Source organism: Cryptomeria japonica, chromosome 2 (assembly GCF_030272615.1).
Source record: "Cryptomeria japonica chromosome 2, Sugi_1.0, whole genome shotgun sequence".
In the NCBI taxonomy this organism is placed as follows: domain Eukaryota; kingdom Viridiplantae; phylum Streptophyta; class Pinopsida; order Cupressales; family Cupressaceae; genus Cryptomeria; species Cryptomeria japonica.
This window is the reverse complement of record NC_081406.1, coordinates 34,068,091-34,212,269: the sequence shown is the minus strand read 5'-3', so window position 1 is coordinate 34,212,269 and position 144,179 is coordinate 34,068,091. Positions and strand designations below refer to the sequence as shown.

At 37.7% G+C, this 144,179-nt stretch overlaps 1 protein-coding gene across 1 annotated transcript; it reads right to left on the bottom strand.

Moving 5' to 3' along the window:
- Window positions 1–83,940: 83,940 nt before the first annotated feature.
- LOC131047400 (probable galacturonosyltransferase 10) lies at window positions 83,941–136,166 on the bottom strand. The gene is made up of 3 exons (XM_057981282.2): window positions 135,693–136,166; window positions 132,922–133,146; window positions 83,941–86,183 (listed from the first exon to the last, which is right to left on the bottom strand). The coding sequence occupies exons 2-3, from the start codon at window positions 133,078–133,080 to the stop codon at window positions 84,732–84,734; spliced, it is 1,611 nt and encodes a 536-aa protein (XP_057837265.2). The 5' UTR covers window positions 133,081–133,146; window positions 135,693–136,166; the 3' UTR covers window positions 83,941–84,731.
- Window positions 136,167–144,179: the final 8,013 nt, after the last annotated feature.

The following is a 144,179-nucleotide window of genomic DNA, read 5'->3' as shown; positions in this document are numbered from 1 at the left end:
CAAGGATCTCAGGACTTTGCTTACCACGGTGGAATCTTCTATTTTGCCACCTGCACTCTTTATTTCTCCAACAACTATTTTGATTCTTATTCCATACTGCTGAATGGTCTCCCCTTCAACCATCCACATGTCTTCAAACATCCCTCTCAGGCTCTCTTCCTTAGCATGTTTTACATGCTCATCACCTCCATAGATGTTTTCAAGAGCATCCCATACCTCTTTGGGATTTGCCTTGTCCTAAACATCAATAAACTCAATGTTAGATAGACTACTGATGAGGGCTTCCATGACTTGCCCATTTTCTTGTATCTCTCTCTTTTGGTCATCGGTGAGAGTACTGGTAGGAACAACACATACATTTTCAACATAACTCCAGTGTTGAACACCCATGCTTTTGATGAATATCTTCATCCTGTCTTTCCATATACCAAAATTTTCCCTGTTAAACTTTGGACCTTCCCTCTTCATCATTTGACTAGGATCTTTTCCTCAAGTGGTTAAGCTTACAACACAGAGGACCTGGAGGGCTCTGATACCAATTGATAACTCAATGAAGAACCACTAGTACCAAATCGGTACTGAGAGGGGGGGGTGAATCAGTACCAGCACAAATACAGTCCAAAATCGGTTTGACAGCAAATACACCAAATGACTGACAAACAGGGATACCGGTAAAATAGAGTGCAACCAGTAACATTCAGTACAGCTCAATTAGTCATGAACCGGTCACTCAATAAGCTTTCCTCTTAGCTCAATACTATAGTATCATTATATTCTCATGCATAAACAAGTAAACTTAACCATCAGATCTTCACAATAGTGAGTTCAATATGTTTTATAGATAGGCATAAAACATAGAACCTTCATGTGCTTAACAGGTAAAACAAAGCATCACAAGACAAAAGCATTTCACATGACACATATTTTTTCACATGGAAAGCCAACTGGGAAAAACCACGGTGGGGATGAATACCCACAAGCTTCTTTTTGAACTCTTTAGAAGTCTGCTCTGTTAGGAGCCTTGTCCGGTTAAGGACATTACAATAGGTTCTGGTAGGAACTGATCCTGTTAGGGATCACCCAGTTAAGGGATACCCGGTTAAGGGTTAAACCCGGTAGGGTCACCTTGTTAGAGGATTTCAAGAACTCAATAGCTGAAAGGATCTCCTAAGCTCTCTAGCTTCTCAGAACTCATTAGCCTCGAGTTACCCGGTTAAGGGATTTGAATCAAGCCAGTTAAGACCACCCGATTTAAGGGATTTTGAATCAAGCTAGTTAAGGCTACCCTGTTAGGGGATTTTACAACTGTTGAAGTGGTTAGAGATCAACAGGTATTACAATGATCTGTTAATAGCACTCAATGCTAATGCAGATCCGTTTAGGCTCCTCTTTTCCTTCTACACATTCACTTTGTAGGTATCTCTTCTCTCCTTTGGTCTGGCAAGAATTATGTATCACTTCCCTTGGATACACACTCACAACTTTTGCCAACAACCTCAAAAAGAAACACAACATCGACCTTATAGGAAACATACAGGTAGGTAGCAAAAACCCTAAACCCTAAACCTGTTAGGTTAAGCAATTCAAACGGTTCAATCCTGACCGCTAAATCATACTGCATTAAATGCAACAATCTTGAATCAATCTCAAGACATTCTCTATCATCCATTATCCACCGATTTCTTGGCGGCTGATAACCCATCACGCGTTATCACCATTTGACAGACTTCGCACATTCCCAAGGTAGATAGGAATAGTCTTCTTCATGCAAGATCCTTCACGTGCATAGGGCTTACGTGGCAACACGATCTGTCCTCCATCATACTGCTAACTCATCACACAAAGATCGCTGATTGAGTCACACAGACTTGAGGTAATCCAACCAGAAATCCTGAAGTGGAAGCTGCCTACCAACCAGTAGTCATATAATGCTTCCATGTGTTGGTTCCCATAACTACATGTCGGTTCACCTTGAACAAATATGCCGCTTCACTTTGGCATATAAACCAGTGCATACATATGTCGGTTCCTTTCTCTCTTCACCTATCACATGTGTCGGTTCACACCATGTCTCATATTGACATCAATGACAACATACAATATCATTATGTCTTCATGTCGGTTCACATAATGCCATGCCGGTTGATATAATGCCAACAGATAGACAGTGAAGCAATGACCTTGCTACATGTGGCGCCTGTTTGCCACATTTTCACCACGATACTTTCCCAAAGCGCCTATTTGCCAAATTTTCACTAAAGGGCGAATGATTTTTCTTTACTATTTTTGAAATTTTTTTCTTTTTTTTCTTTTTTTTTCTTTTTTTTAAATTTTTTTTTGCTTTTTGACTTTTTGGAAGAAAATGGATATATGATAGGGGATGGAAGGACTCAAGCATCTTTCTATTTGGATAGTAGCCTTGAAAGATGCACTACAATGGCCATGGCTATGAAAGGTATACTCGGAGATGTTGGCATGATAATGACATGCAAATGAGATGGGACTAAGGATTTAGGCCAAGGATTGGATAGGATGGATGAGAATATGGAAATGTTGGCAAGATTAGCATTGGCACACACCTTGAGGGGTATGAAACTGATGGAGGGAAAGTGGATCTCATATTTTGAGATTTGGGTGAAGGAAAGGCCATGAATTTTGGGACATAAGGACCCAAAATGGATGAAGGACGAGATGGAAGAATAGATTTAAAATATTTGGATGGAGGAGTAGCAATTTTGGATGCCAATTTTAGTGCTTCTTTAGACTGTTGTGCTTCAAGGAGTCACTTGGGAACCCACATGGTTTTAGATTTTTCATTATTTTATGGTTCCTTGGAACGCATTGCTTGCACAAGGGATTTAGGAACCCATATTGCTTTAATTTTGACTTTGTTTTCTTTGGCTCAATGGGCCTTTGTGGCCTTTTGGATTTTTCTTTTTCTTTTTGGATCATTTTTTTTCTGCTTTGACATGTCGATTAGACTAAACATGTTGATCCTTGACTGTATGTGGATTGCTATACTTATGACTTTTATTCTTGGCATTTGAATTACTTGGAGAGGGAAAGGAATGGATGGATGGATAGGAATGACATGGAGGTCTTTTGGATGGATGAAAGGTTCTCAAAGATGTGTTCTTTTTCTGACCTTTAATAAGGGATAAAGGGATATAGGGACCTAAAATGGATGGAAGGGATGATGGGGAAGGCGCATGTTTGGATTTTGATGGAGGGATACCAACATCTTGAGAGTGAGTTGTGTAGCCATGACCCTTAAGATCTTCTTTAATATGGAGGGGTTCTTGCTCATGAAGGTCTACCCCTTTGCCTTTATGAATATTTTGACTTGTAGGATACTCTGTGCTTTCAGAGGAAGATGTGAGTCCATTATTAGGTGGATATGATATAGAAGAAATGATGGGATCATAAAGTGGGGCAGACTGAACCAAAGTGGGGGAACCCAATGTGCATTTAGGGGGTTCATGAACATCTTTCATAGATATATTAGAATCATGAGGGGGACTAGGATCAATGACAAGATTTGCATGAGATGGAGTGGGAGGAATAATAGGATCATCAAAAGAAATGAGATCTTGGAATGTATATGGAGGATCAAGACATGGAGATGGAGGGAGGACAAAATCTTGTAGTGGACATGAAGCTAAAAGGATACTTTGATCCTGACAAGGAGGAAGATTATTGCATTCCTCTTTGAAGGTTCTTTGCTCTTGATTGTCAATGGGGTCATTAGGAACGATGAAAGGGATATCTTGATCTTTCTTAAGGAGTAGAATATCAATGGGACTTGAAAATGTGTTGTGTTCTTGGATAGGGATAGGGGGATCATCAAAGGAAATGAGATCTTGGTTAAATGGACTAGGCAATGGAAAAGTTTTAGGGTCTTGATCTTGATCCTTTTCAAGACTTATTTCTTCATGGTTTGAATCATCCTCTTGACATAAGGTTGGACTTTGAACATGCATGGGGGATTTTGGCAAGGAATAAATGCTTTGAAATGAGAGGGGTGGAATTTTAATGGGAATCTCTAAAAGAGAAGCATCTGGTGGCATTGAATCTTGCATTTCCAAATAGTACAAGGGATTTGTATAAAGACATAGATAAGCATGTATTTCTATTGCAGACAACCCTTGGGAGGATGCATTATTAGGTGTATCATTTGGAAGCGATGGTCAAAATTTCTCTTGTGAAACTTTAGGAGATGATATGGAAGTTTCTTGCGAAGCTTCAAAAGGTGTAGGAATAGATGCCACTGGAGAGTCAATTTGCTTATGCGGGAGTGAGCCATTGCTAGACATAGGTTGAATTGTTTATCGATATTGGACAAGTGGAATTTTTGTCTCTTGTTTTGAAATGTGATTCTAGACTTGATTTGTTTCAACTTGTTGTGGGACACAACTTGCTTGCTCACATGCCAAGGCCCATTGTAGGTGTGCATCAGTTACGAAAGATCGATGCTCAAGACTTGAGGCTAGGTCTCTTATAATGTGTGACATGTATTTTCAAGGATTACTTAAGATTACTTGGTCCAAAAATTCCAAAAACTCAGGATTGTTCGATAGTGTAGTAAATTGTACACCCTTGCTAGGGTGGTACAATTTCACACTTAGGTTAGCACCTGCCTTAGTGTGTCTTGCATCTTGCATTTCTAATTTCCCTTTAGGCATTTAATTAATTAATTTAATTAAATCTAAAGTCATATTTCATCACTTCATACATTATAAAATTGGGCCCTTTACCCTAAGTGTGCCCCTTTTTATTTAATTCCTCCAATAAATCATTTAATCATAAACCCTAATTATGTCCTATTTTGACCTTTAAGGCCTGATTTCGCATATCAAAACACCTTGAAATCAACTGTAACTTTGGGATTCACTCTAATATCATCATATCTAACGGCCCTGAAAATTTGGTGAAAATTTGGTCGAACCGTGGCAGGAGTGCATGTGGTCTTTGATTTTTTTCCCAAAATTTTGGGAGCACAATTCTATGATATTATAATGCTTAACCCCAAAATATTGGCAGGAAATTCAATTCCTAGGTTGGCCTAAAGGCAGAATTAATTCAAAATTAAGATCTAGGGTTTCATACATAAGAGCTCTCTTTCTTTATTTGAAGGCAACTAAGATCTATCTAATCTAAGGAAGTTTTTAGCAAAAGCAAGCATAAGAAGCCTTCTATGTAGTGAAAGAGAATCCTATGTGGAGTCTTCAACAACATTCAAAAACATTCATCAATAATTTGTCAAGCATTCATCATCAATTAAGAGCCTTGAAGACATTGAAGAATAATATGAGATCTAGTGGCAATGTCTCTCCCTTGGGGATTGGTATGATTTCAAGTTATTTTCATTTCTTTGTATGAGCTTCTTCACATCAATTTTCATATTTACATTCATGATTTAGATCATTTAGAATACTTGGTTTGAAGCATTATCATTTACATTTAGGGTTTACTCTCATGCGTAGGGTAGCTCTAGTTTCTTATCATTTAGGATCTTGCATACACACAAGGTTCTAGCACACACATTTTTAGTACATTATTGGCTATTTGTGGAGGTGGAAATCACAAACACAAGGATTTGAATAATTTAAAACCCTATATAGCCACAAAAACCCTTTATTTTCAGTTGCAGGTGCCGAAACAGGCATCCAGAGGCAGTTTTGGATTAGGAAGAGACATTAGCACCACTCAGAAACTCTAGATTTGCCCTAATTTGCCTGGGACAGGGGTGTGGCACCCTGGTCCTTCCTAGGACGGGGGCGTGGCACCCTGGTCCCTCAAATTTTTAGTGAAATTCAGCAAGTTGTAGTTTTAGGATCTCAGATTTACAGTTTCTTAGTTACAACTCTATGTCAGTCCATTAGGGACAATGGTGTGGCTCCCCGGTCCTGGTCATTTTTGTTCAATTTGCAGCATTAGGTACACATCCATAATCCACCTCTTTCGCTCTTTCAATATCTCAGTTTCATATCTGCAAGTTTGTGCAATTTCAAGTTCATTTGTGCTTCATTCTTTATCTCCTAGTCTAGTTGATCATTCAAACCCTATTTTTTCTCATAATTTGCAACAAGAGGAATAAAAACCATAAGAGGTAATCCTTGGGTCTCTCTTTCTCACAAGAAGTAGCCAAAGTTTTCTATCTCCCTAGGCTCTTTCGTATTCCCAATGTGTTGGCAAAAGTGGGATTAGGTCCTAGTCACTTGATCTCACTTTTCCCGCTCCCACATTTTGGTGAACCCGACTTGAATCCAACCTTCTTTAATTCTGATTTATGTTCATATATCTAAGGTTTTTTTTCTATTTCAAATTCAAATTTACTTTTACAAGTTTCAATTCCTTGCAAATTTCAAAGTTTAGAGGTTAATTTTGTTAAAACCCTAATTTTTCAATTCAAAATTGAACTTGTGGATAACTTGATTTGAATCATTAATTTCAGATCTGATTTAGGAACACATTTCACTCATAAATTTCATTTTATAAATCAACATTTAGAGTGCTTTCATTGTTTAAAATTGAACATTTCATTCTATTTTGTATGTGTTATCATTTGAAAGAGGAAATTTTTTGTCATGATGCATTCATTTCATAAATGTGATAATGGGTTAGCTTCCCTTGTTTCAATTTTTCCATATCTTAAAGAACCTCTTCCTATCTATGACAAAATTTTAGTGCCTAAAAGAGTCCTTACCAATCCCTTCAAAGCTATCTTATGCTCTAAGGATGAAGATTTGAAGAGTGATCTTGACGATTCTCCTAAAATGTGCCCTTCTCATCTAGCTATCTTAGAGGAAGAGGATGATATCATAAACACCTTTCTTAATGTTACCTTACCTTCCTTACATGATGCCTCTCTAAGTGAAAATATATTGATGGGCATTGACTTATCTTCTCCTAAACTTGGTCTTACCAATGGGGGCATGTTAGTATAACAAGAGGTTATGAACACTTCTTCCAAATATCTCCTTCCTAAGCGTGAATCTTTGGAGAAATATTTTCATCTCCTTCCTAAAGAATACTCCCCTCATGAGGTTCATTTTGTGCAAGAAGATGTTATTGTCCATACTTTTCCTAGTGATGGGATTTCCTCTTTTGATTCCAACAAAATTCCCACAAGAGATGATGCATTAATGAGAAATGCTTGCCCTTCTCTCAAAGATTGTCTTATCCCTAAAGATGCCTTAGAGAAAGAAGATGAAATCATAATCAATTTCCTTAATTCTCTCTCCCCTAAAGATCCTATTGAACACATTTTGAGGCAAGAGGATGATTTAAACACATGTGGTGATGCTCTCTTTCGTAAGGATGAAGATCTTATTAATGAAAAATGTTATCCCTTCTCCCAAAATTGGCAATAGCAATAAGGACATCTTTGTGCAAGATATTTCTAATACTTTTCCTAATGACCTCACTATTTGGGATGAACCATTAGAAGAAGGTGTTGATTATTCTCTCCCCCATGAGAGAACCCTAGCCAAAGGGGATAAAATTTTGATTGATAACTCTCTTGATAGCATCTCACCTTCCATGAATCTCAATCATTTTTTCTCTAAAGGTAAAGCATCTCCTTCTCCTCAAATCGGTTCTACTCATAAGGATACCCTAGTTCATGATAAGATGGTTAACATCTTTTTCAAAGATCTCCCTCTCAAAGGTGAGACTTAAAAGAGTAATGTTGATCCTTCTCCTAGAGAGTCTATTCCCCATGAAGATCCTTTGATGATAGAGGATGATATGAACTTTCCTAAAACGTTAATGCCTACTTCTAGTATCCCTCCTAAAATTGGTCTTATCGATGATAACATTTTAATGCAAGGAGAGACTATCAACAATTCTTCCAACAATCTTGTTTATTATTCTTCTAAGGACACCTTTGATATTCCTAAACCATCCTCAATCAATTTGATACATGTGAATGAAACGCCTAATAAACCCCTCTTCACAGTTCAAGGTGTTTTTCCTTCTCAAAATGCCAAACGTAAGCCTATCTTAGTGGTTCAAGGTGGTTATGCTGATGATTCTTTTTGTACTCCTAAGAAACCTATTCTTATTGTGCAAGGAGATTATCCTACTTAGAGCCCTAATGAGTATGCTAAGAAAATTACTGGAGAGAGTTATAAAACGGTTGCTCATACTTACAACACAAGAAACAATAGGCAACCTAGTTCTCCTCTAGTTATCCCAACTTCACTTCCTCCCTCTCAACCTATTCTTCCACAAGCACCTCATATATCAACCCTTAGTAAGGAGTATGATCTCATTGAACAACTTAAAGCTACTCCTACCGAGATTTCTATTTGGGATTTGGTTCAAACTTCACCTGCTTATCATGGGATGTTACAAGATGCTTCGAAAAACTTAGATGTCCCACCTGCAGTGACACCTAATAACATGTCCGCTTTGATTGATCCTGCAAACAAATCCAAAGCTCAAATTGTATTCACACAAGATGAGTTACCTTCTCGTGAAATTCCACATCAATATGATCCTCTTATGATTGTGGTTATTATCAATGATAGTGCTATAAGACGAACCCTTGTGGACAATGGATTTGGCCTTAATGTTTGTGGTGTGGACTTATTAGATAAGATTAATGTGGATCGTTCTCTCATCAAACCTTCCTCTCTTACTATTCGAGGCTTTCATAATGTTGCTAAACAATGTCTAGGTATCATAACCTTGCTTGTTAGGGTAGGTCATGTTGTGTTACCTACAACTATTCATGTTATGCTTGGTAATTTGACATATAACCTTCTATTAGGGAGACGTTGGATTCACAGCATGCAAGCTGTCCTCTCAACTTTGCATAGGCAAGTCAAATTCATTTATAACAATATGACATACACCTTGTTTGCTGCCAAACCTCAAGAACCATTAAAATCTGGGTCTCCTTGTTCAACTACTTCCCATTCTTCTTCCAATCCTTTTAATTCTTCAAATACATCTACTTCTTTTAATGATATTGTTCCTTCTAGTACTCCTGATTCTTCTACTCAATCGGAATCGCCTCCCAAGGATATCTTTTCTCCTGAAGAAGTGCTCTCATATGATGATTGGGGATCTCTAGACTTTACCCCTACTTATATAGGAGATTATAGAGTATCTTGGAAATAATCCAAGACTGAGAAGGATAAATCTAAGGAGGAACCTAAAGAGCAACCTACTTTGTCTAAACAACTAAGTAACAACTTTGTGGCTGATTCTAATTCATATAGAACTAAGACCTATGGGGAATCACCATCTCTTTCTGATTTGGCATCCCTTTATGGTCCTGGTTTTCACATTTTAGCTAAGAATGGCTATGATGGCTATGGTTGTGGCGCAAATGAACAAGGATTTAAAGTTCCTTTAGAACATAATACACATGAAGTTTCATTTGGACTTGGATATAATCCTTCTAAGCCCACCAAAGCATCTAAAAAACCATCTCTCAATGTGAATGTTATATTTAGTAGTGATGATGACCTCACCTCAATTAAATCATCTCCTACTTCTTTCGGCATTCATCCCCCTCATAAGGAAATATTGGTGTTGAATAAATCTCTTTATGAATCTCCTCAAGAGATTTCTAATCCCACTTATGAGACTTTATCTTATACTCATTCTAAAATCCCTTCTTCTAGGAATAAGGCTCTAATGAATTATACTTATCTCTCTCCTATGATTTCTTGTGTGCAAGAGAAGTATGATTTAGTGGCCTATTCTTCTCCTATAAAATTTTCTCTTTCTAAAGACCCTTTAAGCTTCATCATCTTATACATGTTTTTAATCTCACTTATAGTAGAGAATTTAATATGTCATATTCAAATACCTCATTCAATCTATCATGTCTTTAAATAACATTAATGGCTATTATGTTGCTCATCGTTATGTGACATTGGTAGCTCACTTACTATGGGCTCATTGTCATTCATAATGGTACAATTTCACGTGCAATCATACTTTTATAAGAAACATAATAGCCTATTTCTATCTCATCTCTTCTCCCTATATATATGAGGGGCAAGAGTGATTTCAAACACCTTTCCTCCTTAAGATTAAAATTTTCCCTTTGTGAAGTAGTGTCTTCTATAAGGATTTCTTATTGATTGTAGAGGTGTATTCATATTTGAATTCCTTCTCTCATATTGGAACAAGCATCCCTAATGGGATCTTAAGTACATATCCTTAGTTGGGACCTCCTCCTCGGTGATTGAAAGTCTTTGATCATTCATCAATTTCTTGTCTTCATTGAGTAGTATCTTTTATAATAAACCCCTCTATTGTGTGCATGTGTATATCCCTGATGAGGATCTCTTGCCTTCTTTTAGAAGAGTGTTGTTATAAATAATCTCTCTTTGATGCCATCTCAATCCTCTACTCTTTTCAAAACTTTTGCATTCATTCATTCTAGAAGATGTTATATTTGTCTAAGACAATTCCTCTTGAAGGTAGATGTCTTTTGAACAAAGAGCTCTTCTCCTCCAAGGATCTCCTTTACACTTATCTAGAAAGATATCTATTTTCATCTATCTTATCCTTGCTTGAAGAGTATTCCCTCTCTTGCTTGGATTTATGACATTGTTGCATGATGGATATCTTCTTGGTGTCAAAGGTAGGTATCCTTGCTCTACTCACACACACATGCACAAGGTTGAGTGGAACTAATGTTGTTCTCACTCTCCTCCCTTACATGGATCACCCAGATAGACTCTGGGGGCTAGTTTTCCATGTCCTTCTCTCCATGGATCACCTAGTTTTAGGGGCGAGATGTCCATGGTTCATTTTCTCTTCTCATGGATCACCAAAGTGTGTATTCATGATTTCTATCTCTTCTTCCTTCTCTTTGCATTTTTTTCCATTTAAATCTTTCATCTTGTGTTAGAGAGCTCTCAAATCCTCAGACTCTTTGTTGTGTTGGAATTGAGGCTTAGTTCTCTTTCTTACCAAATGATTCTCCATTAATTTTTTATCTTGTATCAAATCTTCTTGTGAGCATTTGTCATCAATATTATTTCACAATTCGATGTGGTAAAAATGATACCCTGTTTCAACTCACTAAAATTAGCAAGCCGAAACAGGGGGGCATATAGCTACCCTTGAATTTTCATCACCTTCTTTAGTAAGCATTTAGGTGATTTTGTGATCTTATCTAACATGTGGTTTTGTAGGGTGCGGATCCTAACTGTGTACTGCAGATACCATTGGGGGCTTCATCTCACAACTTATGGATATATCCTTTTTGAAATGATGTTTATTTTTCTGTACTTTAGCTTGCATATGCACGTAGTGTCATATGACTGCTAAAGTGGGGGCTAAATGTAGTGTCGTAAATTGTACACCCTTGCTAGGGTGGTACAATTTCATACTTAGGTTAGCACCTGCCTTAGTGTGTCTTGCATCTTGCATTTCTAATTTTCCTTTAAGCATTTAATTAATTAATTTAATTTAATCTAAAGTCAAATTCCATCACTTCATACATTATAAAATTGGGCCCTTTACCCTAAGTGTGCCCCTTTTTATTTTATTCCTCCAATAAATCATTTAATCATAAACCCTAATTATGTCTTATTTTGACCTTTAAGGCCCAATTTCACATATCAAATCACCTCGAAATCAGTTGTAACTTTGAGATTCCCTCTAATATCATCATATCTAACGACCTTGAAAATTTGGTGAAAAGTTGATCGGACCATGGTGGGAGTGCACATGGTCCTCAGCTTTTTTCCCGAATATTTGGGAGCACAATTCTATGATATTATAATTCTTAACACCAAAATAATGGCGGGAAATTCTATTCCTAGGTCGGCCTAAAGGCAAAATTAAGATCTAGGGTTTCATACATAAGAGCTCTCTTTCTTCATTTGAAGGCAACTAAGATCTGTCTAATCTAAAGGAAATTTTTTAGCAAAAGCAAGCATAAGGAGCCATCTATGTAGTGAAAGAGAAGCCTATGTGGAGTCTTCAACAACATTCATTAATAATTTTTCAAGCATTCATCATCAATTAGGAGCCTTGAAGACATTGAAGAATAATAGGAGATCTAGTGGCAATATCTCTCCCTTAGGGATTGGTATGATTTCATGTTATTTTCATGTCTTTTTATGAGCTTCTTTACATCAATTTGCATATTTAAATTCATTCTTTATATCATTAAGCATACTTGGTTTGAAGAATTGTCATTTACATTCACATTTACATTTAGGGTTTACTCTCATGCGTAGGCTAACTCTAGTTTCTTATCATTTAGGATCTTCCATACACACAAGGTTCTAGCACACACATTTTCAGTATATTATAGGCTATTTGTGGAGGTGGAAATCACCAACATGGGGGTTTGACTAAGGCAAAACCCTATATAGCCACCCAAACCCTTCCTTTTCAGTTGAAGGTGTCGAAACAGGCATTTGGAGGCAGTTTTGGATCGGGAAGAGACATCAGCACCACTCAAAAACTCTAGGTTTGCCCTAATCTACCTAGGATAGGGGTGTGGCACCCTATTCCTTCCCAAGACAAGGCATGGTTCCTTGGTCCCTCAACTTTTCAGTGAAATTCAACAGGTTGCATTTTCAGGATCTCAGATTTGTAATTTCTTAGTTACAGCTCTTTGTCAGTCCATCAGGGACAGTGACATGGCACCCTGGTCCTGGTTATTTTTGTTCAATTTGCAGCATCAGGTACACATCCATAATCCCCCCCTTTCATGCTTTCAGTATCTCATTCTCATATATGCAAGTTTGTGCAATTTCAAGTTCATTTGTGCTTCATTCTTTATCTCCTAGTCTAGTTGATCATTCAAACCCTATTTTTTCTCATCATTTGCAACAAGAGGAATAAAAACCCTAATAGGTAATCCTTGGCTCTCTCTTTCTCATAAGAAGTAGCCAAAGTGATCTATCTCCCTAGGCTCTTTCGTATTCCCAATGTGTTGGCAAAAGTGGGATTAGGTCCTAGTCACCTGATCTCACTTTTCTTGCTCCCACATGTTCATAGGCTCAATAGCTTGAGAATCTGTGTATGATTTGTCATCTGAATCTTCATCTTCTTGGAAATTTGGTAATGATTGAACTCAAATATAACCATAATCTGGATGAAATATGAGTTGGCCATCTACCAAGGGTCTTTGTGGGTAGGGACCTTGACTTAACTGATTTGAACCAAAAATTAGTGACACATTTGTTGGTGGCATTGGTGAAACATTACTACATCCTGGTTGCAAAATTAATTCAAAATGTGGTGGTGGTCCTAATTGAGCAATTTCATATTCTGGTAGCATGTTTGTAGGTGGACGAACATTTGGATTAAATTTTGGTTGTATTATATTGCCTTGTTGTTGTGTTGGGTATAATTGTAATTGCCTTGGATTAAAACTTGATTGTATTGTGTTATTCATTGGACCAATCATCAGCTGATGTGTGAAACTTTATTGCATCATAGGAGCTTGGAACCTTGTTTCAATAGACATGTCACTATGCAATGCAATATTTTGGGGATTTTGATTTTTGGAATCATAATGATATGCAACTAATGCAACTTAAAAGGATGGCAATGCAAATTATGTTTTTGGTCTTTTTGGATTTTGGAATGACAATGAAATGCAACTAAGTGCAACCTTATCAAATGATAATGCAACCTATGTTTTTGTGGTTTTCAATATTTTGACAAACCTTTTGAAATGTAAACCTAAAGACTCAACCCTGGTAAATTGAGATGAATTCTAGACCTTAGTAGGACAAGGACCAAAAGACAATGGACAAATGACAATGTTGCACCTATACGCTTAGATACTAAGCTAGGTTTGACGAAATGATGTCAACAAAGGACAAATTTTTGACAAGGTCAAGACTCCCTAACAACAACTTAGGGTTCAACTAGAGTTTTGATTTTGCAAGTTTGAGAAAGCCTGATTTTGAGACCTAATGGAAGAGAACAATGATAATGAAAATGACCTAGGGTATGGACCCAAGATATGCTATGAAAATGATGTAAAGATGTGTTATGACTTACAAACATGAAATGATATGACAAGATCAAGCTAAGACAAGACTAGGGTTTGGACTATGCAATGATAAGCCAATGTGATATGGATATGTGAGGACCAATGACTTTGGAAATGAAAAATGCAACTTAGGCAAAGATCTAATTTGGGTATGACAAGGATAATGCAAGATGAAACCTAAGCCAAGACCTAGTATGGGTATGACAAGGATAATGCAAGATGCAACCTGGGTGTGACAAGGATAATGCAAGATGCAACCTAGGTGAAACCTAGCTTAGGTATTGTAGCGTCCTAAAATTGCGACACTTGCAATTTTGACCGCATTTGGGTCTTCACGATGGCGGCACAACACTAAACCTGAATGGAGACCCCGAAACTTGTTCATGACATCAAAAACTGCATTTTTCAACACCCTGGCCTGATCCTCCTTGCACCCTGTTGTCCCTGGAGGTGGGACCATGGCACCCAGCGCCTTGGTCCTTCAGGACTAGGGTGCCCAGCGCCCTGGTCCCCCAGGACCATGGCGCCCAACGCCCTGGTCCCTGGCCCTATTTTGGGCCCGGTCTCTTATGGGGCTTCGGGTTTTTAAGTTTGCAAATTGGAAAATAATATTTCCTAGTCAGCCTAAGGTCGGGAAAATTAGTCTATCAGCCCTAATTGACAAGTATATAAACTACATTTCCTCTCCCATTTTGAGAGATGGAAAAAAGGGCGGAAACGATATTCAAACATTCAAGCATTCAAGCATTCAAGCATTCCTTCAAGCAATTGATCATTCTAAGTCTCCATTCAAGGCTAAGTGTTGCATTCAAGACAAGGATTCAACCATTGAAGAGGAGATCACATACAACATACAACATACTACATACATTACACCTTCGCATGTAAGAATACAAACATTCTTACAACAAGGTATCAATACTTGTTTACATTACAAACATTTACATTTACAGCATTCTCATTTCTTGGTTAATTCCAAAACCGGGGTTTGACCTAAAGGCAAACCCCTCATCCCTAACCCCCCAATCATCCTCTCTTTTCTATGTGTAGGTTGCAGGTACGCGGCTGTAATTGAAGATCTGGAATCCTTGTGTAGAGACGAACAGATCCACCTTCATTTCGCGGATTTTTCGGAGGACCATGTGCACTCTGGGCGCCATCGTCCCATCAACTTTTGCTCAAATTTGTAGAACAGCACTGTCTCAACATTTTACTACTAATTCCAAGTCCGTAGCTTCATCCTATATCCCTATCTCTGTTTACAAGCAAATCTTTCTTGCTTCTACATACATTCCTAGTTCAATCGTTCTATCTACATTCTTTACAAAAGAGGGTATCCTTGATGTCTTGACCCTTGAAACTCATTTAGAATCCAATCTTGCATTGTGTGGGATTGGATCTTGTGGGTTTCAACCCCTCTTTTGAATGTAAAGTCTCTCCTAAGTGAAAACCATCAACCCTAGTGACTCTCCCTTCTCTCTCCTTGGAGTTGGGGAGGGGAGACCAACTAGGGTTCGATTTTTCCACTTTACATTTTGGTGAACCCGACGTGAACATCCTCATTCTAATTATTCATGGTTAGATCTAAAAATTTTGTTTCCTTAATTACATTTCCATGTTTGATCTTTTGCAAATTTTAGAGGTTGATTGCATAAAAACCCTAAAATTTTCTTTTTAGTAATTGAGCTTGTGAAATGTTTAATTGTTAATGCTTGATTCAGATTTACCCTTCTATTGCAAATTTTCAATTCATATTGGTGCTTTAATTCTGAAAATTAAGTGGTTAAATGTCAAAACCCTAATTTTTAAGACCTTTTTGATTCAACCTTTGACTGATAATTTCACTGATCAAAACACTTCCAAATCGGCTGTAACTTTGGATTCCGCAATAAAATCACAATATCTTTCATCCCTGAAAATTTGGAAAAAAGTTGCGAGGACTGTGTGCACCCCGAGCGCCATCGTCCCCGACATTTTTTCCGAAATTTCGGGAGCTAGATCTTACTGTATTTTTCTGCTAAAATCTAGAATTTTGGCTGATTTTATCAATTTTAACACCTTCAAAATTAAAGTCAAAGTTGGTCTAGCGATTGCTTGGATTGAGGCTTCTAATCATTCAAAAATTGTTGAAATTGAAATTTGTATCAAAATTGTGTTTCTTACAGTCCTAAATCTGAAAAGTGTGTTAGCATTCATTCGAAATTTCAGTGCTTTATTCAAATTTTTGCAGTTTGTGACTTTTGAAATTAAATGTTTAATTGCAACAACTCTGATTTCCACTTTCAAATTTGAATTTTGCATGAAATTGAGTCAACTTTTAAATTTCAAAACTTGCATTGCTTTCAGCATTCCCTCTAAAATCATAAAATTCAAAATTTCAGTTTCCCCCTCTTTTTCAAAATTCAAATTATACATTTTTCAACAATCTTGGTAGGGTTCAATTTTGAGATTGCAACTTTAATTTGGCCTATCAACAGATCATAAAATCACTCAATTTTTTTAGATTAGCTTTAAAAACATCATAACTTTCATCCCTGAAAATTTCGAAAAAAGTTGCGAGGACCGTGTGCACTCCGTTCGCCACGGTCCCGAACATTTTTTCCGAAATTTGGGGAGATTGTCCTGATTGCATTTAACAGCTTAAATCTAGGAGATTGGCTGATTTTATTGAATTTTGCTACCTCTAAAATTCAAAATCTTCTCTCTCTCTTTAGTGCATGAGTTTTACAACAATAAGCCCTACTTACACTATTCCCATTAGACGAAGCCTTAGAATTAAGTCTTTCCAAGGTTTAATTACTGAGGAGATGGAACCTAATTTGAATGGCCTTTTTAACGAGGACATGGGTAATTCCTCTAATCCTCTTAATGATAAAGAAGCTCTCCATGAGGTTTCTATAGAACAACTTTCAAAATTGGATAACCAATTTGATGATTTTCGACAATGGATGTCTCAAGAATACCCTGATAGTCAAGCTCTTCCTTTAATTGAGGGTCTAAAACGTATGGTTCAAAGTGATAAGAATGGAATTGATATTTTGCGTGGTATTGCACACATTGTGGATTTGAATGTGATGCCTATGAAAAGTTGTGCTGAAACTTTAGGTTATACACAACCTCCTACTCAAGTTAATCACTCTGTTCCTTTGACAACTCCTATTGCTAGTATACCTACTTTTACATCAAACATAATGACTACTTCAATACAAGACATTCCTCCTATGATCACCAGTCATGGGGGCAATCCTTCTTCTTCAATCAACCCTCTTCCTTCATTCAATCCAACTTCTTCATTCATTCCTTCAATGAGTGTTCCTATTACATCTCCACAAATGAACATGACGCAAGGGGGCAATTCATTTAACCATTCCATTCCTCCTTGTAGTGTTCCTCCTTTCCAATCATCTCCTATGAATAACTATCATAGTGTCCCACCACCTTACTCTCTACCTTCATTCAATAACATAACACCTCCATCACAATCTAACACGTCTAATATGAACTCTTCGACTGAAGCGACCATTAACAATCTTGCACAAACTGTCTCTTCTTTACAGCAACAAATTGCCTCTATGAATCAATCTAAGTTTAATGTGCCCACATTTGATGTTGCGAGACCACTTTCTCTTGACATTGTTCGAGCTATTCCCCCTAAACATGTTGAAATTCCACATTTGGAGCTTTATAATGGTAAGGGTGATCCTTTAACACATGTTAAGACCTTTCAAACAATATGTACTGATTTTGCTTATGACCAAAGGTTGCTTGCAAAACTGTTTACTAGAACATTAAGAGATAAAGCCCTACAATGGTATTGCTCATTGCCTTCCTATTCTATTACTTCTTTTGAACAACTTGCAAATGCTTTTATTCAACAATTTCAAAACAATATAAGTCCTAAAGTTACTTTGATTGATTTAATGCATTGTAAACAAGGTGTTAAAGAAAAAGTGACTGATTTCATTGGTAGATATAAGCATTTGTATGCTCAAATTTCTTTTCCAGTGCCTGACAATGATATTCAAAGAATCTTTATTTCTAATTTACAAAAAGATATTAGAGAAAAACTCCTGTCTTCTGAGTTTACTTCTTTCCAATAGTTGTGTGCAACTCTTCACAATTATCAACTGACTGTGAGTCAAATGGAACAAGCAAATCCTATGACTCCGAGTGATAAGGGTGATAGTAGTCAACAACCATTTGGGAAGTTTAAACCGAACAAAGAGTCCATTAAATTTAATGAAAACATCATCAACAACAATGCGAATGCGGCATCAGGTGTGCCTCCTATTTCTAAGTTTTTCAAGAAAGAAAGAAACTTCACTCCTTTGAATGAATCATTGCATAGTACTATGAATAAGTTATTGGAACAAAATGTGCTTACTCTTCCTCCTATAAGGCAAATAGATCCTGCAAAGATCAATTCACCCTATTTTGATAACAAATCTTTTTGTCAATTTCATCGTCATCCTGGGCATGATACTGAAAAATGCTTTGCTTTAAAGGGAAAAATTCAAGATTTGATTGATAATAATACTATCTCTATTTCTGGTGTGAATGATAAAGGCAACACATTTTTAGCTCCTCCTAACCAAAATCTTCAGATTTTTACTGATCCATTACCTTCTCATACCTCTAATGCGATTGATACTACTGATTCCTCTGTTTCACCTGATGATCTTGTGTCCATGACTCCGAATGTGATTAACTTTGTGGAAAAGCAGAAAATCCCTAAAGAACCTTCCATCACATTTGATTCGAGTGAAACTATCAGGGCACCTGATGGTCCTTTATATATAGTTGCAAAAGTCAAGAATACACCTTGCCGTGGAGTGCTTATTAATCCTTCTTGTATGGTTAATATCATTACTGAAGAATTTCTTTTTACTTTGCAATTGAATCAAGTAATCTATGATGACACAAATGTGGTTGTGAAACTATTTGATGCATTTTCTTCTCCTACAATTGGTTCTATTACATTACCTATTGAGGTCCATAGCAAATCCCTTGATGTGGACTTTGCTATTATTCCATCATCCGAACAATTTCGTGTGAAGCTAGGCTATCCTTGGCTATCTTCCATGAAAGCTATTGCTTCTCCTATTCACAAGTGTTTGAAATTTCCCCATAATGGTGAAGTTGTTACTGTCAATCATAGTCTCTTTAAAACAGCTGAAAGAACTTCTAGCGTTCCTATTGATTACTTTTGGCCTAAACAATTTCAATCTCTTCCTCCGCGAAGTGATCATCTTTTTAAATCTTATCAAAAGTGGAAGAAAGATATGATCCTATCTCTAAGTGAACCTAGAACACCTAAACTTGACATTCCTATCGTTCTTGAGAAGGAAGTTCTTCCTTTGAAAGATAAAACTAATGTCTTTCCTCAACAAGATTCCCAACCCATCCCTATGGATGTGCCTATGCCTATATCTAATAAAATTCCTAAAAGTAGACCTATACCTCCTCGTCATGATGGGCTTGGTCTCCTTCCTAAACCAAATATTCCTCCCTTATATGGAGCAGTTCCTCCTCCTTCCTCTTATAGAGAGAAGAGACCTTCCTCTTCTCCTATTGTTCAACCTAAGAGACCACAACCTAAACACCCAAGTGATAAGGATGAGAACATTCCTCCTCCTCAATCTTCTCAACTTCCTACTAAGACTAGACGGAATCGTTCTGCACGTGAATGCCGACGAAAGCGTCGTCTTAGAGCTCAAACTTTGAAATCCCCAAAAACACCTTCAGCCAATATTATTCCATTTTCTCCTCAGCCAACGATTGAGCCGAAATCTCCTAAACATAAAATGCATGATGGTTTTGATCCTGTGCGAGTTAAAGATCCTATTTTTATAAATCTTGATGATGATATAGATGAAAATGTTCTTCATGATGAAAATGTTACTCCTGTTCATTCTAATAGTGAATATGAATATGTTGATGTTGATAACTATTTATCTAACGAATTTTCTAAAGCACTTATCCTAGCTCCTAGACAAGAACACCGTGGCTTGGGATATGAACATAGCCCTTGTTTGGATCTTGTGATAGCTCCATCTGCTGTGTTGGATGTTCCTCCTCTAGCGTGTTTCCTACCTTCCCGAAATATTGATCAGCAAGGTTGGGGGGTAGATGACGTGCTAGACTAGTTCATTAGCATAGCAGACTCTCTCCTCCTCTCTTTTGTTACTTCTTCTATGTGTTACTCTCATTCTTCTATTTGTTGTCCTTGGTGTTGTCTACTTGAGGACGATGCAAAACATTGAGATCTCTCTTGGTCTCTCTCATGTTGACTCAAAAGACACATGTGTTCCCTTCTTCTAGGTGACCTTCCTTGATTGGGGAATGAAGAACAATTATGCATACATACATATGATATACATGAATTATCATACAGCATACTGACCCCGAGGAAAGCGAAGTCACCTTGTGCTTTGTGTTTTCTGTCTATTATCCTTGGGCTTATCTCACACTTGGGGGTTAAATCCTTGTGATAACGTGCTCCTTTCCTTTCTCATTTCTTATATGTATCTCTACCTTAAAGCAATCACCCCCGGTGAGGCATGTGCGATCACTTTAATGTAGGGGGGCATACATCCCGTTCATATCTTTTCAAGATACTTGAAAATTTCTTGACAAATTTAGCTTTGCCTTGAAAATTTTTGATATCTTTCTTGCATGACTCATAGTGAGGGAACCTTACTACTAACAGTCATGGTTCTCCCTCGTGATCTTCCCTTTTACTTTGTCAATCGAAGTCGTAAGATCCTTAGTCCACTGGGGGCTTGGTGTATCTTGCCTCCTTGATGTGATGAAAGTTTTTCAATGTTGTTTCCTTGTACTTTACCGGAAGTATGAGCGTACGCTTATACTCCCGCTAAAGTGGGGGCTAAATGTAGCGTCCTAAAATTGTGACACTTGCAATTTTGATCGCATTTGGCTCTTCACGATGGCGGTGCAACACTGAACCTGAATGGAGACCCCGAAACTTGTTCATGACATCAAAACCTGCATTTTTCAGCACCCTGGCCTGATCCTCCTTGCACCCTGTTGTCCCTGGAGGTGGGACCATGGCGCCCAGTGCCCTGGTCCCTGGCCCTATTTTGGGCCCGGTCTCTTATGGGGCTTCGGGTTTTTAAGTTTGCAAATTGGAAAATAATATTTCCTAGTCGGCCTAAGGTCGGGAAAATTAGTCTATCAGCCCTAATTGACAAGTATATAAACTACATTTCCTCTCCCATTTTGAGAGATGGAAAAAGGGGCGGAAACGATATTCAAACATTCAAGCATTCAAGCATTCAAGCATTCCTTCAAGCAATTGATCATTCTAAGTCTCCATTCAAGGCTAAGTGTTGCATTCAAGACAAGGATTCAACCATTGAAGAGGAGATCACATACAACATACAACATACTACATACATTACACCTTCACATGTAAGAATACAAACATTCTTACAACAAGGTATCAATACTTGTTTACATTACAAACATTTACATTTACAGCATTCTCATTTCTTGGTTAATTCCAAAACCGAGTTTTGACCTAAAGGAAAACCCCTCATCCCTAACCCCCCAATCATCCTCTCTTTTATGTGTGTAGGTTGCAAGTACGCGGCTGTAATTGAAGATCTGGAATCCTTGTGCAGAGACGAACAGATCCACCTTCGTTTTGCGGATTTTTTGGAGGACCGTGTGCACTCTGGGCGCCATCATCTCGTCAACTTTCGTTCAAATTTGCAGAACAGCACCGTCTCGACATTTTACTGCTAATTCCAGGTCCCTAGCTTCATCCTATATCCCTATCTCTGTTTACAAGTGAATCTTTCTTGCTTCTACATACATTCCTAGTTCAATCGTTCTATCTACATTCTTTACAAAAGAGGGTATCCTTGATGTCTTGACCCTTGAAACTCATTTAGAATCCAATCTTGCATTGCGTGGGATTGGATCTTGTGGGTTTCAACCCCTCTTTTGAATGTAAAGTCTCTCCTAAGTGAAAACCATCAACCCTAGTGACTCTCCCTTCTCTCTCCTTGGAGTTGGGGAGGGGAGACCAACTAGGGTTCGATTTTTCCGCTTTATAGGTATGACAATGAAAGGATGACTTAGGGAAATGACTTTTGAACCTAAGTGAAAAATGAGGACACTAAAATTAAAGGGACTAAAATGGAAAATAATGTCTACGGGTTCTAAGACCTAAGGTTTGAACTACGCAAAACCTAACCTAAGTGACATGAACTTTGAAACAAGGATTTCCACCTATGGAAATTCAAATGTTGGATGAATATTTGGACAAAATTTGGACCTTTGTTTGAACTTGGTTTTGATTTGAAAATTATGTTTAACTTGTTGGAATTTGTTGCAACTTTGATAACCAAGGTCATTTATGACCACTTGTGAGAATTGTTTTTTATTCAACCTTTAACAAGCATGAAAGACAAGATTTTTGTTTGACTTGGACCCAAGACAATCATTCACCTTCAACAACAAATCATAACACATAGTCATTGGATATCACTTGGTTTCCCAGCTATGCCTACTCAAAGCGGATACTTAGATGCTTGACCCCATTGGCTCCCCTCCATGACACTCACTTTTTCTAGGAATCCAAGCATCAGCTCCCATGAAAACTCCCCATGGCGAACTTTGTATCTCTACTAAGAGTCGTAAAAGTGTGGCACAACATCAGAGGTCCAACCTATTGTACCAATGACTAGAAGGTTTTTGGTTTTTAAGCACAAAAGGTTTTAGTCAGGGCATTTGTTCGGGTGGGCATAGATCTGATGAATTTAATCGTCGCTATGCCATTCTAGCACCCGTTGTCTACAACTTTTGTTGCAGCCACAATTTTTTATAGTGGTTCGGAAGAGGTTTGTCCTTAACCCTGTCACCACTTTGGGTCGTTCCCTCTCACCAATTCCTGTGCGAAATGTCAGGAAAATCGGGAGGCAGGCCCACTCCTAAACTTAAAAACACACAAACAAAACAAAATCAAGTATGACAAACATGGTGTTCATTAACCTTAGAAAATCAAAGTGTGCAACTACTCTAAAAATCACAATTACTCAGTTTTGATAGGATTCTTTGACCGCGTCTTATAACAAATATGTCAGTAGTTTCAATGTTTGTCTTCTCCCAACGAATGCCAAGGTGCTACACAAAATGATTAGTAACACATAAAACCTCTAAGTTGAGTATAAAAAGCAATATGCAAAAAAGAAACATGCAAGCAAAAAGAAAAATAGAAACGTGCAAACTAAAAAAAGTAATAGGCAAAAAAGCAACATGCAACTAAAAAGCAACAAGCAAAAAACAACATGCAAGCAAAGAAAAGCGAGATGCAATGAAAAAAGCTACATGCAAATAAAAAAAAAGAAACTTGCAAGCAAAGAAAAGTGACATGCAATGAAAAAAGGTACATGCAAATCAAAAAAAGCAACATGCAATCAAGAAAAAGCGACATGCAATGAAAAAAGCTACATGCAAATTCAAAAAAAGCAACATGCAATCAAGAAAAAGTGACATACATTGAAAAAAACTACATGCAAATCAAAAAAAGCAACATGCAATCAAGAAAAAGCAACATGCAATGAAAAAAACTACATGCAAATTCAAAAAAAGCAAGATGCAATCAAGAAAAAGTGACATGCAATGAAAAAAACTACATGCAAATCAAAAAAAGCAACATGCAATCAAGAAAAAGCAACATGCAATGAAAAAACTACATGCAAATCAAAAAAAGCAACATGCAAACAAAAAGTTGCTTTATGAATTAATCACCTAATTAGACTATGTGCAATTTGTCAACTAAAATGAAAATTAACCAACTAATTAGATTTATGTGCAATTTGTAGGAGAAATTGAAGATTAATCCAATATTAATTAGATTCTACGTGAAATTTGTTGCATGAAATTGGAGATTAATCCAATCCTAATTAGATTCTAGGTACAAGTTGTTGCATAAAATTGAAAGTTAATCCAGGCCCGATTAAGAACTAAATGAAATTTGTTTGTTTAAGTCTTTGATCAATTAAGCCTTGCAACAGGCACATTAGCTCTTCCAAAACCTACACAAAAACAGTGACGAGAATGGAAACCAAGAAATTTGGTCTTCTAGAACCTATATCTAATCAAAAATCTCACAAAAAAACACTAAATTGGATATGTTTCATGTCAGGTTCACCAAAAAATGTAACTAGGAATTTAGGAAAAGGCATCAAAGCATACAATTAGGCAACCACAAAACTAAAAGCTTATGAAAATAACTCCCAATACACACAATAAAGGTATGAAGACAAGATGCTCAAAAATAAATGCAAACCATAAGACATCAAAGCATCTCCTCCATGTCTCTTTATTGGCTTTCTTTCTCCTCCAAATTATGTGGATGTCACCTACAAATGCAAGTGAAAATGAAAGCAAGTTGATGACAAAATGATAGCAAATTAGATAGCATAAGGATACTCGAAGCGTGGTTTTGAAAAAGATTGATGAAAGAGACCAATTTATAGAGAAATTGGTGAAATCATGAAATTAGGATGAAAGAGGATGAGAAAAGAAATTTGATTCGAAAATGACAAATTGATTCGAAAAGAGAAGGCTTAGACACCTTCTATGCCATGATTATGATGAATTTCCCGTGCAAGGTGTGAGGACAAGTTGCTATGTCAAGAGTTATGACATGTTGCTATTTTAACACTTATGACGACTGAGAGAATCATGCTTCCAACTTATGACAAAGGAAGCACAAAAATAGGAGCAACTAGAAGAGGATAATTAGGTGGAAATTGAATTTAGCAAATTAGAAAATGAGGTGGAAATTAGGAATTAGGAAATTAGGAAAATTAGAAATGATAAAATAAAAATTAGGTGAATTAACTAATAAGTTTTCATTCATTAGTTAATTAACAAAATGGGAGGAAATTCAATTAGCCAATTAAATAAATATTTAATTGTGACAAGAGGAGACTTAGGATTAAATAAATAAATTTATTTAACCTAGAAGAGAAATGATGAATAGGATTAAATGAATAAATCATAAAACCCTAGAAGATAAAATAGAAATGAAAGGACTATCAATTAGGTCATGACAATAAGAAATTAATGTAGGTTTGATCATGATTTTGGTTGATAAAGGACCAATGTTGATAAATGACTGATATTGGTTGACAAAGATCAATGACAGATTGACCAAGATTGACAAGGAGATTAAATTGATAGGCGTCAATTGATGAGGACCAATGACTAATCGATCCAAATTGATGAGAGATAATTATTAACAAACACCAATTGACGAGGACCAACGACTAATCGATCCAAATTGATGAAAGATAATGATTGATAACAGATTCAACATGATCCGGGATTACTGATAATTGATCCAAGATGATAGGAGATGATAAAGACCAAGGACAAACCTAATTTGACATGGAAAAGGCTTGACGATGTCCAAATGACATGATAGGATTGATTATGACCAAAGATTGCAATTCGAAGATGATATTGACGAGACCTAATTAAAAATGTGAGAATCATAGTTGAAAGGGGAAGAAATGCAAAAGAATGACAAGATGTCGACAAATGATGAAGATCAAGTGCGTGACATAGAAGAAATGTCAATAAGATGTGAAAACCCTAAAAGAAGGTTACGTAGACATGTTAAAGTATGGCACCACAAGCGTTAACCATTTTTAGATGCCTACAATTACATACTCCAAAACTTGTTCTCTAGTATCAATATATGACATTTAAACAAAAACATTGAAGAATCAAAGTTTCAATACAAAAATTACAAGTATATCAAGTCTATAAAAACTACATACCCTAAACTAACAATCATGGTCCTATTAACTCCACATTTCACTCAATTCTTTTTAAATTCTAGGAGCCAAATTATAATATATAGTTAAAGTTAAAATCAAATGGGTCACTTGGATAAAATATTGAATAACATTTACAACAAAAGAATATTGAAAACTCCTTAATATTTTGTTAATCTAACATCACTACTTAATTTTAAAATCTATTTAAACTAAAATATTTATCATATTTATAAAAAAATAACAAAATAAATTCATTTTATATAATCACATCAAGTATTTGTCACTAAAAATAATAAATATCCTATTTATAATTCAAATATATATATTATATATATATATATATATATATATATATATATATATATATATTTATATTTATATTTATATATATATCCCATCCTCTTTGAAGATCCAAATACATTAATGGTTTGCACCTTCAACAAAGAAGAGATGGAGAAGAAATGTGATCAATGGAGAGGTTCTATCTCACATCTTTAGTTTCTTTACAAACAAGCATATAAATTGATCAAATAGTATTTCATTAAAATTAACTTTAAAACATTTCATAATACATTAAAAATGTTTTCTTTCAAACTTTCCTCACATGTTTACACATTTTTTCAGGTAAGCATAAACGAATCAACAAAATAATTCAAATCATTTCTTATGTCATTTATATAGCTATAAACATATTCATCTAAGCTTAAAAATACATGAATGGTTTGCATCTTGATAGGTTTGGCATGACCTATGTGGACTATAAGATAGATAAGAAATTGCCCTTTTTTACAAGATTATAAATAAATAATAAATATAGTTAGATTTTTATTTATTTTTAAATTTAATTGGTATTTTTTAATGGTTTTAAAATGATTTTATTTATTGATCATTAATTAATCATTTTATTTATTTATTTATAATAATCACAAAGTAATGGAGTTCACTTAGCATACAAGTATTTTCAAAAATTCATTAATTTTTTTATTTATTTATTTTCTTATTAACAATTTATAGTAATAATTAATAAATATGTTTGAAATCGCCACCATAATCAATTAATACACTTCTATTCAAACATATGATCAAAGTTATATATTAGTTTGTTAAATTGCTTATGAATAGTCATATTATTAACTATGTCAAGAAGCATCACTATAATAGTAATAAGGGATGGAGTGTAATGGTGTGTTTACAAAATCTATTAAAAAATCTACATATATTTTTAAATTAAAATACTGTAAAATAACTCTAAGTAAATTTAAAAAACCTTTTTGATGTCATTGTTGCTTCGCTACTAGTCACCTGCCTTTGGATTGCTCTTTGTCGCATTAGAAAGGATCAACTACCTAGTGGAAGGATGCTAAGGAAGATCACTTAATAGTTAATGTTCCTACCTCCTTTGAGCATGTCTTTGCCCAAGATTCTAATGAACTTCATGATCTAGGTGTGGCTTTGTTGTGCCCTGATGTTGCTATAATGATTCCTCCTACTTCTTGTCTATCTCTAGCTACACAAAGTGCTCTCTCATAGCTATTGTCTTCTTTGCGGTCGACGATACTTCTTTGCCTCATCATTTTGATACTCCTCATTTAGGGTCACCTCTTGTTCCCCCTTGTAATGGGGTTTTAGATGATAGAATCCTCATTTAGGGTCACCTCTTGTTCCCCCTTGTAATGGGGTTTTAGATGATAGAATAGCTTGGACAGCTTTTGCAGAAGGAGGAAAGGTCCTTCTTTATCTCTTCACTCTTCTAGTTGTTGTGAAAGAGACACATATTGTATACGATCAAGTCTCTTGTTTCCCATCAGTTCTCTACTCTGATCAAAATCTTTTTTTGTTGTTTCCTTTTTCCAATCTCACCGCTTGTGAGATTCACTCATTTTGCCTTGATGGCTACTCTATAACGGGTCTAGGCCCTTCTCGTCCTTATCTAATCAAGACTAAGTAAATTAAATAATTGTAGTAGTAGTAGTAGTAGTAGTAGTAGTAGTAGTAGTAGTAGTAGTAGTAGTAGTAGTAGTAGTAGTAGTAGTAGTAGTAGTAGTAGTAGTAGTAGTAGTAGTAGTAGTAGTAGTAGTAGTAGTAGTAGTAGTAGTAGTAGTAGTAGTAGTAGTAGTAGTAGTAGTAGTAGTAGTAGTAGGCAATTGTTCATAACTATAAAAATTAGCTACATGAGCATTGTTTTTAACTAACAAAATTGAATACAAACCATTTTAATCAACAACATATACAAAAATGTGACTTTATCCAATTCATACAACAATATATAAATGAAAATCAAAGAACAATACTCATAATTTAGAAGCACTTAAAGATGTGTAAGAGCTTTGAGTTGTCATGAATAGCAACTCAATGCTTGGGGTTCACATTCTAGACCCAATGGTGCAACAAACCCAACAATATAGACCATTGCCCCCTCCACTCGGACCAAGTAGACTTATTAAGACATCCTAGAGACAATCCCAAATTGTAGTTTGGGTTCTAAAGGAGATGATTGGGAAGAGGACTATGTACAATGCATCCCATACTACACTAGGGGTCCATCCTCAAACCCAAAATGGTCATGTAAGCTAAAAAGAGATTTTCACAAGTGATCAACGTTCCCAAGTTGATGGATTCCAACTTCAATCACCCTTAAGGCCAAATGCAATTAAATCTACCATCTAAACATAAATGGAGGTGTTACCAAATTTGAGTACATGCTAAATTCAGTGGCCTAATGAGGCCTTGCTTTCATTCATATTGAAAAGTGTCAAGCAAATCAGCAAATATCAGATCAAATCATCAGCAAAAAAGTAGATATGCACTATTTTTTTTAACTTGTTTGCTTCATGTGCAGATACAGGAAAAGTAAAATACAACATGTGGGTTAAAATGTGGCTCCCATGAGGGTTGAGCCTAGCATGTTGATGGAGATGGGTGTTACAAAGATAAATAGATCACGGAGATATTTATGCTCCATTGCACTTTCAAGAATGGCATGGTTTATCAAACCTTCAAGTAAATGCATTACTGCCAGGCATAAACCAACACAACTCTTGCCAAATCCTCCATGTTGCATGATGAAATGGTGTTTTGAAGGTGTTGGGACCTATAACATTTTGATGATTTGAGAGGCCCATTTCAAACAAGACATCTGCATTCTCCTTGCCCGTGGTATAGCATGGCTATTAAAATCTTCAGGCAAATTCATTTGGCAAGTGTATCGCCAAATCCCCTGCGTGGTAGATGCAAGGTAAAAGAAACTTCAAAACAAAATGCAATCGGCTTGTGTAAGGCATTTTTTACCTGGACGCCAAGTTGGGTTTACAAAAGAAATGAACTTTCAAGAGAAAGCATTTATCTCACTTGGCAGTGCAAAGGGAGTTTATCGCATTTAAATATAAGAACATATATAACTATAGTGTCAAAGCTTAAGGGATTTTGGGAAGAAGTGGCTAATGGCAGATCGGATGGTGATCGTAGATGATCCGACGGTGGTCGCTATACCGCAACATAAAGGTATGCGACGGTTATTCCTTGCGACATGGCGACAAACCACTAGCGGTGGACTATGGCCGGCAGTTAAGGCAGACGGTTATGGAAAGCTTCGTTCCGACGGTTAGTGAGGTCATGATAACGTGTTAGGATAGGGACCTCGGAGCCAATCAGGGGGTGCCACGTGGCAGAGCAGAGGGTATAAGACCAAGGACAGGTGGTGCCTAGATGGTGGCCAGCTGGATGTGTAGACAAACCAAAGAGTGACTTATAGAACAAACCTTGGCTGCAATGGATCTCTAAAAGGAATCATCGAAAGCATCAGTTCCATCGACATAATGTACATCGAAGAAATCAGAACTGGTCCCACCGATAAAATAAAAAGTATCGATGAGACATGTGAACAGCTCACTGAGGGAGGAAGTTTGGCCGAAATAATAAAATCGAACAAGCCAACAGAACCAAAGACACCTGGCAGGTCCAGGTGGTAGGATGGGTGGATCCACGGGTGAACCAGTGGCTGACACGTGGTGACACGTGATAGAAGGGAGTAGATCAGCCAAGGTAAAGGTCGGGTAGATCGAGGAAGATCGGACGGTGATGCAAAAGATCCAACGGTTGTCTCTATACCACGATGGAAAGAGGCTCGCCAGTTATCCCCCGCAACTTGGTGACAAAGCACGTGCAGAAAAGGGTGAGTGCCTAGGTGAGATAAGCGTCATGCAAGTCCGAGATGATCCGACGGCTGTCATTATGTTGTGATGGGAAACAGCTCGCCGAGTTATCCATCGTGACTTAGCGACAAGGCAAGCCCAAGAAGAGGTGGGTCTGGTCTAAAGTGCTAAGGTGAAATGGTGATCTAGTGGCTAGCAAGGTAGCATCCAAGTGGACTCAACGTGAAATGAGGAGAAGTCATTAGGTAGTTTGGGTCCGATTTAAGCTTGAGAGCAAGTTTGCATGATTTTTTCTCATGATTTTGAACCTATTTTGGTGGCTTTTTATTTCTATTCGAGGATCAGTTTTCAGAAAAGATATTTTCAGTGGGAGTTCATCTTGAGTCATTCTGGAGTCATCTTTCCTCTACTCTTTGGAAGGTTTTTGTATAAAGTGAAAAGGTGTTATCTTTCTTCACTAGTTCTTGGTTATTCTCTTGCTGGTTTTAGCAGAGAATATATTCTTGTAGCTCCTATGTAGTTTTATGACATGATACTGAATAAAATTATCGGCTTATGCCTTATATTTTTGGAGTTCATTTTCTTATTCATGATTGAGAGCTAGTTTATTGTGTTATTGTCTAGATAACCTTTAAATTTTTTGTCTCATTTGTAAGTCATAGGTTGTGCATTGTGATAAATTGGTTCATTTGGTTGATTGTGAAAGTTTTTCTTTCCTTTCAATTTCTTGAAGTTTAAATCCTTTGCATGAAATATTTATGTGCTATGAACCAAAAGTCTATTTGTGCAGATTGGTGTTTTTAGGAGTGTATTTCTATCATTTTGAGATATCATATTGAATCTTCACCTTAGTTTAGCATTCGCAAAGACATTCTATTTTCATTTTTAGTTTTCCTATCCCTTTTCTTGGTAAAGAATTTAGAGTTATTCACAGGGAACCAGCCCTTCATCTGGAGGTTAATTCTCACTATAGGCAACCCACAGGCCTAAGAATTATCCCATGTGTCACCAAGTTGCTTGAGCTTTCAGCTTGTGCATTATGGGTACAATTTGAGTGACAACAGTTTTTGGCATGCCCGGTGGGACCTGTTTGAGCTATCTTAGTTCAACAAATATTCACTCTTGTTGCTTTTGGTGTGAAGAGCACTAATTCCAACCTTCAGAGGCAACAATTTTCATACCTAGCGACTCATTTTCTTGGTTTCTATGCAGATTCAGTGATATTTTGTAGCTTATGAGAAAGATTCAAACCAAATCAAGTAAAGATCCTATTGAGAATTCTCATCTATCACCACCAAAAAGAGTTAAAGAGGCAGCAAAGAAGGTTTCAAATCCATCAAACCCTTCCAATTCATCAGTTCCATATTTGTCTACTCCTCCCATTGTTCAGCCTCCAGTTACAACCTACAATAATCCTCTATTTTCAAACTCCTCATCTCAAGCACAAGTAAATCTACCTGTTATCCCAATGGCTCTGCCAAGAGCTCAGCTTTTTGTACCTTTCAATCAAGTCAACCCTTCGAATCTTACTCATTATGATGATATTCTTGTAGCAACATTGAAAAGCCTACCTTTTTTCATAGGAAAAGATCAGACCACTCCAATCGAACATATAAGGGATGTAGCTTCGTTGTGTGGTGTACATCATATCACACAAGAGAATGTTGCAATCAAACTCTTGGATTCCTCATTTAAAGGGAAAGTGCTTCAGTGGTTCAGAGGACTACCTGTAAACTCAATTGATACCTGGAATCAGCTGGGTGATAGATTAAATTCACATTTTGAGGACAAATCTGACCATTTGTCACTATTAGAACAACTAAGTACCATAAAGAGAGCCCTCAAGAGCAAATGACTGACTTCAATTTTCATTTCCAAAAGACTTGGAGCAGAATCCCTGTCATAGTAAGGCCTACTCCTGCACATGCATTTCTATCTTATCTCAGGGCCCTTAATAGTGACATTTCAGTCATGATTCAGTCTATGGGTGCAAATACTCTACCAAATGCATTTGATATTGCTATTAGAGAAGAAAACTGCCTAATTCAGGCTGGTAAAATAGCCCCTTGGCCTCCAATGCCCATATTTCTAGAAATACAGCCTATTGTACCTCTTTTAGAGCCTCCTCTATTCGTTGTCCCACCTTTACTAGCACTGAATTATCAAGTGGCAACCCAAGCAAATACTGTCACGCTCCCAAATCAAGAGTTTCAGGAGTTTAAAAATGAAATGAAAACCATGTTCCAAGGCTTTGGTAACAAAATGACCAATATTGAGAAGCAATTTTCCCAGAACACCAAGCCTTATCAGGCCCCTTATCAGAACAACCAGCAGAACAAGCCTCCTTATCAAGCTGACCCTCAGGGTCAAAGAAGAAATTATAACCAAAGATCCAATATACCTTACAATCCCAACACTACCAACACATCCAGAGATGTCGTCCCAACTCAAAACAACATGGCATCAGATTATGATTGGTGTTATCCTTGCAACCAACCTCATAAACAGACCACTTGTTCGAATGGTATGCTACATCAAGCACTCATGGTTCAAAATAATGTTGTTGTCTTAGAAGATAGTACTCATGGAACTCAAGATCAACAAGTTTCTCATTTTGAACAAGGCCTGGATGTCACCTTGGTCAATTGGCAAGGTGAAGAATTATGTGGAGTGAATCAGCCACGAGCTCAAAATCAGTCCTACACTTCTATTGCAGCCAATACATGGTCCAAAAAGAGAGACATTGGTATAGGACAACAAGTTCATAAAGGCATCATTCAGGCTTCTATAAGCCAACAAGCACCACCTGGACCTCAACCTACTCCAAATATACAATTCCTACCAAAAGGGAAACCAGTGGTCAACAAGGATCGGCCAAGAGGTCAATTAAAAATAGCACAAGTTCAAGATGATGCTACTATTAAAAGAAGACAACAGAAGGTTAGTACAAGTTCATTTAATATTTTGGATCAATTGAAAAAGACACATGTCAACATCTCAATGTGCGATTCCTTAGCTCTTCCAAGGCACAAGGATTTTCTTAAAAATGCCTTGTCTAACATCTCTTTGTCACAAGAGCTTCCTAATGAGCAACCCAAAGTAGTCTTATCCAATGCCCCTCAAGAAAAGAAGGATGAACAACAAACTCATAAGGTTAAACCCCCTCCTTTTTATCTGACTTTAATCATAGGTCGTAATTGTATGATTGATTCAGGTGCAAATAGTTCTGTCATGCCAAAGAAGATAGTTGATAAGTTGGGTTTGACATATGAGCCTCTTTCAAAAGGGGTAGTCTAGCTAGATGGTACAGAAGTAAACACAGTAGGTGTGATTAAAAATTTGGATTTCATATTACATGCATGCCCAAACTTCTCAATTACACAAGATGTCTACATCATAGATCTTCCACCTCACTTTGTTGTATGCTTGTCTAGAGATTTCACAGCCAAGTTGGGTAGGCATTTGTCTTCTGATTGGTTACACATGTTTTTCAGAACAAGATATGGTACCAAAGTGACCATAAAATCAGAATTGTTAGCTAATGATCATATAGAACCATACATCTCAAGTGTTGTTAATGCAAATTTATCTATACAAGAACCTAATGAACAACCTAATATCCTAGATCCAAACACCCCAATAGAAGGGATACCTAATGTAGTATTATATGAATGGGCAGTAGAGAATGATGAGGAATATCCATTCAAGCATATAGAAGAATTAGAGATATGTGTCTACATGATCCATGAAGAAGGTGTCGCTGTCTCTAATCTTGAAAAGGGTGATAATCAATTGTCCAATCAGCAGGGTGAACAACGGAATAATGAATTGTGCCAACTCTATTTTGATGGCTCGAGGAGCAAGGTTGGTTCTGGAGTTGGTGTTATGTTAATCTCTCTTGAAGGTAAGAAATACTTTTCAGCCTTTAGATTTTCTTTTAGCTGTACTAATAATACAGTTGAATATGAGTCACTTGCACATGGATTGGAATGGGCTAGAAAAAGAAATGTAAAGTGTTTGCAAGTATTTGGGGATAGTGAGCTAGTGGTAAATCAAGTAAGAGGTGTCAATGTGACTAAAAATGATGTCCTTAAAATGTATAAGCATAGGATATGAAACTTAATTGAAGAATTTGATGGTTTCAATTTGTTGTTTGTGCCTAGAAATCAGAATAAGGAAGCATATTAGTTGGCTGCCTTGGGTGCTCAATTTGACATACTAGATGAGGTAAGAAATATTGAAAAACAACAATATGTCAAAGTGGTTGTTAGGCCTTCAATTCTAGATAACAGTGTCAATTGGCAAGTCTTTGATTCAGATGAACAAATTATAAATTTTCTTATTGAAGAGGCTGAATTTGCAGTTGGTAATCAGCATAAATTTGTAAAGCAATATGAAAATTAGATTCTTCAATTGAAAAATAATAAGCTGCCAAAGGGATTGGTAACCCTTGAGTCAATCATTAACACTGATGATCAGGTTAGAAAGGAAAAAGGTAGCATGTTGGTTAAAGAGTAGCACTACGAACCTATTGAGATCTTCAGAGATAAGTTATTAAAGCTTGGAAAGGTATGTACAGCTGAAGAGAAACAAGCATTTGTTTTGCTTTGTCAAGAGTTCAATGACCTGTTTGCATGACAGTATGAAGATTTGAAGGGATTTAACCCCACATTAGCCCAACACACCATAGAGTTGGAAGTTGATGCCAAGTCTGTGAGACAAAATCAAAGGCCCCTTAATCCAAAACTCGAGCATCTCATGAAGACAGAACTAAACAAGTTGATCCAACGTAATATCATCTTTCCTATAAAGCATACATCTTGGGTTTCAAATTTGGTTCCTGTAAGAAAGAAGAATGGTGAGCTTAGACTTTGTGTAGACTTTAGAGATCTTAACAGAGCTTCTCTAAAAGATCATTACTCGTTGCCCTCAATGGAGCAGATCTTACAAGTAGTTTCAGGTTCAGATAGACTTTCACTACTTGATGGTTATTCTGGTTATAATCAGATTCTGGTAAAAGAGGATGACCAATTTAAAATTGTCTTTACTAAAAAATGGGGAACAATGGCATATAGTAAAATGCCTTTTGGTTTGTCTAATGCAAGCAACCTTTCAGAGGGCAATGGATATGGCCTTCCAAAGTCTTATAAATAAATTTATTTTGGTTTATCTTAATGACGTAACCATTTTTTCAAAGCATGCGGAAGAGCACTTTTCTCACTTAAGGCAGATTTTTGAAAGGTGTAGAGAATATGGAGTATCTTTAAATCCCAAAAAGTGCATTTTTGTTGTACACAAGGGTAAGTTGTTGGGCTATATTATCTCCAAACATGGAATAACCATAGATTCAGAGAGGGTAAGTGCTATTTTAGCTTTGCCTTTACCTGCACATAAGAAACGCCTTCAAAGCTTTATAGGCAGAATCAATTTTGTAAGGAGATTCATCCCAATATAGCATTCCTTATGAAGCCATTGACTAGCATGCTTAAGAAAAATGTTACTTTCAGTTCGTCCAAAGAGGCTAAGAATAATTTTAAAGAAATTAAGACTGCCATAGCATCAGCGCCTACTTTGATTAATCCAGACTTTGCAAAGGATTTTATATTATATGCTTTTGGTACTTTTGATACTATTTTAGCTATGTTGATTCAATAGAATGATGAGGGATTGGAGCAACCAATTGCATTCTTCAACCAAGGCCTAGAAGGGTACAAACAAAATTATTCTTTTGTTGAGAAACATGCATTAGTAGTCATTAGAAGTCTAAAGAAACTTAGACACATGCTTTCAAATAACAAAATTCACCTAATGGTTGCTCATCCTAGCATAAAAGATTTTTTGTTAAATAGAGATCTTAATGACAAAAGAGCTGGTGTATGATGTCAATAAAAAGGTAACGAATCTGATTAGAGGTAAGGGATTATGTGAACAACTTGTTGGTCACAACGAAAACACCAAACAAGAGAATGAAGAAGCTATCCTAGTTCATGAAGATAATGAACCAATTGTTGTAGCAACACCTCCTACAAGTTGGGTGCATGAAATGATGCATTTTCTTTAGACTGGTGAGTGTCCTAAAGGCCTGAATAATGCTAAACGAAGATACTATAGACTTTAAGCTATACCTTATATTATTTTGGATGGAATTTTGTTTAGAAAAGATTTTAATGATGTATTCTTAAGATGCATAGATTCGGATCAAACTGAGAGAATATTAGAGGAATTCCATAATGGACCAGCTGGTGGTCACTTTGCACCACAGACTACAACATTAAAGATCATGAGGGCAGGATATTTTTGGCCTGATTTGCATAAAGATGCATATGCTTGGGTAAGGAAATGTAAGAATTGTGCAGTATTTGCAGGCAAATAGAAGATGGCAGCTTTACCCCTGCAACCTATTCAAATTGAACAACCATTCATGAAGTGGGGGCTTGATTTTATTGAATTCATCAATCCGCGTTCAAGTTCTGGGCATAAATGGATCTTGACAACCACTTATTACTTTACCAAGTGGACTGAAGTTGTACCATTGAAGGAGGCAAATGAAAGTGCAATCATAAACTTTTATCAGGACTTAGTAGCAAGGTTTGGTATTCCTGATTCTATTATTTCAGATAATGCATTAGCTTTTGTAGGATTTAAGATTACTGATTGGGTTGTCTAGAACAACATATTTTTGAGTACTTCGTCTAACTATTACCCTCAGGGTAATGGAAAAGTTGAGTCTACTTATAAGAACTCGATTAGGATAATCAAGAGGACAATAGAAGATAATCAAAGAACTTGGCACATTCAATTGAAACATACATTGTGGGTTGATAGAATCACCCCTAAGAGAGCTACAAGTATATCTCTCTATGTCCTTGTTTACAGTAAAGAGGCAAGACTCCAAATTTCAATTGAAATGCCTACACTAACTCTGATTAGAGAGCTAGAAATGTTGCAAGAAGAACCCATGCAAGTTAGCTTGGTAGAACTAATGGAGTTGAAGGAGGTGAGAAAGCAAGCATTGATGACTATTGAAAATCATCAAGCTCGGATGAAGAGGACTTTTGACAGGAAGGCAGATCTGAGAGTTTTCAATGAGGGAGATTTGGTTTTGAAATGGGATGAATTAAAAAGTAAGATTGGAAAGCATACTAAATTTGATGCCATACGAGATGGCCCATACATCATTACTGGGAAAAAGCAGCATAATGCCTTTCAACTTTCAAAGTTGAATGGTGAAACCCTTCCAATCCCAGTTAATGGGATTCATCTCAAAGCTTTCCTTTGATTTTTCCATTTTAGTTAATAACTGTCGATGCACATTTTGTTTTTTGTTTTTGTTGTTTTGAGTTTCAATAAGTGCTCATGCACACTTTTGTGGTTCCTATTTTAGGTAGCACCACTTGTTTTTTCCTATTTTGTTTTGTTGTCATGCTGCGGAGTAGCTGAATTTCAAGAAGTTCCATTTGGAGAGAGGGTTGAGATGACTCCATAAGCCCAATGGATAAGTCATGACTGGTCTATAGTGTTTAGCAAGCAACCACTCCGCAGAGGTCGCCAAAAATGTTACCAAATTTTTGCACATGCTAAATTTGGTGGCCTAATGAGGCCTTGCTTTCATTCATATTGAAAAGTGTCAAGCAAATCAGCAAATATCAGATCAAATCATAAGCAAGAAATTAGATATGCACTATTTTTTTTTAACTTGTTTGCTTCATGTGTAAATACAGGAAAAGTAAAATACAGCATGTGGGTTAAAATGTGGCTCCCACGAGGGTTGAGTCCAGCATGCTGATGGAGATGGGTGTTACAAAGATAAATAGATCACGGAGATAATCATGCTCCATTACACTTTCAAGAATGGCATGGCTTATCAAACCTTCAAGTAAATGCATTATTGTCAGGCGTAAAACCAACACAACTCTTGCCAAATCCTCCCTGCTGCATGATGAAATGGCGTTTTGAAGGTGTTGGGACCTCTAAAATTGTGATGATTTGAGAGGCCCATTTCAAACAAGACATTTGCACTCTCCTTGCCCGTGGTATGGCGTGGCTATTAAAACCTTCAGGCAAATTCATTTGGCAAGTGTATCACCAAATCCCCTGCGTGGATGATGGAAGGTAAAAGAAACTTCAAAACAAAATGCAATCGGCCTGTGTAAGGAATTTTTTACCTGGGTGCCAAGTTGGGTTTACAAAAGAAACAAACTTTCAAGGGAAAGCATTTATCCCACATTGGTAGTGTAGAGGGAGTTCATCGCATTTAAATATAAGAACACATATAACTATAGTGTCAAAGCTTAAGGGATTTTGGAAAGAAGTGGCTCGTGGCCTAGTGGATCCCGCATGTGCGCGCATCTCAAGGCATCCAAATTTTGCGGCAGGCTAGAGAGAAGAAATTAAAGGTTGAGCAAGCTAGGCAGATCAGATGGTGATCACAGATGATCTGATGGTGGTCATTATACCGCAACATAAAGGTGTGCGACGGTTATTCCTTGCGACATGGTGACAAACCACTAGTGGTGGACTATGGTCGGCAGTTAATGCAAGCAGTTAAGGCAGACGGTTATGGAGAGCTTCATTCTGGTGGTTAGTGAGGTCATTCTAAGGTATCAGGACAGGGACCACGGATCCAATTAGGGGGTGCCACGTGGCAGAGTAGAGGGTATAAGACCAAGGACAGGTGGCAGACAGGTGGTACCTAGATGGTGGCCAATTGGATGCGCAGACAAACCAAAGAGTGGTTTATCGAACAGACCTTGGCCGTGATGGATCTCTAAAAGGATTCACTAAAAGCATCAGTTCCATCAACATAATGTACATTGAAGAAATAAGAACTGGTCCTGCCGATAAAATAAAAAGTATTGATGAAACTACTATATCGATGAGACATGTGAATAGCTTGCCAAGGGAGGAAGTTTGGCCGAAAGAATAATATCGAACAAGCCAACAGGACCAAAGAGATGTGGCAAGTCTAGGTGGAAGGACGAGTGGATCAGCAGGCAAAACAGTGGCTAACACATGGTGACACGCGATAGAAGGGAGCAGATCAGCCAATGTAAAGGTCGGGTAGATCAAGGAAGATCGGACGGTGATGCGAAAGATCCAACGATTGTTGCTATACCGCGATGGAAAGAGGCTCGCCAGTTATCCCTCGTGACTTGATGACAAAGCACGTGCAGAAAAGGGTGAGTGCCTAGGTGAGATAAGGGTCGTGCAAGTCCAAGATGATCTGATGGTTGTCGCGATGGGAAACAGCTCGTCGGGTTATCCATCGCGACTTAGCGACAAGGCGAGCCTGGGAAGAGGTGGGTTTGGTCTAAAGTACTAAGGTGAAGTTGCGATCCAGTGGCTGGCAAGGTAGATCCAGGTGGACTCAACACGAAATGAGGAGAAGTCATCAGATAGTTTGGGGTCAGATTTAAGCTTGAGAGCAAGTTTGCATGATTTTTTCTCATGATTTTGAACCTATTTTGGTGACTTTTTATTCCTACTCGAGGATCAGTTTTCAAAAAATATATTTTTAGTGGGAGTTCATCTTGAGTCATTCTGGAGTCATCTTTCCTCTAATTTTTGGAAGGTTTTTGTATAAAGTGAAAAAAAATTATCTTTCTTCACTAGTTCTTGATCATTCTCTTGTCGGTTTTAGCAGAGAATATATTCTTGTAGCTCCTATGCAGTTTTATGACAGAATACTGAATAAAATTATCGGCTTATGCCTTATATTTTTGGAGTTCATTTTCTTATTCATGATTGAGAGCTATTTTATTGTGTTATTGTCTAGATAACCTTTAAATTTTTTGTCTCATTTGTAAGTCACGGGTTGTGCATTGTGATAAATTGGTTCATTTGGTTGATTGTGAAAGTTTTTCTTTCCTTTCAATTTCTTGAAGTTTAAATCCTTTGCATGAAATATTTATGTGTTGTGAACCAAAAGTCTATTTGTGCACATTGGTGTTTTTAGGAGTGTATTTCTGCCATTTTGAGATATCATATTGATGCTTCACCTTAGTTTAGCATTCGCGAAGTCATTCTATTTTCATTTTTAGTTTTCCTATCCCTTTTCTTGGTAAAGAATTTAGAGTTATTCACAGGGAACCAGCCCTTCATTTGGAGATTAATTCTCAGTATAGGCAACCCACAGGCCTGAGAATTATCCCATGTGTCACCAAGTTGCTTGAGCTTTCAGCTTGTGCATTACAGGTGCAATTTGAGTGAGAACAAGAGGTTTTACTCAATTTGTTATACATCTATTTGTAAAATCCAATTTGTTAACAAAGATGGTATGTTAAATTTTCTTTCAACATAATGGTGTAAATGCATTTAGGGGCTTATTTATGACGAGGATTTAGCAAACTCGTGGAGACACCTCCCAAGCTAGGTTTATGAGATTCCATAATTTAAATACTAAAGTTTCATCCATGTAATGTTATTAGTAACTATCTACTAGTTTTATTAGCAATTAGCTATCAAGAAGTTTGTCAATCCTCGGTTTATTGATGCATTGTCTAATTTTTAGAAAAATGCATCTCATGCTACCTTGGAGGACAAGATTTAGGCCAATTTATTAGCTTATTTTCCTCCTTGGTAGATTTCATTTATATTCAAGTTTTGTATGCTCTTAAAACCATAGTATTTTTAGGTATTTAACTTAACATTATTCAATATAGTAGCAACCATAACTTTGTTATTGCTTCATGCCATCATGATCAGTGTAAATGTTAAAATAGAGATTTAGTAAATTTTAAAACTAATGGTAAATGATTTCACTAATTTCATTACATTTTGATGCAAAGGAATATTGTAGGAAACTAAATAAATACAAAGCAATGTTGTAGAAAACCAAAAAAAAAAAAAGGCAAATTCTCGTACAAGATATTCTAGTAATAATTTGAAACTCTTCTACCTCAAGAAAATTGAACAACCAACAAGTAAAAATTGTCATTGAGCATTGTACAGTAAAATGATACAAGTTATCAATAACGACATACCACAAGGTGTAGCACCTACCCTTCTCAATCAATAAATCTCCTTCAAATTGCCCTCAATTGTCACACCAAAACTCTTGACGTCCATTGTCCCATACAATTTTTCTCCCTTGTTTTTCTACCCAAACTACATTTTAAAGAGGTGATGGGTCCATTTATTTTCCCTACATATCGAATTTCATCCATGACTGGAGAATTTGGGTGGCCAAACAAGAGAGACATCATCCATTCTAAATGTGTAACCATCCTCTCCATACCCTTGCCTTTCCTCATAAATGAATGTTGTATCCCCATAATAGGAGGGAGAAGTAGCTCCATTAAAAGCATCTACCTTCCCTATAGAGCCAAAGCAAATGTCACAATATATCCACTTTTTTTCCCTTTTATTCTATAGGTGCTCATTATTTCATTTTATTTTATTTTTTAGGTAATTTTATATATATATCTGTAACTTTGAAGGTTATCAATATTTGTCAACACAGACAATTATATTTATATTATTTTCATATCATACTAATCAATTGAGATAAGGTGTCGATTTTTAGAGCAAGGTTGTCAATATTCAATCAATCGGGCTAGGGAATCCATGTAGTGTAACTTGGTCACATGATTAAAAACGTAAGGTTAAAAGTCTTCAAAACTATTCTCAAAGTAAGATGCTAGATCCATTTTGTTACATCTACGATACACACAATTATAGTTTCAACAATAAGTTTGCCTAAATTATGAGGGCCTCCCTTTTCGATGTTGTTGTTGCTTTTCAACTAGTCATTTGGCCATGGATTATGCTCTTTTGCGTTGTAAGGTATTTCTACTTGGTGGAAGGATGCAAAATGGCAATCACTTGATTCTTCAAGCTTCCAAATCATCTTTTGATTACTCATGTGATTATGTTAACTCCTCCCAAGATGATGGTGAGCCTCTTGTTGTTGGTGTGGCCTTTTTTGACCTCATGAAGCCTACTCTGCCTCTGCTCCAACCTTCAATGGATGATGTTTCACCTTCTCAACACTCTACATATTGTGTTGACAAACCCTCTAAGGGTATTTCCCCTCATTCTTCCCCTTGTAATGGTGTTTTGGATGATTGTATTGCCTCAACTTTTATTCATCATTGGAGAAAAGGGCGTTCTTCCTCCTCTTCCCAAACTCTTCCCAAAGTTGTCAGTAATAACTCAACCCAACCTTGATGTGGATTGCTTCTTGTACATATAGGCTGTTGTAAGTTGTCTATTATGGCCAATGTTTTGTTGTAAGTGGTCAGGGAAGACTAAGAGGGGGGGTGAATCGGTCTTCACCGAAATAACAAACTTAACCACAAAACATAGATTTGATAAATTGCGGCAATAAGAAAGATAAGAAAATTAACAACACAACACACAACACCAATATTTTGACATGGAAAACCCGGTTAAGGTAAAAACCACGGTGGGAACCTACCCACAGTAAGATGATACTCTGTAGTATTATGTGAAAATATTATAATGGGGAATGTGCATGCATTCAGGCACATTGCCTAGAGCTCACTACTCAAATAATATTTTCCCGGAAGGCTACAATCCTTAGGGAAGTCTCACTGACTTACAATAAGATTCAGACTACAATCCAGAAGAAATGAACCAAAAGAATAGCATCTCCAAATGCCTGATTATAGTTCTGGTTAAGAACAGATGTCTGCCCTGCAACACCAATCTCACCACAAACTCAACACCAAAGGATAAATCACTTGTTCACACGCAAACCTCTTTCTGATAATGTAGACACAACATTGATACCCAAACTACATGACTATATCACCTATATATATAATTCATCAACCTTGACAACAAGGTCGGCTAAACCCTCAACGCTCAATTACAAAATTACATCACACGATACAAAGATTGACTACCAAACCAATATAATGGTTTACATAGCTTATCATGGTCCTAAATCAAATTCCCAAATGCACAAATCCATCGTAAATCACGCCAAGATCATCAAATGCAGCACGTTACACCACCAGAAATATCGCATAACACGCAAATCATCATCGATTAATAGAAACCACGAAAAAATCGCACAACGATCAATGCAGATCACCAAGACAAATAAAAAATGACTAAGAAACACCAGCGAGCACATTAGAATCATCCATAATAGGTGCACCAACACCACTTTTCAAATCTTTATCGGTCAACGTCTGAAAGCTCAAGAACACAACCAATCAGCAACTATCACGAAGAAAGATAACTTGTGGAGCACCAAATCACAATCCAACTGAAATGAAGATACACAAGATCATCCAAAACAATATCCCAAAAGATCAGCACCGGATCTGATCATACCGGAATATACCAAAGGATATACTAAACTCTATAAAACAGTGGTCAACAAACAACCACTACAAATCGGATCAGAAAAATTTTCCAATCTGCAATCACTAAAGAAAATCACTGGAATATGTTGACATCAATGACAACAAGATAACCTAGTAGTAGCAATGACTAGCAATATCCAACAATCTCCTCCTTTGGCATTAATGGCAGCATATGAATGTGAAAAACAATCAATGCAAAGAAAAGAAGATATCTCCAGCAAACTCCCCCTAAGATCAAGACTTAGAAAGAAGTTTTTTTTCATATGATCTCTCTTCCCCTTTGACAGCAATGCCAAATCTCACAAAGTAGAAAACCAAACCCTCTCCCAAAAATAGAAACATGAATCTTTCTCCCAAGATAGACTACTCCAGCATAGGAGCAGTGCCAACTCACCAATCTGGATAAAAAGATAAAGCTTTGAAATCCACCAGATTGATGCAACTTAATGCATCTAGTTCTCATCAGGAGGATGTTACTACTTATCAAATTGCCATTAGTTTTTATATTCAAAGTCACACTATATACTCTAGTCGGTTAACACTACCGAATCATGCAGTCGGTATACACAGAGAAGTCGGTATGCACAGTCTAGTCGGTTACAGAGGAAAGCAGTCACAGAACGCAGTATACACCGAGCTGTCTACCGAGTATCTTTTTATGTCTACCGAGCAGCAAAGATGACACACAGAGTTGATATACACCGAGTGAAACGTGTTACCAGATACATTGAACTTGGACATGCATATGAAAACGTGTTACAAGATCGAGGCACATCTAACCGTTATTACATTGGAAATTGCACTAGAAGATTGTGTATGATTTTGAGATCAATCTAACAATGAAATATTTTGTATAGTTATTCATTCGAGGAATCTTGTTTGTAAGATCGAAGCAATGAATTAGATCACCGTCTTAAGAGATCTATTTATTCAACATGAGTTAAGGGTGTATGTATGTGTGTAAGAAGACTGTTACAGAGACACAAAGGTCACCGAGAAGGTTTTCAGAGAACAGTCGAAGAACAGAGTAAACAGAAGGGTTTACCAAGTTACTATATGGGTTACTAAGGTATACTATAAGCAAGGTAATCTATTCTAAGCACATAGAATCTACTATAACATTTCAGATGTAAAGTTGCATATATTTGTAATGATTTTATTGTAATATTGTGAAGTTGAAAGAGAAACCTTTAACAGGGTAAAAGACTCTAGTCAAGTCTATAAATTGTAAAGCCTCTAACCAGGTGCAGCATTCAGAATAAATGTTGTAAAATCCTTTAGCAAGGTAGATCTAACAGATCTTGTTACTCCTAACAGGGTAAGCTATCAGAAATAGCTAAAATGTAGCTCTAACCAAGCACTCTTTATTATTGCAGTAGTGAAGTTGTGGGTGTCATCCCCACTGCATTTTTTCTCTCTAACCAAGAGTTTCTGCGTAACAAAAATATATGTGTTATGGAGTGAATCATGTATGATTGTTATCTATTTGTTTTAACTTTATTTTATGTTACTGCACTATTTTGTTTATGCATAACAGTAAAGTTATTATTCAAGAAAAGTTTTGCAGTACTGATTCACCCCTCCCCTCTCAGTACATTAGCTTTCCATATTGGGCCTAACAATTGGTATCAGAGCTTGAATCTTGGAAAAGGGTTTAACTACCTAAAGAGAAAGATCTTATCAATGGAAGGCTACAAACAATCTTGGAGGATTGTGTATATGCAAGAAGAGTTGGATCATGCTAATCAAGTGATTGCAGACATGCAAAGGCAAATGCAAAAATCTCTGAAAGTAAGAAGAAGATTATCTGATGATTTGCATGACTCTCAAGAGTTAGTGGAACAAATTGAGACATCATCTGAGAATAGTATATCTGAAGAGACTGAAGAAATGATTGGGGTATTGAAAGAAAAGAACAAAGCATTGGCTGATCAACTAAAAGCAATGAAAAGAGAACATGAACATTTCAGCACACAAATGACTAAAAATCTAGATGCATTAAGGATAGCTAAGGATAAAGCAAGAGATCTAGAAAGAGAGAAACAACAACTTGAAGTCTTAGTATCTGATAAAAATGATGAAATCATAAGGTTGACTGGGATTCAACAAAATATGATAGATTAACTAGGTTATGCACGTCATGAAGCAATTCTGAAGAATGATGAAAATCAAGCATTGAAACTCGAAGTATCAAGGTTGACCAATGAACTTGAAACAAAGAAGAAATCCAAAGAAACACTGAAGAAGAGTTATGAAGCATCAAAGATGTTGGATGAGAAATTGAATACAAGAAGACCCAACAAAGATGCAGGACTCGGTTACAAAGGAAAAGACTCTACCGAGAAAGGAATTCATACTACCGAGAGAGGAGAATCATCAAAGCAAGCTGGAAATAGGAATAACATCAAAATAAAGAAGCCTATTTGCTACTACTGTAGAAATCAAGGTCATACTGCCAACATGTGCCAAATTAGAAAAGGTAAGCAACTGAATATCGCTAAGTCCAATGGTTATTGTTACAATTGCAATAAATATGGTCACACATTTAACCAATGTAGGACAAAGTCTGTTAACAACTATCAGAAGGCAAAATACAAAGGGTTTTGTAGAAACTGCAATAGATATGGACATAGTACTGAGAAATGTTGGCTTAAGCAAAAGAACTACATGTGGTCTGCACACCGAGCAAACACTAGAGGTTATCGAACTCACACAGATCCTTACAGACAATATGCAGCAGTACCATGGGATTACAACACAAGGATATGGTGTGAATGTTGTGGAAGGAACGGACATATAAGTGCCAACTATTTTATAAGGTTTGGAATGAACAACCGAAGATCATGGAGAAATCTTGGTATGACATGTTTTCATTGTCACAAAGTTGGACATTTAGCTAGAGATTGCAGAGATCAACCTAGAGGAGACATAGAAGAAATAAAAGAGAAATTAAAGATGATTTGAAAAAAGAAGGAAATCATGTCAAATGAAGAAAGCACCTTACCTACCGAGTTAGGTGCACCTATTCCAAATTAATCAGTAAAGGTATGAAGGGACTGCATTCTCTGAAGGTTAAAATCATAACAGTTCCTATTCCATTATGTACTAAATTCAAAATCTGCATAGTTAAGATGCATTAGCAAGTTTGAAATTCTATCAAAAGTACTTTACAGGAAACCTGTCAAGTCGATAAATGAAGGAAATTTGGTTACTCAGTTAAAACAAAAAAAAGAGAGTAAATCGGTTAAAGGTGAACCGAGTGCATTTAATATTTTTGACCTAACCCGCATGGAGCTCGATAAGGTATTTTGTGTACTTAAAAGCATTTTCGCAGTCATTTACACTTACCAAGTTTTCAAACGAGGAGAGCAGAGTGATTCCAAGGCGATCAAACCTCATTCAAAGCGAATTCAAGGTATTTACATCAAATCTCATCACACTGTTAAGCTAGCTTACTGATCTTATCAAATTATTATTATCTGCTGAGTGTGAAGCGTGTCATTTGTAAACCATCAAACCCTAAGGATAGTTTGCTAAGTTTTACCTGAAATCTATAATGGCGCCCAAGATCCAAGATCCCATAGTTGTCAAGAATGTAGAGAAGCCCTCACTAAAATACACTTTGACTCCTAAAGTCGCCTCTAAAATGGATGACAAAACCGCCTTTTCACTCATCCCAGATTGAGTCTTGTTAGTCAAAGATGTGAGATTCTTCACCAAATGTCGTGTTGAAGAACTCGGTCATGTGGAGATAAGAGACACCTATGATGAACTATGTACTGATGGTGTATTAAACAGCAAGTATGAACACATCGGAATCAAAGGATTGACTGAAGCCCTAACCTACCCTCATGTGTTCAAGCCCCAATGGGTCAAGTTTGTTCTAAGCAGAGTTCATGATGATTTCATGTGGCTAGAAGAGCAACCATTTAAAATCACCAAGGAAATCATTCATGTGATCACCGGTTATCCTATCTATGATCATGCACGAGCTCAAAAGATGATATCACATAAGGAATTAATCAGTTTAACTGGAGTAGAATCTGATTACAGAGGACTGAAATTGAACAATGTCACTGATGCAGAACTTAAGTTTGCCATTAGAGTAATCGGTTACTATTTCTTCCAATCAGCAAGAGAAAACAGTGTACCCTATGCCACAGTTGACATAGCTTATAAAATTGTGAAAAAGGGAATGAAAATTGACTTATGTGAAGTGTTACTGAAGAACCTGTTTGACAATCTGAACACAATAAGGAAGCCGAAGAAGAACAACTCGGCAAATACACTAAAGTTTGGTTCACTTTTTGTATGCATATTTTTCTACTTTGAAATTTTTTTTCCATCAGGCGGTAAAGTAGTTTGGGAGCTACACCGACCAATCACCCATCGAATTAATGACTTTATCAAGAAGCTAGGTGATAATTTCAATGATATAATGGATGATTATTTTAGTAAATTTCAGGAGAAAATGCACAACAGGTACCAGATTCCACCCCAGCTAGTGGAGAAATATAAAGATGATATATGCTTTGAGGTAGATACTGATTACTATTATGTGAATGTTGTGGAACCAAGAACTGAATCTTTGCCACCTATGGGTTACGAGATTGACTTTGATATCACACAACAGCAAATTGATGCATATCTTTCATTACCAAGGCATGCCACCAAACTGAGGTATGGAACCTATGAGAGGTGAAGGGAAAAGTAAAAATGAGCATTGTAGTACCCAAAGCTACAAGAAAAGCAACAAAGATGATAAAGGTTTTAACGGAGAAATTCGAAGAATATTCTTCCTCCACACCTATCAAAGGCACTCTTGCCATCACCGAAGAGGAATCTGAAGCTCAAGAGGCAACAATAACATTGAGCACCGAATTGCCTAAGGGTAAAGTGTTAAAAAGAAAGAAACAGGACACTTCAAAGGCCCTATCGACTCCTCCAACAAAGAGACCTAATACAAGAGCATCAACTGCATCACCAAGTAAGAAACAAAAGAGTGTTACTGCTCCCAAGGTAACCAAGACCTACAAGAAATCTACTCGAAGACTCATTCTGGCAAAAGAGTCTAGTGATACAGAATCTGAGGATGCCAACAAATTCCAGATTGTCAAGAGCAAGAAGGTAAATATACATAGTGTTGAAAACTTTTGTGCCAATCTGAAAGAATATGGCGGATTTGGTTCTTTTAGATTTGTCAAGTATGAAACTAGAAATAATGATGAGAAGAGACAAATTGAAGAAGCTGTCATTTGCACACTTCTAAAGTTTCGGCTAGCTCCATTGGAACTAGTAAAGTCACTTCCAAATGAACTTTACTTGCATATTGATAATAGGTGGAAATATGCAATGGACTCGGAGAAAGAAGTCTAGTCCATCTATTTCCTAATATATCTGTAGCAGAAATAAAGGAACATTTGACAACCTACAATTCAAAATTTCTTGTCAAACAAAGAGCCTTAAAATTGATGAATGGGCTATATATTGACGTAGAAAATGAGACAAAAGCAAAATGGCAGGAAATCTTCAAAATCAAAGATGTCGGTGAACAATCTACAGTTGAAATCGTTGATGTCACCGAGAAGGTCCTGATGTTGCCAAACAAGACCCGGCTGACACTATTCAAATTGTTGAAGATATCATGGATACAGAGGAACCAGAGCAGGAAATGATAGAAGGCACTACATATGCAAAACTTGTATCAAGTGAATCCGTTTTAGAACAAGTTCAGCCTTATCCACCGATCACTCAACCTGTCTCTACCGAAGCTCCTTAGGATACAGCATAAGGCACCGAAGGTCACAAGTCTACAATGGGAGATGAAACTACTCAAGAAAAGACCTCTGAAGCACCTTCGAGCACCAAAAATGTAGCAGCTGAGACACCTAGTATCGATGCACCAAAAGACACCACAGCAGCTACAGGAACCGACCAAAGTGTTGCCTCTACCGAGCAACCTATTGAGGGTCAGCAAGCCTCTCAAGCTATTGTCTTGGTCCAACCGACCAAAGGTAAAGAGAAGAAGGTGAAAAAACATAGTTTCAAAGTTGATTTATCTAAACCAATAGTGTTGCCCAATGTGGATATATCAAAATTAAAGGGGCAAGCACTCATTGATTTTGGTGAACTATGCAAAGCAAAGGCCGAACAAGAAAAGTAGATGGCCATACAAAAGAAGAATAAAGTACTTCAGAAGGTGAAGACACTGCTATCAAATATGCTACCTACAGCTACAGTGTCAACCGATGCAGCCATCCACATTTAACTGGATGAACTCCTTAATCAAATAGAAACATCCAGAGTTGATGCATCTAAGTATTTGAGCAAGCTAAAAGACAAGGAGCTTACTGCAAAAATGATAGAAGAGGTACAAAAATCTCTAGCTATTGGCAAAGTCAAACTTGTCAAATTCATTGCTGAGTTTTCCCCGCAACTCAAGCATATTCTTTATTTATTTCAAAAACTTTGTACATTTTCTACATTCATTAAAGATATCAAGAATAAAACTGATGCAATTGAGAAAGAGATCACCGATCTCTCAAATAAGTTGACCACAAAGCCCAATTTCGTTCAGAATTTTTATACCAAGCTTCAGCAGCTCATGGCTCAACAATTGGAACTAAGAAATGAAGAACATAAGATCAGGATGGATATAATGACACTCCAGACATTATTCCTTCCTCATCTTTCATCAGTTCAAGAACAGATTAACCGAGCTACACGCCTATCTACTACACAAGAGGGAAGCACTCTTGATGGCTTAATATCACTATTGGCTGATATTCAAGCACAAAAATCTTTAATGGAAAGTGTAAAGGATACACTCTCTATCGCACTCACCGACGCTCGGACAAAGTATAAATCCATTTTTGATCAGTTACCACCCCTGGATGGAAATTAAGTTTTTGACGTTTGTCAAAAAGGGGGAGTGATAATATATTTGGGGAGTGATACAGTTTTAGTGATACAGTTTTGATATAGTATTTGAAGTATTGTATACAGGGGGAGTATACCAAGCAGCATATGTAGAGTATCCAAGGATAGTAAGCAGAGCACACAAGCACAGAACCGAGCATGCAAAATCAAAGTTATGTACAGTATAATGATAAGGGGAGTATATCTAATTATACTATTTCATTGACTATTGTATATACTGTCAAGTATAGTCATTTTGCAAAGTATATAGATTTTTGAGTTAGACCTTGAAAGTAGTTTTGTCAAACATCTCAACTAATGTCAAAAGGGGAGATTGTTACTACTTATCAAATTGCCATTAGTTTTTATATTCAAAGTCATACTATATACTCTAGTCAGTTAACACTACCGAATCATGCAGTCGGTATACACAGAGAAGTCGGCATGCACAGTCTAGTCGGTTACAAAGGAAAGCAGTCACAAAACGCAGTATACACCGAGCTGTCTACCAAGTATCTTTTTATGTCTACCGAGCAGCAAAGATGACACACCGAGTTGATATACACCGAGTGAAACATGTTACCAGATACATTGAACCTGGACATGCATATGAAAACGTGTTACAAGATCGAGGCACATCTAACCGTTATTACATTGGAAATTGCACTAGAAGATTGTGTATGATTTTGAGGTCAATCTAACCAATGAAATATTCTGTATAGTTATTCATTCAAGGAATCTTGTTTGTAAGATCGAAGCAATGAATTAGATCATCGTCTTAAGAGATCTATTTATACAGCATGAGTTAAGGGTGTATGTATGTGTGTAAGAAGACTGTTACAAAAACACAGAGGTCACCGAGAAGGTTTTCAAAGAACGGTCGAAGAACAGAGTAAACAAAAGGGTTTACCAAGTTACTGTATGGGTTACCGAGGTATGCTATAAGCAAGGTAATCTATTCTGAGCACATAGAATCTGCTATAACATTTCAGATGTAAAGTTGCAGATATTTGTAATGATTTTATTGTAATATTGTGAAGTTGAAAGAGAAACCTTTAACATGGTAAAAGACTCTAATCAAGTCTATAAATTGTAAAGCCTCTAACCAGGTGCAGCATTCAGAATAAATGTTGTAAAATATTTTAGCAAGGTAGATCTAACAAATCTTGTTACTCCTAACAGGGTAAGCTATCAAAAATAGCTAAAATGCAGCTCTAACCGAGCACTCTTTATTATTGCAGTAGTGAAGTTGTGGGTGTCATCCCCACCACAGTTTTTCTCTCTAACCAAGAGTTTTTGCGTAACAAAAATATATGTGTTATGGAGTGAATCATGTATGATTGTTATCTATTTGTTTTAACTTTATTATATGTTAATGGACTATTCTGTTTATGCATAACAATAAAGTTATTATTCAAGAAAAGTTTTGCAGTACTGATTCACCCCTCCCCTCTCAGTACATTAGCTTTCCATATTGGGCCTAATAGAGGAACGGATACCCCTAACTTGTCTCTGGAGTAGAAAAATGTATCTGCAGGCAAAGGTTTAGTGAAAATATCAATTATTTGTTCCTTTGTAGATACATACTCTAGCTTCACCTTCTCTTCATTGATTTGCTCTCTCAAGTAATGATATTTGATTGACACATGTTTATTCTTTGAATGTTGCATAAGATTCTTTGACATGTTGATAGCATTGGAATTATCACAGTATATAACATTAGGCTCATCATAAATAATTCAGATATCCTTTAACATTTGCTTCATCCAAACTACCTGAGTGCAATTACTAGCAGCAACAATGTACTCAGCTTCAGCAGTAGGTAAGGACATTGAATCTTGTTTCTTGCTAGCCCATGAAACCAACTTCTTACCCAAAAAGAATGCTCCACCGGTAGTGCTCTTCTAGTCATCAACATCACCGGCCAAATCAGCATCAATATAGGCACAAAGCATGAAATCATCATTCCTAGGATACCATAATCCATAGTCCGCAATTCCCTTCAGGTATCTGAATATCCTCTTCAGAGCAGGGACATGACTCTCTTTTGGATTAGCTTGATATCTAGCAGCCATGCACACAGCATGCATAATGTCTGGCATAGTCTAAGTAAGATACAATAGTCCACCAACCATAGATCTGTATAAACTCTGATTAGCTTTAGGAGATTCATCATTCTTGGACAATTTGCAACCAGTCGCCATAGGAGTGCTAGACAGTTCAGATAACCGGAAGACAACTGAGAGGGGGGGTGAATCAGTTGTCACAGATTACAGGAACATTCAGCAATTAAAAATTTATACTAGAACCCAAAATATTAATACCGGAATAGTAGTTAATCCAATTAAGCATAAACAGTAATAACAGAATAAAATTCATCCACACAACACCAAGATTTGTACGTGGAAAACCCAGTAAAGGGAAAAACCACAGTGGGAAGCCTACCCATAGTTAGATAATACTTATGCAGTAAGTATGTGAATTACAATGAAGGCGCCTGCACTTGCAAGAAGGCCAACAGCCTAGAGCACACGGCTCATCACAAAAGGAGCCTCACTGACTACATATAAATCCAGACAACAATTCAGAGAAGTGTTGAACTACAAAAGATAGCATCTCCAATGCCAGAGTACAGTTCTAGTTAAGCTCAATACCAAAGGACTAAATCCTCTTACATAAACCCAGTTCGATCTCTAATGGTCGACCAACTCCTCTGCCTGAATGATATTACATTATTCGCACATTACATTCCTTGACCATGACCTCTTACATTAACCATGATGATCTACAATGAGATCTTACATGTATATATACAAACCCTCGACCATAAACAATCAGGTTGGCCACCAGATAATAAACTGATTACATAATTACAAACCATGTTGGCCTTAGACCAAATAAACAAATAGTATCAACACATAAGACATCCTAGAAATACATCAATAGGTCCTATCCACATATTACATTAAAGTCAATCCATAACCTAGATCAATCGGGACCAAGTATAGGTCCACACGCTTCAACAATGATCTCCAAATGCCAAGTCTCGAACATGATCACCAATAGCATCCTCAAACTCCATCAGAAGCTGCACTAACCACTTATGCAATTCATCAAAGATCTCCACTAAAATCTCTTCCGGTGAAACCCACGTCGGAACCAAAAACCAATCTTCTAAGCAAGCAGGATAGCATCCAATCTCCAGACCAAAACCAACTAACCAAATATGAGTATAAGTATCATGAACAAGCCAATTCCATCACCAAATTATACCGAAATCTGTCGGATCATGTCGGATCCAAGTTAACCAGAAACCACTCATCCTACCAGGACCAGAAGGGTGTCGGTAAAGCATCCAAGTAGCCAGTGTTGACATCAATGACAAAACATCAATGCAACACATAATCAATTCCACCAAATGGCCAACAATCTCCCCCTTTGGCATTGATGGCAACACTAGATGTGAAAAACATCTAAGTACCAAGAAATGCCAAACAAGTCTCCCGCTGTGAATAATATCTATGTAAAGCTCTGAATATCCCTCCCTTTTACTTTCCATATTTCTCCCCCTTTGACATTTACTTTTTCACATCAATATCACTCCCCCTTTGACATTAATGCCAGAAATCTGATAGAAATATCAAAGCAAAAACAGAAGCCTCTGAATCTCAAAGCTTACTACTCCCCCTGAGCAGTAGCATCCCACATTAGTGTCAGAATGAACAGTATCTCAGATAGTGCATGTCGGACTGATGCCAAACCGCATCAATCAAGTCTCTACTGGAGGGGCAAAAAATCCCAATCTATCTCTTAGGTACTCAAATGCTTCCTTGGATAAAGGTTTAGTGAAAATATCTGCAATTTGTTCTTTAGTGTTCACATAAACCAGTCTGACTTTATTTTCTTCCACCTTCTCCTTCAAAAATTTATACTTGATAGATATGTGATTTGTCTTAGAATGAAATACCGGATTCTTTGATATATCAATAGCAATAGAGCTATCACAGTGAATAACTATCGGGGCATCACAATCCACCTTTATATCCTTCAACATTTGTTTCATCCATAAAACTTGTGTACAGTTAGTAGCAGTTGCAACATACTTAGCTTCAACAGTAGATAAAGAAGTACATGAGTGTTTCTTGCTAATCCATGAAACCAACTTCTTTCCAAGAAAGAACATCGGAAGTACTTTTTTGGTCATCATCATCTCCAACCCAATCAACATCTGTAGATGCACATAAAGTAAATTTATCATCCTTAGGGTACCACAAGCCATATTCTGATGTACCTTGCAAGTATCTAAAAATCTTTTTCACCGCCATCTCATGATTTTCTTTAGGATCACTCTGAAATCTTGAAACAATACAAACAACATTCATAATATCATGCCTAGTCTGAGTCAAATAAAGCAGACCTCCAATCATAGATTTGTATCTTGTAGGATTTACCGATGCAGAAACATCTTTTCTTGTCAATTTCTCACTTTTAACCATAGCAGTACTTATCGGTTTAGAATCTCCCATACCAAATTTCTTCAATAATTCTTTAGCATATTTAGTTTGATAGATAAAAATACCTTTGTCAGTCTGATTAATCTACAAACCTAAGAAAAATTTCATCTCACCAATCATAGACATCTCAAATTCTTTCTACATGTTTTTAGAAAATTCTATGCATAATTTATTTTCACCTTCAAAGATAATGTCATCAATAATTACTTCAACAATCAGTATATCATCAGTGATTTTATAATATAAATTACTGTCAGCACTGCCCTTAGTAAAACCAAGCTTCAAAAGATATTTATCCAACCTTTCATACCAAGCTCTAGGTGTTTGTTTCAATCCATATAAAGCTTTCCTTAACCCGCAAACCATAGTTGTATCATCTGATAGTGAAAAACTATCAGGTTGTGCTTTCCTTCATCACATCTAGGATCAAATTTCCCAATAGTATCATCTCTCCTGATATAACATTTACTACCAAAAATTTTGAAATACTTAATTGTATGTGTATTGCCAAACCATAATTCATAAGGTGTCTTACCAGTTTCTCCTTTGATATGTACTCTATTGAATGTATAAATCATTGTACTTACTGCTTCTCTCCAGTAGATATGAAGTAGATTAGTTTCCATCATCATTGTTCTAGCAGCATCCAAGATGGTTATGTTTTTTCCTTTCCACAACTCTTTTCTATCGAGGTGTTCGGGGAGAAGAAAATTGTCTTCTTATACCATGCTTGTCACAAAAGTTATTCAACTCACCGGATGTGAATTCTCCACCATGATCTGATCTCAAACATTTAATCTTCAATCCTGTCTCAATTTCCACTTTAGCCTTAAATATTTTAAACTTTTCAAATGCTTCAGATTTTTCTCTCAAAAAAGTAACCCACATCATTCTAGAATAATCATCAATGATTAGCATGAAATATCTATCACCATGAAAAATTTTAACTCTAGCAGGGCCACATAAATCAATATGAATAAGATCAAGAACATCATTTGATTTATCTTGTATACTCTTAAAAGAGGTTTTGACCTGTTTACCCATTTGGCATTCCTTACATACCAGATTATAGGGCTTCATAATCTTAGGTATATCCCTAATTGCCTTAGTTGAACTGATCTTCACAATGCAATCAAAATTCACATGACACAGTCTTTTATGCCATAGCCAACTCTCATCAATTTGTGTAATCAAACATGTTTTTTCATGAGAGTTCATATGAAATATGTTACCTTTTGTCTGTGTACCGGTTGCAATCTCCAAGCCAGATCTGTTAATGATTTTGCATTTTCCATCCTTGAACTATAATTGAAATCCCTTATCTACCAATTGTTCTACACTCAAACGATTATGCTTCAAACCTTCAACATAATAAACATTGTCAGTATTGTTCTTATCATCCAATGATATAGTTCATTTTCCTTTAATCATACATGCCTTGTCATCTCCAAATCTAACTAGTCCACCATCAAATTCTTGCAAAGACAGAAACTTCCCTTTATCTCCAGTCATATGATGTGAACAACCACTTTCAATTACCCATTCATCCTTGTCCTCAATTAGGAACAAGTTCCTTCTCCTCAGGTACATTCTCTTCCAGTGTCGGATCATCTTCCTTGATAGCCAAGAACACCCATTCCTTCCCATTGTCGGATCCACTAGTAGAGACTTATGTCAATTCATCATCTGATTCAGTAATGTCTTTCTCATCCGCTATGTAGCGTGATTTGTCTCTGTTTTTCTTGTATTTATACTTGTTCTGATAACCAGGGTTAGGCTTAAATGATCTTTTAACTCTTTCTTCAAATCTTGAATTCCTTTTAGGACATCTAGATGCAAAATGACCAATCTTATTACATGCAAAACATTTAAAAGGTGATTTTCCTTCATACTTACTTCCTACCGATCCTTTCAGTACTCTTCTAGCAAATAGTGCTTCAAGTTGCTCAAACTCGTCATCTTCTCTCTTCATATCTTCTAACTCCTTTCATATAAATCTTTCCAGTCTTGCGTACTGGTTGTACATGTAGATGCATGAAAAGAAGGTTCAGTCTTCACAGCTCTAGAAGGTCCAAATTCCTCAAGCTCAAAAGCAGATAGTTTTCCAACCAAGGTATCTCTGATGATAGATGTATTAGCCATTGATCTCAACTCATTAATAGCAGTAGCCTTCATTTTGTAAGTCAGTGGTAGGGCTCTCATAACTTCAGAAACAATTTCATCCTCGCTCAAAGTTCCACCACAACATTGAATTCCCATAACAATCTCATTTACCCTTTCCATGAATGCAGTAATCCTTTCATCTTATTCCATATTCAGGTTTTCATATCTCACCTGGTAACCATCAAGTTTAGCAATCTTCATTGTAGGGTCACCTTCATTAAGAGTCTCCAACTTATCTCATATAGCATTTCCTAATGATGTCTGTTAATCCCATTATTTGTTGATCAGAAAGTGCATAGAAAAGGGCTTCTCTTTCTCTACAATCATTCTCAAGCTCCTTGTCCAGGTTTGTTGAAGAAGGATTGCCAGATCCCGGATTATAGGGTGTGACACCATTCTATGTGTCTCCCAAATCTTCTTGCCAAGACATCTCAAATGAGTCTCCATCTGAATCTTCCATATTGTGTAATATGTTCCATCAAGCCTCGGAATATCCCTTTGAAAGATATCTCCAAAATAATTGGATGAACTTGAACTGTTAGTCACCATAGGATCTTTCTCAAGCGGTTAAGCTTTCTATAGAGAGGACCAAAGCTCTGATACCAATTTGTTAGACAGTTCAGATAACCAGAAAATAACTAAGAGGGGGGGGTGAATCAGTTGTCACAGATTACAGGAACATTCAGCAATTAAAACTTTAATACCAGAACCCAAAACATTAATATTGGAATAGCAGTTAATCCAATTAAGCATAAATAGTAATCACGGAATAAAAGTCATCCACACAACACCAAAATTTGTACGTGGAAAACTCGGTAAAGGGAAAAACCACAGTGGGAAGCCTACCCACAGTCAGATAATACTTCTACAGTAAGTGTGTGAATTACAATGAAGGGGCCTGCACTTGCAGGAAGGCCAACACCCTAGAGCACATTGCTCATCACAAAAGGAGCCTCACTGACTACATATAAATCTAGACAACAATCCAGAGAAGTGTCGAATTGTAAAAGATAGCATCTCCTATGCCAGAGTACAGTTCCGGTTAAGCTCAATACTAGAGGACTAAATCCTCGTACATAAACCCAATCCGATCTCCAATGATCGACCAACTCCTCTGCCTGAATGATATTACATTATTCGCACATTACATTCCTTGACCATGACCTCTTACATTAACCATGATGATCTACAATGAGATCTTACATCTATATATACAAACCCTCGACCATAAACAATCAGGTCAGCCACTAGATAAAAAATTGATTACATAATTACAAACCATGTCGGCCTTAGACCAAACAAACAAATAAATCAACACATAAGACATCCTGAAAATACATCTATAGGTCCTATCCACACGTTACATTAAATTTGGTACATAACCTAGATCAACCGGGACCAAGTATAGGTCCACATGCTTCAACAATGATCTCCAAACGCCAAGTCTCAAACATGATCACCAACAGCATCCTGAAACTCCATCAGAAGCTGCACTAACCACTTATGCAATTCATCAAATATCTCCACTAAAAGCTCTTCCAATGAAACCCTCGCTGGAACCAAAAACCAATCTTCTAAGCAAGCAAGATAGCATCCAATCTCCAGACCAAAACCAACTGACCAAATATGAGTATAAGTATCATGAACAAGCCAATTCCATCATGAGATTATACCAGAGTCTACCAGATCATGTTGGATCCAAGTTAACTAGAAACCAATCATCCTACCGGGACCAGAAGGGTGTCGATAAAGCATCCAAACAGCTAGTGTTGACATCAATGACAAAACATCAATGCAACACATAATCAATTCCACCAAATGGCCAACAAGGAGTTCCAATCGGTTTGGAGTCGTCTAATCCAAACTTCTTCAGCAATTCCTTCACATACTTAGTTTGAGATATGAATATACCTTTTCCAATCTATGCAATCTGCAAACCTAAGAGAAATTTCATTTCACCAGTCATAGACATCTCAAATTTTTTATGCATATCATCGGCAAACTTCAAGCTCAAGTTATCATCACCACCAAATATTATATCATCAACAAAGACTTCAACAATTAGGATGTTATCCTTTTCTATCTTAAAGTACAGGTTGTTGTCAGCGGCACCTTTACTAAATCTCAATTTCAACAAGTATTTATCTACTCTAACATACCAGGCTCTATGAACTTGTTTTCGTCCATAAAGAGATTTCTTCAATTTACATACCATGTCTCCATCATCTGACAATGAGAATCCATCAAGTTGTTCAATGTAAATTTCTTCCTCAAGATCACCATTCAAAAAGGCAGATTTAACATCCATTTGATATACCTTGAAATATTCATAAGCAGCATAAGCAAGCAACAGTCTAATAGCTTCAAGTTTGACAACCGGAGCAAAAATTTTCTCATAATCAATCCCTTCTTGCTATGAATACCCTTTGCAGACTAGTCTAGCTTTATTTCGGACAACTTCACCAGCTTCATTCAATTTGTTTATGACTACCCATTTAGTACCAATAACATTCTTATCCTTAGGTCTAGGCACAAGTTCCCAAGTGTTATTCTTTTCAATCTGATCTAGTTCTTCTTCCATAGCTCTCATCCAACTTTCATATTTATAGGCTTCAGCAACATCTTTAGGTTCAACTTTGGAAATCAAACATACTTCTTCAGCAGCTAACCTTCTTCTAGTCATCACACCTTTATTTTATCACCAATAATCTAATTTTCAAAATGATTCAATCTTAAATACCTCGGAGTCTTCTAATTGTTCTATTTTTTAGGTTCTTGCACTCCTTCACCAGCAACATCTGAATTCACAATCTCTACCGGATCATTCTACTTAGGCTCTTTAGGCTGAATAGGAGCTAAAACAATGTGTTGACCATCATCATAACCACATGCTCTGATCTCTTTCCCAAGGTTCTCATCCACCTTCACATTTGCACTTTCTACTATCTTTCTCAGTCTCTTATTGTAGCATCGGTATGCCTTTCTCTTTGTTGAATATCCTAAGAAAATACCTTCATCACTTCTAGCATCAAACTTTCATATGTCCTCATCTCTTTTAATATAACATTAGCTACCAAATACTCTGAAATATCTCACAGTAGGAACATGATCAAACCAAAGCTCATAAGGGGTCTTACCAGTATCTCCTTTGATGTGAACTTTGTTGAATGTGTAAATAGCAGTACTAATAGCTTCTCTCCAGTATATATTCAGAACATTCCCTTCAATCAGCATAGTCCTTGCAGCATCCAAAACAGTTATGTTCTTTCTCTCAATGACTCCCTTCTGCTGAGGGGTTCTAGGAGCAGATAATTGTCTTCTAATCCCATGCTTCTCACAAAATGAATTGAACTCACTGGAACAAAATTATCCACCTCTATCAGATCTCAGACACTTCACTTTCAATCCAGACTCGGTCTCAACATTAGCTTTGAATATCTTGAATTTATCAAATGCTTATGATTTCTCCTTCAAAAAGACAACCCACATCATCCTAAAATAATCTTCAATTAGCAGCATAAAATATCTATCACCCTGCACACTTCTAACATTTGTAGGTCCACATAGGTCAATTTACACAAGATCTAGCAATCCATCAAATGTACATTGTTTTCTTTTGAAAGAAATTATTGTCTTCTTACCGAACTGACATTCCTTACATACTAGATTAGCAGGATTAACAATCTTAGGCAGATCTCTAATAACATGTGTAGAACTAATCTTAATCATTGAATCAAAATTTACATGACACATTATCCTATGCCATAACCAAATCTCATCAATCTAAGCAATCAAACAGCTTTTCGCATCAACATTCAAATGAAAAATGTTACCTTCAGTCTTAGTTCCAGATGCAATCTCTATAATGGAGGCATCTACCATCCTTGAATTGTAGATCATAACCCTTCTCAACCATTTGTCCAACACTTAAAAGATTATGCTACAAACCTTCAACATACAAGATATCATCAGTGTTATGCTTACCATCAAAAGAAATAGAACCTCTCCCATGGATCACGTAAGCTTTGTCATCTCCTGACTATTCCACCATCATATCTTTCCATGCTTTCAAATTTGCTTTTATCATCGGTCATATGATGTGAACAACCACTGTCAATCACCCATTCATCTTTCTCTTCAACTTTAGCAACTAAAACTTTATCCTCAATAGTACAGCTAGTGGAATCAATAGGTACATGTCCATCTTCCTTAATGGAAAGGAATACAACTTCATCTCCTTCGGATTCTTCATTTGTAATACCTTCATCAGCAACATAATAATAGTTCTTATGATTCTTATACTTTCGGTTAGGCTCATAAGACTTGTCAGACTTCTCATGCTTGTCATATCTATCATTCCTATCATGCTTATCAAACTTATCATGTTTGTCATACTTAGCCATTCTCTCCGAGCATCTAGAAGCAAAATGTCCTATCTTGTTACAAGAGAAACATTTCAAAGCCAACTTTCCATCGTACTTATCAACACCTTCAGGCAATCTGCGGGCAATCAGTTCTTCAATTTAATCCATCTCCCTTTCTTACTCTTCCATCTCTCTTCTCTCTCTTTCATATCTAGATATTTTGTACTCATCAGAATCATATTTCTACTTTCTAGATACATATGCAGATGCTCTGAATGTTGCCTCAAACTTTCCATGTGATTCTCCAAATTCACTCAGCTTAGATGCAGCAAGCTTTCCAACCAACATATCTCTTGTCACTTTTGTCACACTCTGGATCTCATCAATAGAAGCAACCTTATGTTTATAGGTAGAGGCAAATATCTCAACACCTTAGTAATGATTTCATCTTCCTCAATGGTTATACCGGCACATCTGATACCTAGGACAAGATCATTCAACTTAGCCATAAAAGAGTGTATGTTCCAGGGATAACTTTAAGAAACCACCCCCCGGGCAACTATGTAAAATCCTGGCGAATCAGACATTATTTTCGGGGGGGAATTTTCATATTGATGGCGAAATTTATTTTTTTTAATGGGGAAAAAAATTATTTTGTATTGGCGATTTTTTTCTAAGGTACGAAAATTCCATAAATTTCTGGCGAATAATACCTTATTCTATGGGGAAAATATTTATTGTGGGAGGCGAATAATTTTTGTTAAAAGGAACAAATATATAATTGTATGAGCGAAAAATTTTACTCCGAAGGAAAAATTATTTAAATGTATTGGCGATTTTTATCCACCGCTTGAAAATTATTTAATTTGTTTTGGCGAATATTTTGTTATTTATGGAAAAATATATAATTTATTGGTGATTTCATGAATTCATTGTCATTAATAGACAAGGCACATTACATCACATCAGTACATCACGTCACATAATACATTGAGTTCGGACTCTACACGATATATCAATAAGTGTGGCCTCTTTGACACGTGAAGGGTGACACATACCTAAAATCTATCAATGATTTTAAACCGTTCAATGATCGTAGATCAATGGCTGAAAGTTTATTTCGGCCCAATTTTCTGAAGAGAACATAGCTCACCAGCAAGTGCCCAGAATGGAATTGGATTCAATAGATACGTATTAAATGTCATGAATCACGATCGATAATTTCGTTCACTTAATATATATCTTTTCACTAATTGCAATCCACTTTGTCCCCACGACTTCCAATGTGATACTTGCCAACTTGGTACTTGTTTATAGTTGTTTCAATTTTCGCACAATAGTGCATTTATGGGAAAGATTTGCAGAGATACGAAAGATTTAAAAATAAATAAAACAATTAATACGATTAAAGAAGTAATTATTACAATCAAGAGCTTCAACTATTTATATACGATCTCTGCTTCGTTCATCTTCAATTAGCCTTTGCCATTTGGTAGATAAATCGTCGGAGCTCACGGTATTTAAATTCTTCCTGTGGTTTAGGTTTATAGGCTTAGGTTGTTTAATTTGTTAATCTGTTTTCTCAAGATGGACACTCTCATCCACTTGAGAAGCATTTCTGCAGAGGACTAGAGGGCCTTTCTAGGCTCCATTAGAGACCCAACCCTCCAATCAGTCTACAAGGAGGTTGGGTCGTTCACCAATGAGATTGTGCGGATGGTGTTGGGCAGAGAGTTTCTGCGAAATGAAAATAGGTACCGTGTTAACACGGACATTACATCCCGCTTCTTAGCATCTCTTTTGGACCTCGGAGGAGACAAGGTGGATATGTTGATGTTTTTGAGGAAGGTTTTTAAGGAAGACTTCCTTGGAGATGACATTACTCTTGTCATCCTTGCAGAAGGAGGGGTGGAGATCCCTTGGGCAAGTGAATTATCCAAGCTTCTCCTCCCTGACCAAATAGTGCCAGTGGCTAGGCAACTGTTTCTCCTGAACCTGAATGCGGAGCAGTTGACGCATCACGGGAAATGGGCGCGGATTGGCAGGGACTTCCTCTGGAAATGGTTGCTCCTGGACGACTTTCCAAACTACACGTGGCTTGAAGAATTCTCTCAACTTATGTTGTCTGAAGAATTCTACATGGAAAGAGGGCCGGATTCTTAGTGCAAAGTTGTAAACCATCCACTACCTGTGCCCTCGCCCCACCCCCCTGGGCCCCTAGTAGTTTTTCTTTCCTATGTCCTTGAAACCTAACAGACTCAGTGGCTCACTCATTTTGGCTTTTAAGTTTTTTAGGGACTCAAGTCTCAGACTTCAGACGTAAAAATTGTACATTTCCAAAGCATAAATATTAATGATAATTTTTCAAATTCCAGTTTGTTTCAGTTTGCCTCTTACAGTCTTATGGATATAAAAATGCTTTCTATAATTCTATTTCATTTTTATTAATTAATTTTTTTCAAATGCTTTTTGTATATGAGCTACATTATTTCAATTATTTGTTTTTGATTAAGTAAAAACAAGTTTTAGGGGACTCAAAACCCTATTACAATTCGAAAGATAAGCATTAAAGAGACGAAACAAAACAGTTGCAAAACACCAGCACAAAAACCAGCAGCTAAGAAAAAGACAGCAAGAAGCCAACAAGAAGTTGGCTCCAAACCCAGCATTACAAATTAATTGAAAACTTTAATAGATTCCTCAGCATTTTGAACCAAGAGCATCATCGCCTTGGCCGCCTCAATTATTTGTTAAACAATGGAAATAAATTTAATATTGTGATCTTTTTTATGTAATGCTTCTTCCTCTATATTTAATATATATAAAAAAAATTCAATTCGTTCCATTAATTATTTGTACATTGATTATAGTTGATTATAATTTTATAAATATATAGTTAAGATTTGAACTAAAACTCCAACTTACTTATATTAAACTAAATTTAATTATATAGTTTGTTCCATACCGATGACGGATATGTGCCACCTCCTCCGCAAGCATCAGTCAAGTTGTCGCCCACAACTTCTCCTCCTTAAACCTGAACAGTCCTTGCATTTGTTTATCAGATACTTTGCCCAAAAAGGGCACCAACTTCTTGTTTGTTCGCAATGTGAAATTGCCCTCCATGGTCACTTGCAATTTCAAAAGCACTTCCTACAAAAAATGTCATACAGAAGCTACAAACTACAGATTTATTCTGCTTCAAAGCAAAAACTGGCACACAGATCAAAACGTAATAAATTATGCCTCCATCGTATAGGTTGGGTAATGAATGTGTAGGATAAGGCATTAATGCCATGAGATCAAGAAAAATATTTCCTTCCATCCTCCCCTTCCTTCCTTCGTGCGACCTGCCGCAGACAACTCCTTCTGCAACAATTAATCGTCACATTGGCATTTGTACTTTCCAAATTTGCTCGCCTTAATAGGTTGAGGACTGCACATTTTTTTAAATTAATACACTAAATTTATGTTGAACTTTTATATATATTTTTAAACTATTTTTTAAAATTATATATCGTAAACATATTTTTAAAGAATTTTGTTAAACTTTAAATTAATATTTTAGATTTGATATTGAATTTTTCTTTTTTATATTAAACTTTTACTTTTCAAATTGTATATCAAAATTTATATTTTTATTTAGTTATTTGTTTTATTCTTGAAACTAAGTTTCATGTTTTATACTATTTTTAAATTTCAATTTTTTACAAATAATATTAACATTATATTTAATAGTTGTCTCAAACTATTGCACATCTTTAAAATTTAAATGTCTCTTATTATGGGACCGATGACATCTGACAACACTCAACAGGTATCATCGTCTGTCGGATGAGCAAAGATCAACGGCTTAGGGTGGATTTCGACCGAAATGTGGGAAGTGAACACATTTGTGAGAACTTCGCCCGGAATTGAACATTTTTAATTTAATTAAATATAATTAAGTCTATAAAGCTCTTTTTCGGGTGGAAGTTTAAAATGATTAAATAGACTTAAAAAACAGACCCGAAAAGTGACACGAGTATGGTGACGTGCCAGAAAAATAGTAGAAGTCTTGGGACCCACTACATCTTAAAACATGTACCATCATCCATTGGATGAACAAAGATCAACGACTTAGGGTGGATTTCGGCCCGAATGTGAGAGGTGAACACCTTTCTGAGAACTTCGCTCGGAATTGAAAATTTTAAATTTAATTAAATATAATTAAGTATTTAAAGCTCTTTTTCGGGCGGAAGTTTAAAATGATTAAATAGACTTAAAAAACAGACCCGAAAAGTGACATGAGTATGGTGACGTGCCAGAAAAATGGCAGAAGTCATGGGACCCACTACATCTAAAAACAGGTACCATCGTCCGTTGGATGAACAAAGATCAACGGCTTAGGATGGATTTCGGCCTGAATGTGGGAAGTGAACACCTTTTTGAGAACTTCGCCCGGAATTGAACATTTTAAATTTAATTAAATATAATTAAGTCTATAAAGCTCTTTTTCGGGCGGAAGTTTAAAATGATTAAATAGACTTAAAAAGCAGACCCGAAAACTAACACGAGTATGGTGACGTGCTAAAAAAATGGCAGAACTCGTGGGACCCACTACATCTGAAAACGGGTACCATCGTCTGTTGGATGAACAAAGATCAACGGTTTAGGGTGGATTTCAGCCCGAATGTGGGAAGTGAACACCTTTTTGAGAACTTCGCCCGGAATTGAACATTTTAAATTTAATTAAATATAATTAAGTCTATAAAGCTCTTTTCGGGTGGAAGTTTAAAATGATTAAATAGACTAAAAAAACAGACCCGAAAAGTGACACGAGTATGGTGACGTACCCAAAAAATGGCAGAAGTCATGGGACCCACGACAACTGACAACAGGTACCATCGTTCGTTGGATGAGCAAAGATCAACGGCTTAGAGTGGATTTCGGCCCGAATGTGGGAAGTGAACACATTTGTGAGAACTTCGCCCAGAATTGAAACGTTTTAAATTTAATTAAATATAATTAAGTCTATAAAGCTCTTTTTCGGGCAGAAGTTTAAAATTATTAAACAGACTTAAAAAACAGACCCGTAAAGTCACAACAGGTACCCTGGTCCCTCATCTGTTGGATGAGCAAAGATCAACGGCTTTGGGTGGATTTCGGCCCGAATGTGGGAAGTGAACACATTTGTGAGAACTTCGCCCAGAATTGAACGTTTTACATTTACTGTCCTCAGAATTTATACTGAAGTAATGAATGTTTTGTCCTTCGGCATCGAATAGTTATTAATAATAATTAATAAAATTACAACATGATTCTTAATGTCCTTGGAATTTATACTGAAGTAATGATTGTTTTGTCCTTCGGCATCGAATAGTCATTAATAGTAATTAATAAAATTACAACATGATTCTAGATATTTTGCCCTTTAGGTATTACTTTTCTACTTTTCAGAGTTTTCAAAATAAGAGACTCATCAATCATAATCATATTTCATTTCATGGACAAACCTGTAAATCGAGGGAGATTCAGAAATAGCTACTAGATTGAGGAATGCAAGTTGCAACAGAGAATGTCTGCGCCAATCTAATGAAATAGAAATTCCGGGTAAAATCTAGAACACCTACATCCCGCCTTTTTTGCTTTTTTTTAATCTCGTGGTCCAATTTGAGGGTTAGCATTTTCAGGTTTTTATCTAGGATTATTTTGAATTATTAACAATAACAGCGATGGGGAAAACGGGAAGTAGTAGTTCAACAGGAAGCAAAATGAAAAACAAAATGTACCTAACCGAACTGGTTAAAACACCAAGTTTCACTGATGAATACCGTGATATTTATGACCCTGCTATCCATGGTGAAAAGCGTATCATAGATATTAGATATGCATTGTCTAGTAAGGCGACAGATGCATCCAGGGCAAAATTTATTGTTTTCAACACAATGTTAAAACAAAGAACAAATAAAATCGCATCGTGGGATGCTAGATTGGGAAGCATGGTGTTACCTGAAGTATTCCCTTGTCCTGATCTTGTCATGGTTTGCGCTAAAAATTATGATGAAGATAAAAAAGCAATTGTCAATAAAAATACAAAAGAGGAAATTCTATCTATAAACGAGGGAGAATTTGCTCGTTTGTTGAACCTAGGATTTGAAGCCCAAAACTCAAACGTCCAAATTGACCTTGAAAAGCTGGCAGGGAATTATGAGAGTCTCGATCCAACTCGCAAAGATTCATTTATCAAAGCTATAATAAAGAGTGGTACTGGTATTGTGTTGGATCAAAATCATAAGCCTCCTTATGATTCTAACATTTTTGTTCCATGGGTTGGGGATACTATTTCCTTGCTGTCATTTTGCCTGGGATTGGAAAATGATAGGGAAGTGGGTGCAAGCCTTCCTGAAATAATTTATAATATCCATTGTGTAGGTCAGCCAGTAAGATATAATTTTATTGAGCACATTGTTAAATCCATGCAAAAACAATTACTAATGATCAAAAAAGGTTCCTGTAAGACATTTAGGTTCTCATCCTACTTGTGTTATCTCCTTCTATCCAAGCATCGTGCAATATTCGAGACCAACAAGCTTCAAATTGTGAGCTATAAGATTGATGAGAAGACTGGGAACAGAACGGAGTCTCCAATATATGAATGGACACCAAAGATAAGGATGCATGATAACAGAAAGAACTACAACCATTTTGTAGACTTCTTTTTGGCACCAATGTATAATGAAATTACAAGCACTCCAATGCCTAGGTTGCCTGTGTCTTGTAGAGATTGCATTCAACTCAGAAGTCAAATAGAATTGGCTGACTGGTTCTTCATGGAAGAATTCACTATGTTAAGGTTTTACGAATCGGTAATAAAACCATACAGACTTCCAATACATGTGACAGAGAGGGTATTTGCATTAGAGTATGTACGGCAATTGGAGAGAAAAGATAGGCACTTCAATGATCAACAAAAGAATAGCATATTTCCTTCCTTGCCTTTCTCATGTGGAGGGTTCACATTTGAGAGAAAAGCATTCAATGTGGCACATGATTTTTTGACAGTTTTTAACTTTAGTGATGAGGGTATCTGTCAGTATGATCCAATCGATGTAGTTCAATCAAGGCTTAAGAAAAATGGGAACTCTTCAGCGTTATGTCAACATGAAAGTAAACTATTGCTAGAAAAGCTTAGAAACATGGACTCTTGGGATGAGGTTAAAAAAGAGACGGAGAAAATTGCAACTGACAATAACATTTCAACAGAAGAAATTTCATTACAAATTATGGCATTGCACACATAGAAGACAACAGAGGAGGGTCAGGGCATCCAAAATAGGAGGTCCTACAATTTCTACCTAAAATCTGCTAATCCATCTAAGAAATCTATAACCAAATCAATTCTACAAGAATGTAAAGAGAGTTTTTGGACTCAAACCAAAATAAATGATTTTTGGACTATGAGGAAGAATCTCAGTGAACCAAAGACCAGTGCAGAATTTGAGACCATCGACGAGGATGAAGAGTTTAGCAAATTGTGGAATATAGAGCATCCCACAACAACACATGACAGGAGTGAAAATGATGATGAGTATGAGGTTGAGCCCGCTCCAACAACTACTACAGTCCCTAAAATATTAGGTGTAGTCCATGAGTCTATAAAAGAAAAATATAGCAAAGGGGCAAGCATTATGGAAAAAATGGGTTTTGAAGGTGGTGGTCTAGGTGCCAGAGGAGAGGGCATTTGGTATCCACTTCAAGTACAACTTCCATCAGGGTCAAAATCAAAAGCTCATGTTAAACCATTCATTGGACTTGATTCTTTAGATTCATCACAGATAGGTACTACTCATTACCCTCAGGGTCCACCTACATTTGTTTCAGGTTCAAATCCACAACCACCACCACATCATGGTATTCCCATTGGTGGTGAATCAAGTGTCACTGCCACAGGTGGGGAATCTGGGGATAGTATTCCCATTATTTTTCAGTCAAGTGATTCTATGATTGGTGGCCATGGTGGGGTTGGCATGGGTACTACTAGTACTACTGATACTAGTTGTCTAGTTGTGGGATAAGGGCTACAATAAAATATCTCTTGCAAGAGGCCACTAGTGATAGATACTAATACTATTCAAAATCCTATATCAAGTGCCACTGACACTATAAAATAATCATTTGCAGCTTCAGATCACACACCTAAAAATATTAAGAAAACTACACATGAAAGTGTCAGTGGGAGTGAGACAGTATTAGGAATTGTTGTTGGTAATCCTAGTCAAGCATTAGTTAAAACCACAAGAATAAGTGGAACTGGAGCCTTTGGTATTCCTATGTCACCTTTCAAACATTCAATTGCTTCAGCAAGCCCAGATTTTCAATATCGTGATTACTATGAAAAATATGAACACACAACAAAAGCAAATAAAGAAAAAAAGAAAGCATTTCATAGGGTTTCCCTGACTGAAGTTTTAAATGGAGAGCCTACAAGGAATAGGGTATTTCCAACATATGACCCACAAAAAGATATGATGGAGTTCATGGTTGTTATGCCCCCGGCCCCAACTAAAGATAAAAATCCACCACACATTCAAATAGATCCCTCTGAATTTCAAGTTAGCACCCTCCAAATGGATTTTTCCAAAGTACATAATGTGGACAAAATTAGTGTGTCAAAAAGGACTAACGAAGTGGTCTACACTTCACTACTAAAGGTGGAGAGAGAAAAAAATAAACTGGAGAAACAAATAGAAAAGTTACAGGCAAACCTGGCAAACGAAAAATCAAGGAGGAAAGCAGTAGAAAGCAAGTGCAATGATTTACAGAAAAGGATAAAAAAATTGAGCTCTGCAGTAGAAATTATAGAGTAGGAGAAGATGAATGCAGAATTGAAGGACCTGACAGAAAAACTGGCTAAAAGCAGTAAAAAAATTGATGAGGAAAAAGCCAGTTTTCAAAAATTATACAAAAGTTATGAGTCTGTTGCTGCCGAAATGAGAAAATTACAGGACCTATTGGATCATGGGAAGAAAAAGAAAAACATTTGCAAGAGGAAGTAGAGGAAGAAAGAAAAAAATGTGCACAAATGAAAGAAGACCTGCACAATGCAAATGATAAAATAAAAACTTTGGAGGGTAGATTGAAAAATAATATGAAAAATACAACGAAGTATATACAAGAAAACATTTGGCGGCAAATAATGCAGAGGAGTGACAAGTTGTGGGAATGGTTTGACTTGAATGAAAGTCTGAAAGTAATTTATATGAAAATCAAAGGGCACTTTGAGAAGAGCACACATGTTTATTCAAAAGAGGATATGGCAAAAAAGATTATGCAAGTAGTCTACAGTTCCATTGATAGCTACTCGGCATCCAAGGGAATTAAGAGCCGCATTGATGCCACAGTTAAGACATCATTTATCATTCAAAAATGCCAGAAACTAAGGGAAACATCAGAAGTTATGGAAAATTGTGGAAAAAAGATATTGAAGCTACAAGAAAAGAAAAAAAAATTGATTAAACTGGGTTTGCCTAAGACCGATGACCCATCAAATAAATTCATTGGAAAAGAATCTTACAAAAACAGCATGGAGATAAAAATGAAGTCGGATTTAGACTTGCTTCCTAAAGACACAACTCCCCCAAGCTTTCTAGAATTCATCCAATCATTTACAACTCTAAATTTGATATTGGATGAAACAGTGATGTCAAGTCAATCTTCTAAATATGGAATGTTGACGAAGTTGCAGTTTACTTTCCATAGTTTACAGAATATTGACCTTCCATCAAACGAAGAGTGGAGCACCCTACAAAAACTGGCACAGAAATCTTAAGAATCACAGCATGTATTGCACAATTTTCTTCGTTTACTCTTAATTTCAAGGTTTTATGTTTTTTCTGTTTGTAATTTGGCATTGCTTGAAATAACTCTGTTTTGTGAATATGAAAAAACCAGCACTCACACAACTATGATGCACAGTGCAAAACTTCAGCCAGTAAATTTGTATTCTCAAATTCTCCCTTGTTTTAACATTTATGCATTTCTCTATTTCTGATTACTAGGTTTTAGGCACTGCTATTATCTATATTTAATTTGTCATGGCGTAAATTAATATTTAATTTTGAACTCTGTTTTTTGACCAGGAGACATCAAACATGTAGCAGATGTTAAATTTCTAATACAGCATGTGATGGCCATATAAATTTGTGTTGAGTTTGTGATTTTGATGTTGAGTCTTCACATGTTGCAAACTTGCAATTCGACCTGAAGTTGTTGTTGCTCCCTTGTTTCTATAAAAGGGAATTCAAGGTCATTTGCAAAGGGTTCTGAAACTTTGTATTCACTTTTGCAATTTGCATGGAGAATCACACAGATTGGTGTATTACTATTGAATGAATTGTATCATATGGCTAAATTTTGAAAGAATTAATGAAAATCTAAGTTCTCGACATGTGTATTACTATTGAATGAATTGTATCATATGGTTCTGAAATGTATCACATAGATTTGAGACTCAAACATGTCTAAATAAACAATAAACATCTCTGTATCAATAAACACATTATGGTCTTTTTTTTATGCTCTTTTAAATTTGGAAAATTGGAAATAGAAAGTTGAAAAATACAATTACAAATCAATATTAAATTCTAATTGCAAAAAGTAATAAGCTTTTGTAATATGAATGATGAGATACAGTAATAATATTAATAAATACCAATCTCTTACAGTTGCCATTCATCCTCATCAAATTCAGAGCTTTCTTGATTCTTGTATGTGGTTTCTTCACTGTGAGTCTGCATACCTTCGTTGAACTGTATCTCAATAAGTCCAGTACATGAGTCAATAGTCTCACTGGCACTTTGGTTTGAAGTGTTTCCCAAACCTCTTCTTTCACATTTGGACCTCCAGATTTGCAGTGCCCTATGTTAAGGTTTCTAGCAGATCCGAAGCAAATATGAACTAACAATTATATGCAGATTTAAATACAAAAGATAAAGAAATAAAACAAGACAAATAACACAGAAATTTAACGTGGTTTGCCCAAAATGGGTTACTTCCACCATACACAGTCATCCAATCTTTCTTATTATCCAACAAAAACAGTACATCAACCTTGCAATGCCTTAAGCATCCCAACCGCTTCTAACATGCATTTTTAGGACAACAAACAAAGTCTGCCTTTTTAGGGTACAGTACTTTGTTAATCAGTCGTCACATATCAACAATCTCCCACTTGGAGACTGATCAGGCTCCACACCAAACAATCTCCCACTTAAAGACTGATACTAGACGACACCATTGTACTTGCAGCATCCACTGGATAAAACACTTGGACTTGACTAGTATAAATTCCACACTTATCAATCAAGAAGACCAACAGAAACTAATGAAGAAATCAGCTTCTCCTGTGGAACTGCCTTCATGAACATATCGGCAGGATTCTCACTTGTGTGAATCTTCTCAAGCCATAACTGACCCTCCTCCAAAACAGTCCAGATGAAGTGGTACCTGAGATGAATGTGCTTTGTCCTTGAATGAAAAGCAGAGTTCTTCGCAAGATGAATGGCACTCTGGCTATCACTATACAATGGACGATCCTCCTATGTCTGACCCAATTCCTCCAGAAAACATTGTGACCAAATCATCTCCTTGTTGGCTTCTGTAGTAGCAACATACTCAGCTTCAGTGGTTGAAAGTGCAACAACCTTTTGCAGCTTAGAAATCCAACTGACTGCAGTTCCCCCTATAGTAAAAACATACCCTGTAGTACTCCTCCGTGAATCAATATCACTTGCCAGATCAGAGTCAACGAATCCACTCAGAGAAGCATTAGATCCTTTGAAACATAATGTCTTCGTAGTAGTTCCTTTCAAATAACGAAGAATCCATTTCACAGCATTCCAATGTTCCATACCCGGATTACTCATAAACCTGCTCACAACTCCTACTGCATGTGCAATATCTGGCCTTGTGCATACAATTGCATACATCAGACTACCAACAGCTGATGAATACAGGATGTTAGACATTTTATTTACCTCTTCCTATGCCTTTGGGCACATCTCCTTAGTCAATTTGAAATGACTAGCCAAAGGTGTATTAACTGCTTTTGCATCCTGCATGTTAAATCTTTTCAACACCTTCTTTGTATTTTCGCTTTGGGACAAATTCAAGGTTCTATTTTTCTTGTCCCGTGTAATCCTCATACCGAGAATTTGCTTAGCTGCACCCAAATCCTTCATAGCAAATGACCTGGCTAATTTCTGTTTAAGATCATTTATATGTTGCATGTTAGACCCAGCAACAAGCATGTCATCAACATAAAGCAACAAGATAATATAACTGTCATTATCCAATCTCTTAAAATATACACAATGATTAGAATGACATCTATGATAACCGTGTTCAGCCATGAAACTATCAAATTTTAAATACCATTGTCGGGGTGCTTGCTTTAGGCCATACAAACTTTTCTTCAACCTGCACATCAAGTTCTCCTTACCTTTGACCTCATATCCCTGTGGTTGCAGTATGTAAATTTCCTCCTCCAAATCTCCGTGGAGAAAAGTTGTTTTGACATCTAATTGTTCAAGATGTAAATCATCTGCAACCACAAGACTAAGTACAGTTCTAATTGAAGTCATTTTTACAACTGGAGAAAATATTTCATCATAATCTATACCCTTTTTCTATGCAAAACCTTTTACCACAAGTCTGACCTTATATCTTTTATGATCTCCTTCCTCCTCCTTTAGTCGATAAACCCATTTGTTAGGCAAGGCTCTTTTTTTTGCAGGTAAAGGGACTAAGTCCCAAGTCTTATTTTTCATCAAGGAGTCCATCTCCTCTTTCATGCCTAGCTCCCACTGTTGTTTGGCATCCACCTACATTGATTCTTCATATTCTTCTGGTTCACCAGAATCAGTTAATAATATAGAATACAAAGAAGGAGAAAATTTTTCAAGGGGTTGAAATAATATAGAATACAAAGAATGGAAAACTATAGCTGAGAACTTAGCGTAGTGTGATTCAATGTCAGAATATGTGAAGCTTGCTAATTTATGTCTTACCATGATATTGGGTTCGGTGGAAGATGAGAGAGTAGATGAGTTTTGTGGGTATGAATCTCTACAGTATAAACATGCATACATACCCATGAAGTATTGTCTACTGTCGTAACTTCATCTAAAGAAAATGCAATAAAGTTTGACTCTCTTATTTTTTCCTTTACATCTTCTTTTTCAACCTTAGCAAGACAACTTGCCCATTCCCATCCACTGTTTACTGACCAGTGTTTATTAGGATAGTTAGGAACTTTCAAAAGGTGTAATAAACCACTAATTGATGGAAAATCTGTCATAGCACACCCTCTGCTCAAAATATTAAAAACAATGCTTAACTGAACAGCTTTTCCCAGTTGTTCTATTTGCATTGTTTTTTCAAAAGTAGCTTCAATAGAACCTTTAACTTCAGCAGGCTTCATCTGTATTTTTTCATGAAAATAATACTCTTCAGCATACCTCACATGCTTACGTTCCTCCTTTGTTTTTCATCTTATCACTGATTTTTCAACCCCGTCTATCATTTGTTTTTCATAAACTTTACCCATATGTTTTTCTATGGTGTCAAATTTTAGCTGCAACCTAATTTCCTTGTTATATTTCCAAAGGGCAAATCTTACACCTACATTCTATTGGAGGCTCACCTTCAATTGGATTCTCCACTGGTTCAATGAATGGATACTTTGATGCCCAATTAATTTGAAAATTCCTCACTGACATATCCCACTCCCGATCCTTTTTTTATTGCGGTTCACCCTTTTTTGATCTGGCCTTTCTTTTCCCCTTTCATGCATTATCATCAATGGCATTATCACCCAAGTCGATTATATCATTCCAGCTAACTTGGGCATCTACCAGATAATCTTCTTCAAGATCATCCCGATATGAGATATCAGGTCCGCAGTTGTCTTCAACATGCGGTGTAGGTGGCGAATTTTGTACTTGTACTTGTGATGATGTACCTTCCTGATTTTCACCACAATCTTTTCCAATGCCAAAGTACGAAGACAGCATTCTGTTTTTTGTTAGCATCTCATGGCCTTCCCCACATTCAGGTTTCCTACCCCTCTTCCTGTTCGACATCTCCAACGAAATAAAGGCTGGCAAAAAAATATCAATTTGTTGAAGAAGCAATATTAGACTATAATGTATAATATTTGTTTCATTGGCCCTATGACCTACAATCTAGATGTCTGAGGTCTGAATGTCCCCCCTAAGTCCCGACTACTTTCCACTGACAGGTCGCCACTAAATAAAAATGAACTCAACAATGCAAACAAATATAGATAAATTTAGAATAATATTATAACACTTCAAAAATATGATCGCTCACCTTTAGGTCACTAGCAGTCGCCAATGCAGTCAACAACAATAATTTTCCTTGGTCTGAAACTTTGTTATTGATCAAAATTCAAAGCCTATAACCCACCAAATTGTGTTGAGATAGATTTGATCTTTGCATGTATTTATACCAATCCTTATATAGCGAATTCCGCAGGAATTTTATATGGTATACAAATATTTGGCGAATCCCGCGTAACTATAACACGACATGTAATTTTTGAGGCGATTATAGGTTGTCCAAATAATTGGCAAATAAAATATAGTTGGCAAAAGTTGGGGTGAATGGAGACACGCGTCGGCAAAATGTCGGATGAATTGGGTCTTCCTAGCTAACAAATCTTCACATGCCTATAGGCGAATTATGGTCATCTATTAAGGCAACCTCGAAGAGTGTAGGCGAAAAAATTAAATTTACCGTGTGTCCACCGTATATTGTATTGGCGAAATTATCGCATAGAAACATTTAATTGCCTAAAACATATGGCGATCAGGCCGTAACTTTGACAGAAATTCATAATGTTCTGGCGACATGGTCACTCCCAATCGATATAAAATATTCGCCATTTCCTAGGTCGCCGACGTGAAAAATTCACCATTGGCGAATATTCGCCACTAAAGTAATCTCTGGTATGTTCTCATCAGCTCCTATCTTCTATGTCTCATATTTTCCCTTTAAACTCTGCAGCTTAGCAACCTTCACTTGTTTATCACCTTCATACAGCACCTCACACTTCATCTAGATCTCATGTGCGGTTTGAAGTCCCATTACATTTTTCATCTCAGAATCAGTCAGGGCACTAAGCAATGCTTCATTGGCTCTAATATTATGTTCTACTTCCTTAACTTCATTAGGAGTAAATGGTCCATTCTGAGGAACAACATAGACATTCCTTGTAATCTTCCAATAATCTTCACCAAGACATTTCAAGTGCACTTCCATCCGATCCTTCGATATAACATAGTTACTTCCATCAAATCTCGGACTGACCTTCTTAAAGATTACACCTTGAATTGGCATCCCGGATCTCTTCGAGAAGTTAAGCTTCTACCGAAGGATCCTGCTCTGATACCAATTGTTAGCAGCAGCCAAGAGGGAAAACTGAGAGGGGGGTGAATCAGTCTTCACCGGAATAACAAACTTAATCACAAAACACAGATCTGATAAACTGCAACAATAAGACAGATAAGCAAATTAATAGCACAACACACAACACCAAGATTTTGATGGAAAACCCGGTTAAGGGAAAAACCATGGTGGAAACCTACCCACAGTAAGATGATACTCTACAGTAGTATGTGAAAATATTATAATGGGGAATGCGCATGCATTGAGGCACACTACCTAGAGCTCACTGCTCAAATAATATTTGCCCGGAAGACTACAACCCTTAGGGAAGTCTCACTGACTTACAATAAGATTCAGACTACAATCCGAAAGAAATGAACTGAAAGAATAGCATCTCCAAATGCTTGATTACAGTTCCGGTTAAGCACAGATGTCTGCCCTGCAACACCAATCTCACCACAAACTCAACACCGAAGGATAAATCACTTATTCGCACACAAACCTCTCTCTGATAATGCAAACACAACATCGACACCCAAACTACATGATTATATCACCTATATACCGAAGAAGTTGAGAAATACAACTTCAGAGATCTCAAGAACACCTGCAAGCAAAATAATTGTCACAAGAGAAGAATGGAAGCAAAAAGCAATAATGGCTCTGAAGAAGAAGATTATCATTCAGAGAGGGAATCAGTAATGAAAAAGTACAATACAATCCTTATAAAAGGATATTAGCAACCCTAAAGGTGTGCAACCCTAAAGAAATCCTAAAGGGATAAAGTGTATTTAATAATTAGAGAATAATTATTAAATACCTACCATATTATTAAATGCCTAAGTTTAGCTTAAGCGTAGAGGATAATAGACTAATAATTAAATAAATAATTATTAGCTAATGCATGATAACTCTAACACCCCCCTCAAGACGAACTTAGGGAGTAGCTAAAAAACTAAATGCATGAAGCAAAAAATGCAACTATATGATGAAGGCAAATTTGGGTCCCGGCAACAAAGCTTGATGAGGTACCCAAGTACAAAAGATCTATGTAAAGAGGAGAAATAGAAAAAACCACGTGGGAAAAAACTCTACTCCAAAAAGAGATGGAAAACAAGTGAAAGACTGAAGAAGCCTCCAAACAAGAATGTTCCAAAAGATAGGAACAAAAGAAAAGCAAAAGAATCACTGAAACATGAAGAACCTGCAAACACTATCGAAGAATAACTGTCAATCTGAAGAACCTCCACTAAAATAGAAGATGATCAGGTAGAGAAGACTGTAATCTGCATAAGTGCCCTCAAATAACACTACTTGAATTAGATGGCAAACAAAGGTAAACAACTGAACTCGAAGATACAGATGGCAAAAACAACAATGTTTGAAGAGTTGATCAATCGAAAATGGAAGGTTACCTCCAAAAATAGGAATGAAAGAGTGTACTCCAACGAACCAAAGAAGCATTATAACCAACAACCAACAAGAGAAACCCCCCCATAATGCTTACAAGGGAGAGGTGACGGGTACATTGAAACTGAATGCCAAAAAAAATTGCATGACAAAGAACCAGGAACATCGAGAGTGCAGCAGAAAGTACAAACACATATAAAGGCTAGTGTCGTGGAAGGAACACTCACTTGACACACATCATGAGGCTAATGTCGTGGAAGGAACACTCACGTGACAAAGGTAGACGGCAAACAAAGTCAAATATCAAACCCCCCCCCCCCATGGCAGTTTATAATGTAGTACGAGTACAATAAGGCACAAGATGCAAGATCTCAAGCATGCAAGGCATAGTGGCACTTTATCTCAGTGTGTTTGCAAAAAAAAAAAATGCTTACAAAATGATGTATACAATGCTCAAAAAAAGACAAATGGTTGGGCCAAAGATGAGTCATCCCACACAAAGAAAAGGATCCTAGGAGCTGAAAACATCCAAGATATTCACCAGAGTGCATAAATGAAAAACACTGAATAAAATGTACTTGGAGAAGAATTTAGAAAGAAGACTCATACCACTGGAAAGTGCACAGAACCAGCTTTCCAATGATATCTCGTATGCCAAAAATAGAGTTTGGATGCTCAAGATATGCCTCCCGAAGTGCAAAAAAAGAACTTATGGCTTCGACATCAAAAAAATACATCAAAATAGCAAAAACAGAAGAACAAGCCTCCATATCTGAAGAGAGCTCGGAAAGAGTTTTCCGATGCCTATTCGTTTTCGAAAATCCAACTCAGTTTGCCCAAGTTTTGACAAAAAAACTCATCTGCTTGTCAAAAAGCCTTCAAAGAAAAAAAAAAAACCCTCTAGTGGTGCCTTGGCGGAGCGACAGTCGGGCGGAGCGGAGCTGGCCAGGCGGTCAGTCGACGGCAGGCAAGCGACAGGCAACGGTCGGGAGGGCGGTCAGGAAGGTGGCAAGCGGCCAACCGACCAGAGCAGCAGGCGGGCGGTTGGAGCAGCGGACGGCTGCTAGAAGGGTGGCTGGAGGGCCGCAGCGGCTGGGCGGCGGGGCCGCTGCTGGAGGTCGATGATTTAAAGACCATCGAGTGCTTGCAAACACCCGGGGTAACCGTCAAGGCTCCCATGGCGGTCTTGGAGACCGCCGACAGCTCCAAGGCCGTCACGGTGATTGTGTCAACCTGGGCAAGCCGTTAAACTACCCAAAATATATTTTTTATATATTTGAAGGGCAAAAATCAAAAAAATTTGTCAAAGCCACAGTTGTCCAAATTGGACAAATTTTATATGATAATGGGGGTTTTGGGGTGTTCTAAGCTCAACGATGAGGTCCGTTCGAGCCCAAAATGCCCAAAAACAAAGAAGCACCCCAGATCTAAAATAATAATAAAAAAAACTTTGAAAATGCTTGAAACCCTCCAAAAAATCTTCTGAAAAAATTAGGAACAAGTAGCAGCAGACGTAGGCTTTGATACCATGAAGAAGTTGAGAAATACAACTTCAAAGATCCCAAGAACACCTGCAAGAAAAATACCTATCACAAGAGAAGAATGGAGGCAAAAAGCAATAATGGCTCTGAAGAAGAAGATTATCATTCAGAGAGGGAATCAGTAATGAAAAATTACAATACAATCCTTACAAAAGGATATTAGCAACCTTTAAGGTGTGCAACCCTAAAGAAACTTTAAAGGGATAAAGTATATTTAAACATTAGAATAATTATTAAATACCTACCATATTATTATGCCTTAATTTAGCTTAAGCGTAGAGGATAATAGACTAATAATTAAATAAATAATTATTAGTTAATGGATGATAACTCTAACATATACAATTCATCAACCTTGACAACAAGGTTGGCTAAACCCTCAACCCTCAATTACAAAATAACATCACATGATACAAAGATCGACCATGGGACCAATATAATGGTTTACATAGCATAGCATGGTCCTAAATTAAATTCCCAAACATACAACTCCACCGGAAATCACGCCAAGACCAACCGCAACACGCTACACCATCATAAATACCACATAACATGCAAATCATCACCGATTGATAGAAACCACCAAAAAATCGCACAACGATCAATGTGGATCACCAAAACAAATAGGATATGACTAAGAAACACCAACAAGCACGTTAGAATCATCTAGAACAGCTGCACCAACACCACTTTTCAAATCTTCATCGGTCAACGTCTGAAAGCTCAAAAACACAATCAATCAGCAACTGTCATGAAGAAAGATAACGTGTGGAGCTCCAAATCACGATCCAACTAAAATGAAGATACACAAGATCATCCAAAACAATATCTCAAAAGCTCAGCATTGGATATGATCATACCAGAATATGCCAGAGGACATAACGAACTCTACAAAACAGTGATCAGCAAACCCACACTACAAACCGGATCAGAAAAGCTTCCCAATCTGTAATCATGGGAGCAAATCACTGGAATAGTAGTGACCAACAATATCCAACAGTATGTTCTTGACCTGTAGTAAGTGATCTTTTATTGGCCCATGTTTCTTTGCCCTTGGGGCTTTGGTTTGAAAGATGCCAACTGCTGATTGGCACAATCTGATAGGTTTGTTTAAATAAAATTCTTTGACCAGCATGTAGATGTTTTGGGTTTTGAAGAGTTTTGAGGTTCGCTTGCGTGTTATTGACTTTTGAATTTTGCACAATAAAAGAGGTATGCAAAATACAACTAATCTAATACTGAAAATTGAATTCAAAATTCTGATTTCTTTATTGTTGCAAACAAAATGACAACTAATGACTAATTTATTCCACACAGGGCTCAAATAGCATACCAGGTATCCGGAGCTTGCCTGGTTGAGCTTCTTTATTTGACTGGAATGCAAGAAATGATGATATAGGTGCTTCCAAGATGAGCTAACAACACCAATGATTTTTATTTGTCCTAAAAAGAATTACCAAAAACAATTTATGCATATGTGTTGCATAACCCACAAAGTCTCCAGGCAAGGGTTCTGAATTCAGGCACCTTTCCCAATAAATTGCTCAATTAACCCTCTTAGGCATTAATTTCGCCTAAAAATCTTCGTGATCTGCAATTACTTATTGTTGACAATGAAATTTGTGACTAACCCAACTTTTGTAACCCTGCAAATTATTTTCTTTGATGTAAAGGAGCTCTCTCAAGGGTACGGCCTGTTGTACCTATTGAACGGCTGCAAAAAGGAAGTTATAGCTGCTGATGGTGACCTCCAATTAGCTCATAAATGACCTCCACACTCCCTCCTTACTGTAGAATCTGAATATCCCTCAATCTGATCCTTAAATGACCTTAAATTAATCTTCTATACACACCACAATGCTGGAAAATGACCAAATCTGACTGGGGCTACGTCTAATCAGTGAAGAAATGGGAGTTTCCATTCCCAATTCCTTGTGAATACCTGCAGATGTGAATTTGCATACTTCCTTCCACAAGAGTCGATAAAAATAGCAATCAAGAATGACAAAATGAATGCCAAATGCTTCTTTTATGAGCTCCAACCCTAATCGAACACCATCTTAGCATTAATAGAAGATTCCAAAGAAATCTTTTCCCTTCACAAGCTACGCCCAACATGAGGGTTAGCTCATCATAACAAGTTGACCACTTTTTTATTATGAAATAATCTCCTAGGGAGGTGTGCAAGGTAACTTTTTTTAAATAATAAAGTTGCTTATTAAATCATAAAGTAACTTATAAAGTCATTTTTTATTAACTTTTTTCTAATTTTAGAAAAAGTAACTTTATAACGCAATATTATAGAGTTTTATTATAATAGGCTCACCAATGCCAAAAATAACTAAGTATAAACCCATTCTTGGCTCCCCAATCATCTCCAAACACTAAATTTCACCTGTGGAGATGGATGACAGGTGAATCTCCCATCCTCAATGAGCACTAAGGAAGAGGGGACATTACATGGTTGTTTGGGTTAGCATCCCTTATTTTGTTGATCTACTGTATCCGGTTCAAAGCCCTTCCCTGCTTAATTAATCAAAAACATTAAATTTATTGCCATAGCACAAATTACATCAAGACATTAGGTGGATAATACAAAAAGAAAAATATGAAGTTTGCAAGAATGTGAAAATAATGAGAATAATAAAAATTTTGTATTTATCTCATTTATAACTTGTATTTTCATGTAAGTGATATTTTGGCATTACATTAACACAAGTATTGAACGTACCTTTAAACAAAAGTATTTTCGTAAATTCTCCTATACATGTGATTTATCACATTTTTTTTCCTATAAACAAGTATATCATTGTTCCATGGGTCACATCAATGGAATCTAGCTGATGCCCCCACGTCTCTTTGTATTTTTAACTTTCCAGATCGGCATTCCTTTTCAGAGACTAAGACTGCATAAATTAGGGAAAAAGAAATGTTAAGAGAGGATTGGCATTGCAAATTCAACCAATTATTTCCAAAATATCAACTTCTTTCAGTTTGTTTAGTTTGTTATAACTATTACTGCCCAAAAAAATGTGAAATTAGTAGTCCCTAAAACCACATCCCCATGTCGAGTGTCTCCCCATCACAAAAACTTAGACAAACATTAGTGTACCATCTAAGAAGACTAGCAAAATATAACAGATGACCTTAGTATATGATTATTTATGCAAAATTTACAAGACCTGATCTTTTCATCATATGGGTTACTAAGTATGACTTTGAATCTGATCATTTCCCATGCCGAAAAACAAAATGGATTGTTTAGATGAGGATAACCTAAAACAAGATCAATTCGATCGACGTTAGTTTGGCTGTAGAGTCAGTCTCGTGTTGTTCGATGGAGTTGGGTACATGTATCAATTCGATCATTGGGTACTCTAAATATGAGAAATACCTCGCACCAGAGCAATGACTCTGAATATGAGAAATACCTCGCACCAGAGTTACACCGGTCTTCCAATAGAGTTTTAAGATGTGGTAGCTTTTGCCATTGGCCTTGATGGGCCAACATCACAATTATATTACAAATGTCGATAGGTGCTGCTTCATAGCTGACAGAGATGTGAAATGGCTATCTAGCCACAGAATGGACATTTACCTGTTATTTATTGATTAAATTAAAAATCAAAGAAAGTTGTGATGTGATTTATAATTTAAGTAATAAATAGCAAATAAATGTCTAATCAGGACCATTCTGTCTGCTGGATAGACATCGCCACAGAGATGCATACAAGGGTGAATCTGTACTAGAACATGGTACATTAATCGTCTAACTCCACATGCGGTGTCACATCGAGGATACCAATACTCAAGCAGAGGTGTTGTTCCACCTCACGCTATTGATTATGATGTGGATTGGTCATTCTCTGATTCCACAATGGGCATAAAACAAATGCTCTCATTCCTCTCACGATAGTTAATCAGCTATTTGGATTGTAGGATTAAGCGAGTCATGATTTGAAGTGTCTGTCAATTAATTTTTCGACTCATTGATACAGGAAATAGGAGACAATAGATTTGTATTCCAACATAAAATGGCACAATACCCACATTTTTACAATTTTTTTTGCTTGAGTCATTTGCCATAAGGCCAGTCACTCACAAGCTATAACAATGAACATCAAGATTAGGAAGGTAGCTCAACATTATAAACAAAGCAAAACGCATTTTGTTTTCAATAGGATGGAATTCGTTCTCCAAAGATGAAAAACCTTAAAGAAATCAAACATATAATCATATTGAGTAGTGAAGATATAAATATACGTGAGACAATGAAGCAGTGAGGCATAAACTTTGTCAACACAAAAATAGACTAAGTCATCTCAAATGTAGGTACTACATATTTAAATGCATAAATTACTCTTTTGCAGGGAGTGGAGCTTGACCTTAAATAGTATGCTTGAGAGATTGTATACGAACCAGAATTCAAGATATCAAGGTACATAATCATTTTTATGAAATTTACAAAAGGAATTTTGGATGGAAGCAAGAAGGCGCCTTAATGGCTACTTGACACTAATTAGCTTCTTTTCAAAATACTTCTTCTTATGCATATTCCAAGATGTTTTTTGCCAAGTAGGTTGCCTTATATGTCATACCAACTACTAACCTATTCCGGCTATTAACTTTTTTTAAATGATTTACTACCTTGAAAAGTTTCGTTATGCTCAAGATCCCGTAGTTAGATATTAAAGAGCCAGCAAAATCTTTTAAATATTTGACAGTAGCTCACGTTTCCCAATAGACAAAATCCATTAACGTAAGCAAATTTGGCAACAATCCCACAACTCTACGCAATGGCTGCAGAGTGGCCCGGCTTGAAAATTGGCTCATCTTTTCCTCAAGAAAAAAGAACAAAATGGGTTAAAATGATTAAAGAAGTACTAAATCTAGGGTCCCAAACCACCCCTACTATGAAAAACAATGGGCACTAAAAATTGCAGCTGCAGTTTTCTAAATAGCAAAACTGCCCCAAATTGATGATTTACAGCAGCTGTGTAAACCATCAATGTTGATAATTGGAGAATTTAGCAGAAAATTTCAAAATAGAATATATGGTGCCAGGCCAAGACTAATGGACATTGCACTGCTGCACTAGTGGATGTGAATAATTTACATACTTTTCCCATATAGGTTTGTACCGGTTCATTGCTAATTTTAACCATGGTTTCATATTCCCATTGTAATGCACAACAGCTCCACTTTCTATCAGCTGCATATCAACATTTGGATCATAGCCTAATCCCAGTACATGCCACCGCCGATCAAGTGGTTCAGTTAGACCATAGAATGTAAGCAAGCCTGGAGGCAGAGTACCCAACTTCCAGAGAGTTCGATCAACATTCTGTTTCTGCCAGTAATGATATCGGCTTGTAACATTAACTTTCTTCCATGCTACAAGATCAAACACATTCATTCCAAAGGCCCACCCACAAGCATCCGCATCGAAGTGAGAACGAATTTTGGTGTCAGAGAAATTGAGATATTTATGGTACCGGTGAAATGTCTCAAGGCAGGTTTCAACTGCACCATTCACATTTCCATGCAAGTCTACTGAGAAAAGAGGTGTCAAGTCTTTTTGAACCACAACATCATCATCCAGGAAGACCACTTTCTCAAGAGCAGGGTATACTTCAGGAATATAGAACCTTAAATGGTTCAACATTGAAAGGTACTTTGGGTTCCGAAACTTAACAGCACTCTTCATATCCTGAGAACCTTTAAAATAATAACTTCGTGTTTCCTCATCTTGTAGCTGCTTCAGTACAGGAACATATGATGCATTGAGCCAAGTAAAGTCATCTATATTCTGCACTTCTGCTGTTGCTCCCCTGTAGTAGTTCATAGCAAACCAAGCCTTCATGGCAGCGTGATTAACTTCATCAGTAACTATATGGAAGACAAGCTGCTCGGGATGATCAGCATTCTCGACTGTGGAGTTCACCACCACAGATGTTGCAAGAACATTATCTGAGAACACACAGAAATGATACAATCTATTATCCACAAGTTTAGGACTGTGATTCTGCCCATCCATGTACTTCTGGAGTTTGTGATTTCTGGACCATTCCTTAGTCAATCTTGTACCCAAACAATAAAGACCCTTAGGCACTGCTTCTGCAGCCAACTGTCCAAATGTGGTACTCTGTATAGTGGCTGCATTTGCACGTTCTTCCAAAGCTTGTATTTGGGCCTTCAATTTCATGATCATTGTAGCACTGTCATAGTGAAGTTCTTTGGCATGATAGATCAGTAATGACAACTCTCGAATAATAGCTTCTGCTTCTTCCATGGTAACCTGGGTGCCTCTGGTAGCTGCTTTGGATAGTAATAATTGACAACCCCTTATTTGAGCACTAAAATCCCATGCAAGTTGCAGATTGTTGTTTTCTTTAGCAATAACAACGTATGCTTTAGCCAGAGTCATCTGATCTCCCAACTGTCTTGTGAGAGACTTGGCACTAAGCATCTCCTCTGTGAAATTAGTGCCCTCTGCTATGCTTCGTCTTGAATCTTCACCTGTCTGCATGACATAGGATGAATTAGAGTCTGCCTATTAGACTGTGGTAAAAAGGAAGTGTACCAACCAATTTTATATTACTAATCAAAAGCCCTGGAGCAACTTCACTTTGTATATTCCTTATTTTCAGAAATTAACAAAAAGAATGTCAAGTCTATAAATGTCATCTGAAAGTCTTTGTGAAAGAATGATTTTTACTAATATTAACAACTACAGAATTTCAAGAGATTATGATGCACAAAAGTGCCAACCATAGTCAAAAAGAGATCAATTTGAAATGGTGTCCTGCTGAAAGTCACCATCATGACATTAAATAGACACCACACAAGGAGCATTGGTACGAAATGGATATGGCATGCAGAAGCAAATCTTTATCAATACTTGCAGACAGTGTCGACATATTCAATAATTAGTCCCACAGCAAAACTCGACAAAAGATGTCAACTATTAAACCCCATTATATTTAGAAGAACAAGATTAAAAACACACAATGTGGATTGCTCAGGAACAGCAATAGAAAAAGTGAAATAATACTTCTGATCCGTATGCTGCACTCAGTTTGTATCAGGAAAAAATAAATATCTAAAGCTTTGGCTAATGCTCGAGGTTGGTGGTGAGCATGGACAGAATAAATATTAAATTTATTTACAAGCACTACTAGGATAAACTACCTGGATATACTATATTGAGACAATACATTAGAAGTCCATTCATACAAATTTTCAGGAATTGAATTCACAGAAAAGCTAAACTAAAACCATCTCATAATTTGATGGTGATATTTAAATGTCTATGCATTCTAGTATCAGTAAATGGAAGTGCAGATATAGTACATAACTTACATGGACAATGGTGTAATCTATGTGAATCCATTACAACAACTGAAACTAACAAGACAAAAGATAAAAGGCCAATGATCTGCAGGAATCTTGAGCAAAGAAGGAAACCTGGAGAATGGGATAAAAGTTGGAATGATTAAAGTTTAACCTCTTGCCATTCACTCATAATACACCTGTCAAAATGAGGGCAGTAATGGTAGTTTTGCAATGTTGTGCTGTTTTTGTGATTCTGTTGTGTAGCAGAACACAACCAATTTTTATCATCCTATTTTATTATGTAAACGAGTTATTTTGCTACGAAGTTCATATTCTGTTGCATTCAGAGGTAGTCTGTGCTAGTGTTGCAGGTTTGCTATAGGTGGTACAGAATCTCTATAGAAGATCAGTCCATTCCTTAGTTGGACTAATCCCTTATGCACTGAAGGCTGTGAACAGATAACATCCTGAGGAGGCTATTCCTAAGTGGAGACAAAGCAAAACATATTGATTGACATTGGAAAGCTAATTTTTGGATCCAAAATAAATGCAGAGAAGCAGCTCAAAATGCGGTCTTAAATGGTCTGTTTTGATAATCTAATCACTTTGGCACTTTTATATGGTTACATCAACATGTATTGGAGACTGAAGTATTTTTCAAAACAGAACTTGTGCCAGGCTGATGACATAATTTTGAACTTTCAATGTTTTAGATTTTTCCAATCTTTATTTTTTTTATATTTTGCTTCTTGGATCAATGTTTTTGGTGAAGAAATGTTTCAATGTTTGCTCCCAAGGAAAATTAATGTCCAAAATTTCTATTGCACGGGTAGATTCCAGATAACTGATAAGCCATTTTCTAACATTCTATGTAGTTAGCTTATAGCTAAAATCCCAACTTATAAAGATCTTCATTAGTGCATAAACCAATTGTATACTGCCACTGATAAATACTGGAATAAGCTATATTTAGGAGACCAGGAGCATATCGTAATGTGTTCAAAATTCAGACTTCTATATATGGTTGACCAAAATGAGGATCTCAAAAAATTCCTTATTGACATTAAGGCTCGGCCGATAGGAATTGAAATTTACCTGCTTGACTGCTTAGAAACAACCCATTACCTTAGCTACATTTACTTGATGGATAATTTATTGTACAGGATCAGTTGCAGTATTCACTTGTTTAATGTTTTACAGTTTCCTAAATATTAGAATCTTATTTACATCAGGTGCAGGTGGATTGACAAGGGTCAGTTTATTCTGGAGCTTGAACATGAGGTAGAAGCCCATGGACACAAAATTCAAAAAGCTTAAGGTGATGGAAAAAAATTGAAATCCCTTATAGGCGTTCACAAGGGGAAACATACCACACACTACATCACAGTCTGGCTTGGGCGCAACCTAAAAATCAGTCTTCACCTTTAACTTTTACAAAAACTAGGTTACTGGTATGGGTATGGGTATGGGTATGGGTACAGTGACTCAGGTATGAAAGTATGGCAAAAGAAATTGGTTACATTTTGTGTAGCTCAATACAGATTACCATATAAATATCATACATATGCCTAAAAACAGGAATTAAGTTCAGACAACCACATAACAATTAACATGCATTGAAAAAACAACACCACATAAAGTACAACTCAAGATTCAACGTCAATTTGTCAAACTTGAACATCATGATAGATATTCATTGTTCAATATTAAACCAAACCCAGCACGAGTATTTACAATTACTTCTGAATGCCTGAACTTAAATGATCTGATATGGTAATGTGTAACTGTATTACCTCTATATAGTTTCCATGGAAATGCCTGCAATTCTGACTAGCTATTCCATTTATCTTCAGATAGCTTCCACATAGAAATCTCTTTCAGATTCACCAATACCACATTCCCATCATGCCAAGTTAATTTCCAAAAACAATGTGTTTAGCCCATCCAGAAATGCATGCATCTTTTTCTGTGGCTGCCATATACTTTCCCAACATTTCACTGTTACATTACATACAGCAACATCAACACTGTTACATTATGGGCATGCCAGAACTGAAGCCCAAGAGGGTATTATTGACAATGAAACCTCCCTTTACAATCATCTCTCCATGGGACAATAGATGTGTATTCATCTCCAATTTGATACATGAATCACTTTATAAATCACCATCATCATATTGTTTCTCTCCACTGATAGTGCTATTTAGACCTATGATTAAGATGCAGGTTCTTGTGAGGGCATTTAAAGCTATGCTCCCCGGAGACATGTTCTTGCCATAAATGCCCTTGTCCCCTATAGGGAATGTTTTAGGAACATACAGATGGGTAGGAGAAGTCCTCACCCCCCTCGGCCCCACGCCCGTCCACCTTTTTTCAGAAAAATGGCCACATGACACCTAAGAATGAACAATGGACACCTGTGGCCCAGGCACTTTTTGAGTGTAGTTTAAAATTAAGGGAGAGAGCAAGGAACCCCATGCCCCTTTTTAAACTATGCTTAAACCTAAAACAACTAAAAACAAAGAAAACAAACTCATTTAAACATTTTCCAACTTGTGGAAAAGAGCGACAGGAGTAGCAGCAGTGAAAAGAGGGGAACAGCGGTGGAAGAAGTGCAATGGGGAATCAAATCTGCTACATTTGAGGTAAGTTTACTATCTGCTATTTTTTTATTCAATTTTCTTTGTATTTTTCTTAGTTTCTTAAATTTTTTCAGTTTCCAAACACATAGGGAGAGTATATGGTTTATATTTTTCCTTCTATTTGCACTTGCAGCCATGTTCTAAATTCTTAAAAAAAAGAAACAATCAGCAACAGCCGGAGTAGTGAGAGTGAAGAGATTGAAATTCAAACATAACAAAGAACTAAAGGTCATACAAGTATGGCTGCCACTGGGGGTTCTTGAAGTGGAGGTGTAACAGGGTCAGGAAGTACAACTAACCCAATTGAATGCCCATCCAAACCCCTTCATTTCACCCCAAAAAAGCTCTCTTACAATTTGCAACACAAATAGCCAAAGATGAGAAAAAAATCAGGGGGAAATAGAGTATGGCTGTCATTTGTGCAACAAAGACTATAGGGGAAGCTATGCTAAAGTTTATTGTCATCTTTCGTGCATAGGTGGGCAAAGGCTAAAAGGTTGTGAGGCTATACTTCTAGCAAAGAAGGTCAAAGATAACTAGGTTGCATATAGAGGGGAAGGCAAGAAAGAAAGGAATTTCATTGAAAACTTTAGCTAAGAAGGTCGGGATAACTAGGTTGCATATGGAGAAGACAAGAATAAAAGGAATTTCATTGAAGACTCTAGCCAAGTGTGGCATTGCCTATGGGCACCATAGATGTTGGAATTTAAGGGGAGAGCGCTCTACTTCTACCAAGGGAAGTATAATATACAATCATGAGAGGTGGCTGAGCCTTCTATTGCTAAGTTTTTTAATGCTCATGTTGTACCATTTTATGCGGCATGTTCTCCCTAATTTATACAAACATTCAAAATGTGATCATTGTTCATCTATCATTTGTCCCATCTAGAGAACATAAGCTACGCATCCCCTTCCTTGATAAAGAATACTCTAAGATGAATGTGTTGATGCAAGAAATGAGGCAAAGATGTATAAGGGATAGTTGCTCCATTATCATGGATAGATGGATTGATATCAAACATCGGTCATTCATCAATATCATTGTCACATGTTCAGCTAGCTCTTATTTTCTTATAGAGTTATTGATTGTTCAAGAAAGAGGAAGGATGCAAAATTCCAATTTCATATTTTAAAGGATGCCATAGAAGAGGTTAGAGCCTCTAATGTTGTACAAGTGATGACTGATTCAACCCATGTGTATAAGTTAGCTGGCTTGATGGTGGAGGGTGCTTACATGCCCATTTTTTGGAACCCATGTGTTAATGCGTTGAACAATGCAGAGACATTGGAAAGATTGATTGGGTGAAGGTAGTTTTAATCGAGGCTAGAGATATACAAATGTTCATGTGCAACCATCACACTTCACTTGCTTTGTTTAGGACTTTTTTGAGGAAGGAATTCTTCGAGCTCATGAATACTACATGTCAACTACTTCATTGTGTTAGAGAGGATGATTGAGGTGCAAAAGACTTTACAATTAACAGTGGTTAATCATTGTAAAGGGTAGATGGCCAGAGGCAAACACATCTAAAGGAAGAAGTGTTGAACAGAGGGTTCTTGATGATGATTGGTGGGTCCATGATCAAGCAAGAAATTGCTGGTTTTGTTATTAAATTTTTTTAATTTTAATTTATTAATGTTTCTAAATTATAAATTATTTTCATCATTTTTTTTATTGGTAATGTTTTTTTTTTTTATATACTGGAGTTTCTAACCAGTGAGAGTCACAATTGGGGGACCCCCTCCCCATGGTTACAATATTCATTGAGGTATTAACACCTCCGAGCTTATATTTTGGTGCAACCACCAATCATAACCTCCTTATCCCTCCGCTGCCCTTATCTCCCCATATTTCTCCTTATGCCTCTCCACTCTTTATCTCTCCACATGTTACCTCCTTATAACTCCAACCTTATCTCTCCAATTTCTTATCTCTGCATGTTCAAAGCTGCTTCTTCCATCCTTTCAAGCGCTGCGATAGCCGTCCTTTCTGACTGAGGCATTAACACCTTGTTTGATGTCAGTGTATCTGATCACATGGCCTTCCTACCGCCGAGGCTCTACAGTGGACATCGCGCCTTGCTATCAACACCAACGAACCGAACATTTGCTTGTCCAAGTGCCTGCGTGAGTACCTGCAGAGAGCATGGTTCTCAAACTCGAGAAAGCCCGATTATCAGGCTCGTGACGAACCGTCACACTACGGGGTTTGTAATAGCATTCACTTTATCATTTGAGTCTTCAATTCTTAATCTTTTTAAAAAAAATATTTATTGAAATTTGTTTGCACATGCAGATATATTTGCTCCTTCATTGAAAATATGTTGATACAAACTCTCCTAGCCTTGGGGAGGCTCATGAAACCTTCGATAGCATGCTTGGGTAGATGAAGCAAGAAATTTATAGCAGGGATCCTTCTTTGCAATTTTATGAGGAACATCTTACATCTTTTGTGATGTGGCATTGAAACACTATAAACACCACACTTCATATGGCAGCCTACGCTATAAGTCCCAAACGGTATGTAACCAAGCATAGAAGAGTGGCTCCATCTCATGACAAAGAGGTAAACGAAGGGCTCATGAAGGCCATTCGAAAAATGTATCCTAATGAGGAGTTGTCTTTACTTCACGCATAATGGCTTGCCTTTGTCAATCTCCATGATCCAACCTTTAGCAAACCAAAGACGAGGATGGATAGAGCTACATTAGCTCAAACAAATCCGATTAGATGGTGAATGTGACATGGCAACAATGCACTAGAGTTAAGGATGCATGCCACTCGTCTCCCTTCACAAGTTGCCAATGTTGGTGTGAATAAGGATTTGGGCCTAGTAAAGGTCTTGTACAAGTGTTTTTGCTAGTTCCTACTAGGAAACTTATTCACTCGACTTAAGTTTACTCAAGTCCTAGATGTTGTTTCTAGAAGTCTTAGTTGTCAAGATAAGACACGTCATATCTTATCTTTATGACCTTTATTTAATTGTAGTTACCTAGGTCATTTAATAACTTATTGAGGAAGTTGTCTCATGTCATAGGATTAAGACATATGTCAACATCCTGTCTAATCCTACCTCTCACCATGCCTTTATAAGCATCTCATTGTATATTTCATATTCAATCAATCATTGCTGAAGCAAGCTATTCTTGCTGTTCTCTCTTGTAGAAGTTGTTTTGGCCTTGCAAGGATTTCGGGGGTGTTAAGAAGTCACCAATCAACTCCTACAATCAATTCTTCTACAACAAAGAGGAACTGGTCCACATATAACTTCATCCAATCAGTCAAAAGGAACAACCTTACCTCTAGACAATCAGAGAAGTTGGTGATTGTACATAATGCCTTAAAGCTACAAGATTGACAAATCCCTAAATATCGCCTGACTCCAACTGATGTTAAACAAGATGATCAGAAGGCACAAAAGGGATTGGTTGGAGTTTCATTGCTTGAGATAGTCCCTCATAGTGGTAGTGACTTGGACTCGCTCTCGCACTCCAATTTAGATGTAGAGCTACCAAAGATAGATGTTAATTAAGGACAACTATATATTTTCTCTGTTTTTATCATTTTATAGTTGAAACTTGCAGCCTTGGGGCATTTTGTTGTCATTTTTATGTAATATGTATGCACATTGATAGTGAAAGCATTCAAATTTTGTTAATTTGTTTGTCTATTCTCATGTAAAATCTCAATCGAAAACTATTGTTATGTATTAAGGTTCTATAATGTCTATGATAAATGCTTTACCAACGTTACCATATGAATATTTTAAATTTCCTTATATTTAAAATTTTCCTTTTTTTTAAATAGGGGAAAGGACCCAATAGTTGAGCATGTACCAATTGTTGTGAGGGTTGTTGATACCTTTTGTTCCAAAAATTGAACAAATAAAACCTATTGTTTGAAACAAAAAATATCAATTTTTGTTAGGAAATGTACCAACAGTTGTTAGGAAATGTACCAATAGTTGTTAAGAAATGTACTAATATTGTAAAAAGTAACCAATCAAGTGATGCCATATCAGCTGCACAACTATTGGGGTCTCTTTTGCACGCCTATTGGTCTCACTTTTTTTGGGGGCTGTTTTGGACACCTTGGCAAAAAGCATGCTAATGTGGCATCATATTTGATGATGTGGCCCTGAAACCTTAGTTATAAGCAGGGGACTTGCCAAGTAAGCTGCTGTAAAAAAATCGGAGTGATTTGAAATTTCCAAGTAGGATTTTGAGAAGCGCGAAGTTAGGGTGCACAACTACTGGGTCCTTTCCCCTAGGCGTACCCTTAAAAATGGCCCAAAAATCCCAAACCAAAAACAGTTCCCCCTGTCCCAAAAACTTGGGGGAACATAGATTAAAAGCCAAACTAATGAATCAAATCTGTTTAGAGTACGCAAGGGTGGAGTTTGAATGTCTTGGTAACAGGGTTGTAGATGAAAAGAGCAGAGCATTCTCCCTCCATACAGCCAGATAACAGAGTAAACGCCTGCAAGAAGTCACTCCACCAACCAATTCATATGGGAAAAAAAAATCTAATGAAAACCTGCACGGGTACCTCCATGGAGCAGGCATTGTTTGCAATAGACAAAACTCTCCCCATGATATGCATTCCACTGGTAAGAAAAGCAGGTAATAAAGTCAGAACAAAAGTTCATAATAACCTTTTAACATTGTCGCAAGAACAGTAGAAATTACTGTCCCTAAAAAAAATGAAAAAAAGTGGGTACCCTATGGAATCGTAAAGGGCAATTCCATCCTGGAATTGCCCAGGTAAATCCATGAATTACCCAGGCAATTCTGGGACAGAACTACAGTACCCTAGGCAAGGATGGATCTGCAGTTGCCTATTCAATGGGCACCCATACCCAAGCAATTTCCAGGCTGCTTTGTTATCTTACTATAAAAACAAAATGTTGGCTACCAAAGATGTAAATCCACATTCCTAGAGGCAGAAATAATTCTCAAGGCCAGGGAAAAGTCATCTAGAGGATATGGCTGGAAATGATCAACAGAATGAGGACAACTAGAGGCCCATGCTTGAGAGAGAGCAATCTCTCCATCACTTTGGACTCAACTAAACCTAGGAGAGTGTTTCTAAGGGTCTCCTATACAGGGCAATTAAAGAGAAATGAAAAGAAGATACTTAAGTCAACTAGCAGTCATACTCATACCCAATGTATTATGAACTCCAAGATTTGTCACTAAGTTCATGACTTACTAGCTGCTAAATATAACTTACAATACCTCTAACTAAAATTATAAAATACTCTTGCACATGAACCACAAGATGTTATAGTTTTACTGTTTACATCACTGTGAATGTTTTCATACACATATGCAAGGATAAACATAATCACGTGATCCTGTAAAAGTTGCATCAGTTTCAACTTTCAAGGTTGCATACTATATAAAATTAGTTGCATTAAAGGATCACAAAAGAATGGAGAACCCAACAAGTATTCCTACATTTTCAAGAAAGACGTGATTATATGAAAAGTGTGTTTGACCTCTCACCGATCAAACCAGTACCTCCTTTGGTGGAAAACAGAATCAATGCTTGCAAAAGGAACTAAAAGCAAAGTGCGAATCCAAAAAGACCAAAGCTTACATACTCACTCAAGTCTAGAACATTAAGAATCCCACATGACTATTTTACTTCGAAAACCCATTACCAAGTAAGCACATTCCACTTGCATTAAGAAAAAACAGGTTACAAAAGCCTTGCAACCTTTTGTAGTATTGTCCCACATACAATTAAGCCAGCAAATGTGGCTAAAATATTCATAGCACTTCTCATGAAATCTAAAGAGCACCCCCTGCTTGTCATGGAGACATTAGTCATTCATTCATCTTGCTGGACTACACATTCTTATGATTCAGACAATATACTTTCAGCCCCTTGCACAATTGAGACACTATCATTTAATGACCTAGACTACAGCTAGATGCATAAAGGCCAGCTCAATATCCAACCTTGAATACCTCTTTCACTCATGTATATACAGCATTGCAAAACCAATTCAGCCACATAGCAGAGATACAAATGGCATATTAGATTAAATCAGTTTCAAAACATTGTCAGATTTTGTCAAACGGAATAAAGGTACCAGCACCTAGGAAAAAATCCTTCCTGGATCATGATTTTGTGCTTAGGTGCAGAGGAAAACAATTTTTATAAAAGCCAGCACATTCAATTTGCAGGCCTGCAACAGTAAGGAGCATATTTGTACTCTGTGCAAATGTACCTTGCCAAACTCTCCTTAGTCAATAAATATAGCGACTGCCTAAGTGAGAACACCTATATATCTTAGAATCCTCTGCTTTTATTTTGCACATGCCTCCGAGAGACAAAAGCAATAGATGAGTGCCAATCAACACCGACCATAACAACACAAGGCTAAAAACATAGCAATAAAGGCAAATGGACCCTGCAAAAGCTAGAGATGAGCCAAAGAGCCCCAAAAACAGCACATTGAATGCACCCAAGCGAGAATGAAGGCCCCCACAAGTGCAGACACATCAGCAAGTCACCTTACACAGATACACAGCTATTTGTAGCAAAACCAATCAATATGGCATTTTAGCATTTCAAATTACACAGGCGCAGGTACCATGGTTAACTTGCTAGAATACTGTGTGGGAGCTGTGGTCAAGGAGATGTTGGAGCTTCATTTTTGTGATCAATGGTTAGTAATCATTAATGCTGACCATAGATGCTACTTAAAAAATCTCTTAGAATCATCAGTCATCTGTCATTTGTTGCAGCCAACACCATCACAAGTCAACAAGATATGTCCTACCAGATAAACACATGGAGCCATTGATAAGCCACCACCATGAAATACAAGTCGCCTCAGTAAAACTGAGGCCTGCTGCAACCAAAAACATGTAGCAGATGATGATAATTCGCCATTGAATCCACATGACCATTTGTTTAGCTAATATGCTCCCACAAACAAGATATATGAGGCCCGCCATTAACGCATGGTTAAATATGAACTAGGACACAACCACATACATTAGGCACTATAGGACATACCAAGTGTAAAATTGAAACATATGGAGCTCAAGGATGTTGGGTTGCCACACTCCTAGAGGAATCAATCCACTTCAGGGCAAGGGAAATGTCATCCTAAAGGAGGATCGATCAGCTCATCAACAAATTGTGAATGATTTAAGGCCAATTGTTGAGAGTGGATAATCTCTCTTTGCTAGACCCAGGAGGGTGTTCCTAGAGATATCCTTCACAGGATTGATGACAATTTAAAATAAAAAAAAACTTAAAATGTTGCAGTAGTATCCAATGTACACTTGGCCCCAAAGGTTGTCACTAGACTAAAGACTAATCTGCACATAAAACATCTATTAAGCTGATATGAACATCATTACACGTGAGATGAAAATATGCAAAAGATAATTGCTTGAGATGAGAATTGTTATAGCTCGCTATGGATACTTTCCTAGATGAAACATTGAACAATGAAGTGCACAAAACTGCTAACCCACTCCTAAACTACTGGTGAACAATGTCTTTTGTTTTAAGTGTATAGTGCATCATAAACTTCCAAGATCAATGCCTTATTCAATGAGTTACAAAGTCATAGTTTACCAAAATAGAGAACACATTGAAATCACAACAGAATATAATCTATGCATATACATACACCAAAGAAATTATATCAAACAACCAAACATAATAATTCCTCTCCAAACGATCCTTTCCCACTTCAATCTATTATTTTTCAGGGAGGAGGATGGCTCTGCGTTTGCGTGGATGTCATGCTAGGACCGACGTGCCCTAGCCTGCGCTCTGCTTGCTTCATTCCGGGGGGGGTGCTTTCTTGCTTGTTGGGGGTCGGTTTTTTCTTGCCCGTGGTCGTGTTTTTTGAGCTGCCGCAGGGTTTTTTTTTGCAACCCTTTTCTGTTTCTTCTGCTTTGGGTTGCCGTTGGGGGTGTGCGGGGTATTGGGGTTGGGTTTTCCGTCCCTCTTCTTTTTCTTTTTTTGGTATTTTCTCTGGGTCCATGGAGAATAGAGGATTATCCTCTTCTCAGATGATCTCTGGAGATCTGGATATGGCGGATCCGACTCATTTGATGCATGCATGTGGAAAGGAACGCATTAGTAATTCCCAATCAGGGGCAGGCGTCTCTTCTTCGAAAGAGCCTTTTCACATGAAAAAGGTGAATGGTTGTTTAAAGAGATCCCAAGATTGTCCAGTTCTGGTTATTCAACCTGAGCAAATTTCGGAGGATGTTGAATATTGGTGCAATCATGCTCTCATGTGCAAATTTATTGGTCTTCGCCTCTCTATACCTGTTTTAGAGTCTTGGGCACGCTGTGTCTGGAATCCTGAAGGAGATATGGAGCTACTTGTGGCAGCCAATAACTATTTTCTGGTTATTTTTTCCAACCTGGCAAACAGGAACAAGGCTTTTGAGGGTGGCCCTTATTTTTTCAACTAGGTGGGACTCTTTATCAAACTTTGGCATATTGGCTTTAATTCTGCTGAGGAGCTTCCCTCTCGTGTGCCCGTGTGGATCCGATTGCCGAGGCTTCCATTGGAATTCTGGAGAGAAGATATTATTCACTCAATCTCACTGCTTCTTGGTAAACCTGTGGGTTCGGCTTCACAAACTCAAGATCAAAAAGTAATTTCCTACGCTCATATCTGTGTAGAAGTTGATTTAAATAATCCTTTGCCAGACTCTATGGAAATCTAATTGGGGACATCTTCTCGGATCCAACAGCTGGACTATGAGACCCTGCCATTTAGATGCAGAATTTGTCATGAATATGGTCATTTACAGCAGAGATATCCCAGAAATAAATCTTCTAAATTGGTCGTTTCCGATCCTCCTCACTCTGTTCTAGGGGAAGATAAGGGGAAAGCCCCTATGCCTAATGGTCCTGCTGATAAAGATGGCTTCATTCCTGTCAAACCTCAGAATAAAGGCAAAGGAAAGAAGAGAACCTGGTTGGATAGGCAAAATGATGTCACCCTAAATAGGTTTGATGTTCTAGATGATTTGGTCCAAGAGGAAGGAGTTCCAGTTGAAATGTCCTTGGGTGCCCAATTTCAGCATGAGGTGCTGGATGGGGATTCCAAGAAAGAGGGTCGGGCCCTATCTTTGGAGAATCAACAAGATGTTCAAATGGTTATGGATTTGCCTTCCCATGTTCAGGGCAACAGAGATCTTAGTGGGTCACAGGTCCCTGGAGGTGCAATGGTCATGGTGTCTACTCCTCCTTCCACTATAGTGGCCTCAGATTCTGTGAAGAGTAACAAAGCCCCGCTTGTTTTAGGCTTGCAGCAGAAGACCCTCAAAAAGGGTTCTTTAGACAAACCTTTAAGGAGTGGACGAAAAACGGATCAGGAAAAGGTTAAGCTTATTGGTGATACTTTGGTTGAGTCGAGGTCTGTGAAGCCCATTGATTCCCACTTCTCCCAACCACATCAATGATTGTGCTCTCATGGAATGTAAGGGGGTTGAACAGCATCCCTAGACAGAAGGTTGTTCACAGATTAATTGACTTTGAGTCTCCTTGTAAGCCAGTTAATTAGTAAATAAAGCTTTTTAATGCTTTAATAGAAAATAATAGTATTAAGTTATATCCGCGGGTAGTTAGTTGTCGGACGGTTGGTGGCCTAACCAACCGCGAACTCTTTATATTGTAAACTTGTAGCACATTGTGGGGACATCGGATTTGGAGAGAAATATGATATACACCTGTGTTACACGAATCTATCTTGGTATACTGTGTTCTGTGTTATTGATTCCATGCTAATGAATTGCTATGCTCTGGTATTGTACATTGTATATTGATGTTCCCTATGCTACCACCTGAACCACTTAGGCTGCTAACATTTTGGCGCCGTTGCCTAAATCGAACCTGAAGGTCTGAGGAGGGAAAGCTGGCGGGATGGAAGTATAATGGGTCGTCCATTCGACCAAAATCTCCTGGTGACAGACAGTGACATAGAAGATAACACGGAAGTAACCAGGGAGGATCAATTGACACAGGACCTAATTCACGCGTGGGACGTTTCCGTGGACCGGTACGTACAGCAAGAAGCGGAACTGAGTGCTGTCTCGGCTGATACGGTACGGGCGGAACTCAACGTGAACCAGGCAGTACATGATCTCCTGGGTAGCCTTCCAAGGTTGTTGGCACGTGTACTCGTGGAACGTGAAGAGGAACGAGAGAACACACGAAGGGAGCAATGCAAGCAACAAGTGCTCCAACAGTATAAAGAAAGGAATCAAAGGGAAGAAGAACAGAGGGACTATACACAATGACGAAACCGCCGCAATTCCAATAATTAATGCCAAATACACTCAACAAAGATCGAAACCGGGAAGCCTCGGAGGAACAAGAAGGGAACCAAGAAGACATAGTAAGAAGATCCTTGCGGATCCAAGAGCAACTCGAGAGGCGCCTGAAACTCTACAAGATAGTGGAAGAAAAAGGGAGCCTGACGGAAGGTTCTCGACAACATACACAAGCGTGGGACAGGAGTCACAACAACCCAGAAGCATTAGGTAGCAGTGATAATTGGGAACAAACAACCGCACCAACCGAGTCATTCAACAATTTCCAGGATAACTCGGGGAGTACGAGGAAGATGGCACATAACTCTGAAAAACAGAAACTCCCCAGATTCAATGGACTAGGATCGGAGGATCCCGCCCGCCACTGTAAAACTTGTGTCACCATATGGCAGGCCAATGGCGAGGATGATGAGGATAACTCGCTGAAAGCATTTCCAGCCACCCTCTGTGGTATTGCCATTGACTGGTACACGGACCTACCCATCACTTCAAAGGATACCTAGAAAAGACTTGCTAAGGCATTTGAGGAGGAGTTTTGGCTACTGCAGGACGATGATGAGATCGTCACAGAAATATACAACACCAAACAAGGCAAGAGTGAGACGGTACGGTCCTACTACCGCAAACTAAAAGAATTAATTGGCAAGATGGATAATACCCCGGCCGACGGGTTAAAGAAGCGATGGTTTCTTGAGGGTCTGCAACCCTCACTGCGGAAAAAGATGAAGGTAGTACCCCCATCTACTTTCATGGAGGCATACAATAGAGCCATGGATATTGAAAGCGAGAACAAGACATCAAAGGGCAAGAAGCGCACAAGGGATGAAGATAGCAGTGATCAGGAGAGCGAGGAGGAGTCACGTACGATACAAGCACTCCGGAAGGATATGAGACGGATGATGCGGGAAATGCGGACACAAAAGGAAGAAAGTAGGGAGGGCAGAGACCTCTGGTGCACAGAGTGCAAACTGGAGGGACACACAAAAACCAATTGTCCAAAGAAAGTTTTTTGTGACATCTGCCAAGTGTTGGGGCATGCTATTAAGGAATGCCCCTACAACTTGAAGGCAAGGAGTGCCCAGGTACTATATACTCAAGAACAGGCAACACCACCCACTACACCCACCAAGAACACAAACTCAGATGAGTCACCAGGTGGCTATAGGAACAGCCGGAGGGCGAGTAACAACAACAGCAATAATAATACACCACGGGGTCGCATCCAATACGATGCAAAAGGAAGACCAATGATACAATGTCGACGATGTAACGAATGGGGCCATTTTGCACGCAACTGCCAGAGTGGTGTTGGGCAAGGAGGGCTACTCTGCAAATGGTGTGGGCCCGGCAATCACGAAGATACGGAATGTCCAAGGCAAAAAGGCGTGAACATGTTGGAGGTAGTACGGCCAGAACCAGACGCACGGTGCCCAGAAGTACTAGCCATTACCTGATCTCATACAAGGAAACTAATATACCCTGACCCAGGCACAGAGAAGGGAAGACTAAAAGAGGCACAGAGAGAAGTAGAAAGGGAAATGAGTGAGGAATGGAGAAAGCCACCACCCCACAAAACCACTAACACCATACGAACCGACTCCGAAACAACCATAATGAAACAGCTACTGCAAACCACCGTGTCGGTCCGCGTAGTGGATCTGTTGCAAACACTACCACAACTACGGATAGCTATAAACCAAGTGGAGGAGACCAGGAAGGAGGGGAAGACGCCGAACCACAGGGAGGAAATGGAAGAAAGGAACCACTCAAAGGAGACTAATGACCCTATGTTGATGACAGTAGGGGTAGGCAGGGCACCAGCCGTAGTAGAAATGGAGATTCTCGGGTTCAGGCTTACTAACACCATCGTAGACGGTGGGTCTGCTGTAAACGTGCTGCCTGAGGAGACATGGAAAACCTTGGGGAAGCCAACACTCTGGCCGCCAGCCTTCCACCTCGTAGGAGCCGATCAGCATGGCATCAAACCATTGGGCACGCTTATGGGCCAAAAGGTAACTATCGGGACACAACACTTCTTTTTAGATTTCATGGTCATATCATTGGAGCGGAAGGGATATGATGCACTTTTGGGAAGAGGATGGCTTGTCACGGCCAAAGGAGACCACAACTGGAAGAAAAATACTCTTTCCATTGAAAGTGAGGGAAACAAATATGTCATTGACCTGCGAAACCAGCAGGTGAGTCAAGAAATGGCCTCAGATTCTGACTCGGAGGAGGATACCGTGAGGGAAAAAGGCGAGATAGAGCCCAATGGAGAAGGGGTGCTTCGCCTCAATAATTGCTCTGAAGATGAAACGAGTTCTCTCAGTGGACTATTCCACTGGCAGATGGAAGACTATGAGATCTTCCAACCAGAGTGCAATGTATTGGAAATCCTCGAGTAAGGAAACGATGACACCTACCCGCCACAATTTGCGGAATACGAGGAAGGAGGGGCAGAAGTAGACATCACACCGGCACACCAATTTGAGAAAGAAGTGGTACAATACGAGGAACCAAAGGTTCAGAGCACCAACTTGGGAGATGAAAAGGACCCAAGAGTAATAATGGTTGGAGATGATTGGGACCTTGTACTAAAGGCGGCAGCATTTAAGATATTCTTAGAATATAAAGATGTGTTCGCCTGGACTTATAAAGATCTGAAGGGAGTACCCCCGGAACTATGCGTACATCGAATACCTTTGATGGAAGGGGCAAGGCCTGTACGAAAACGCCCCTATCGCATGAATAAGAACTATGCGGCCAAGGTACAAGAAGAAATAGAAAAAATGCTAGACGTTGGGATCATCTTTCGAGTGCAAACTAGTGAATGGGTTTCCCCCATTGTTATTTCCCTAAAAAAGGAAGGAAACCAAATCCGCATTTGCGTGGACTTCAGAAGCTTAAATGATGTAACCATTAAGGACCCGTTTCCGATACCGTTTACTGACAGTATCCTCGAAGAGGTAGCAGGGCATGAGATTTACTCCTTCATGGACAGCTTTTCCGGCTATAACCAGATCAGCACCGCGGAGGAGGACAAACTCAAAACCACATTTATTGTGGAAGATGGAGTTTTTGCGTACAACCGTATGCCATTTGGGCTATGCAACGCCCCAGAGGATCATACTCCACATCTTTGACAAAATGGCCACTGGGAACTTCAAGGCCTTCCTGGACGACTAGTCAGTATATAGTGATAAGGAAAACCATTTGAGGATACTGGGGGAATGCATGGACCGGTGTCGACGAGCAAGACTGGCACTCAATCCCAAGAAATGTAGGTTCCTAGTGCCACAGGGGAGATTACTCGGCCACATAGTCTGTAAGGTAGGGTTAAAAACAGACCCAGATAAGATCAGAGTTATTCTCGACATGGATAACCCAACAGATGTTACGGGGATCAAATCCTTCCTTGGCCATGTTGGGTACTACCGACGGTTCATTAAAGGATTTGCAGAAGTGTCCCTTCCACTGGAACGCCTAACAAGGAAAGGGGAACCATTTGTGTGGGACAAGGAGCAGAACGAAGCCTTCCAAGAACTCAAAACCAGATTGGTAAGTGCACCTATTTTGGCATACCCAAATTGGGAGAATAAATTTCATGTACATGTGGACGCTTCTAACTTTGCAATTGGAGCCATCTTAACGCAACCCGGATCCTTAGGCTTAGACCACCCAATATATTTTGCTAGTAGGTTACTGTCAAAAGCAGAAAGAAATTACAGCACCACGGAAAGGGAAGCCTTGGGAATGGTATATGCAGTACAAAAGTTCCGCCATTATCTTTTAGCCACACCATTCACATTTTTCGTGGATCACCAAGCACTCATGTACCTGGTGAACAAACCGGTTATTCAAGGACGGGTAAGCCGATGGTTGATTTTGCTTCAGGAATTTACTTTCAATGTCGTGGTGCGACTAGGGAAAAGTCACGTAATGGCTGATCACCTGTCTAGAATAAAATCCGGGGAGCCAAGGGAAGGAGGAGTGAGGGAAGATTTCCCCGATGGCCATTTATTCAAGATAGCCATGTTACCTTCCTGGTACGAGAAACTCGGGCAGTGTCTTTCTACAGCAACATTTCCAGGCGACATGAGCCCAAGCGAGAGAAGGAAGCTCGCACTAAAAAGTACCACGTTCCAATTGATCCAAGGGCTCCTATATAAACTAGGGCCGGACAGTATCCTGCGAAGATGTGTCCTAGAAGAAGAAATTCCTGGAGTCCTAAGAGAATCTCACGAAGGACTAGCGGGAGGACATATGGGGCCGGATACCACGGCACGGAAAATTTTGCTAGCAGGGCTCTGGTGGCCTACACTTTATGCAGATGCGAGGGAATGGGTGACCAGCTGCGACACGTGCCAAAGGGCAGGTAAGCCACTCAAACGAGACTTCATGCCCCTGTTCCCGTCCCAACCACAGGAATTGTTCGAAAGATGGGGACTGGATTTCGTAGGACCTATGAGGACGAGCAAGGTGCATAGATGCCACTACATTGTGGTGGCTACAAAATACCTCACTAAGTGGGCCGAAGCCAGAGCTTTACCCGACAACACAGCCTTGAGCACCGCCAAGTTCCTCTATGAACACATTGTGACCCGGTTTGGGATACCCCTGCAACTCACGAGTGATAGGGGGGTACACTTTGTCAATCAAGTGATACGCAATATGACAACAGAATTCAAGATTTTCCACACATTGTCTAGCCCATACTATCCCAAGGCGAATGGCCAAGCGGAGTCCACCAACAAAGTACTAGTATCTATTCTCTACAAGACGTGTAGAGTAGAGCAAGGAGATTGGGAAGAGCGATTACCAGCAGTATTGTGGGCCTACCGGACAACGTACAAAGCAACAACCACACACACTCCCTTTCAGCTTATGTATGGACAGGAGGCAGTGATGCCAGTAGAATACACTGTACCAACCTTGCAGATAGCAATGCAGAACAGATGGGGGGATGAGGAAAGCCTAAAGGAACGACTTATAACCTTACAAAAATTAGATGAGTGCCGCCTAATGGCACAATGGGCCATAGAAGTAGCTCAGAACAGAAGAAAAGCGTGGCATGATAAACATCTAAGGCGGATGAAGTTCTCGCCAGGACAGCTGGTACTCAAGTACAATGGCCAGAATGAACTCCGACCAGGTAAATTTCGACTTCGATGGCTAGGGCCATACAAAGTAAAGGAGGTGGGAAAAAATGGAGCTATTAAATTGTCCAACCTGGATGACAGCCCCATCAAAGACCCAGTAAATGGATCAAAATTAAAAATCTACAAAGAAAGGGAGTCCATAGCCATTAATATGGTGGCCATTAAAATGGTGGAACCCATAGGGGGCCACAAGGACAAAATGATGGTGATCGAAAAAAATAAAATAGCCAATTTCCAAATAGAAATAAAGTAGAGCAAAGAAAAAATAAAGAGAGAAGAGGACGGAGAGAGAAAAAGAATAAGAAAAAACGCAAGGCAAAAATATTTAAAAATAAAAGACCAAGGCAAAATATCAAAAAATAAAACCAAGACATATAAAAATTATAGCAAAAGAAAAACATATTAAGGCAAGCAAGGAGACTCATACCACCGTACGCACAACAAGGACGTGGGCAGAAAGCGGAGCAAAGGCGGCCACACACGAAAGACACATTGCACGCACCATGGGTGTACGCAGGGTGGAAGAGAAAGCACACAGCGAGGAGGAGAGAGCACGCAGCGGAGTGAAGGGGGACGGACGCAGCAGGAGGAAGAGCGTACACAGTAGGGAGGTACGCGGAGTGGAGGTCAGCAGGGAGGAAGGCGTACGCGGAGTGGAGGCGAGGGTATGCAGCAGGGAGGAAGGCGTACGCAGAGTGGAGGCCAGCGTACACAGTGGGGAGGAGGGCGTACGCAGTGCGAAGGTAGGCGTACGCAACGTAGAAGGGAGCTGGAGAGTGGGACGGGGACACAGCACCAGCGGCACAACACAGAGCAGCAGCACAAAGGGGGCGAAGGTAGGCGTACGCAGCGCAAGAGGAAGCTGGGGCGTGGGACGGGGACACAGCACCAGCAACACAACACAGAGCAGCAACGCAAAGGGGACGGCACATAGGAAAAAAAGCATGCAACCACCAGTGTACACAATCAGCAGACGGAGGGGTGGCGGAATTCGGCCACAACGTACACAACACCTCAGCCCCAGCCACAGAATATAGGCCCACAGCCCTCGGGTACAGCACCATACACGCACAAGATGGTGAAAGGGAGTCATGGCAACCCTAGAAGGGGAAGTTATGACATAAATTACAAAGCTAGCACTTCTAACAAGCAAGCAATGGCCATGCCAGGAACCAACAAGAAAAGCCAAGAGAGGGCATCGGAACAGGTGAATGTAGAGAATGTCACGTTTGAAGGAGTGCTTGGAAGCGACTGCAGGAAGTGGTGGGAAAACAATGAGGAGGACCACCCCCTAAAGAGTTCATTGAAGAAAGCAGAAGTTGACAAAATCATTTTCATGCCCATCTTCAACCTAAAAGAATTTGAGCCTATATTGCGTGCCATGGTCCATGGGTATGAGCAGGACAGGCATAGATCAGTAATTGACTATTTGGGACAGATAGTGGTCATTTCTTATGCACCCAAAGAATTCAGCAAGGTTTTCGGCATTCCCAGTAGCAGCGATTCAGCTATGAAACCGTCAACAAGAATGCCTACAGAAGAAAAGAAGTGGCTCCTGGAACACATCTGTGGCGACGCACTCACAGAAGAGCAATGGAACAGTTTATGGCAGAATAGCAATAGAAGGGGCCTGAAGAAATCTTATCTCACCTCACCAGAATGGAGATGTGTCCTGGATATCATAAAGAGTAAGCTAACAGCAGCAAGCCGAGCATCCGATGTTGCAATATGGATGCTACGCCTCATGCACGGATTGAGTAATGGCAAAATTTATAATTGGGGCCACGTCCTTTCCAGCCGTGTGAAGGAAGCCATGCTCCTCAAACACAAAACCCTATACATGCCCCATCACCTCATTGCCCTCTTCTTGGAAGCATTGAGAACTCAAGTGGCGTTGGAAAATAGAGGAGGATTTGTGGCCTCAAGCCGGGTGGAGCCCTACAAGCCAGCCATGCATTATTGGCTACACCTAGACACTTTTGCAGTAACCACAGAGACAACACCGAGGAAAAATGCAAGGCAAGAACCGGCAGGGAGCTTAAAAGATGGAGGAGAAGAAGACAACAATTCCGAGGAAGAGGTAGAGACAGGGGAAGAAGAAACATACATATCATCTTCAGAAGAAGATGAAGGAGAATTCAGGATGGAGCCAATGGGCATGGAACAGGAAGGAGGACACGTAGGAGGGTTGCGGCAGGTAGGGACAGAAAGCCGTATGGGGGGCATACCAGTCGTACCAGGATGGGGAGTAACGAAAAAGGTACTCTTCGAACCAGCACAGATTCCCATCACGGCACAATTGGTAACTGGGGTCACAGGGACCCCATCTCAGTTAGTAGACTTGAGGGGACACGCGGGGGCCCACACCCTCCATATAAGCACAACCAGGGGCATAGAAGCGGCTAGAGCTGTTGCATTAGTAGTAGCACCCATAACTGATCCACTTGCAACCATGGAGGTAGGAAATACTGAAGGAGGAATACACTGTGAAGAGTCGGAGGGAGACAAAGGAAAGGGGACTGAGGAAACAGACATGGAGACAGAAGCAGATAGCCTGCTAGCCAAATTCCAGATGGACATAGAGGTTCCACCTCCTTCACCATCATTGGGGACTGATCAGCAAGAGGAGAGCCAGAGGATTGAAGAAATCGGGAAAGGGCACAGTACGTCCTCACCAGCAGAGGGGATCCAAGAGTGGGAACCAGTTGCGCAGCATTTTCTTTCCGAGTTGGAAGTAATGAGGGCAACCACGGAGAGGATGATAGACCATTCTCGAGGATCTGATATGCCTGCTATAGTAAGAGCAACGGAAGCACTACTGGCATTTATGACAGAAGGCTGCGAGAGGGAGTTCTCAGAGAAAATTAGGAACCAAGGTTGGCCTGACAAGGAAACTCCAGAGATAGTAGCAGAATGGGGAGTACCACAGATCCTTAGTGGGCATACAAGAGGTAATCAGAAAGTAATGAGAGCTCTCACTTCCATAGAACAGACTTTCCGCGCTACATTCTTACAACTCCGAAGGATGACCTGGAAAGCGAACAGAATCGGAGGAGTCCATATCTTAGCCCTTCAGCGAGAGAGTGAGCTGAAAGAAACGATCCAGGCTATGGAGCAAGAAATGGTTCAAGAGAGAACCACGCGACGTGAAACAGAACAGAAGTTGGCTGCCTCTGAGAGGGACCGAATGGATGCACTCAGGCTTCTGAAAGCCACTCGAGAGAAGCAACTTATTGCTGAGAGGGACCTGAAGATACTCCGAGAACAGACCACTACGAGAACAGGGACGTCCTCTTGTCCCTCTAAGTAGATATTTCTTGTTATTTTGTTGTAGTGTTCATCTGGAAGACGAACAAGTTTTGGGGGGGGATGATGTAAGCCAGTTAATTAGTAAATAAGGCTTTTTAATGCTTTAATAGAAAATAATAGTATTAAGTTATATCCGCAGGTAGTTAGTTGCCGGACGGTTGGTGGCCTAACCAACCGCGAACTCTTTATATTGTAAACTTGTAGCACATTGTGGGGACATCGGATTTGGAGAGAAATATGATATACACCTGTGTTACACGAATCTATCTTGGTATACTATGTTCTGTGTTATTGGTTCCATGCTAATGAATTGCTATGCTCTGGTATTGTACATTGTATATTGATGTTCCCTATGCTACCACTTGAACCACTTAGGCTGCTAACACTCCTGATGTTGTTTTTATTCAGGAAACCAAGCTTTCAGTGGATAGTTTGGCCAGTTGTGCTTTGCGTATCTAGCCCCAGGGCCTTTGGCAGGGAGTGAGCTCTCATGGCAATTCAAGAGGGGTTGCTTGTTTCTAGAACCCGAGGAAAGTTTCCCCTTTGTGGTGGTTTTCTAGCAGGTCTTCCATTTCTATGGTCGCTTCTAGCTTTGAGACTGGAGAAAGATGCCTCTTCTCTAATATTTATGCTCCTACTGATCTTGTGGGTAAGTCACATCTTTGGGCTCACATCAATCTTGTTCGGACTAAAGATCCTTTTCTCCCCTAGATTTTGGCTGGAGATTTTAATGTCGTTACTAGTTTGGAGGAAAAGCGAGGTGGGTTATTCAGGCTTGATCCTTCCTCAAATTTACTCGGGGATAATATTGGTCTCTTGAATCTCATTGATGTGAAGCCAATTAATGGTGTCTTTACATGGAATAATAGGAGTGGTGTTGGACTATCTCTGAAAGCCTTGATAGATTTTTGGTTTCCTGCTATTGGGTGTATGATAGGTGGTCCACCAGTTCAGAAATTCTTGATTGGAGGGGTTCTGATCATTGCCTATTAAGCTTTCTATTACATCTTTTAAAACCTCCAAAAATCCCTCTTTCAAATTCCAATTGATGTGGCTTCGTGATCAGTCGTTGAAGGATCTTATGGTTGATTGGTGGTATGAAAGGGTGCCTACCCACGGGCGAGCTATGTACACCTTTGGGAAGAGATTACAACATGTGAAATACAGGCTAAAGAGGTGGAATAAACAATGTTTTGGGAATCTGCATAGTTACAAGATGGCAGCTCAATCCAAGCTGGATGAGGTTACGCGTCAGGGATCAAGGGATGACTGTGGAGCTCAGTATGGCCGAGTCCCTTGCTCGTAAGGACTTAGAAGAGTGGGAGTTGCGTGAGGAGATTTTCTGGAAACAAAAGTCTCGTGTGGATTGACTCCAAGAAGGTGATAGAAACACAACTTTTTTTCATAATTTTGTTAAGGCTCGGAGGTATGGTAACTCTATTACCTCTCTCATATCTTCAAAAGGGGTTCATCTTTCATCTAAAGAAGAAATTGCTAGGGAACCTGTCAATTATTTTTCTAATTTGTTTACCAAAGAGGATCGTGAAGCTATGGTGGAAGAGAGGGCCATCTTGAACTGTATTCCCCCTCTTGTCTCTGTTGAAATGAATGATGCTCTCTTGTGCCCCATTTTGTTGTCTGAACTTGAGGGGGTTGTGTTTCAAATGAAAAAAGGCAAGGCTCCTGGCCCTGACGGGTTTCCTGTTGAGTTTTTTCAAGAATTTTGGGAGATTATAAAGTATGATATTCTAGATGTGGTTCAGGAGTCTCATAAGAATAAACAAATGCTCAAATCTATGAATTCTACTCTCTTGGCTCTCATTCCTAAGAAGGAGGGGCCAATAGTTTGGATCAGTACAGGCCTATTGCTTTATGTAATGTTGTCTACAAGATAATCACTAAATTGATTGTTGAACGACTAAAGCCTCTCCTCTGCACTTTGGTTTCTAAGGAGCAAGGTGGTTTCATTGATGGAAGACAGATCCTTGATGGAGTTGTGATAGCAATGGAAGCTATTCATTTGATGGCTTCCTCTAAGGAAAAGGCTATGTTTATTAAACTTGACGTGGCCAAAGCTTATGATAGGGTGAGTTGGGATTTCTTATAGAAGATCCGTTTGGCTTTTGGTTTTGGAGAAGAGTGGGTGAATTGGGTTCTTAGTTGTGTGACTTCTACCTCCTTCTTAGTTCTTATTAATGGGGAACCCTCGGAATTGTTTAGCGCTTCGCGGGGGCTTCGGCAAGGGGACCCTTTATCTCCCTATTTATTTATTCTCATGGTTGAAGGTCTTGGCAGATTTCTCACTTCCCAAGTGAGACATGGTCTTTTTCAAGGCTGGAGTTGGAGCAACGCTCTACCACCCTACTCTCATCTTCAGTTTGTGGATGAAACAGGTTTGATGGGAAAATCCAGAATCAATGAGGCGGTGAATTTCAGGAGAGGTTTGGATATCTATTGCAAAGCCTCAGGTCAGAAAATTAATGAAGATAAATCATCCATATATTTCTTTAATACTCCACGGCTTATTCAGAATAGGATTGCCAGGATCCTCAGATTTCAGACGGGGTCCCTTCCTTTGTTGTACCTCGAGATTCCTTTAGATTTGGGGGTTCAACGCGGATTTTTTTTTGCAAGGAAGTTTGGATAAATTTCATTGCAAGGTTAATCATTGGACTTACAAGTGGTTATCCTCTACTGGAAGAGTGATTCTTCTGAAGACTGTGGTGCAAGCGCTTCCCATTTATAGGTGTTTTGTGCAAGCTTCCCCCTCCAGCTTTGTGAGAGAGTTCGATGCTCTTTCTCGTCAATTTCTTTGGTCTGGTAGTTTTCTTTCTTCTAAGTGGAGTTTAGTTAAATGGGACTCTGTTTGTAGACTGAGACATGCTGGGGGTCTTGGCCTCAGATCTATTGCTTTGGTTAGCAAGGCCTTGGCGGCTAAGTTGTATTGGAGGTGGTGTAACAGTCAGGATCAGGACTGGGCCAAGATTTTAACCCACAAGTATCTCCCTGGTGCTAATGATCATGAGGTGCCTCATCTTAGTTTAGTGGGCAGGGGCTCTTGTATCTGGGATACTCTTAAAAAGGGGTGCCCAACTTATTAAAGATGGCATTTTCTGGATTTGTAATAGAGGCTCTGAAGCTCTTTTTTGGCAGGACTCTTGGGATGGTCACCCTCCTATTCTGTCTAGTTATCCACAGCTTCAGCCTCTTTGCAACATTTTCACTGATGCTGGATGGGTTAAGGTAGAGAATTTTAAAACGGTTAGGCGCATTGGACAGGTTGAGGTGACTTGCTAGAAGGATACTCTTGAATGGCCCTTGGGTGGCTCGAATGAAGATCGTGTGGTGTTGGTTAATATCTTGGAGGGTAGGTTATGTAGTTCCCTCAAGGAGAGAGATATTTTGGCTTGGGATCGTAACACAAAAGGCAAGTTTTATGTTGCAGACTGCTCCCACTTGTTTTTTCTATGCCCTTTCTCTAGGGAGATTTGGCACAAGTGGTGGGAGGCTTGGCAACATGCTTGTTTTCATGCTACCTCCTTAATTGACTTTTGGGATAGCTTGGGCAAACCCCCAGCGAAGACCTCTTTACTTCAAGTGGCCTGGGCTATTGGTCCAGCGCTTATTATCTGGAATCTGTGGCTGGAAAGGAATCGAAGGGTCTTTTGTGATTCACATGTAGGGAGTCCTCAGTTGTGGCATAAGATAGCTAATAGGCTTCAGGGGACAATCTCGGCTAAGTGCAATTTGTCTGAAAATGTTGATCCAGGTGATTCTGCTATTGTAAGGAATCTGCAATTGGAAAACATTAAAATGGACTATGCTGCTAGAAATAGATCTCGACATGCGAAGCAGCGGATAAGTAGAGATGGAAGGTGGATTCCCCCTCCTATGGGAAGCTTAAAAATTAATACAGATGGCTCTTCCCATGAGAATCCTGGACATGCTGGTATTGGAGGTAGAGGTAGAGGTGATGATGGTTGTGCAGTTTTTTTCTTCTCTATTTATATTGGGCAGCACTCTAACAATCTTATGGAGGCCCTAGCTATTAAGATTGTTGTTGAGCGAGGTTGTTCTTTAGGATGGAGGAAGATTATTTGTGAGTCGGATTCTCAAATTGTTGTGGACATGTTGAACAAACAAAATTTGAATGATGTGAGTTGGCAATTAGCTTCTGTGGTCAGACAGATTTTACAACTGTGTAATACATTGGAATTTGTCTCCTTTTGTCATATTCCTAGGGAGTGGAATAGAGTGGTTGATTGTTTGGCCAAGTGGGCTTCGAAGCATGTTGATGGTTGGAATTTTAGTGGAAGGGATGGTCTACCTCCTAATTATCTTGAAACTTTAGACAGGTTAATACTAGAAGACAGGATGATGCAAGAGCACCCAGTGGTGTAGGATCAATTTCCCTTTTATGTTTGTTTCCTTTTCATTGTCATTTTTGAGGCCCTTCAAGGCTTTGAATGAGCCTGGTTTTTGGTGTAATTCCAAAGTAGCTGGCCTTTGGCCATATTTTGTGCCACGTCATCTTTTTGAGGGCTTTCCGAAAAGGTATTATCATTGGAAATCCAACGGTCGGATCTAATGCTATGGTCATTGGACTTTGTAGTGGTGGTGCTGGTGGTTTTTTAGGATCTTTTTAGTTTTTGTTGCTGTCTTGGTGGGCCTAAGGCCTGAACTTTGTATTTCTATGATTTCTGAATAAATCTTTACCCCTTTTTCCAAAAAAAACAAATAATTCCTCTCCAAACTCCAAAAAATCCATATGCAATAAAGAAGATACCATTACAAAGATGGCAATGACTTAGAATACTGCAACATTCATCAAATCTCTATTACAATCATACCAACAAATGTGGCAAGAGGAAATCTTATGCTAGAATGCTTGTCACAATTCATCACATAGGAGTCACCTAAAGGTCTACAAATGGTGACATTGAGTTATAAACATCAGTTAAAAATACGACGACCTCTTTGTGATTACAAGACATGCTACACTATAGGCAAGTGGACTTGCAAGAGTTGAAACCCTAGACAATCCTCAACACTTGTAGTCGCATGGACATGCAAAAATCACCAACCATTTGTCTAGAAGATAGACGGATATATATATAGCATTTTAGTTGGTCGCCATTTGACTAAGAATGGGAGATCATAAATGTGGCATGCAAGACAAGTGAAATACCATGAAATTTGTGAGATATGATCTAGAAGAGGCGTGAAGAACATCAACAACTGAAATTCAACCACCATATTCTTGGAAAACTACATTTCTTCATCATCCACCGTTACATTTACATGTACATCAGACATCTATGCCCTCGGAATGAACAATTGTTTTTAGACAAGAAAATCTTCTTGGAGTGGTTGCATAAGTCAAATCCGATCATTAAAGGCATCTTGGAAGATCTGACGAATGACAAAGACAATCTAGAAAAAATGCAAAAATTCAATGAGAGATGAGATGAGAACAAGATGCAAGGTTTCCCTTCGGAACTAGAGATCAAGACGAGATGTTACAATGGAAGTCCGAAATTCCACTGGAAATCCACAAAAAAATGAATTGAGCAAATGAAGTGATTTAGAAGAAATGCAGAGAAAGGATATGATACTAGAGATCAAGACTAAATGTTCGTATGGAAAATTGGAAATCCAGAAATCAACTTAAACTCTACATAAGAAGAAACACTTGGCAAAAGCATAGGACAACTTTGCAAGATCTCACTACAAAACTAGAGGTAAGGTCGAAACATTAGAATGGAAGTTTGAAAGTCCACCAAAAGTCCATGGGAACAAGATAGGAGGGAATGCGGAAAAGGTTGAAAGGATAGGTGCAAAGTTTCATTGTGGGAATAAAGGTGAAAGCTAACATGAGAATGAAAGTCCAGAGTCCATCAAAACTTTGCAAATGGGATACGAGTAAACATGCATGGAAAGGATGTAGAACTGGAGGCAAGAACGTCTCAAAGTTCAAAGGAACTCTGCGTGATGCGAGGAAATGAGTTGCAAAAGCATTAGAACTCAGCAATTGTATTCATGGCAAAATGGATTTCTTCATCATCCACCATTGAAATTGCAAGTAGATTTGCACTCTCAAGAGGATAAATTATTTTTAAACAAGAAAACACCCTTAGAGCAATTGCAGAAGTCAAATCTAGTCATTAATGGCATTCTAAAAGATCCAACAAGTGACAAAGGCAACTTGGAAGAAATACAAAAATTCAATGAGGGACGACAGGTGAGAACAAGATGTAAGGTTTCCCTTTGGGACAAGAGGTCAAGACAAGATGCTACAAGGTAAGTTCGGAAATCCATTGAAACTGCACAAAAAAATGAATGGAGCGAATGAAGTGATTTAGAAGAAATGTGGAAAAAGGATGCAAAATTGGAGATCAAGACAATATGTCAAGATGGAAAACTAGAAAGCGTAAAAAAAACCTTGTGAGATATTGTGGCATAGCTAAAGGTGAGGACTAGACATCAAAATGGAAATTCGAAAGTCCAACAAATGTCTGTAGGAACAAGATGAAAAGGAAAGTGGTAAAAGATGGAGGGACGAAAGGTTTGTATTTTATTATGGAATTGGAGGTGAAAGCTAGAAATGGGGATAAAAGTCCATGAGTCCATCAAAACTCCACCAATGGATGAAAATGAGTGAGCCAAGGATGCAAAAAAGTATGCAGATAAAAGAGTAAAACTAGAGGCTAGAGCATCCCCAAGTCTAAAGGAAATCCACATGCTAGGAGGAAAAAAGCGATAAAAGTATTTTTGAAAGAATTCAATGTGGAATTAGAGGTTGGGAAATTGAGAGGTTACAAGATGACAGAAAAAGTCCATTAGAACTCTACATGAGGGATTGAGAAGGATGTAAGTAAAACATGCAGAACTGATCAAGGGAGGTGGAGGTAGCACTAGACGAAATCCAAAGGTCCAAAAGAGCAAAAGAATTCAACAAGGGAAACTAGAAGGAATATGAGAAATGATAGGGGAAACAAAGGTCCAAAGGTGGAGGAGAAACAAAAAATTGTTTAAATACAGCAAGTCCTCAAAAAGTCAAAATGGGAATAAAGCAAAAAACAACTAGAGGTTCACAAGCTTGGAAGCAAAAATGGATGAAGGATGATGTCCATCAAAACTCTGCAAATCCACAAAGGGTAACAAAGCGCAAGGTTGCAAGGCAAGCATTGGTTAAGGGTCAAGAGATTAGGAGATATGGAGATGGACAAGGATTGGAAGAAATTGGGATGAACTCTACAAGTCCACATGAAGGAAACAAAAGTTGTGAGAATTGGAAGCAAGAAAGGACTAAAAGTTGAGAGGAAGAAGGGAACATATAGAAGTCTGAAGTTCCAATTCATCTATGCACACATCCACCTAACTAGCAGTTGGCAGCCGGCATACAATACCATTACAAGTGCTGATAGAATCATTCACATCTGAACCACATACATGGTCCAAGCCTTTATTTACATTACCAACATAAAAATAAGAAACATTGGACACATTAGGTGAAGAACCAAGTCCTTCTATTTGTCCCTCCATTGTATGCTTTTCAACACAACCTTTTGAACCACAATCACTGCCAAAATCAGATTCTAAGAAATTTCTTCCTCTAATAAAAAAAGCACTCAGATTCCATGCAAAAAACAAGCTCAGCGATAAGACACTCCGTCATTGGATTAACCTAGAGCACTCATCAAAGTTAACAGTCATATATTGAAATGCGTTCATATCAGGCTTCAAAGGATAGTCAAGATTTGATACCCTCGTATTGATACATGCTAGAAACAATAGGAATACTTGAATAAAAAATCTGACCCAAATCAACAATTAAATCAATGAGCACAACAAGAAAGTGCATGAGATCTGTTAGATGAAATAGTTTGCTCATCACTCATAGGTAGAACACCTGCACTTTCACTGTCACCATCACACTCACCCTTAAGAACAAGATCATTTAGCTGCAAGTTCGTATCTACAATAACATCTTCACCACCATGGTTATTCTCAAGTGTAGAGCTTTCTACTTCATCCTCATGCAAGCAAATACCCCCAGAAGACATCATTAGGTTCATCATCCTCAAAGGAAACAAAGTTAAGGAGCCATATCGAGCAAAAAAAAAAAAATCTTGTTTCTCATTTTGAATACTTGTATGCACACTATCAGCACTATCATTTGCAAGAACTGGTTAATCTAACTGAAAATTTACACACGCATATACCTCACCATCCACACAGCTATCACAAGATGTGGTATCACATACCTCAATTCTCTTAGCAGCATGATCTTCATGAGCTTCATCCGCACAAGATATACCCGCACGCTGATCATTGTTAACTATTAACTTATCAATGCCTGCATTTGAGAGCATGACACTTACAGTATGATGCCTGAACAGAATTTGCCCACTCCAAAGCTTGGTCCAGACTTGCAGGTACAAACTCTGGTGGAAGTAAGCTTGCGCCAGATTGAAACTGAAAGGCCTCAGAAAACAAATCAATACATACATTTTCCTCGGGCCTATTTTCTTTAGGGATGCAAGAAAGTGTAGCTGCAAGCCTTTAGCTCAAGGCTAAAAGTTAAAACTAACTCTTCCTCATGCCTCCTAATGTTAGCCAGTTCTTGAACTTGGGAAAGCAGGGTCAACATCATATATATACTACTCATTAAAGGTTGTAATCAAACTATCCCAAAAAGGATAAGGATGGCCAAGTTAACTATTTAACCATCTCTTGGACTTCCACATAAAGATCTAACAAAAGACTTCATCCATATTTCCTGTTCTACCTCAAAGCTTTCTATCAAATCAGAGAAGGCTTCAACAGGCTGCCATATGAGTTTGACAAGGTCCTTCAGCAGGTGACAAGTATTCTTGCTTAGGGCAGCATACCCTGAAGATACTAAATATTCACCTGTAGGACTGTTTCCCCAAACAAGAGAATTAGGCATTGAGGGAGTTGAAAGAGGACAACCCAAGAGAATCATATCAATCTGAGACTGTTACGCTTGCTCGACATGGATTGGCTATCCAAAGAGGGAATCCAACATTGCCCAATCTCCCAAGGATTAGTAGTGGGCTAACAGTAGTAAGCAACTTTGATCCATCCTATTTCCTACAAAACATCCATGGTAGTCTTCAATTCTAGGAACTGAGTAATGATAGGGGGGTGTCCATCCCAAGAACCAGTCCAAAAGTTGGCACTTTGACTATTTGGACAATCCAAAACAAATGGCTTTTTATGAGAGCATCCCCCTTTCGAGAACAGAAAGAATGGGTGATTCCTTAAAGGGAAGAGACAGTCTAATGATAGTTACCAAGGTGTTATTCTCCGCATACTTTGCACGAACATTAATTGCCCACAATGCAAAAGGAGCCATAAGCATTCTCCAGTAAAGTTTAGCTGCCAAAGATTTATTATGCTTGGTGGAGGATTTAAAACCTAAACCACCTACTTGCTTGGGTTGACAAAGAGTTTCACAATTCACAAAGGACCACTTTCTTTTTTCTTGCAAACCACTCCACAAGAATTGTTGGCAAAGGGGATCCAATTGTTTTAAAGTTCGGCCTGGAATATTCAAAATAGAAGAAACATATACAGGCAAGGCTTTAAGGAGCACCTTGACCAATGTCATTTGTCCCCCTGATGAAAGCCATTTATTAGTCCACTTCTGCAATTTCATCCTTGCTTTGTTGACAAGCCACTGCCAATCTTTAAGTTGTTTAGTTGCAAGAGGGACCCCAAGATAATAAAGCGAAAGACATCCTCTTTTAAATTGGAAGGATTTGAGAATTTCATCCTCCAAATCATGAGAACAGTGAAAGAAAATGATGGTTGATTTAGCATGATTAACCAGCTAACCAATAGCTCTAGAAAACATTTGAAGGAGTTTCTGCAATTTTTGAGCTTCCAAGCAAGTAGTGTAGTGTCATCCACAAATCAAATAAGGGTGAGAGAACCAGCTCCTTTGGCCAAACTAAAACCAATGATCTGTTTATCCAAACAAGGTTTAGTCGCTAATCTACCAAAGCACTCTGCCAGAATGATGAAAAGGAAGAGGGATAAAGGGTCCCCCTATACGCCAAAAAAAGCTTAGAGGGAGTACCATTAACCAACATAGAAAAGGAGACTAAAGATAAACAAGCTCTAACCCAAGCAATCCAATCCTCAAAGAAACCAAATTGAACCAAAACTTAACCATTAAAAAACCCAATCTACTCTGTCATAGGCTTTAGACAAATCTAGGTGAATAAACATACAGGAAGATTTCCGGATATCCATGGATTTTAGGGCCTCCTGAGCTAACATAATCTCATCGTGAATTTGACAACCTGAGACGAAGCCTCCTTGCTCTAGAGAAATGATCTTATGAAGAAGAGGTTTTAGCCTTTCTACCATAAACTTTGGTGACTATTTTATACAAAACATTGCATAAAGCCATTGGTTGAAAACCTGAAATGTCCTCCACTTCCGTAGCTTTTAGAATAAGAGCTATAAAAGTTTTGCTGATTTCTTCTAGCATTGTTTTTGTTGTCCTTACTTCTACCAATTGAAGGAGGTCCCCTTTAATAATGTTCCAAAATGATTGATAGAATTCAATCAAGAATCCATCCAATCCTGGAGTTTTACCTTTCTCCATACTGAACACCACTATTTGCAATTCACTTTCTGTAACTAGAATGTTTAGCTTTTCATTGTCCTAATGTGAAATAAGTTTAGAAAGACCATCTAAAACTATTTGTTGAGCCCTCTCATCTAAAGACTGGGCTGTAAACAAATGTTGGAATATTATTGAGCAATTTGCTACATACCTTCCATAGAGTACTCCTTCCAAACTTGCATAGTAGAGTGTTTATGTAGTTACGAGCTCTTCAAGTCAGCAAAGATTTATGAAAAAAGGTAGAATTTTTATCACCTTCCTTCAACCACTTAACTCTAGAATTTTGCCTCCATTCTTCTCTAGTCTCCCATTCTTGAAGAGCAGATTTCGAAAGGAGTTCCTCATAGAGCAAACCATCAGTACTTCCGGAGGTTCTAAGATTCCAATTAATATCTTCTAGCTATGCAAGGATTTGCTGTTCTTTGCTCCTTTGACGTCACCAAGTTTAGTCCAGTTCCAATTTTTTAAATTGACCTTGACATATTTCAAATGTTTAACAAAGGAAAACATATGTGTTCCACACTTATGATTACCTTCCAACCACGATTGTTGAATGAGTCAACCTATGTTTTCAGGATGAAGCCACATCAATTGGAATCGGAAAGAATCATGACATGGAACTAATTGATCCATCTCCAAAGACATTGGCCAGTGATTAGAGCCAATGTTGTTTAGAATCTGAGCCTTAGGGATGTATTCCTTTAACTACCCTTCTCCCAACAAAAGGGATCGGTCAAAACATTCCAAGATGCAATCTGCACAATGTCATTTACTGGACCATGTCATTACCCCATTACTAGTGAGAACATCCACTAAGTTAAGAGATTGAATGTAGGTAGCCACAGTTGAGGAGCTAGAATCCAAATGTGAAGAACCACCTTGCTTTTCTTGTAGATTAAGGATGGTATTGAAATTGCCACCAAGTTGGATAGGAATAGTAGGAAAGGAACAAATGATAGATTCTCTATGTTTCCATTGCACCATCTTTTCTTCGATGTAATTAGTAGCATAAACATTCGTAAACAAAAATTATTGTGCATCCACCCAAGAGTAAGCATGCAAAAGCAAAACACCCTTGGCACTACAAGAACTTAGCATCCTAATCATTTTTGGAGCCCATAAACACATGACTCCTATAGATGCTCCTTGAGAGCTGAGAGATAAAGATTGGTTGTTGACCAGATCCTCTTTGCTAAAACAGTCGTAAGGTCAAGCGAAGCTTTTGTTTCTTGAATAAACAACATCAGAGGACAGTAAATTTGAATCATTTTTTTGATTTCCATAATCTTAGAGGGACAGCCTTTCAACTTTCATGTGTTTACCTTCATTAAGAGGATTGAGTGAAGATTTGGGACAAATCCTTGACTTTGCAAGTATTACTCAATGTTTAGCCTTCTTTCTGAAGATTGGTTTGATTTGATTTATGCCTAACTTTAATATTTGTATCCATCTTTAATTTTTTGCTTTTTTCTTGAGCTATACCTAGAGATGAATCTGTTTGTTGCTGCTCCATAGGAGTTGCCATCAACAGTAATGGTTGTTCCTACCTCTCCATATCAGCTACCTGATCTTTCTAATTATCAAATTGGTCCTAAAACTTAGTTTTCAGGTGATAACTTTTCATTAGAGGGCAAGCTCCATCCTGCTTATGTGGAGCTTCAAAAATTGAAGTGGTTTATGCTGTTCCACTGCAAACTGAACATCCAATATGGCCTGTGTGGCCATTGGTATCTCAAGAATTTGGGACCCACTGTTATCCTCAGAGAGTTAACTTTTAATGCTACAAAATGGAAAAATGGAGAGGAAGATCTATAGATTCACTTGGGGATCTCTTTAATCACATTCTGGAGCGAATGGACAAAAGAATAGAACAATGTTTGAAAGATATAAAGGCACAAACGAAAATATATTTGGGCAAATTTGTGGAAATAAAAGAGCAAAAAGAACAGTCAAATTCAGAGTCACAAGACACCATTGAGCAAGAACAGAAGGGACCCAACATACAGATTGGAAGTCAAAGTTCTTTGGTAATAGAAGATGGTTTTTTTTACTTCTAATGATTGCATGTGGCAACAATATAGTGATGGAGTCAAGATGGAAAAGGCATCACTTATCAGATTCAAAGAACCCAAATCGAAGCAAGATCCACCAAATCATGCACTATCCTTCGAAATACCAAATGGTGAGACATTGATCAATGAATGTCCATTGGAGGAGAATAGTTTGGTCAGCCCTAATCTGGGAGGTTTGAGTCACAAAAATGAAGGTGCTGCGGATATTTCAATTAATTCTCTTTCAGCAAAAGAGGTTGAGCATCTTGTTTGAGGTCTAAGGTATGAAAACACTTCAGATTTGTTGTTTCCTATGTCTTGAAAAATTACTTGTCATCATGTTGTTAGAGAAGGTGATACAACTCGCAATGTAGAGAATTTGTACTCTTTGATTTAAGTTCGACATTGTGCTTGCATATGGGATCCAGGTGATCTCTCAAGGGTCATCACCTTAGATGAGACATCTTTTGGTGGTTATGCTAGGTCTACTTTGGACCAGCATTGCATGGCATTTGACTTTTTGTGGCTACCCTTGAGTAGAGAGTATTATCATGAGCATGATGCGATGATACCAAATTGGGATAATTGTGCCAGATCGACAGCAAGACATGACGAGGTTGGGTGATGATGAGGTGATAACCTCAAGAGAGTACAAAAATGCCCATAACAATTATGGAACTAATCTCCAATCCTAACACCGTTGTCATCAATGTTAGCAGCCACCACATTACCTCATTGGTATTCAGTGTTCACACACACTTCCCAAGCTGGTGCAGACTCTCCAAATATCTAACAACACAATGACGGTATGCTAACAGTCCGACGAAAGATTAAAGAATTTGAATGAGAAGCTGTCACAGGCCCTTGTAGATAATACTGCAAAAGGTAATTTAGTGAAAGAACATGCTAAAGTTGCAAAAAAAACTGTTTCAGGTTGGGAGCAAAAAATTAATTTTGATGATGACGTGTTGTCTACCCAGGCTAGTGTGGCAATCCACAATTGGGACATAAGAAAGGACTCTGATCGATGTATTTGGCAGGTATGCTCCAACTGGTTGTATGTGGTAGAGATGTTGGTTGGGACCTTTCCTAATGATCTTATATCTTACTGACGAGGGGAAAAATATCATTTCTGGATAACAGTTGATGGAGAAACTGCGGCTCTCACCATATTACCTGCTCACTACTAGACTTTTATGACTTACAAGAAGTCTAATGCAATTTCCAGGCTATAATGAAGTTGTGGCCCCCTTCTTTATGCTTACTGCAAATTTGGCAGCACACAAGGGAGATGAATGTAGCTCAGGGCGTTCATAGCCATTCAGCAGGAATGTTGACGAAGAAAATTCTCAGTTAGAGGGAACAACTCTTTCAAGGAGAAGCTATTTTTTCTTCAGATATAACATCAGTCCTAACAGCGAGATTACATTATTATATCCAATGATCATGTGGATAATGACAATAAATAAGGAAGTATACAACAAGGAAGACTTATTTGCAGACTCAAGGATAGAGACTTCAAAGGAAGGTAAGAGCTCCATTCATGTAAGATGTGAGAAGCAAGACAGGAGGGTAGTGAAAGGAAAGGTTCTGTTCCTAGAATCAATTGGTTGTGTTGCCATATGCAGAAGGTGGATTTGGAGGTGCGTTTGTTTCTCATGATCAAGAGCTTAGAAGTAAGGGAACATATAGATTTTCACGTGCAACAGCTTAAAGATCAGCACTCCTGCATACCGCCTGTTTAGCAGAAGTCATGGCTCAACGTGTGTAATGTCCTCAATCTTTAAGGTGACAATTAACTAAATTGATTTTTAATAAGTGTCAAAAATAAATAAAATATTCAAATGATAACTTAATATTAATTAATTTAATTAAATAACAGTAACATAATAAAATTTATTATAATGTCATTTTATTAAATATATTTCTCCAGTTATGTCAAGTCGGCCTATCTTCTAGATGCTTCTTGGAGATCTTTATAAGGGGTTTTCTGGTGATGTATTGGGCATGCTTACGGATTTGATAAATGATATATGATTTCTAGAGATGAAAACCTTCAAGAGTTGACTAAGGGTTGGCCGAAAACCTGACTCTTCCTAGGAGTGTACTCGCAACGGAGTCCACAGCTGAGCCAAATTTGTGAAGTCTTCATCCAAATACAAATTTGGAGAAATAAAACAGTTTGAGACTATTGTAAGCCGTGAGTTAAATTATTCAGCCAAAGCTTTCATAAAGGTAGGCAGTTTGATTAGTAGTATAATTGTGGAGTCGGGGCTTGACGAATATTGCAGATTCATATTCCTTAAGTTTGGTATTGCCATGAATCATTATTGGAGCTGAAGCAATATTAAAAGATTAGTGATTTTCTAATGTGCCAGGGAATAAATTAAAGATATTAGAAATTAATAAAGGCATAATCGCAGAGCTGGTATGTATTGCAATTAATGTTAAGAGCCAATTCAATAAAGAGGCATGGAGAATAAAGAAATATTTCAGAAAATCATTATGTTGGCACTATAGTTCAATTCAAATACCTGGTCATTGCGGCAACTCATATTCAGCGCAAGACTAGTTACTGAGTGGGAGCAATTCTTTATGCATCATTGCTTGGGCATTCAAGAGAGATAAATGGCAGGTCTGTAAGTGATCATGACCATTGGGTATATTGAACTATATTCTATCCTGGTGATTCTATTGCATTACTGGCTTCCTAGGCTTACCACAGGACTTATACTCTTGGCCAAAATATTATGCAGGAGTTTAGGTCGAGTGAGCTGTGATCTTTCAGTAGATGAAATTGGAATTCAGGTTACAGGCAGCAACTAGGGATAATATTGTTTGAGCCTGGGAACACAAGCATTGATTGATATCATGGCCTCCGGTCCTACTGGGAACACAGTCTGCACACAGATCTGTATGTTGACGGTCTCTTTCAATTTCCAATAGACATTATTTTGGTCTCAAAGTTCCAAATATTAAGTCTGTTTCCCATTCTGGTTATTATATGAAATGGTGGATCAATACATTCTGAAATTTATATTAGAGTTATCACTGTTATTTACAAAGTAAATGCTCAGTCCTAATGCCATAAAAATTAGCTTTGATTATGTTTCAATACTTTCTGCATGAGTGGGTTTCTTTAAAGGTGGGTATTATGTACCTGGTTAATCATGTATTCTGTCACTAACAGAGATGATGTTTACATAGCTTGGTGCAAATGACCTATAATCTCAGTAGTGATTGAATCACTCAGAATGTTGCCAAAGAAAGCTAATAGAGCAAATAATGTGCTGGGTAGCCAATCTAGGTGAGTGACAGCATGCTATGTTTGCAATTATTATAATAAATCTAGAGAAGATAGTATAAAATCATCTGCTTGTTCAGTGACAGTGATTCATCAATTCATAATCGAGACTTTAAATAATAAACATCAATAGCATTCTCAGGAAGTAACTGACTACCATACAGGAAAAGAGCTGGTAATAGAAGAAGAGAATAAGATGTTGTCTCACTTTACTGCAGTAGAACAACTAAAGGAGAGGAAAAGTATATGAATGTGAACAAAGTAAAGTAAAAGTTCAAGCTCTAAAGCAGTTCGCAGCAGAATAGGCTCCACATATTCTTGCCATTCATCTCCAGCGCTTCAGTCCAATGGGAGGAAAAATCAATAAGAAAGTTGAGTTTGGGCATACATTAACTATGCAACCCTTTGTTAATAGTCAATGGGAAGGAAATTTCAACTATACACTTTTATGGCATCCTGGTGCATGCTGGCTCAAGCACTCACTGTGGTTACTACCATTGCTTCATTCATGCATCAACTGGCAACCATCATGCTTTAAATAATAATAGAGTCTATAGAGAGAGTGAGCAAGCCATGTTAGAGCAGAAGGCTTACATGCTGTTATATGTGTGTCATAAATAGTCAATAAATCAATCACCAGTCAATTTGAAGCATCAAGGCTATGAACTCAAGCTTAATGAATCGCCATCACTGAATGCCAACCTTAAAAGGGAAGTTATTTATATATTTCTCCGGTTCAGTTGATCCCAAAAATGTTATCCTGTTTGAATTCTAATGGCATAACAGTTTCATGGAAGGAGTATGCAATACTAAGGAAAGAAACCATGTTAGACAAGCATTATACTTTTAAAGGTGCAGAGGCCAGGCAGAATATTAAATTAGAATCATCTAATGGCAATCAACATTTAGCAGTTATTCTTTGCCAAAGCTTTCTTTGGTTTCAAACTCAGATATGTTGGAAAACCAAAGGAGCCACAAGGTAATGCAATTATGGTGAAATTTGGTGCAGATGATCCTACCGCTTATGGTAATTTAACATGGGTAAGGATTTGATGAATAATACAGCGATAATGGAAGTAAGACTTCTACATATATGAGGAAAGCTATTGCTGGTGATCAGCGTGAGATTGTGAAAAGTCTGGGCAATGGTGCTGTAATTGAACCTAAAATTAGTAATGGAGATCCAGCTGTTGAAAATTATGAATGGTGATAAATTTGTTGCTGCTGATGCTGAAGTACACCAGGTTTTTAAGAATCTTTGTGAAGTTCATGTGAGCCATCATGTAACTGTTGGAGAGGGCAAGGAAGCTCAGGTTCCAATGTCAGATGTATTGAACCACAAAAATGGTACTGCTTTACCCTTAAAAGAAAATCTCAATAGAGTCCCACTTATGAAGGTTGAACCTTTGGATTTATCTAAGACTGTCAAGGAAAGCAATCACTGCCAAAGCAGGATTCAAGCTGTCAGCTGCATAAGAAGAGAGTCAAATTTCAGAGACCTGTTGGATACTCAAAGTTTGCCATGCCATTGTCAAGGCACTTTCTAATTCTTGCAGCTCTTAGTATTTCTAGAAAGAAAAGGTTGTTTGAAAGGAAGACACAATCTCATCTCAAATACAGGAAATTACTTTGTACTCTCTAGTACTTTGGCTAGTAGATCTCTTAAATCTGCCCAGAACAATTCAGCATTTACTAAAATTGAGGAAACTCACTTGGAATCCCATTTGCACCCTAGAAGTGCTCAAACTAGTCCTAGACAGATTTGTTCACAAAATGCCATGTGCAAGGCAAGGAATCCTAAACATCATGCTGAACAACCATATTGTGGAACTTGTGTTGGGAGATCCAATGATCGGGCTTCTAAATGCAATATCGATGATTGTGGATAATGTTCTGAAGCAAGTAAGAAAAATTCTCCTGATGTATTGCAGTAACAGCAATCTGGAAATGTCCCTAATGCTACTTGAGCACACACAATGAAAGAAACCTTGTTAAATCTTGTCTGATTCCATCTCTTCAAAATTTTGAGGTATCTGTGAGCAACAGAGGAAATTGTCCACAAAAATGTAGCCACCTTCGAACCTAATTTGGGTGTTTTTTAGATAGTCCATGGGACAAATGCAGAACCCAGGATCGAGGAGCACCACTTCATGATCTACTATCTTGGCATGAAGGAGAGGGTAATTTCCCCTGATTTATCCTTGCTTGTGGTCAAGCCATTTGGGGAAGGGAGAATTCTATGTCCCTTCCTATAAGTCAGGCCCAACCCTCCAATTAATAAAGATGTTTTTCAACACCACCCCAACATATTATTCAATTGATATTTAAGTATAAAATATAGCTAATAAATATAAAATAAAATAAATTTCAAATTTGAGTTTTGGTGCCCAAATTTGGGGCCTAGTCTTTTCAGCGATCCAGTATTAAATCTGTCCAGGTGCCATTGAAAGTTATGTTTTTGGGAAATTCAACTTTAAGAATTTGGCACTCTAGCCAACTGCCAAAGGACAAAAGCCCTGAGGTGGAAATCAATTCTGAGGTGGGATGCCAACCCTAACCTCTTGCTGGGCAGTGACCATTTCAGGCACTGTAGCAAGCACAGCATTTATTCTGTTTGTGGATCCAAAGGTAAAGAGAGGAAAATTGTTTGGAGTGAAACAAGAGAAGATTACCTTCATCCAAAAATAGATCATTGGTTGTGCCTCAAAGACACATACTGGTGGAAGGGTGCTATATTTTGAATCTGAAACTAGCAGCAGGCCAAACAAATTTGGCAGCCTGATCAGAACAAGGATCACAGGTCAGATCTGGGCTGTAGGTCATACCGGCAGGTTCAGGTTGAAATATAACTACCAGCAGAGATCTCACAAACCCTAAGTGATTACAATGCCTGCAGTACAGTTGGTTACCAGCGTTAGAGGGAGAGAGGATCATCTCAATACCCTAAAGGCTAGGACCACAGGAGTTTGCATCCAGCAGCAGGTGCAACCTTAGAGGACATCACAGTGCTCAGCCTGAGTACCAGGTTTCCAAACAAGAGCAACAAATAAAATATTGATCCTCTAAGTGACTTCATCAAGAGGCTAGGCTTTCAGTAAACCTCTCCTTTTCAAGAGAGTACCAGGCTAAGGTTTCCAAACAAGTGCAACAAATAATATATTGATCCTCTAAGTGACTTCATCAAGAGGCTAGGCTTTCAGTGACCTCTCCTTTTCAAGGGCTGTCAAACAGCCAATTTGTAAGAGCTGTAAACTCATGCTTACATTGAGGCAAACTGTTTTCTACAATTATTCTACTGCTGTGCATTATTCTATGCTTACAATCTTTGTCACTGAATGTTGTGAATCCAATTAAGTGAGCTGAGCGTTGCTGATTACTTAAATTGTGTTTGTGGTGAGTTTCTTAGCAATAATCCAGTAATCTGAGTTTAATTTCAACAGTCCTTAAACCCTAGGGATATAACAGTTTTATATATCATTCAATATTTCTAGCATGTCCCATTTGCAAGTTGACTTGTTCTTTGGCCTGTTGACACAAAGCCAGCTCAGACGTGAAACTTTTATTAAGTTCAAAATTTTAAACCATTAGCAATGTGCATGATTGACGTTTCCCCAAAAAACTAGAGCTAAGGTCAGCCAGAAAAAAGGGAAAACCCTCTAGTTACAGAACATGATGATTTTATCTTTGCTTGTGGAACCTTTTGGAAGCATCTTAGAAAAGAAAATGAGCCAAAAGCTTGATGTAAAGAGCTAAAGGTCAAGTGGGCTTCAAAAGTAAGAACTTTATGGTTGATCATATCACTCCCACTTAGGATTATCGCTGAAGCTTATGATAATTTTTTTTTTAAAGTAAATTAGTTTTGCTTTCCCAGCTGATTTCAAACAAACTTTTGACACAGTCCACAGCAAAATCTTTGGAAACGCCAGGCAATAAGAGGAATTTCCCTTGACCTAAGAACAAAGGTATATAAATTATCTGAACGAACCCTAGCCAAACTTGAAATTAATCAAGGTTGTTTAAAGGAAATAGAAAATAAATTGCGATATACAAGTTCAATGAGGCTGTCCTACATCCTATCCTATTTGGAGATTGAAAAAACACCTAGAATAAACAAATTCCAAATAAACAATTTTAGACACATTACTATTTGCTGATGACATAATCCTACTTGTCAAAACATATTACAGACTTAGAAAAACAAATAAATGTCCTGCAAGAATATTGCACCCAATCTGGTCAGACAATAAATATTTGATAAAACCAAAATCATGATTATTGAATCTAGTAAAATGACTAACCCCAAGATACCTTTTAATAACCACCCACTTGAGTTGGTTTTTTCCTACAAATACTTAGGACTTGATCTTACTATAAGAAAAGTAACACTAACTGTAGCCTCACCATAGAAAAACGAATTAATGCATGTCCAAAGACAGGGTATGGCTCAAGAAACAGTTCCAAGTATGTTGAACATTGGAATGGGGACAAACAAAATGCTTTATTTATATGCTCGTAACAAGCCATTAATACTTATCTATGATAGCAAAGCGGTGGATAAGAATACTACAAGAAACATGGAACAGAATTGAGCCAGTATAAAAACAATGAAACATAAATAACTTTAAATTAAAAGTGACAGCATATTCTTCTCACTAAAGCTGGTATACCGCATATTGAGAGAACCCTATATAAGAGAAAACAACTAGGAAAGTACATAGGATACAAAACAAAACCTTGAGAAATAACTCACAAAGAATACTCGACAATCAACAATGTAGTTAACGAGTACAAGGTGCCCTTTTATAACCATAAATCAAAGCATCTTGATGAAAAATATCATATGAGTAGGCTTGCCTTCTTTATGCTCTACCCTTTTCCTCAAGTGAGTAAAGAAAGGAGCCAATCAAATTAATTTGCTTCAATGGCAAAATGTGAACCTTAATCACTAATGGATAAGAACAAACGATGACAATCGTTGATCTTGGTCATGTAAGACAATAAGAACACACAGCTAAACCCAAGTCAACTTAACTTGTACAATGACCCAATATAAGATTACATGACTCGGAGTGTCTTATTTACTTCAACACCAAAAAAACATTATATGTTAAACAAATAGAATTTAGTAAAGTTAAAACTTCACAGGTTCTCTGTTGCTGCCCAGTAATCTTGTTTAACTCATCTGTGAGTAGAAAAGTGGTTGACAAAAAGAAAAATAAATGGTTAGGAAACACCAAAAGGTTTATTGTCGTCAAACTCTAGTATGTAAACAAAATATCCAAACTAAAGTCTACAATCATCACTAACAACCTTAGAAGGATGAAAAAATTAAAGACAACAAGAAACTTTGGTAAATATTAGCATATTATTGACCCTAAACTAGAAAATCAAGATCACAAAACAATGCACGAGCTCACACAAAATACATTGTCAATTTGCTATATTGACCCTCCCAAAGACACATGTGGAACATGTATGAACATATTTTCTTTTAACCTGCCCACCATACGATGACATTAGGAAATAATTTGTGATTATGACCTAATATAAAAGTTTTAAATTAAGAGAAACAAAACATGCTTTGTGAATTTATTCTTATACTAAATTCTCATAAAAGCAGTGTTCTCAAAAGCTAAATAAAATTTAGTTGGCCCAACAGAAAATGTTAGCCTAAGAGACTGATGCAGGAGCATCCCCAGTCTATGAGCAATCTTGCATCAACCAAAAATATTTCCTTTCAGTTTAGTTCTTGTTCAGTTCAGTGTGCAGTTTTTTGTGTTCTTGCCGGTAGGTGCCGATAGTTGCTTGTTTTTCATTGCAGATCCTATTTTCGGTTTCAAGGCTGGTTCATGTGCTTAATTCCAGATTTTCAGTCCATTTGGATTCTTTTCCAGCTAGTTATCGCCCCGGTTTGACTGTTTCTGGGTTCCGGGACAGTTCAGGAGCTTACCAGTTGGTTTTCCTTCATTTCCGGAGCGGTTTCTTGGCGTGTGGATCTATTTGGGGTCTTGTCCGATATTCTTTGGCGTGTGGCCGACCTTCCTGTTGGTCCGCACTTCTTGGTTGATATTTTTCGGAGGAATCTCTTTCATTCTTAGGGCCGACCTAGTTACACGTTTCAATTTTCCTGCATTGGTAAATGTAATCTTTTGTGGCCAACCCGGATATGTTCCGGAGGGTATATATAGGGTATTATGTAATCATTTGTAGAAAAGGAAGCAGAGATTAGAATAAGGATTTAGATCCGTGATTAGTGATTTGGTTGACTCTGAGAGTTCCGAATGGATTATATCTGGCTTGTAGCCTGCATGTAAGCGGTTGACTACCGGATGTTCTATGATGACTGTATGATGATAACCGGTTGGTTGCCGGAGGTTCTAAGACAATAAAATGATCTGTTTTTGTAATCTTTCTATGTTTTATTGTTGCTTTCGTTGTGTTACTGTTGCTGCATAAGCTGGTCAGTTCTCTTTTGAGGATTCACCAGTTATGGCAGCATCAGATATATCAGAAGTGACCATCAGCATTCATTCTAGCTTTGAACATATTTCTTCTCCAAAAGAATACTACATAATTAATTTGAACAAATGAACTGGCACCAAGCTTGATGATTGATCTGGACTGCATTTGTAGGCAATCATTTTCTTCTAGTTAGACTCTAGATATATTCACTTTTGATATTGTTTGTTTTATATTGTAATGACGGCCAAAAACTAATTAATAAATTAGTGTTTTCCTACTCATGGGGTGCGTTATGCCCAGACAGGACTTAGTTTGGTTTTTAATAGTTGAGGTCTGTCCATTGGGTCATTGCAGATGGTTGTCTCCTTATGCACCTTTTGGTCGGCACTTGCTGTCTTCATACAGTTGCGTCCAAGGCTTGTCCATGAGGCATATAAGTATATAGTAAAAAGCCAAGTAACTATTCTCATTTCTATGTACAATTCTCTTTAATTTAGTTGTTCTTACTTGTACCTATAAAGTTTACCATTTTATAAAGATATTTAGTTTTACAATATAGGCATGAAGCTCAACTTCATCTTCTAAGTACATTCCTTCTAATTGCAGAAAAAATGATTTTCTTATGGCTCCTATTAGTAAATTACTACACAAGGTTGCTTTTTCCTTTGCCATCTTCAAAGCACCATGAACAAATAATTTTCATTTACCAGCTAACTTTAAAGTTTAAAAAGTACTCTTGATGATATGTTTAAAATAATTTGCTTGCTGTGGGAGAACAATTGAGAACGTTAATACATGTTGCTAGGAGTTATTCTTAACCATTCTAGTCTATAATCCTGTTTAATGTTTTTTCAGTGAAGAGTAAAAGGTAACACTCTTATTGGTCTGAAACTCGCCAATAAAATAACACAAGTTAACTCTGCCTGTTTTCCCTGAATAGAGATAACTTTGGGAGTACTTGGTCACTTGGGAAGATTAAAGTGACTCTCAGTTAGCTGCATACTTCAGGTACATAGTGTGATGCATTGCATAAACCACAAATTTTAGTATTGTGCAGATACTGCAGTCTATTTTGCCCAATACAATTTGGAGAGCATACACCAGAACATAAAAAATGGAAATTATCCTATTGGTGCTCCGTTATACCCAGACAAAACACACAATAAAAAAAGGGAAAAAAGGAAAAAAGTTATCCCCTTCTGCCTGGTATAATTAATGATGCCAACGAAGGAAAAAAATTGTAATTGAGGACAGTTTCAAACTTATTTCTTATTTCCAAAATCATAGTTTTGAATTCATCATTAATAAGGAGAAAATATTCATTCTGGGCCATTTCACTATTGGTACAATCTAATAGGCAATTTCTTCCAATTTTCTCAATGGGTGCAGTCAACCATTGCTACTTGGTAACCTTCCATGTCATTTTCTCCATGTTTTTTTGCTTTTGAACTTCCAGAGTTCCTCTCCAAACAGAGATGGCTTTTATATTTTAATTTGCAAAGATTTTATCCCCATACATTACACTTTTAGTCATCTAAAAACCACGAGGCCTGGACCAAAGAAATTGAGCCATATATTTTGAAATTTATGGCATTTGTTGCCAATCCCAAAATTCTCAGCTATTTCTTTTGTGTACAGAATTCAGATTAGTAAATTATAGATGCCAAGCAACAACTACTAATAAAATAAATCTCTCTTCAATCAATTCCCAAAGCTATAAGGTGCACACACGTCTGACTTCCAAGTGGCATTGAAGAGGTTGCTCTAGGCTCACCTTAAATTAAAAGCTATTTTACTTCTCATTTTAACTATGGATAAATCTATCCACTAAATGAGGCCTGTGAGTTAAAAACCATGTAAAAAACTGAGATAAAGCAACAGGTATATTCTCCACTTGAAGATCATACGATGCAAGTTCTTTTAAGCAAAAATTAATGCAAATAACCTTTAGCTAACATGACATTGAAATAACTGCATGTATAAATCAAGAAAATCAAAGCATTCAATTCACCTTAAGGTTGTTAGTATCAGGAGTCGGCTGTCGCTGATGGCTCAAAAGTAAAAGGATCAAGATGATGAACAAGCCTCCAAAGACTGCCAGCAGCCCACGAGAATATCGCCTCCTCACTGGTCGTCGAAAATCAGGGGTTCTCCTCCTCATGGTATACATGAAAGTGGATCCAGGTCTAAATCTTAAGATGCTGCACTCACCAACCAGTTGGTCCCTAGCTCAACTCTGGTAGAGTCACATACAAGCATGCACAACATTAGCTTTATACCCATAGACCATTTAGCTTTTCTCCCTCATCAATTCTAATCACTCAAGACATGCTTTCCCAATCCATGACATGTACTCTCTATCCTCATTTGACATTTATCTATTAAAGATTAGAGACAATTAGCCAACCCAAAAAACAATAATGAGAATTTGGAGATTCAAAAATTGGAGCCAATAAGAGAACCCAGAATAACAGCCAAAGGCATTTGCTTCCAATAAATCAAAAAATAAATAAATAATGGTAAAAATCCATTTGAAGTACAGAATTGGATAAGTAATAAATGAGACAAACCAACAGCACAACCAAAGCCACGCACATCTAAAAACAATGATGACAATATGCTGACACAGAAGCCCAATCAAAACCATATGGGTGTCCAAATATGGATAAATTTTAGCTTGATAAGAAAAACCAACAACGCAATCAAAGTAACCCATGCCTAAGAATACCGAAAAAAAAATTCTTATTTCAATGTGTGTTAGTCACTGTTAAAATACCAATAAAAACAATTGGGTTTTTCTTTTCATTATTTCAATGTGTGTTAAAAATTAGAATACCAATCAAAACATTTGTGTGTCCAGAGATGGATAAATCTGACACTCATGGAACAAACGCAGCAAGACAATCAAAAGTAACTGGGCCTAAAACATCAAGAAACAAATTGACAGAGGATCCTAATCAAAAACCATCTGGCTGTCCAAATATTGATAAACTGTAGATGATCGAGATAACCAAACTACATACTAAAAGCATCATGCAATTTCATCATGTATGTGTGTTAGAATCCCAATCAAAACCAAATGGAGATCTTTAAATTGGATGAATTTGAGCATGGTGAGATCACCAAATATAAGTGGAGACAAAAAATACTCAGAAGTTCAACCAAAGTCAGTTAGATGTCCATAAATGGATATATTTGAGATCGGCAAGTGGACCAAACAACAAAATCGGAGACATTTGGATCTAAAAATATTGAAAAATAAAAACTTCCGAGACAAGAAGAAAGTGAATAAGAATTAAACAAACAATTGGCATGTTGGGAGATGGATATATGTGAGATCCACAAGAGGAACCAACAACGCAATCAATGTCGTTTGGATCTAACAACACAACCAAAGTCATTTAAGTCTTAAATACGCTGAAAACCAAAGACTTGCAGGCACAAAAAAGGGAACTCAAAATTTTTTTTAAAAACCATTTGGTTGTCCAAAAATGTCTATACTCGAGACCAATATTAGGACACAACAAAATCAAAGCAATTTGGATCCAAAAACACTTTAAAAAATTGGAAGATAAAAACAGTGACTCTTAAGTTAAACCAAACCATTTGGAAGTCCGAAAATAGAGTATCATTGAAAGGGCCCAACAAAACTCAGAGCCGTTTGTATCGAAAAGCACTGAAAAATAGAAATTGAGAAGACACATAAACTGACTCAAAAGTGCTAAAAAATCATATGGCTGTCCAAAATGAATCTTTGCTCAAAACTGACAAGAGAACCCAACAATGCACTTAAACCCATTTGGATTTAAATGCATTATAAAAAAACGTGGAGACAATAATAAGTGATTCAAAATTTTAACCGTGTGTCCAAAAATGGTTTAGTTGAGATAAATGAGAAGATTCAACAAAATAATCAAAGCCATTTGTACCTAAAAACATGAAATATAGAATACGAGGAAGCCCAAAAAATGACTCAAGCAAACCAAACCATTTGAGCGTCCAAAAAGGACATACTTGGGATCAGGGGAAGAACCGGAAATCAAAGTTTTTTGGATCTAAAAAAAATTGAATAACAAAATTAAGACTCGGTAGTTAAACCAAACCCTTTAGGTATCAGACAAAACGACTATAATTGAGAACAATGAGTATCAAACAGCATAATCAGAACCATTTGGGTCTAAAAATACCCAAATAAATTTTAAGTTAGATGAGACTTATAAAAGCACCGAAATTTGAGGAGAAAAAAAGATTGGATTTAAATCAAATCATTTGAGTGTTCCAAAATTGTCATATCTTAGATCCTGAGAGAACGCAACAATGCAATCAAAGTCATGTGGGTCAAAAGAAAAAACACTGAACAAAAAAATTTGGGGCACAAGGAAAAAAAGGATAAAATAAGATCAATGAGGTCAACAAACAACACAATCAGAGACATTCCGTTCTAAAAGACAAAAAAATAGCGGTGACAAAAAGAAATAATAACTCGGCAGTTATACCAAAACATTTAGGTACCAAAATAGGAATGCAATTGAGATAAACGATAGAACCCAACAACATTATCAAAGCCAACTGAGTCTAAAAGCACTGAAATGCAACAAAGTTTGCTGTCTACATTAAAATGATAGTAAAAGGAATATAACTCGTACAGTATAACCAAACAGTTCTGAATTACAAATTTGATATAATCAAAGCCGTATGGGCCTATAAACTCTGAAAACATTTTAACGCATTGAATGTGTGGCTATGTTTCGAAAAAACAAGAGGGGGAAGTAAATTGAAAACCTGTGAACCCGATGGCAAAATATCTGTATCGCTATAAACAAGATCTCTTGCTGTCGATGTATTGAATCGAATAAAAATGTCTGGAGCAAATCAGCAACACAAAGCCTAAGCAATTGAAGGGAGCCCACATTCCTACAGCCCTTCCAGATCCGGGGTCAGTTGGCAACCCAATCAACATAAAACCAACTCAAAAAGACCTCAAACTTTGCGTCACCAATACACGTAGTGACCCTGTGACCAATGAAAGAAGAGCATATGGATCCATCCTTGGAAACTTAGTTCTTCGTCTTTCTTAATTCCACTCAATTTAGACCATTGTTGGTGAGACAGATCTATGAGCTTGTTACACAATGGTTTTCATATCTAGTCCTTTTCCTGCAGTTCTACATTCTCCATTCCTAATGTAGCAAAAGGTACGAAAAGCCAAAGAAGATACATTTTAAAATTATTAATAAGATGATAGTTTTAAAGGGTGTTCATGTGGATGTATTTATTTGAGGGCAGAGCTTGTTTTAAGGGTGGGTGCCCCACTGAACTTAACTTTCATGGAATGTTTCCAAACCCCATCTCCATGGGTGTTGGCTTTATTTCTAAATGTCTGCATATCAATTTTAAAAGATCCACCTTGAGTTGTAACATTTTATTTGCAGTTAATCAATAAAAAAAATCTACCTTGAGTTGAATAGTGAGCATGGCTATCTCTAGGTGGTTGATGAGGGAGAGGAGCATAATTACACTATCGGGTAATGGTTTTCAAACTATTTGAGACATGTTAGTGAAAATCATTTTATTGTCTTTCAAATGAGCAAGTTTAAAATTTTAAGGTTTTAAATTTTAGAAATGGTTGTATGATTATTTTATTTTATTTTTAGTATAATAAAAGTTTTAGTTAGTTTTTATTAATAATAAAAAAAAATTATTTAAAAATTTATATTTAATTTAATTTGTTTGAATATCTAAGAAGTGTTAGATCAAGTGATAAGTCTGAATAGAGGTTGTAGATTTGAATCTACATGGGTGATTGTAGCTTCTGTGGCTAGACTTCTATTTTATATTTGAAAAAAATTGTTAATTTCATGTAACTTTTAATTTTACTTTTGGAAATGGCATTTATACCTTCATTGTCGGTTATGGATATGTTCTAATGGATATATATATATGCTATTTGCACTTTGTTATTCAAACAAATATCGTGAGGATGTAAGTGAGTAGATTGATCAAGAAAATAGCAGCATAAACTTCGCACAAAGATTGATCATCAAATGGGGTGACAAGCCTCCATTAAATAGATTTTCAAAGCAAAAAAAATGCAAGATTGAATGAATTGTTAGGATTTGAAATACATGGATTGAAGTCATTGCATTGTGACAAGTGTCACGGGGAGAGAAAGATCCAAGATCAACATATGGGATTTGATCAAGGTGTAGGATTAAATGAAAAAAGAGCAAGTGGCATGTGAGGTGAAAGCTCAAGCATGCTCACCTGTGTGTGAGCAAGATAGCATGTGTGAGAGACATCCTCACACATATGTGAGCATTTGAGGTGGAGATAAATCAAGGTCAAGGGATGAGGTGGAGAATTAGCATGCCTCCAAGTTGGCATGTGCACACATTTGTAAGCAAGGAGTGGGATGAGTTAGCATGCTCACACATGTGGGAGGGCGGAGAGGGTTGAAGTGGCAAATTACAATGTTCGTGCACATGTGTGATAAACGAATGAGCTAAGTCGGCATGTTCACACATGTGGGAGCATGGGGGAATTGAGGACACATGTTAGATAATGGATGGATTAGACTTTAATCCATGCAAATGGATTAAACTAATCTACGTATTTTAAATACATATATCTAAAAAAAATTAAAGATATCAATTTGGAGCTATTTATGTAAAAGTTTTTTATTTTACTTTGGAACTATTTTATTTATTATATAGATGACTAAAATTTTATGTGTTTCATATTTTGGAAATATTAAGTTTATTATTAAATATTAATATTTTAAAATGTAAATGACTATCAAATTTAAGGTAAATGGTAAGATTTTTTGGTAGCACACTCACACCATTACACTTAAGTCTGTGTTTCCATTATAGAATGTCTCTTAGCATTAATGACTAAGATTAGAAGGACTGGATCTGAGGATGTTGTGGATTATTAAATTAGAAACAATACTAAAAGTGGTTTCTTAATTGATTAGTTAAATATAGATTAATTAATTAATTAATCTACAAGAATTGGGAACTAAAGTTATTTAATTTTAGGCTATATCATGAGTTGGGTCCCCACTCTCCTTTCCTACTTAGTCAAGTCAGGATACCTCAAGTTCATCACCTAGAAACTATGTTGCTCTCCACCAAGCCATCTCAACTGAAAAGGAACAAAGTACTAGGTCATTTGAAATCCAAGTCCCACATGTTGGGAAAATAGGTGTTGTACACATTGCATATAATGTTTATAATTGTAATATTTTATTTTAATATGTGATTTGCACATGGACGTGTAACGTGTAGAAATTCCTTTGGAATATTCGCAGGGCCACTTGATAAGTTGTATTGTAACATCGAGATATTATATTGTAATTATTTAATATTAGGGAAAGTAAAATTAATAAAGTACCCATTATTATGTGTGGGATCAATGGGGTAGGTACCCATGGTTTTTGCACATGGTTTTGATGTAATACCACTTAGTAGTTTTGTGGGAGCTTGTGTCTATAAAAGCAACCACAAGGGTAGTTGTTTGGGTAAGCCAAGTTAACATTTGTGGAGGTTGGAAGCATGGCATGGGATGTGCAGTTACATGCTTGTTCACATAAAGTGTTTGTTGATGGTTGGGGTTTTGAAAGCTTTCATGAATGTATTGTAATTTTGCATTGTTGATAATATATGGATGATAAATACTTTTGGATGTTGGGTTTTTCCCTTATGAGGGCTTTCCTAGGGTATAAATTGTGTCACTCTTTGATGGGTATGTTGTTTATTCTTCGCATACAGATTCTAAGTGCATATTTGCTTTGATTTCTCATTTGAGTTATGTGGAAATTATCTTTATGCAGCTGCAAGTTTCCTTTCATTTGGTATCAAGCCATGGTTAGGGTTGTTACAACCCTAGGAGTTGAATGTATGGAATTCATGAAAGAATGAAAGACATGGCAAGATATGAGGGTTTTGAAAATTTTGGGGTTGCAAATTTTTTAGCACTTTTTTAGATTTGGTTATATAAATATTTGTTTCAAAATGGGTTTCCATCAATGTTCTTCATGGGGTTTTGGGGGTGAGGTTTTGTATTTGACCCTATGGGACAAAACAAACCTCGTGGTTGCATTCAAGGAGGACAATAGATGAATTTTGATATATAATTTACCTCATTTTGGTATCAGTGGACTGAGAAGCAAAAAAAAAAAGGTGGTATGATTGTATGGCCATACTATCTGTCGTAGGTGTCATCTGAAAAAAAAAAATACATAATAGTTTTCCTGCAATTTCCTTGGTTAATCTTCTGTGAAATATTTTGAAAAATAAAATAAAATAAAAAATGTGAAAAAAGGCGATAAAATATTTTTTTGTGTTTGGCGAGAGGCGGGCTACCACCCCATCCCCACACAAGTCTGCGAGTACCAACAAACCTGCAGGCCCGCAAACTTATCAGCCTTGAGCCAATAGTACCAACAAGTTATCTCATTTGGTACTCTGGTATTGTGGATACTGTGTAGTCCCATAGAACCGCTTATTGTGGTGGGTCAAAATAAAACAAATAAAACAACTTTAATAAATTTTCTTTTGACATTTCATTTTTTTTGTCGTTTCAATCTCTAAAAAATTAAAATTACTTCCTATAAAATGTTTAATATGCCCAAATTTAATGGTGGAGTTAGGTCCGACCGACCCCTACCATTATTTCCACTAACGAAGTAGACTTTTCCTAGCTCATAGGGAGATCATCCAACCTTCCATCCTCCAAAGCTTTAAGAGAGGTTTTCACCATCAAATACATACTTTATTTTTACTTAATTATGGTCAAAAGGTGCCTTTCAGTTTTTACCTAAGGACCAAACATTTTTATTTTTATTTTTGCAGCTAGAAGGAGGACTAGACTCCCCAAAGTATGTTGCATGATCAAGGTCAATGGAAAAACCATCTTTATGATCTCCATACGATATACCATCTCAAATTCCTAAAAACTTGGTGACAACTTCATCAGTTTCAAATACATCTAAACTTGGTTGATCTTGTTAGCCCCAATTGATAAGGTTAGGATATACTAGGCAAATGTTATTATTGTGGATGTCAAAGGTCAGGGGTATAGTGTTTATGGTATAGACAGTGTGTTTAGGGATGTTGAAGGGGTGTCTCCAAGATTTGGGATCAAGGTCAATGTTTGTATAAGTTTGACCAACAACATAGGTACTAGAACTTCTTGGTGTGTCTCATTCATACTCGTTTGAATCTATCTCGATATAACTCTCCACATTTGACTCATCATTGTTGGAAGCAGTAACGTTCTCTTCAAGAGGCAACACAACACTTATGGAGCTTGGAACTAGTTGTACATACCCTAATCCTCTATAACTCGGTTGTGTCTTAGGCAAAATCAGTTTCACAACACCTCATTTCTATGGGCTAAAACCACTGCATCCATTGTAGCCATATTTCTACACAATGGTGAATCCTTTCCTGTATTGTTCTATAAGAAGCTAAACGGGTGGTCTCTCATCTTCATCTCTTTAGAGTCAGTTTGAGACATCTTCTTCTAGTGACTCCTCATTTAGTTCACCCCACCTCATGAAGATGGTGGGTGGATAATACTAAATAGTGAGTTTTGTGTGTTGTTGGACTAGATTAGGTTTCCCATAGGTTCTTGGTGATATCAAAAATTTTCCCATAAGAAATGCTTTCGCATGAGCATATTCCTTGTCTTCTGCGCGTACCTTGATCTCAAGCAAGGAAGTGGATGGTGTGGCCAATTGTGATTAATATTGGGGGTTAGTATAAGTTGAGGTTGACGATGAGGAAGTTACTTGGGTAATTAGGATTTGGTTTGTAGTTATGCCTCTTAATTTGTTACATTATTGAAAGAGGCATCAATCACCAGGTATAGTGATCTCTATTCCATTATGGGGAAACTTAAGGCCCTGATGGCACATGGGAGGAACAACCTTTATGACATGAATCCATGGTCGACCAAGAAGCATATTGTACTCCAAATCAAAGTCTAAGACTTGGAATACCATTTCTTGCAATGTTGGGCCAATTTTTATGGGGAGGGTGATGAGACCTTTGGAAAGACACTCCACATTGTCACATGCTTTGATGTTCATCCTCTTGGATGCATCTACACACCCCTCAAAAAATCATAAATCTTTAACCAATTTCACTATACAAATATTAAGGTCGGATCCACCATCTATCAAAACTCTTTTGATCTTACGTTTATGAATTTATACTTGTAGATGGAGTGGATCATTGTGGAAAGGTTTATGAGTAGGCAGATCTTGTTTAGTGAATGTGACATGATGATTGGTAGAGAGATGTCCTACCATGGCCTGAAACTTGTTAATGTTTATGTCATTAGGTGTTGAGGACTTTTCTAAGGCCTTATCTAAGACTATCATGTGGTTAGGCGATATGCATAAGAGGTCAAAGATGGATATTTGGGCGGGCAATTTCTTTAGCTGATCTAAGATATTATACTATGTGGTGGGTTGTGACTTTGATACGATTGATCATATATTTATGGTACACACTGGTGTAGTTGGATTTGGTGCTATGGTTTCCTGAACTAGAGACTTTTCCCTTATCATGATTTTGGAATGGGTTTTTAAAAATAATGTGATTAGTGTTCAAGTTCCCAAGGGATTCTAACTATTATTTCTCCTCGGTCGATTAGGTCTTGAATAACATTTTTGAGTTTATAACAGGTTGAGGCCTCATGCCTTTTGTTCTATGATAATCAAAAAAATCGTTGTCTCCACCAGGCCAATTTGAAAGGGCATGGTTCATTATTATTATTTTTGGCTAAAGTAATGATATGAGATTGGATCATCTTCTTCAAAAATGACTCAATTGGCTCCCTAATAGGGGTATATGTTAGTCTTAGATTGTTGTTCCTAGGAGGATGTTATTGACTGCCATGAGCTACGTTAACTGAGTAATCATTATTATGTGGTTGAGTGTTAGTCAAAGGTGGCGTATTTGTGCTATTTGACCCTTAAAGGCTTGTTGTAGGTTGAATCCTATTGACCAGCTTGGCATCAACCACTCTATCATTGGTTACATTTTTGTTTTAGACCAAAAATTTGCCTTGTTGTTCAATGGACTAGGGTTTCTATTGTTATTTTATTTGTAGATTTTGATCTCTCGCTTGGAAATGAGGGATTTTTCACATTTGTGTCCCTTGTATATCACCTACTCAAATATATCTATGCATTGCATCTATAGTGCAAACATCGTTTATCGATTCAATTTCTCAATAAATCTTTGCACCTGCTCCTTTGCAGGGATATGACATGAACTTTTACTGGCAAGAGTTCTCCATCATTGCAAGAATGAGGTAAAGTTTTCCCCATTCTTTTTTTTGTTGTGCATAAGTCCATTATGGTCATCTAATGTCTTATGTTATGCAAAATATGAGAAATGAATTTGTTAGCTAACTCACCTTGAGATTTAATCCCATGCGGCAAATTGGAAAACCATTCCATCACTTGTCTCCTAAGACTCTTAAGGAAGAGGCACACAAGATAAGTATCATTGTATGCGACCTCAATACAAGTGGTGAAAAATTCTCTGATATGATCTCACGGGTCTCCCTTTCCCTTGTATTTGTCAAATTTTGATGTTTCAAAGATCAAAGGGAAGGGAGGCATGTGTATTGATCTGTCAAAAGGGTAAGGAAATAGGTCCTCCATAGTGTATGATTTCTTAGGACCACCTAATTGGATGTTGGACATTTTTTGTTGCAAGCTCTTCACTTGTTGCGATAAGATTTCTATAGGTGTCAAAGGGACATGCACGTTGAAGCTTTGATTTTGGTCTACAAAGGGGTTTTTATTTCGGTATACCAAAGATTAAGTGAGATTGTAGGCATGTTGATTTATGTGTTGGAAGTTCAAATTGGTATTGGTTGTGAATGCAGAGGTAAACATGGGAGTGTATGTGAGCTATGGTTTGCTCAAGGCATTGTGTGGAGTGAAGTATGTGTGGTATTGAACTAAACCTGGGTTAGACACATTTGTATTATGTGGCAACTATTGGATCAAGTTTTTCCAATTAACATTATGGTTTGTTGGCACTAATTGATTGTTGTTCAAAGTATTTGATGAAGATGTGGAATTTTTTTGTGATACAACTACAGTAACCATGAGTTTTTTGCAACGTAAGACCTTGACTTTAGGTTTGTAGATTTTGGGTTGTCGAGGTTTGCTTGCTACTATTTTGAGAATATTTATTTAGCATCAAAATAGCATTAGAAGTGAGAGGTTGCATGGTAAAAAGTGTTCATGTATTGCAATCCCATCGTAAGTGGAACATATGTACTGACATTACTAGCAACTTGAGATGTATTGATTAGAGGTGTGCTCATGGTTAGTTGTTGAGGTATTAGTTGTGCTTACCCTATGTCACAGATTGATCTCGAGGTTATTTTATCAAAGACACATCAATATTGACATGAAATTTGGTCCCATTTTGAGCTAGCAATAAGAAATATTGAGGGGGGTCTAACTACACGAGTGAGTTCATGACAACTATGACACATGGATCTTGAGAAATAATATCGATTTCTTCTCGAGGTATTGTTGCCAAACCTTTGTGGACATTATCCATAGAAAATTCATGCTTTAGAGGTGGAAACAAGAATACACTAGGAGGAGTTTGGTATGAACTAGATGATGAACCTAGTTTCATATTGTAAGTAGGATTATAAGTGGGGTTAGATGTTGGGTCCATCTTTCTCTTGTTTCTTGGTTGCCTTTCAACTATTTTGGATTTAGGGATTTGCATTTGTCTAGACTATGATCTTGTGTCAACCATCAAGGTTCTAAGACTTACCTAATGTTGGCCTATTGAGGGTAAAATATGACACTTAGAAATAAAATTATGACAATGCAAGTAATCCACACTATGTTTCTATAGTTTTTGACTTGTTAAGGGTGATCTTGGAACTAAGGAAATGAAAAAGACAGTTTATATTTTTTTAGAGGATTTTTTATTTTTGTAATGATTATACTACTAAGATAATGACACTATGTTTTTGTTTTTGGATTTTGGAAAGACTTTGGATGGCTGCTTATAGATGTGAGCCTAAGCAAGTAAAAATAAAACCTAGACCTTGGAATCAAAATGATGATGATGTAGGATTTGTGTTGGCATATGTACAGAGTATGATGACATGCTAGTATTGTATGTTGTCATTGATGTCAATATGTTGAAGTATGAACCAGTATATTGAAGTAAGCAATTTGGCAAGTGAACCGTATGTTGGTACAAGTGAAGT

Excerpts from the sequence above, each read along its gene's own strand:
- LOC131047400 (XM_057981282.2), bottom strand. The coding sequence starts at position 133,080 with ATGTATACCATGAGGAGGAGAACCCCTGATTTTCGACGACCAGTGAGG. Across the intron at positions 86,184-132,921 it reads CTGATACTAACAACCTTAAG|ACAGGTGAAGATTCAAGACG; the intron begins GTGAATTGAATG and ends TATGTCATGCAG.